The sequence below is a fragment of the Rosa rugosa genome, chromosome 1 (assembly GCF_958449725.1).
Source record: "Rosa rugosa chromosome 1, drRosRugo1.1, whole genome shotgun sequence".
Lineage (NCBI taxonomy): Eukaryota > Viridiplantae > Streptophyta > Magnoliopsida > Rosales > Rosaceae > Rosa > Rosa rugosa.
The window spans coordinates 66,149,998-66,286,875 of NC_084820.1; the positions used below are offsets into that span (position 1 = coordinate 66,149,998).

The window sequence follows — 136,878 nt, forward strand, 5'->3', positions numbered from 1 at the left end:
TTTAGAAATCATCATTTGATAGTGAAAAAATTTTATTTTAGAAAACAAGAACATGCAATTTTCACAAAAAAATAATGTGTTATTGGCTATATCCTTGAGTAAAAATCATGATCAACTTTTATACTATAATATAATAATCACTGAGTTACTAAATAAGCCAATAGACCGACCGAAGTGCTATAGGTACCATTTTCACGAATTTACAACAGAGGTGTGTTTTATTTTGAGAAAAATTAGGCTACTGTCTCCAAACTATGCTGCCAAGGCCAATTTGATACCCGAACTCTCAAACGTATCAATGTGATACCCAAACACATATTTTGACACCAACGTGATACTTCCGTCCAAAATTTCTGACAGCACAGTTTCTTTGCTGACGTGCTAAGCACGTGGAGACAAAATTTTTTTTTTTATCAAAGGCAGAATAGTCTTTCACTACTAGCTAATTAAAAAAAAAAAAAGGAACGAAACCATGATCAGAGCTCTCTCTCCCAACTCCAATTCTTCTTCTTCTTCCCAACACTACCTCCTCCCACTCCAACTCACAATAGATCTCGCCAGATGCATCATTTTGCTGCTAAAGATTAGTTAAAAATTGTGGTAAATTTTGGGTGTGTGATATTGAGGATGGTTGATGTTGTGGTTATTGGGTTTGTGATTGTGATTGTGATTGGGTGTGTTCACATTGAAGAGAAGCAGAACATCAAACATCATCGTGCCGATTGGGATTGGGGGCGGTGGTTAGTAAATTTGGCTGGAGGAGGGCTCCGATTGGGATTCGGGGCGGTAAGTGTCATCAGGCTGAGCTCGTGTTCGATGCTGAAATTATAATCTCGAAGAGGACGCCGGATTGGAGGAGGCTGGGGCAGAAGACGGCGAGCTTGTGGAGGGAGGACCAGCCGCCGGGAGGCTTGGAGGAGGCGGCGGAGACAAGATAGGAGATGACCGAGGCGGGCCCAGTTGCGAGGGTCGTCCTCCAATTCTTGCAATTCGAAGACTTTGATCAAGACTCTCTGGGAATTCATCGGCCTCTCCGACGCCGACTCCGACGACAACCACCCCCACCCCAACTCTGACGACGACCACCCCCACCCCCACCCCAACTCCGACTCCGAACCACCACAAAACTCCTAGCCCATTGTGACCAACACTTCATTCGACTCCCCAGTTGCTTCGCCGGTCGCCGATCAGATCCGAGCCCACACCCGTCGTTAGACCTGTCTCGTTCGCCTTCTCGATCTGCCCTTCCAGACCCCCCTCAATTTCGACGATCGCCGTGGCCATGATGACGTCTAGATTTCAAGGTGTTTTCGAATCTACGCAGCCCCTTTAGGTCACCAAGACCACCTCTTCATGGGCATAAGAGGAGCTGGGGAGGCTTAAGCATCATCGACTCTCTTGATGATGATGATTCCAAGTTTTCTGGGAAAGTCACTAGATCATCTGAGAAGAAGAAGAATAAGAAGATAAAGAAGAAAGAAACAATTAACAAAAGAAAAGGGCAAATTGGTCTTTTTCTTTGTTTTTGGTCTTCACGTGCTTGCCACGTCAGCAAAGAAATGGCGCCGTCAGAAATTTTGGACGGAAGTATCACATTGGTGTCAAAATATGTGTTTGGGTATCACATTGATACTTTTGAGAGTTCGGGTATCAAATTGGTATTGGCAGCATAGTTTGGGGACGGTAGCTGAATTTTTCTCTTTTATTTTTTATTTTTGGATCATAGAGTTTAGGTGTTTACCTTTTATTTTTCTTTTCTTTTCATATTTCAAAGGCTATTACCGGCCAGCCCAATAGTCCAATACAAACGCCATATACTTAGTCCGGCCCAGAGTTCCAGCCCAATAAATTTGGCGGTGGACACCTATAAATAGTCTCTGCGTCTCTTTCGGACCCAAAACGCCATAAGCTACTCTGCAACTCTCTCACGCTCTCTCCGATACAATGACGACCGCCATGGGTCCTCCGCCGCCTCCGCCTCCGCCTCCACTCTCAGCAGACCCCGCCGACTCCGAAACCCTAGACAATGTGTCGATGGAGACCACCTCCCATTCTTCAACCCAAATGAAGCCCCCGATGGGGCCTCCACCTCCCAAAAACCCTAGTCCACCTCCTCCTCCTCCTCCTCCCCAAAACCCTAACCCCAATCCACCCTCTGCATCCACCACCGACTCCGAAACCGCGCCGCCGGAGACATCCAAGCACCAATCCCAAGGCTTTGCCGTTCCTTATTCGATTCCTGAATGGAGCGGAGCTCCATGCCACCAGTTCCAGCTCGAGGTCCTCAAGGACGGCGCCATTGTCGACCAATTCAATGTGTAAGCTTCTTCTTCTTTCTCATCTTCCTCCTCTGTAGCTAATTTTAAGTACTACATTTCGTTATATACTCCGAAAATCGTTGAATTTCTTTGCTACTGAAATAAATTTCAGGTATGAAAAAGGGGCTTACATGTTCGGCCGGGTCGACCTCTGCGATTTTGTTCTGGAGCACCCTACTATTTCTCGGTTTCATGCAGGTAAGCACATTTATCTCTGACATTCTAACTTGCTGTTACTATTTCTCGACTTTGTATTGTATCTTGTTGTTAGTATTATCATTGGCTTTTTCAATAGACTTGATACATTGTTCAAGGTTCAGATAAATGTACTAGGACTTTGAGCTAAGTCGACAGTGGATACCTGTTAATTTTCTTATTCGCTCTTTTGGCAGTGCTTCAGTTCAAGAGAAGTGGAGATGCGTACATCTATGACCTTGGCAGTACTCATGGTACTTTTGTTAACAAGAACCAGGTATGTCTATGGAGCTAATTGCTTTTCGCAACCAGACCTTAAAACTTGAAATTTAGTTCATGAACTTTCTTTTAATACATTTTCTAATGCAATAGTAGATATGGTCTCAAATTTATCTGGACCAGGGATCAATTTTATCTCAAATGGTATTTGTATACTCCCTCTCTACAAAGGAATTGACCTCTGCCTTTCAAGGCAAATCCCTTTTGTTGTCAGAATATAAAAAAGACAATCATGCTTTATTTGAAGTTGTTAAGTATTCTACTGTGTTAGCTCAGATCTGGTAGACAACCTCCATGTTCTAGTAGTAGTAAGTGATAAATACTTGGAAGTTGCTGGTCTCTAGAAGTTTCAATTTACGGTGTTCCTTTCTTTATGTGATTACTGTTTCCAATGAATCTATTTGGATATTTAAGATCTTTTATCTGACTCATGAAAGAGTACTAAACAAGTCAACACTTACTCTCATCAGTAAGATTTAGCTTTTACTGAACTGTCTCAGTGTCTTTTGCATTATTCCATTCATGTTTGTGTTTGTCTATGTCTCTGTTTGTGGCAAGTTTCACTTATATCCTGCTTCTAAAAACCTTGTGACTACTCTTGTTACAATAAATTGGTGAGTATATAGTTTTATACCCTAGTTTTATCATACTAACCTTTTTATCTTGCCTATCAGGTCAGTAAAAAGGTGTATGTGGACTTGCATGTTGGTGATGTCATTCGTTTTGGGCAGTGAGTACCTCATTATTTAATTGCCTTGGCTTTACCTATAACATCCAATTCATTTACTTCTTATAGTGATCCTCACTTTTCCATGTGTTGTATGACTTTTGAATTCAGAATACCATCCTGTGAAGTACATTATATAATGAGATATATGCACTGCTATTTTCAATAGGAACTGTTAAGGAACTCATAGAGGACTAATTTATATATGTGACCTCTTATGATTCAGATAGCTATTTTATCCTTTACGCTTTTTGATTAACAAGACATAGTGCTCATATTTAAATGCCAAATATATTTTATGGGCCTAAACTGCTAGTTACTTGGATACATATTTATTTATTGTTTATATGTATATGAGAGAAAGAAACACTTTACTGGATAGGACAACTAGAATACTATTTGTATTTGGGATAGTGACAGCCAAAATAGAAGCAGTTCAGGAAGATTGAAGATAACGATAATTGTCATAGACGTTCATGAAGTTTTTCTGTTAATGACTTTAGTCAAAAGCACATCATAAGATTATTAACCTTCTGATTATTCTTGCATTTTCTTGTGCAGTTCATCTCGTCTATACATTTTCCAAGGACCGTCTGAGTTGATGCCACCAGTAAGATTTCAATTTACTATTTATTGTTTGAGTTTGTGTGTGTTCTTAGTGAAAATCAAATAAGAACGCATCTGTTCATTTGATTTTTATATTGAGTTTGTGAAGAATAATGAGAGGTGAATATTTTTTCAATAAAAATAACGTAAGCACTTCGAATATTGAAGGACATGACATATTTGCATTCATGAGATGAGTTTCGCAAGAACCTCCACTGCTTTCTTATCTAAGTGATGACACTATGGTTACTTTTTCAACAATATGTTAGTGAGATAAATTCAGGATTTTGCACTTATCAAAGTCTTCAAATCACCCATCACGGAAATAGTATCTACATGAAGGTTCAAAGCATAGCATAGACGCATAAATATATGTACATATGCATTAAGTTCTTGATTTTAAAAGATGTAATGAAAGTGACATTGAAGAAATGTCACTTGCTGAATTATGGTTATCAATTATGGCACTCCATTTCTTCGAATGGAGTCTTAGCCCGCCTCACTTGCTTTCTGTACCGATGTGTCAAAGGGATGATTGCTTATTGTTTGGTTATATGACTTATATCTATGTAGGAAAAAGACTTGAAAGTTTTAAGAGAGTACAAGATGCGTGAAGATATTTTAGATCAGCAGGCATCACTTCAACGAGCAAGACTTGAAGCTTCTCTTGCTGATGGCATCTCTTGGGGTATGGGAGAGGATGCCATTATAGAAGAAGCCGAGGTATGTCTCAATAGAATTCTTCTCAAACTGCCTTTTATATTCTGCTATTTTTCTTTAAGTATGACCTTTTCTTTCTTTTCTTTTGATGAATTGAAAGAAGATAATTCTACTGACATGTGGTTTTGGACTTAAGGATGATGGTGAGGAAGTAACTTGGCAAACATACAAAGGACAGCTTACGGAAAAGCAGATAAAAACCCGTGATAAAATAACTAAAAGAATGGAAAAGGTAAGTGGTCTTAACTATTCTGGTTTTTTATTATCTTTCTTGTACGTTGGATCCTTTTTTGCCAATTGGATAAACTCTCTAGGTATAGTTCATATATTTATATTAACGTGTATATTGCTTGGTATTTGAGAAAAGCAGTTCCTGAATTGATTTTTAAAAAAGTCACGCACCAGTGTAGTGTAGTGTACCATTGTTTGGTATTTGAGAAAGCAGTTCCTGAATTGATTTTTAGAAAAGTCACTCGCTGGTGTAGTGTACCTTTTATAATTCTAGCAAAACAGTATATCTTTGTGTAATGAAGGAATACAACAGTTGATGCGCTTGCAATATAATGATTCAACAGGGACCTCTTAAATGTTTGAAACTGGTCCTTAATGATTCTAATTAATTAGTTGCTACCATCCATTATTAGGTTGACCATACCAGCATCAACAAAGGAAAAAGTACGTGAACCTAACAACAATGCATCATAATTAAATCCAGTATCCTGATATTACACTTCAGTCTTCTCGTATTTTGGAATTTATCTCCCTTCTTTACTTGTTCTCATGATATTGTGGTTAATGTTACTCAGCCTCACTTGGTTACATACACCTTGTCTTCTTCTAATTGCATCCAGTTCCTTTTTTTTTTTTCTTTTTTTTTCTTTTTTTTTAAATGAGGAAAACAAAGATTTAAAGAACTCCAATGTTGATGATAAAAACTTGTTTATACAGACACTGATGAGTTTTTTTACTTATTATTATAATTTTTCTCATGTCTTCACTGTTTTGCTTATAGATTGCTCATATGAAGAAAGAGATAGATGCTATTCGTGCTAAAGACATCTCTCAAGGTGGATTGACTCAAGGGCAACAAACTCAGATCGCGCGAAATGAACAAAGAACAGAACAGGTAAAAAAATTTCCCCAGAACCTATTTGCCAACCTGTACTGGTAGTTGAGAAATGAGGAATATCTGTTGCATCTTAAGTCCCAATATATGGAGGCAGGGTGGTAGTGACCTTTCTGGTTAACACGTTATTTTTAATTTTCTTACAGATTCTGGAAGAGCTTGAAAATTTGGAAGAGACACTGAATGAGAGTATTCGAGAAAGTTTAGGTGCACGTGTTGGGAAGCTATCTCATGGTAAGAAGAAAGGAGCAATTGAAGAAGAAGAAGAACTTTTGAGGTACTTAATTAATGAAAATTACCTATGTAAAAGTTTTGCACTTTTAGGTTTGGAAGAGACACCCAAGTACTCACTTTTCCAAGATTGGAATATATAAATTCTACAATTGATCAGCTATTCATATTAAACTCTGAAACTGTAGTCTTAAATTCCTAATCATCATGGTTAACTTTTAATTTAGCTATGTAAATGCCATACATAATTTGTCAATGCTATATGGTTTGTGAAAAAAGAATTAGTAACTTCCTCCTATTGAGGTTAATTGTTAATGATTTGTTTTTCAGTGATGATGATGAATTTTATGATCGGACAAAGAAGCCTTCTAGCAAAAAGGCTAGTGAAAACCCATCAATTGAAACCGCTGATACTCTTCTTGATAAGAGAGATGCAATCACAAAAGAAATGGAGAACACGAAAGAGCTGCTTTCAATTGAGAAAAACAGACTGGCATCAGAAACTACAGAAGACACCGATGCTGGGGACGCACTGGATGCATACATGTCTGGGCTTTCATCTAAGCTAGGTGTGGAATTCTGCTCTAATGAACCTTGATCTTTAATACATCTGAATTGATAATTGCTTTAGTGCTTTCTGCTAACACTTGCTGTGCTGATTTTCTTCTTGCTAGTGCTTGATAAAACTGAGCAATTGCAAAAGGAACTCTCAGATCTCCAGTCCGAATATGACAGGGTAGTCTTCCTTTTGAAGATTGCTGATCCAACAGGTGAAGCAGCCAAGAAAAGGGATTCAAAGGTGCTTCCTGAAAATACTGAAACTTCTGCTGCTGCCATCAAGAAGCAACATCCACTTAAACCAAAGGAAACCTGTCCGCCTGAAAATCCAGAAAGTGGCTCTATAAAGAAAGAGGAAAGTACAGATGTGACTGTTGCATCTAGCAAGAAGCTGGAGTCAGGTGAGGTTCTCACTGATGCAACTGAAGGAAAAAGTGTTGTGTATACTGTTGCAAAGCCCCAGTGGCTTGGAGCTATAGTGGACACGAAGATGGTGGAGGGTCATCAAGAGGCAGCATCTACGAATGAGCACGAGTCTGAAGTATTTGTGGACTATAAAGACAGAAAGAAGATTTTGGAGAATGAAGTTAACATGGAATCTGGGATTGAAAATGCTGCGCCTGGTTTGATTATAAGGAAACGAAAACAAGTTCATGAATCTGAAGCTAGTGATGATTCTCATCAACTTTCGACATCTTCCTCCACAGGAGCTGGACTCGTGGCAGAGGATGCTGTAGCACTGTTGTTGAAGCATAACAGAGGCTATTATGCATCAGATGATGATAAATCCTCTGAAAGCCAAGATACGTCACAAGGGAAACAACAGAGCAAGGGTAAAAAAAAGCCCCAAAAAAGAGTACTTGGTCCCGAGAGACCTTCATTTCTTGATAGTGATTCTACTGAAACATGGGTGCCTCCTGAAGGTAAAGCTAATTTGATTCCATGTTCTGGGTTATTACTTTGTTTTTTTCTTTTTCTTTTTCTTTTTCTTCCTCCCTTAGATAAGAAATCTTTTTTGATAACTGGTATATATCTTCATGGCTCATGCAGGGCAATCTGGTGATGGGCGAACATCCTTGAACGATCGATATGGCTACTAAATATAAATGCAATTGATCAAGTTGGAAGTGCTGTTAGGCCGCTTGCACATCAAATGAGTTTTATTTTTACCACCCCGTAACCCAGTTTTAAATTGTTAGACTCGATTATCAAATGATAATATAGAGGTCGATAATACCTGGTGAAACCCTCTTGGTGGGCACTGATGTTTTCTTTATTGTTTTTGTTTTTTGTTGGGATGTACAACCTAGTGTAGAAAGATGAAGACAGAGAGATGCTCTGAATTATTGGTGTAAACTCACATGTAAACATGATCCAGTAAGGTGTATATAAAAATTGGTTTCAACTTTTTGCCAACTTAGTGAAAATGTCTCTAGGAATGCTCATGAGTTGTTTTTATCGGAAGTGTTTCTGTTAGAAGTACATTGAGGTCTTTGTAAAAATTTCAAGTGTTCGCTGTAATACTGGGAAGTGCTTCTTTTAAAATCACCAAAAAGCACTTGCCGATGAGTTTATTTTATTTTATTATAAGAGGATTTTGCCGATGAGTTGTCTGTCAGCAAATATGGTCAGTGGGCATGACTGAGATCTTCCGTAGCTTTGCCTTTGCTCATGGATACTGAGATGAACGTTGTAGTTCCAATTGGAACCAATCGCATAACTTATAAGCACCAGAAATCTTCATTTTATTTCGTAATTCGTATTCTCTCGACCAAAACAATTTTCAACGCTAAACTTGTATAGTGACAACTGTAAACGAATAGTTGAACGAATAATTGCAGCTTTAGTCACTCAAATTTACAGGGGAAGAAGTTACATTATAAACATAAAAGCGGCATGGTTGCAGACTCGCAGTGAAAGCTGTAACCCCACTCTGGTTAAGCAACTTCTAACATGAATCTACTTATTCCTCAATCAGCCTCAAGGCTTTCCATACTTGACAAGATTCTAAGGTATAGATCGTTGATGAGCTCTAATAAATTATAGTAGCATCTTTGTTTCTCAGCTTCCTAATAAAAGCTTTGCTTGATGTATCAAGCTTTGCTCACTTCTACTGCACATATGCATACATGTATTCAGGAACCATTTAAATCATTAAATGCTGGCTGTACAAGAAGAACGAAATGGCAACTGCAGTCGTCATCATATATACATGAGAACCATCGAGGGAATGAACAAAATTTGGTGGGAGATCTGTCCTCTGCCTCTTGACCATGGCCTGTGACACCCTGTGACACAAAAGAGTTCAGTTTGAGATCTGAGCCTAGAAACATCAAACAATGCCTATGTTTGTAACTGTTTTTCCATGTTCTTTCATACTACTTTTCCATGACCATGTGGACAACTAAACATGTAAAAATACAACACTAAGGCAAGCCAAAGATCGCCTGTTCTTTTCCTAGCCAAAAACAAAGACTTCCTCAAATCAAGTTCCAAGCTTTCAAGGACAATGTGAACATAAACTCTTAGTCTACATTTTATGATACAATTCTGCAATTTAAAATTTAGGGTTTCTTTCAGTAATCAGCATTCAGGATCAGCAAGAAAGTTGTCACATATATGATAGATAGCCAGTATTGAGCAAGTTTTTACCTAAAGAATGTAAAGTAAGTACGTAAGAAACAAATTCAAAATCCAGGTACAGAACAAAAAGATGTCAAGAGCAATGTCCTCAGATGAAGCATTGCATAAAGACATGCACAAAAATTTCACATTGTATTTAGTTAGTTATTTCAGTTGCAATGTTCTACCTGTTGAAGGAATATCGATTTAGTGTGCCTTATCAAACTAGGAGTAGCAATAGGAGAGAAGGTTCTAGATTTCCCAATCCTACACGGATTGGTATTCCTTGTAACATTAGAACTAGTACTTTGTAATCCCTATATATAGGGCTCCTATTCTCAATAATATGATTACAATTCTCTCTCGAATCTCTTTTACTTAAACACGTTATCAGCACGAGTTCTAACCACAAAGCAAAAACCAAAAACCCGAAAACCTTTTTCACCAAAACTGCCGCAGCACCTAGCCCCTTGCTAGCTTCCTGCTCCTGCAGCCCTCTCAGCCAGCCTACCTGCCAGCCCGTGCGCTTGCCTGCTAGCGCGCACCTGCGCCCTGCTCACTGCCCTGCAGCCCCGCTCCCGTGCGTCCGCTCCACGCTGTATCGCTGCCCCTGCAGCCTTACTGCAAGCCTGCTGCCCCTGCAGCGTCCGTGTCCTCCAGTTAGCTTGGCTAGCGTTTCTGCCCTACCCTACCAACTGGCAGCAGTTGCAAACTGCAGCCCATTGCTGACTGCACACTCGGCCACACCTCCCATTCACCTCGACCAAGGTTTCTACCATCCTTAGGCCTTCTTTTCGGTTTCGGCTACCAACACCAAATCAACTCCAATCTCAAGTAATCAAGGTTTCAAGCTTCAATTAACCAAGTAAGTATTTATATTTAAGGTTCCTGCTTTCAGCAATTTAAATTCTCTTTCTTTTCTCGGGGACTTGAAAACCTCCCTTCTTCTACATCCCACCTTTCTTATAACGTGGGTTCGATTTTGAGAAAGCGGAATCGTGGGGATTCGCGCTATAAACGAACTAAGAGCGTTCGTAAGACTTCGGACTAAGAGCGTCCGTAAGCATCGATTAAACGACCATATAAACATCATTGTTTCGGTCTAATCCAATCATTCTTGGAAATCGATTTCTTGGTAGCATAGCTCGGAAATCTTATTATCTTTTAGTTGTCGTGGAAGTTTTACTCCAAGACTAATATATTTCTTCTTCTTATTTCAGGATGTCAAGGCTTGACTTTCCTATCCTTGACTCAACTGGCTCGGAATATCATAGTTGGGTCACGGATGTTGAGAACCATCTCACTTCAAAAGGGATCCTACCCGTAATTCAAGCACCAAATCCAGATCTCGTATTCGAGCGTACGGCTACGAATAATGCCACCGCCCTTATCTTGATTAGGCGACACATGGATAAATCACTCCGATTGGAGTACATGGCAATCAAGGATGCTAGAGAATTATGGGTTGCGCTAGAAGAGCGTTTTGGTAATGTAAAGGATACCCTCCTCCCTGACTTGAAAGTTCAATGGAGCAATATTCGATTTGCTGACTTCAAGTCTGTAGCTGAATATCATTCAGAAGTTCTTCGCCTAAAAACCATGTTGGCAGGGGCGGAACCAGGATTTAAACATAGGGGGGGTCCAGACATAGAGTTATAAAAAAAAAAAAAAAAAAAAACTCCAAAAATAAATTAAGAATCATTTTTAATATAATGCATAAGTCAACAATAAATTTGAAATAAAATCATACACAACTGCCCATTCAAAAAAATAGAATCAATTCAAAGAATGAAAAAAAGGCAAACTTATTTTTAATTAATCTGTCATTGATTTATATTAGTGTATTCTTATTATTATTGGTTATTTTATTACACTTACATATATCAATCAATTCATCATCACCTGGGTTTGGGATTAAGGGAGGGGGGTCCAGCACATGAAGGAAGGTTGTTTACTTAAGTTGGTTAATAACATGCATATATATTTACATGGCTGTCAGAAAGCTCGGGGGGGTCCGGACCCCTTCAAACCGGAAGGTAGTTCCGCCCCTGCATGTTGGGTTTCTGTGGACAACCTGTCACAGAGAAAGAACTAATTGAGAAAACTCTCTCCACCTTCCCCGTCTCAGCTATCTTGCTATCAAAGCAATACCGAACTGAATTCAATACTGGACGGCTCACGAGGTTTCATCAGCTAATTAATATTATGTCTGTAGCTGAAAAACATGATAATATCCTCGTGAAGAATTATAATTCAAGGCCTATAGGAACTAAGAGCGTTTAAGAGGCGAATTATAATAATGCACCCAAAGGAGGGCGCAAGGAGCGGAACCCTAAAATTAAGGGACACAACGGACATTTTGGTCCATATAACTGCCCTATAAAGGAAGGAAACCGCCAAAATGGCGCGGGAGCACGTGGCAACAAGGGCCAACGTGGGAGAGGGGGACACAAGGCCGCCGGCCATAGAGGTGGCGCCATTGTCCATCAAGGACATCAATCTCGTCTAGCTGCACATTACAAGGCATATAGGGACTTCAGAGAGCATGAAGCCAATTTTGCCGAAGAAGAAGAAGAAGAAGATGGTGATGATGCCAACGTCAATCTCACCATAGCGGACTTCAAATCTGACAAGGAATTGCACAAGGATGCTGCAGATTTTGATTAGTGTAGTCCTTTATATTTCCAAGAATTGTGTAATGGCAATTATGCCTTAGTCAATAAATGACATTTTGTATTAATTCTATCTTATGTGGCGCATCGAATTAAGTATGATGTCTAGGAAAGTAATTGAGATTAGTGGTACTTAAGAGAGCCTCGCTCCACCGACATCTCTCTCTACTTCCCTGGTCATATTTGATTAGAGTTACCAAACGGATAGAGTGACTACGATTTGTCTACGATTTAATTTTTATATTGGATTAGATCTTGGTCAAGAAACTTTGATGTAATCATTGGCTATTATTAATAAAAGTCTCGATTTATTTTTATTCAATGTCTTGGACATATTTTAATTTCGAGCTTTATTATTTTTCAGTATGTTTCCCAGAGAGCTAGAATGCCTCGTGGATAGTGCAACAACACATACTATCCTTCGAAATAGGCAGCTATTTCTATGGATGACACCATCTCGATCTTCCGTGACTATGATGGCTGGATCATCTCAATTGATTCATGGTAGAGGACCAGCCCAATTTATGTTGCCAAATGGCACCATTTTAAATGTCACCGAAGCTCTTTATGCTCCTAGGGCAGGAAGAACCCTATTGAGTTTTAAAGATATAAGAGTCAATGGTTTTCATGCGGAAACGCATTGTGAGAAGGGACAAGAGTTCCTTTGCATCACCTCTAATGACTACGGACATAAACGAGTCTTAGAGAAACTTATGTGTCGCTCTAGTGGGTTGTATGCAACCACTATTCGAGTCATTGAATCCAACCATGTCATGAGAGATGATTTATGGGATTCCGACACATATAGGCTTTGGCACGACCGTTTGGGACACCCAGGTCGTGACATGATGATCTGTATATTTAAGACTTCACACGGACATCCCTTTTTCAGAACGAAAGGAAGTAAAACCCGAAATTTGGATCAAGGAGGAGCACCTGCGCCTCACGGCGCTTTCCCCCTTCAAGTCCGGCCACCACTAGCCGGCGCCGCCATCCCCTTGCGGCTCAAGGGTGGCTTTGACGCCACCTCTGCTCCCCTGACTCAAATTTCTACTTCTAAAGTCAATTGTGACTTCATGGCTCAACCAAAATCCTCATTGGTTGTTTCTAAAGCCCATTATTCGTTCTGCAAAGCCTGCTCTTTAGCAAAGTTAGGATCGAGACCATCCTATGCAAAAGACACCAAAGAAAATATACCATTCTTGCAAAGAATCCAAGGTGATATTTGTGGACCTATTCAACCACCATGTGGACCATTTAGATATTTTATGGTGTTGGTTGATGCATTGACACGCTGGTCACATGTCATGCTATTGTCCACAAGGAACGCTGCATTTGCTAAACTCCTAGCACAAATAATTAAGTTACGGGGTCACCACCCTGATCATCCTGTTAAGTCTATAAGATTAGACAATGCTGGGGAGTTTACATCAAAAACTTTTGATGATTATTGCATGTCCATTGGGATAGAAGTTGAACATCCAGTTCCTCATGTTCACACCCAAAATGGTCTCGCAGAAGCCGCCATTAAACGACTACAAATGGTCGCTAGGGCATTGGTAATGCGCACCAATCTCCCTATTTCTGCTTGGGGCTATGCAATATTGCATGCAGCTGTGCTTATTCGTCTGAGGCCCACTGCCACTCAACCCTTTTCTGCGTCCCAGATGGTGACTGGGTATGAGCCTAATGTCTCACACTTACGCATATTTGGGTGTGCAGTTTATGTGCCAATTGTGCCGCCACAACGCACCAAAATGGGTCCTCAACGACGATTAGGCATTTATGTTGGATATGATTCTCCAACGATTATCCGCTACATAGAACCCTTGACAGGCGATCTTTTTACCGCTAGATTTGCGGATTGTCACTTCGATGAGACAGTCTTCCCGTCGTTAGGGGGAGATAAGAACATCAATGTTCAACAGGAACGACAGGAATTGTCGTGGTCTGTCCCCACTCTGTCTCATCTTGATCCCCGAACCGCACAGTCCGAAATTGAAGTGCGGAGAATTCTCGATCTTCAGAACGTAGCAGAATCGATGCCTGATGCGTTTTCTGATATCGCTAAAGTGACGAGATCACACATACCTGCTGCAAACGTGCCTGCAAGGATTGATGTCCCTAAAATTAGAGGACATGACGCCACCTCAAGAATACATGAGTATGGCGCCAACGTCCCCACCCTTGGTGACGTTGTGGCTAGGCCTACAGCTCCTACCAGGAAGCGCGGGAGGCCCATAGGTTCGATGGATTCTCGCCCAAGAAAGAAAGCGAGTTTGGCACAGAATAATCCATTAATCATCGATGTGAATAATCCATCTCATGAGAATATTCCGGATTATGGTTATGTCCAAGAGACATCATTGGGGGACGCTCCAATGTCAGAACCAACTCCAGATAATAGAGAGATCTCCATAAATTACACTAGTGTACATGAGATGATGGATAGAAATTCTATGGCGATTGATGATGCATTTGCATATCATATTGCAAAAGGAATTATAGAATATGATGATATCGAACCTCGCTCTGTTGAAGAATGTCAACGAAGAGCAGATTGGCCTAAATGGAAAGATGCGATCCAGGTTGAATTGGATTCACTAACAAAGAGACAGGTATTTGGGCCTGTAATGCAGACACCCCCAAATGTAAAGCCTGTTGGCCATAAATGGGTCTTTGTTAGAAAGCGTAATGAGAAAAATGAGGTGGTAAGATATAAAGCCCGCCTTGTGGCGCAAGGTTTCTCACAACGCCCTGGAATCGACTACGAGGAGACATATTCTCCCGTAATGGACGTTATAACGTTCCGCTACCTTGTCAGTTTGGTAGTTTCCGAAAAACTTGACATGCAGCTTATGGATGTGGTTACAGCATATCTCTATGGGGATCTAGATTCAGAGATATATATGAAGGTTCCAGATGGACTTCAATTACCCAAATCAAGTGGCTCTAAACCACGGAGCGCTTTTTCAATAAGATTAAAACGCTCACTATATGGATTAAAACAATCCGGACGGATGTGGTATAACCGTCTAAGTGACTACTTGATTGGGAAGGGATATATTAACAATGAAATATGCCCATGCGTGTTCATTAAGAGAACAAGTTCCGGATTTGCAATCGTAGCAGTTTATGTCGATGACATGAACCTAATTGGAACTCTAGATGAGTTGAAGGAAACTGCTAAATACTTGAAATCCGAATTTGAGATGAAAGATCTTGGGAAAACACGGTTTTGTCTCGGTTTAGAACTCGAGCACCGTAGTGATGGAATTTTGGTCCATCAGTCTGCATATACTCAGAAAATTCTAAGGCGCTTTCATGAAGATAAAGCAAAGCCTGTGAGTACTCCCATGATTGGTCATAGTCTTGAGCCAGGGAAAGATCCGTTTTGTCCAAAGGATGAGGACGAAGAACCATTAGAGGCCGAAGTGCCCTATTTAAGTGCAATAGGCGCATTATTGTACTTAGCTCAATGCACAAGACCAGACATCTCATTCGCAGTGAACTTGTTAGCTCGACATAGCTCTGCGCCAACACGCCGCCATTGGATTGGTGTAAAGACAATCTTTCGATACCTAAGAGGTACGATTGATATGGGCCTATTTTATCCCTACAGAGAGAAGAGGAATGACGGAAGAATGGGATCGGACCCCATTAGGCATGGAGCCGCCGTCCACCATAACATAGTGGCCGGTCATGTTGCCGCCAACGCCGCTACCACCATCAAGGGTGGCCGGCCTCACCCTATCCCCCTCCATCAAAACGACAATGATGTTTTGATGGGTTTTGCTGATGCAGGGTACCTCTCTGACCCTCACAAAGGTCGCTCCCAAACGGGTTATGTCTTTACCATGGGAAGCACTGCGATATCTTGGAGGTCTACAAAGCAGACCCTTGTTGCTACTTCCTCAAATCATGCAGAGATTATTGCTCTACATGAAGCCGTACGAGAATGTATATGGCTAAGGTCTGTAATAAGACATATTCAAGGAAGTTGTGGTTTGAAGTCTACCACGGATGAACCTACATGTATTTATGAGGATAATGCAGCTTGTATTGAGCAAATGAAGTTAGGTTTCATCAAGGGCGACAACACCAAGCACATATCGCATAAGTTCTTTTATAATCAGCAACAACAATCACTTCTAAAGATTGAAGTGAATCAAATTCGATCAGAGGATAATGTAGCGGACTTATTCACTAAGTCGTTACCTAAATCCACCTTCGAGAAACATGTGAAGAGCATCGGATTGAGAAAGTTATCCGAACTCCCACGATTGTAGCAATCAGGGGGAGATATCGACATCAGGGGGAGTTATGATGTCTACATGTTCGATCTCGAAGAGTGAAGGACGTGTTGTGCTCTTTTTGTCCTTCGACCAGGATTATTTTTGTCCCACAGAGTTTTTGTTACTTGGCAAGGTTTTTAACGAGGCAACGGATGAAGCGTCACCACCAAGTTTGAGCGGTACAAGGGGGAGTGTTGGAGGAATATCGATTTAGTGTGCCTTATCAAACTAGGAGTAGCAATAGGAGAGAAGGTTCTAGATTTCCCAATCCTACACGGATTGGTATTCCTTGTAACATTAGAACTAGTACTTTGTAATCCCTATATATAGGGCTCCTATACTCAATAATATGATTACAATTCTCTCTCGAATCTCTTTTACTTAAACACTACCTAATATTTCATATATTTAGTTAACTTACCACTATTGTCAAAGTTAAGCTGTTTTGAATCAATTCATTCAAATCGAATCTAAACAATATGCTTGTTTTTCAAAAATATATCTGGGTTAATACGACTAGGAGGATAGTTGCAGAAGTTTCACATGGTTGTTCAATGTTGATGAAGAGTGATGAAGCAGTTGTAAAGAGTGAAGAAAAGAACAATATATGCTTTCCGTCTCTCTCTCGCATAACTATTCTTTTTCTATCCAAGAGTGCTGCTTTTCAACTTTGGTGATTCAAGTATAATTAAAGAGGGAATGCTCTCTTTAGCTAAAGTTGTTTAAGTAATAATCGAGGCAAGTATCTCCTTCTATCTCTTTGGAAATTATACCTTATCAATTGATATGATGGTGCCTATATTCGTTACTTCAATTATTTCCAATCTTTATCTACACCAGAATTAATTGGAGTAATACATGAAATTTCCGTACTATATATAAACCAAGTAGAAGAGAGGTGACAACACAATCATCCATTTTATCTTAGCTCATATTCATCTCTGTTCTATTTCTCTTTGAATTATAACCAAGTTCTGACGCCAAAAATGGCTGATGCACTCATCTCCGTGCTTCTGGAGCAATTGGCTTCAGTAGTATATCAACACACAAATCAAGCGGTGAAACTGGTTTTGAATGCTGAGAAAGACGTTAAAAGTTTCAGCAGCAAGCTCAAAGCTATCCAGGCTGTGCTTGAGGACGCAGAGAAGAAACAATTGACAGATGCTAGGGTGGAAGACTGGTTGGAGAAGCTGAAAGATGTCTCGTACGAGATGGACGACCTGCTAGATGAGTGGAACACTGAAATTCTCAGACGACAAGTGGAGGAGAAGCAAGAGAAGGAAGGAGAAAATGCTCCTGTTACAAAGAAGAAGGTATGTTTCCCCATGTCCTCTGTTTGCTTTTGTTTTGGACAAGCCAATAAGGTCATTCATCGTCGTAACATAGCTAGAAGGATAGGGGAACTGAATGAGAAGTTAACTTTGATTGCTGCTGAAAGAGAAATGTATGGCTTTCATCAGTCCACAAAAGGTGGCCCTGATGATCAGCAACTTATTCAACGACATAAGACTTCATCTTTGGTCGATACATCTACGATATTTGGCCGAGAAGAAGAAAAAGAGATGTTGTTGAGCAAGTTGTTGAGAGAGAGTAGCCCGGAAGGGGGGAGGTTCCTTGTCATCCCTATTGTAGGGATGGGAGGGATGGGCAAAACAACTCTTGCCCAATTAGCTTACAATGATGAAAAGGTTACAAACTATTTTCATAAGAAAGTATGGGTTTGTGTCTCGAGCCCTTTTGACGAGATTAAGATTGCCAAAGCGATCATTGAGAGTCTAGATAAAAATGAAACCCAAAAGAGTTCAAATGAGTTGGAAACTCTCTTAATATGTATAAGGTCACACGTTAAGGATAAGAAGTTCTTTCTTGTCCTAGATGATGTATGGACGGAAAACCCAAAAAAGTGGGAAAGTTTGAAACTACCAGTAATAATGCAAAGTTGTGCTGAAGGTAGTAGAATACTAGTGACCACACGAAAACAAGGGGTTGCAAAAATGATGAGAGCAACCAGTAGCATGATCCATTTAGACAAGTTGAGCGATAGGGATTGTCTAGCATTGTTCAATAGCATCGCATTTTTGGATAGGAAAGAAGATGAGGCTGATGAGTTTGGAGCTATTGGTGAGGAAATTGCGAAAAAGTGTAAAGGTTTGCCTCTTGCTGCAAAAACTTTAGGCAGTCTAGTGTGGTATAAAAAAACAAGAGAAGAATGGCGGGATGTTTTGAATAGTAAGATATGGGAATTAGAGGAAGTTGAGGAACAAGTTTTCCGACCACTATTGCTAAGTTATTATGATTTGGTCCCAGCAGTCAAAAGGTGTCTTTTGTATTGTGCTATATTTCCCAAAGATTATAATTTGAAAAAAGATAATTTGATTGAGCTTTGGATGTCGCAAGATTATCTTAGTTCAAAGGAAAATAAAGAAAAGAGAAGAAAAGGTCAATATTATTTTGAGAGTTTAGCAATGCGGTCTTTCTTTCAAGATTTTGACGTAGATGAGATGGGAAATATTGTAGGGTGCAAAATGCATGATATTGTGCATGACTTTGTGCAGTTTCTCACCAAAAAAGAATGCATTATTATAGAAGCAATTAAGGGTGATAATCAAATAGTGGAGCTACAGGGTGAAAATGTTCGTCATTTGACCTTAGCAAATGTACTCGAATTTCCTACTTCATGTGACAGATGCGTATACGTGCGTAGCCTCACACTCCTTCATTCAAGCATTAGAACCATAAGCCCCGGTTCAATTTTGAAAATGAAATGCCTTAGGACGTTGAATTTGAGTGATAGTGTCGTAACTGAACTTCCAAAAGAGGTGGGTGAATTGATTCATTTGAGATATATGGATTTGTCTTATAGTAGATTGAAAGAATTACCGGATGCTGTGTGTGATTTATACAATCTACAAACTCTGATCCTTGTTTGGTGTGGGAGTCTTGAGAAACTACCCAAGGCAATGGGAAAGTTGATCAACTTAAAGCATCTATATGTTCGGGGTTGTCGTGAGCTGAGGTACTTGCCAAAAGGGATTGGGAGTTTGAGAAGTCTGCAAGCACTAGACTGCTTTTATGTATGTGATCAGGGCGGTGATAATGAAGCAGCAGCATTGAAATTAGGAGATCTCGGAATCATGGACCAGCTTCCGGGGAGCCTTTGGATAGAAAGATTGGGGAAAGATGATGCGAGTGAGATAGAGAAAGCACAGTTGGGGAATAAGGAGTGCCTCTCTCATTTGGGAGTATTTTTCGTGGAAGTATGTGAAGAGCAGAGGAAAGGTGATGAAGAAATAGTGAAAGCATTGCAACCGCATCAAAATTTGGAATCTTTATCCATTGCGTATTGCCACATTGGCACCACCGAGTCTCTCTATTCGATCATCAAGTCTTTACGCAATTTGAGAAAACTTGTTCTCTATGAATGGAAATATTGTCAAGTTTTGCCTCCTCTTGGAAAATTGCCATCGCTTGAAATTCTGGAAATACAGGAATTCCAGAATGTGAAAAAGGTGGGAGTTGAATTTCTGGGAATAGAAGAACAAGTCTCAGGAATTCTATTCCCCAAATTGAAACGACTTTCTTTCAGTGGGATGCCCGAGTGGGAAGAGTGGGAAGGAATAACAAAGGAGGATTCTTCTGAAATTACAATTGAGTGGGAAGGAATAACAAAGGAGGATTCTTCTTCTTCTGAAATTACAATAATGCCTCGCCTTTCTTCCTTGCAAATTACCAAGTGCCCAAAGCTCAAAGCACTGCCAGACTTCCTGAACAAGATAACAACGCTGCGTACTTTGGAGATCAAGGCTTGTCCGATTCTCGAACGAGACTACCAACAAGGCGTGGGGAAGGAGTGGCACAACATTTCTCACATCCCAAACGTCTCAATTTCCAGCTGAATCGCTCGCTGCCCAAATACATAGGTATCAATCACCAAATGCAAATTCTGAATGAATCTTTACATTTAGTATTTTCTTTCAGGTATTCATATCGTTGGATTTCAACTACTTTGTAACCATTTGCATTGCCTTCACATTTCGCAGTTACAACATTATTAGTTATTTAGTCATTGTATCTTCTTACTCCGTGGTTTTCAATTAATGCCTATACATTAATTCAAGTTACAGATTCCATTTTAAGTTTGGTGTCTGAAGCTTGGTAACTGTATTTTACTAGGAGAAGGGATTTGACGATGCAAATTCAGATCAAGGTAACGGTGGTTCAGAAAGTTGGAGCTGCCCGATTCGGTAGGCTTACCATCTTCTTGAATATTTTTTTTGTCCCCATGAATGTGAGTTGTTTCCTTCCTTGTAATTGTTGTATCTGATATTGTTCTGCTTCTTTCAGGCTTTACTAACCTTTTTCTTACAAAAGTTTCCCTCCTTGTATCATACCTTCAACTGGAAATGAAGTTATCACACTAATTAAGTTACAGTTGAGGACCACCGCATTAAAGCTTTTAGGATTAAGAAAGTCATTGGAGTTGTCAAGCTGATGAACCTCTCTCTATGTAAGAACTTATGCTAACTAGCTAGATACCTCATTTTCTTTCTTCAACTAGTTACTGATTCCTGATCTCCTCTGCTTTTTCTCTCCATTAGATCAAATCTCAAAGCTTTGCTTCTTTATACTCATGTCTATCTCCTACTATTCTTATATCTTTCTAGTTTCTACTCTCTAAAAGGATATATTTACATTTGTGTATTCATATGATTGGGATATATTTACAATAAGAATACCATTGTTTAGTCATTTGCCAACTTACTGCAATACAGTGCTTACAGATATTGGTTGGTAATTTGTTGAACTGTCATAAGATTTTAACTCCTGGTGGAGAAATGAATATGATTTGATGAACACATTCTATGCAGGAGGGACTTTCAGGCCGCTGTAACCATACAGGAATTTTGGTATTCATTTCATTGATTGATTCAAGTGCCTATCACCTAAACTAGGTAATTTTATCAGCATATTAAATAATCCTATGTATGCTTTAAAGGCTTCATTTACGCAGATTCTAGTTGTCAAAGAATCTAATTTCAATAGGTTGATGTCTAATTTCCATGGCCTGGGTTTTCCTGTCTTAGGCTGAAGCTTTTGTGGAATGGATGCTGACAGGGATTTGACTAGTAATTGGGGTTCGGAAGCTTTTTCTGCAATCTGTTTCTTACAATAAGCAGCAGGCCGGGAGCCTGGTAATTGGTGTTTGTGCAAATGGACCATTCAAATCCTGCCACCTCAATCGTTGAAGGTTGCTTGAAGGTATATATGGTCCAGATCCAAAGGACTCTGTTTGGCTTAAGCTACATCCGAACATAGTCTGGTGCTTTGATCAAACTATATTGCCTAGAATTGGAAATATATTGGTGCATATATATTTTAGTTAAAACAATTCATGTTAAAAGTTTAGTGGATGAAGCTTGGCAAATGTATCTTAGTAGGAGCTGCAGGATTCTGTTGGACTAGGTAGTTGTTTCCTTGTAAAACCTCAAAAGCAATTGCTCGTTATTTCTCTAGCTAGGTCTATCTATACGCCTATTAATCCTCAGTTTATTTGTGAGTATTCGTAAGATCTGGTGTCTTTCAAAAAGAAAAAAACATAGCCTTTTGTAATCTTGTTTTTATGCCACTACTTCCCCATGACTTTGTCGTAATCTTTACTTGAAAATAATAACAGCATTTCTGGAAATGACTGTTAAGAATTTTAATGCCGCTGCGTACTTGGTTTGGATTGATGTTTCTTAGTTTCAGTTTATACCATAGTCCCCAAATCATGTCCATTTCCTATCATTTTATATCTTTCTACTCAGTAAAAGGATATATTTACATTCAGGCTAGGTATTCATATTACTCTGCATTATCAGCAATAAGAATACCATTATTTAGTTATTTGTCTTCTCACTGCAATCCAATGCTTATAGTCCCTGGTTGTCAAGTTGTTGAACTGTCAAAGGATCTATTTTCCTCCAGCTGGAGAAATGAATCTGATTTTGATGAACACGTTCTATGCAGGATTGTGTATCACATGGTCTTTCACCATAAAGGAGATTTTGAATGCATTTAACTGAATGAAGCGGCCCTTAGCTAAACTAGGTACATGTTATAGCTCAGCATCTTAAATAATCTCAATATCATACTTTAAAGGCTCAAATTTAAGCACTTTCTAGTTGTCAAATGTTCTTATTTTACTACGTTTGATAACAAAATATTCATTGCATGGGTTCTCTTATCTGAGGCTGAGGGTTTGTGTGGAATGGATGCGGATGCTGAATGGAATATAATAGGTACATGGGATTTGCAATCTATTACAATCTGTATCCTAACAATAGACATGGAGCTCAGAGAAATGGAGTTTCTGTAGCTGTATTCAGACTGAAAGATTGTGTGGACATCTCTATACCAAAGCGTTCCACCTCACCATCGTCAAAGGTAATACCATAATAAGTCTAGATCCATTGTGTTAAGCTACACGTGCATGTAGTCTGGCCCCTTTATTGAGGACTATGTCCCTTGGTACAGCTGCTTTAAGTTCTATGTTAGCATGTGTTTGATGCTGTCACTGATTGCTGGGGACCTAGGTTGTTATGGTTACTGATCCTTATCCTGCTTTCTCTATTCATCAGATCAAATCTTAAAGTTTATGTATGTTATATTAATGTCTTTCTTACTGGCATTTACATCATTTTACTACTCATGGATACAAGGATTTGCAAGCATTCGGGATAACATACTTGGTTTTCACATATATACTTTGTACATCATAAGGCTACCATTATATATGTAGTCTTTGTTCTGTTTTACTGAAATGCCCTGCTTACTGAACAACTAAATGATCACAAACTCTTCCCAGACATTTTGATGAACACATTGTATGCACGAGCATTTTGACTAAAGTGTCTCATACCTAAGCTAGGTAATCTGATATTAACATCCTAAGTAGTCCTATATACTAAGTTTATTTTTCTTTTTATCTGGACAGTCCTATATTATCTATTATACAAATGCTTGCAATTGCACTTTCCTGTTGTCCAATTCTAAAAATATTACAAGGTTTGACATCTAGTTTCCATTACATGGATTTTCTTGTCATATAGGCTGAAGTCGATTTCTTGTGGAACTGAAACTGATTGGAACTTGAGAAGCTATCCCTGCCATGGCTAATGATGAAGATATATATTTCCAGAACTTGTACATTGTGAGCTGCAATGCTAATTGTACAAGAACTTGAATGCAGCTTGATTTATTTTCATGAGGCTGGAACAACAATTATCCATATCCAGTGGCCAAGTGCATCGATCAGACTTTTCTTAATTTAAGGTTCGATCTTTCTTGATATGGTCTTCTTTTATAACATTGGTATATCCTCGTCTGCTCAATTCCTTTGTTCATGTATGATCAACTTTCCATAACTTTGATAGCTAAAAGCTATACAATCTTATAATAGCTATGAACATAATCAACGGTATATCTTTGTGTAATGGAGGAATACGACAGTTGATGTACCGGCAATAATTAAATAGAGACCATTTAAAATGGTTGAAACCGGTCCTTATGATTCTACTTAATTAGTTTTTACCATCCACTATTAGGTTGAGCATACCAGCATGAACAGAGGAAAAAGTATGCGATCCCAACACATTCATCATAATTTAATCCACTATCCGGACAATACCCTTTCTGTCTTCTCATATTCTGGAAATTCTCTCCCTTCTTTACCTGTTCTCATGATTACCAAGTGCCCAGAGCTCAAAAATCTGCCAGACTTCCTGCACAAGATAACAGCACTGCGTACTTCGGAGATCAGGGATTGTCCAATTCTCGAACGAGACTACGAGCAAGGCGTGAGGAAGGAGTGGCACCAACATTTCTCACATCCCGAACGTCACAATTGGATGGAAGTGAACAGGTATCGATCACCAATGAATCTTTACATTTAGTATGGAATTTTATTTTCTTTTAATCTAGTTTATTCATTACTATTCTAATTTCATATTTTTTTGGTACAGAAAATCCCATCAAGCTATAAGTTTCCATTCGTGTATTCATATTGTTGGATTTCAACTACTTTGTAAGTTTGCATTGCATGCACATTTCACAATTAGAATATTATTAGTTATTTAGTCATTGTATCTTCTTACTCTGTGGTTTTCAATGCCTATATATTCAAGTTACAGATTCCATTTAAAGTTTGGTGTCTGAAGCTTGGTAATTAGTGTATTTTACTAGGAGAAGGGATTTGAAGATGCAAAATTAGTAATGGTGGTTCAGAAGTTGGATCTTCACGATTCTGTAGTCTTAGCATCTCCTAGAATATTATTTTGTTGTTTTATGTTACATCTACATGAATGTGTTGCTGTACGTGTTGGAGCAGCATGGATTCTGTTGGAGTGGTAAGGTTGTTTCCTTCCTTGTAATTGTTGTATCTGATATTGTTCTGCTTATTTTAGGCTTTCGTGACCTTTTTCTTAAAAAAAAAATTTCTTCCTTGTATCATACCTTCAACCGGAAATGAAGTTATCCCAATTCCAACAAAAAATCACACTAATGAAGTTACACTTCAGGACAGCATTGAAGCTTCTGGGATTAAGAAAGTCATTGGAGTTGTTAACCTGATGACGCTCGCTATCTAGGTACATATGCTAACTAGATACCTCAATTTGTTTCTTTAACTGTTACGGATTCCTGATCTCCTCTGCGCTTTTTCTCTCCATTATCAAATCTCAAAGTTTTCTTCTGTATATTCATGTCTATTTCCTACATCTCTTAACTAGTTTCTACTCTCTATAAGGATATATTTACATTTACATATTCATAGGAGCTGAGGTAAGCTATCCTTCTTTAATTTGTTGGTCATTAGGATGTAGGATGTTCAATTACAAAGGAGAAATTATGCCTAGGGTTTGTTCTAGAGACGTTTCTTGACCGACAGGGTGTATAATTTAATAAGCTTCGACTGCTTTACAAATAGACAATAAAGGAAAAACAATACTACAAAAAGTTATTGTACAAGGGTTTTACAATACTCAATTCCTTTGTATGTTTACAGATAACTCTGTGTTATGGTCTTTGTTTAATAGGTATAAAAGAACTATGGTCTTTGTTTATGTATGATCAACTTTCCATAACTTCGACAGCTAAAAACTATACAATCTTGTAATAGCTATGAACATAATCAACAGTATATCTTTGTGTAATGTAGGAATACAACAGTTGGTATACTTGCATTAATTAAATAAAGACCTCTTAAAATGGTTGAAACTGGTCCTTATGATTCTAATCAATTAGTTTTTACCATCAACTATTAGGTTGAGCATACCAGCATCAACAAAGGAAAAAGTATGCGATCTAAAGTTCCCAACACATTCATCATAATTAAATCCACTATCCCGACAGTACAATTCTGTCTTCTCATATTCTGGAAATTCTCTCCCTCCTTTACCTGTTCTCATGATATTGTGGTTCACGTTTCTCAGCCTCATTTGTTTACAATTCACCTTCTCCTAATTGCACCAGTTTTTTTCAATGTTTTTTTTTTCTTTAAATGAGGAAAGCAAAGATTGAAAGAATTCCAACGTTGACTATAGAAACTTGTTTATACGCTCTCATGAGTTTTTTATTTTCCCCTCATGTCTTCACTGTTTCGCTTGTAGATTGCTTATATGAAGAAAGAGCGAGATAGATGCTATTCGTGCTAAAGACATCCCTCAAGGTGGATTGACTCAAGGGCAAGAAACTCAGATCGCTCGAAATGAACAGAGAACAGAACAGGTAAAAAATTTCACCTGAACCTATATGCCTGCCCTTTTACTTCTTTATACTGGTAGTTGACAAATATTAATGAAGAAGCATCATCCTTAAGTCCCAATATAAGGAGGCAGGATGATAGTGACCCTTCTGGTTTATACGTTTTTTATTTTTATTATTTCTTACAGATCCTAGAAGAGCTTGACAATTTGGAAGAGACCCTGAATGAGAGTATTCGAGAAAGTTTAGGTGCACGTGTAGGGAAGCAATCTCTTGGTAAGAAGAAAGGAGCAATTGAAGAAGAAGAACTTTTGAGGTACTTAATTAATGAAAATTGCCCGTGTGAAAGTTTTGCACTTTTGGGTTTGGAAGAGACACTCAAGTACTCATTTTTCCTAGGATTGAACTATATAAAGTTATAAACTATACAGATCGAAATGTTTAACTATGAAACTGTAGTATGGAATTCCTAATTCATCTCATGGTTAAGTGTTAGCTTAGCTTACTATGCATGTAAACGCCATACATCATTTGTCAATGGCTCAATGCCATATGGGTTGTGAAATTCATTGTTATTGATTCTAGTTATTTGTTTTTCAGTGATGATGAAGAATTTTATGATCGAGCAAAGAAGCCTTCTAGCACAATGGCAAGTGAAAACCAATCAATTGAAATCTTTGATAAGAGAGATGCAATCACGGAAGAAATCTTTCTTATGCGAGGATGACCACTATTCGTCATTTCGTCCTAGACATGCTTCTTTTTATTTTATTTTCATACTAATTTTCCTTCATACGCTATACTAAGGTCGCACACCTAATGGCTGCGCACGCTAGTTCTCTAGTACAGGAATGTTTTTATTTTTCTCCTCCTTCATTCTTATTAGCTGCTATTGCAGCTGACTGTTATCATATGTAACTTTCCGATTTTTCAATAAAGGCCGACCTCTTCTACCTCAAAAATAAAAAAAAAATAAAAAATAAAAAATAATATGCGAGTTAAAGCCCGCGTCCATCCATGCAAAATGTGTTTTCATATCAAGAATGCATACGTAGTGATACTAATCTGACAAATGGTTATTTCATTTGAAAAAAATATATATGTAGAGGATGCCGCTTCTCCAACCAACCAAAGAAGAGAAGTGCCACTTGCATATTTTTTTAATAACTTCTTCGTATTTTACTATAACCTTATTATATGTCCAATATAGTATTATACCGATCATCTAAGTAAATCAAGGGTATTTCTTGAGTTTTTGAAAATTTAACCAAACTCATGTATTAATTTTAAATGAGAGGCTTTTCTTGTTATTTTATTTTATTAATGTGCTCCATCTTATCGAATCAAACATAAATAGTGGGCGTGTTCGTCGGAAAAAGTCATTCATATGATTTAATTGGTGTTTGAGCGGAAGGGAACTAGAAAATAGAGGAGTTTTGAGTCAGGAATCTTAAACTCTCATGCGTTATCCTAAAGATGGGGTTTAGTGCAGCGTGTGAACTGTGAAGGCTGCAAAACCAATGAAAAATTGCTTTGCACACTAATGGGAATTGGCTGAGTTTTGCCATAGATACCAAGATAAATGTAGTCGTCCCAATGAAACTAATCGCATGCTCGTTTAAGCACCAAAAACCTACATATTATCGCTTCATTGTCCGCGGCTCCCCCCCCCCCCAAGTGGTTGGGTTTCTTAATAAGGTTTGAATCGTTGGTGTCTAACCTATTCTACTTCGGCCCTGTTGGGCTTCCAAAGCACCGAATATCGGTGGCCCAGTGATTTTTCTCAATAAACAAAACAAACACAAGAAGTAATTGGAAGGGGCCAGCCTTTTTGTGCCAATATTTTCGCAACCTGCCTCACGTGAAATTGAAGCTTTACATTGTTTCAAACTTTCAATTAGCTGGTTACATTTATATCTCAAGTAAAGGCAACCCTTATCACTCAATGTCTCATATTAACAACATAAAAACTCAATTCACTTGAAAGCTCCGATCTCTACCCAATGAGTATTAGATTCAAAATCTAATTGATTTTATGCTTTTGGTTTGTTGCCAAATGCATGGAGTTGCAGCCAATATTTTTGTCTGGATTTTATCATTGACCTGTTGGTTTAAAGTTGCATTGATATGAACAAAGCCATCATCACATTCCTAGCGGCTCCCCCAAACCCTAAGCGAGATTTTCTCTCAAACCTAGCGGCTCCCCCAAACTCTAGTTATCACGTCGGCATTCTTTGCCGTCTCCACGTCCTTGCTATCCCAATGGCTTCAATCGACGCTGTCACTGCTAGCTTTGCCGCCTCTCTGGCTCTCGTTGAGGGAGGTAACGCCCCGGATCTGGGGAAGATTGGAGGAGGTCCTGTTCATCGATCTTCTCAGTCTTTTCTTCTGGGGAAACCTCTCACCCGTAAACCAATTGACGCTAATGCCTTCAAATCGCATCTCTTCCGGACATGGATGGTGGAGAAGGATTTTAGGATTCAAGAGAAGACTGACAATCGATTTCTCTTCTCCTTTGATTCGGTCCTAGATCGGAACAAGGTACTCAAAGGTGGTGTGTGGTGTTTTAACCGAGTCCCCATCTGTATGGAGGAGTATGATGGTGTTCTTCCCATTGCTGAAGTCCCCATGAAGCATGTTCGGATGTGGGTTAGGGTTTCTGACATCCCTCCTCTCTACGAGGAACCTGACAATTTCATCCTCATTGGAAACTTGTTGGGTGGTTATCTGGACTACGATAAGAGAGAGTTTCGAAAAGGTATTGTTCGAATTCTCTTCTCCATGACATCTCTAAACCGATCATTCTTGAGCGAAAGGTTTTCTTGGCCCCTGGTATTGAGCCTATTCTACAGTTCCAGTTTGAACATCTCAAAGGGAGATGTCCTCAGTGTGGATTGATTACACATTCTGGGGCTAAATGTGAGGAGCCAAATATGGTTGTTTCTGCTCCTAGGGTTTTGAAGTTTGGTGGTGGCCCCTCTACCTCTGGTGGCGCCTTCTCTTTCTTTGCTCAGACTACTCGAGATTTACCTATGCCTTCTTCTTCACTGCTGAAAAAGAAGAAGCCAGTTATTCGTCGGCTAGAGCGATCATCTTCTGAAATGGCTTCACAGGATACCGTGCACATCACGACAGAGATGGAAGGTATGGCTCAGGAGGTTTCGGAGCCGAACAAGGTTAGTGGGTTGTCCTCGGTGGAACCTTCTAACCCAAGTTCTCAAGATCTAGTTATCACTCCTGCCATGCAGACTGGTCAGAAGCAAACCTTGACTTACAAGAAAAGAGGTCGAGAATAGGTAATTGTTCCTTCCCCTAAGAAATTCAAAACTATTTTGGGTGGTAAGTTTCTCACTCTCCATGCGGAAGCTCTTGGTTTGGCTGAAGTTGAGGATGATGTCGCCCTGGTGACATTGAAGAAGAGATCGGGAAGACCGCTGGGAAGCAAGAACAAGGGTCCCAGGTCTCAAAAGAAGGTTGGTTTGACCCCTTTGCGTCTTACATATCCTTCTACTACTACTGCTCAGGAGGTTGGCCCTAAAGCTAAGGGCAAGGGGAAACTCTAGGTTTCCTGTTTCTGTGCCTACCTTTGATTTAGAGTCTGATGCTATGTAAGTTAGCTTCTCTACTCGTACACCAATTGAGGTCTCTAGGCGGGTAGAGTTGCTAAAGCAAGAGCTTAGATAGTCTTGGGTTTTTTTCTCATTTGGTTAGGCACTCTAATAAGTGCGTATTTTACAATGAGGGTCACTTGTCATTTGTTTGGCGGTTTGTGCCATCTAATACGATTGGTATGACACAACATGTGATGTATGTGCCTTCTGGCCATGGATAAATTAATGAAGTTATCTATTTCTCAGAAAAAAAAAAACAAAAAAAGTTGCATTGATATGAAAGGGAGGAAACAGAGAAGCACATTTCTGTTTATTACATGCTTAGCACATTTCTGGATTGTGAAATTCATTGTTAATGATTCTAGTTAATTATTTGCTTTTCGGTGATGATGATGAATTTTATGATTGCACAAAGAAGGCTTCTAGCAAAAAGGTTAGTGAAAACCCATCAATTGAAACCGCTGATACTCTTGTTGATAAGAGAGATGCAATCACAAAAGAAATGGAGAACAAGAAAGAGCTGCTTTCAATTGAGAAAAACAGACTGGCATCAGAAACTACAGAAGACACTGATGCTGGAGACGCACTGGATGCATACATGTCTGGAGTTTCATCTAAGCTAGGTGTGGAATTCTTCTCTAATGTACCTTGAAGTTAACATGGAATCTGGGGTTAAAAATGCTGCGGCTGGTTTGATTATAAGGAAGCGGAAACAAGTTCATGAATCTGAAGCCAGTGATGATTCTCATAAACTGTCGACCTCTAATTCCTCCATAGGAGATGGACTCGTGGCAGAGGATACTGTAACACTGTTGTTAAAGCATAACAGAGGCTATTATGCATCAGATGATGATAAATCCTCTGAAAGACAAGATACGTCACAAGGGAAACAACAGAGCAAGGGTAACAAGCCCAAAAAAAGAGTACTTGGTCCCGAGAGACCTTCATTTCTTGATAGTGATTCTACTGAAACATGGGTGCCTCCTGAAGGTAAAGCTAATTTGATTCCATGTCCTGGGTTTTTACTTTGTTTTTTCCTTTTTCTTCCTCTCTTAGATGAGAGATCTCTTTTAATAACTGGTATATATCTTCATGGCTCATGCAGGACAATCTGGTGATGGACGAACATCCTTGAAAGATCGATATGGCTACTAAATATAAATGCAATTTTTCCTGGGTCTGTAATGTAATTGATCAAGTTGAAGCGCTGTTAGGCGGCTTGCATATCAAATGAGTTTTAATTTTTACTACCTACATTTAGATTGTCAGACCCGATTATCAAATGGTAGTATGGAGGTATAGTTCGATAATACCCGGGGGCCAACACAACGAAACCTTCTTGTTGGGCACTGATAATTTTTTTTTTTTTTTTGGTTAGGATGTAAACTCACATGTAAACATGATCCGGTAAGGTGTATATAAAACATTTAATTGGTTCCAACTTTTTGCCAACTTACATTATGAAAATGTCCCTACGAATGCTCATGAGTTGTTTTTATGGAAAGTGGTTTTGTTAGAAGTACATCGAGGTCATTGTAAAAATTTCAAGTGTTCTCTGTAATACTGGGAAGTGCTTCTTTTAAAACCACCAAAAAGTACTTTCTGATGAGCTTTTGCCGATGAGTTTTCTGTCAGCAAATATGGTCAGTGGGCACGAACTGAAATCTTCTGTAGCTTTGCTCATGGATACGGAGATGAACGTTGTAGTACCAATAGAACCAATCGCATAACCTCAGCAGAAACCTTAATTTTATTTCGTATTCTCTCGACCAAAACAATTTTCAATGCTAAGCTTGTATATTGATAACTGTACGTAAACGAATAATTACAACTTTAGACGTCAACCAAATTTACAGGGGAAGAAGATACATTAATTATAAACATAAAAGCGGCATGGTTGCAGTGAAAGCTGTAACCCCACTCTGGATAAGCAACCTCTAACATGAATCTACTAGTCTATATCTACTTATTCCTCAATCAGCTGCAAGGCTTTCCATACTTCACAAGATTCTAAGATATAGATTGTTGATGAGCTGTAATAAGTATAGTAGCGTCTTTGTTTCTCAGCTTCCTCATAGAAGCTTTGCTCACTTCTACTGCACATATGCATACATGTATTCAGGTACCATTTAAATTTAATGCAGGCCGTACAAGAAGAACGAAGTGGCAACTGCAGTCATCATCATATAAATATGAGAACCATCGAGGGAATGAACAAAATTTGGTGGGAAATGTGTCCCCTACCTCTTGACCAGGATCTGTGACACGAGACTTCAGTTGGAGATTTGAGCCCAGAAACGTTAAATAATGCTTATGTTCTGATCTTAACTGGTTTCTTTTATACTATTTTTCAATGACCAGGTGTACAATTAAACAGGTAAAAAAAAATAAGGCAAGCCAAAGATCACATGCTCTTTTTCCTAGCCAAAAACAAAGACTTCCTCAAATCAAGTTCCATGCTTTCAAGGACAATGCGCATGTGAACATAAACTCTTAGTCTACATTTTATGATACAATTTTGCAATTTAAAATTGAGGGTGTCTTTCAGTAATCAGCATTCACAATTCAGGATCAGCAAGAAAGTTGTCACATATATGATAGCTAGCTAGCTAATATTGAGCAAGTTTTTACCTAAAGAATGTAAAGTAAGTAAGAAACAGTTGGCGTGCAAGTCTACCAAGACAAATTCGAAATCCAGGTACAGAACAAAAAGATGTCAACAGGAATGTCCTCAGATGAAGCATTGCATAAAGACATGCAGAAAAGTTTCACATTGTATTTAGTTAGTTATTTCAATTGCAATATTCTACCTAATATATTTCATATATTTAGTTAACTCAAGTTGTTTTAAATCAATTCATTCAAATTGGACTTAAGCAATATGCTTGTTTTTCAAAAATATATATGGGTCCAAAGGACTAGGAGGATAGTTGCAGAAGTTTCACATGGTTGTTCAATGTTGATGAAGCAGTTGTAAAGAGTGCAGAAAAGAACAATATGTGCTTTCCGTCTCTCTCTCGCATTATTGTTCTTTTTCTATGCAAGAGTGCTGCTTTTCAACTCTTGTGGTTCAAGTATAATTAAAGAGTAATGCTTACTTTAGCTAAAGTTGTTGAAGTAATAATCGAGGCAGGTATCTCCTTCCATCTCTTTGAAAGTTATACCTTATCAATTGATATGAAGGTGCATATATTCGTTACTTCAATTATTTCGAATCTTTATCGAAACCAGAATTTAGCCAATATGAAATTAATTGGAGTAATACATAAAATTTCCGTACTATATATAAACCAAGTAGAAGAGAGGTGACAACACAATCATCCATTTTATCTTGGCTCATATTCATCTCTGTTCTATTTCTCTTTGAATTATAACCAAGTTCTGACGCCAAAAATGGCTGATGCACTCATCTCCGTGCTTCTGGAGCAATTGGCTTCAGTAGTATATCAACACACAAATCAAGCGGTGAAACTGGTTTTGAATGCTGAGAAAGACGTTAAAAGTTTCAGCAGCAAGCTCAAAGCTATCCAGGCTGTGCTTGAGGACGCAGAGAAGAAACAATTGACAGATGCTAGGGTGGAAGACTGGTTGGAGAAGCTGAAAGATGTCTCGTACGAGATGGACGACCTGCTAGATGAGTGGAACACTGAAATTCTCAGACGACAAGTGGAGGAGAAGCAAGAGAAGGAAGGAGAAAATGCTCCTGTTACAAAGAAGAAGGTATGTTTCCCCATGTCCTCTGCTTGCTTTTGTTTTGGACAAGCCAATGAGGTCATTCATCGTCATAAGATAGCTAGAAGGATAGGGGAACTGAATGAGAAGTTAACTTTGATTGCTGCTGAAAGAGAAATGTATGGCTTTCATCAGTCCACAAAAGGTGGCCCTGATGATCAGCAGGTTATTCAACGACAAAAGACTACATCTTTGGTCGATATATCTAAAATATTTGGCCGAGAAGAAGAAAAAGATATGTTGTTGAGCAAATTGTTGAGAGAGAGTAGCCCAGAAGAGGGGCGGTTCCTTATCATTCCTATTGTAGGGATGGGAGGGATGGGCAAAACAACTCTTGCCCAATTAGCTTATAATGATGAAAAGGTTACAAACCATTTTCATAAGAAAGTATGGGTTTGTGTCTCGAGCCCTTTTGACGAGGTTAAGATTGCCAGAGCGATCATTGAGAGTCTAGATAAAAATGAAACCCAAAAGAGTTCAAATGAATTGGAAACTCTATTACTATGTATAAGGTCACACGTTAAGGATAAGAAGTTACTTCTTGTCCTAGATGATGTGTGGACGGAAAACCAAAAAGAGTGGGAAAATTTGAAACTACTAGTAATAATGCAAAGTTGTGCTGAAGGTAGTAGAATACTAGTGACCACGCGAAAACAAGGGGTTGCTAAAATGATGAGAGCAAGTAGCATGATCTATTTAGACAAGTTGAGTGATAGGGATTGTTTGGCATTGTTCAATAGCATCGCATTTTTTGATAGGAAAAAAGATGAGGCTGCTGGGTTTGGAGCTATTGGTGAGGAAATTGTGAAAAAGTGTAAAGGTTTGCCTCTTGCTGCAAAAACTTTAGGCAGTCTAGTGTGGTTCAAAAAAACAAGAGAGGAATGGCGGGATGTTCTGAATAGTAAGATATGGGAATTAGAGGAAGTTGAGGAACAAGTTTTCCGACCACTATTACTAAGTTATTATGATTTGGCCCCAGCAGTCAAAAGGTGTCTTTTGTGTTGTGCTATATTTCCCAAAGATTATCATTTCAAAAAAAATAGTTTGATTGAGCTTTGGATGTCACAAGATTATCTTAATTCAAAGGAAAATAAAGAAAAAAGAAAAAAAGGTCAAACTTATTTTGAGAGTCTAGCAATGCGGTCTTTCTTCCAAGATTTTGACGGGAATGAGATGGGAGATATTTTAGGGTTCAAAATGCATGATATTGTGCATGACTTTGTGCAGTTTCTTACCAAAAAAGAATGCATTATTATAGAAGCAGCTAAGGGTGATAATCAAATAGTGGAGCTACCGGGTGATAAGGTCCGTCACTTGACCTTAACAAGTGTACCCGAAGGTCCACTTTCATTTCCTACTTCATGTTGCATGTGCAGAAATATACGTACCCTCTCAATCTTTAATTCAAGAATTACAACCATAAGCCCCGGTTCAATTTTGCAAATGAAATGCCTTAGAACATTGAATTTGAGTGATGGTGTCCTCACTGAACTTCCAAAAGAGCTAGGTGAATTGATTCATTTGAGATACATGGATTTGTCTCGTAGTGGTAATTTGAAAGAATTACCGGATGCTGTGTGTGATTTATTCAACCTACAAACTCTGGTCCTTGTTTGGTGCGAGAAACTTGAGAAACTACCCAAGGCAATGGGAAAGTTGATCAACTTGAAGCATCTATATGTACGGAATTGTCGGAAGCTGAGGTACTTACCAAAAGGGATTGGGAGTTTGAAAAGTCTGCAAGCACTAGACTGCTTTTATGTATGTGATGAGGGCGGTGATAATGAAGAAGCAGCATTGAAATTAGGAGATCTCGGAATCATGGACCAGCTTCAGGGGAGCCTTTTGATAGAAGGATTGGGGATTAATAATGCGAAAGATGATGCGAGTGAGATTGAGAAAGCACAGTTGGGGAATAAGGAGCACCTCTCTCATTTGGAAGTAGATTTCGATGAGGAAGTATGTGAAGAGCGGAGAGAAGGTGATTCAGAAATAGTGAAAGCATTGCAACCACATAAAAATTTGGAATCTTTATCCATTTCGGATTGCCATGGCACCATCGAGTCACTCTATTGGATCAGGTCTTTACACAATTTGAGAAAAATTAATCTCTATGGTTGGCCAGTTTGTCAAGTTTTGCCTCCTCTTGGAAAATTGCCATCGCTTGAAATTCTGGAAATTGAGTGGATGGACGAAGTGGAAAAGGTGGGAGTTGAATTTCTGGGAATAGAAGAAGAAGAAGAAGAAGTCTCAGGAATTCTATTCCCCAGATTGGAACAACTTTCTTTTCGGAGCATGTACAACTGGGAAGAGTGGCAAGGAATAACAAAGGAGGATTCCTCTTCTTCTTCTTCTTCTTCTGAAATTACAATAATGCCTCTCCTTTATATCTTGGAAATATCCGAGTGCCCAAATCTCATAGCACTGCCAGACTTCCTCTACAAGATAACAACACTGCATACTCTGACGATCGAGCGTTGTCCAATTCTCGAACAAGACTACGAAAAAGGCGTGGGGAAGGAGTGGCACAACGTTTCCCACATCCCAAACATCACAATTCGACCTGAATCTGAATCTGAGTATGAATCTGAATCTGAATCTGAATCTGAATGAAGTTTGATGACTCACTGCCCAAATACAAAGGTATCAATTACCAAATGCAAATTCTGAATGAATCTTTACATTTACTATGGAATTTTTTATTTTATTTTAATCGATCTAGTTTATACATTACTACTCTAAAATCCCACCAAGCTATAAGTTTCCATTCAACTACTCCATCTGTAACCATTTGCATTGCGTGCACTTTTCGCAATTAGAATGTTATTAGTTATTTAGTCATTGTATCTTCTTAATTACTCTGTTTTTCAATGCCTATATATTAATTCAAGTTACAGATTCCATTTAAAATTTGGTGTCTGAATCTTGGTAACTGTATTTAATTTACTAGGACAAGGGATTTGAAGATGCAGCATCAGTTCAAGGTAATGGTGGTTCAGAAAGTTGGAGCTGCACGATTCTGTAGGCTTAGCATCTCCTTGAATATTTTTTTTTGTCCCCATGAATGTGTTGGAGCTGCATTATTCTGTTGGTGTGGTGAGTTGTTTCCTTCCTTGTAATTGTTTTATCTGATTTTGTTCTGCTTATTTTAGGCTTTCATAACCCTTTTCTTACAAAATTTTCCTTCCTCGTATCATACCTTCAAGCGGAAATGAAGTTATCCCAATTCCCAACAAAAAATCACACTAGTTAAGTTACACTTGAAGGCAGCATTGAAGCTTCTAGGACTAAGAAAGTCATTGGAGTTGTCAACCTGATGACGCTCGCTATGTAGGTACCTATGCTGACTAGATACCTCAATTTGTTTCTTTAACTGTTACTGATTCCTTATCTTCTCTGCTTTTTCTCTCCATTATCAAATCTCAAAGTTTTCTTCTTTATATTCATGTCTATTTCCTACTATTCTGATCTCTTTCTAGTTTCTACTCTCTCAAAGGATATATTTACATTTGTGTATTCATAAGATTGGGATATATTTACAATAAGAATACCATTGTTTAATGTCCACTTACTGCAATACAGTGCTTACAGACATTGGTTGGTAATTAGATGAATGTGATTTGAATGTGAGAGACATTGATTAACTAAAATAACTGTGGAGAAATGAATGTGATTTGATGAACACATTCTATGCAGGAGGGACTATCAGGCCGTTGTACACCATAGAAGAATTTAGGTATCCATTTCATTGATTGATTCAAGTGCCTCTCACCTAAACTAGGTAATTTTATCTGTATACTTTAACGGCTTCATTTACGCAGCTTCTAGTTCTCAAAGAATCTAATTTTACTAGGTTGATGTCTAATTTCCATGGCATGGGTTTTCCTGTCTTAGGCTGAAGCTTTTGTGAAATGGATGCTGACAGTGGTTGAACTGGTATTGGGGCTTGGAAGCTTTTTCTGCAACCTGTATCTTACAATAAGCAGCAGGATGGGAGCCTGGTAATTGGTGTTTTTGCAAATGGACCGTTCAAATCCTGCCATCTCAATCGTTGAAGGCTACTTGAAGGTAAATATATGGTCCAGATCCAAAGGACTCTGTTCTGTTAAGCTACACCCAAACATAGTCTGGTGCTTTGATCAAATTATATTGCCTAGAATTGGAAACATATCGGTGCATATATATTTTAGTTAACAATTCATGTTAAAAGTTTAGTGTATGAAGCTTGACAAATGTATTTTAGTAGGAGCTGCAGGATTCTGTTTGACTAGGGAGTTGTTTCCTTGTAAAACCTCAAAAGCAATTGCTTCTCATTCCTCTAGCTAGGCCTATCTATATGCCTATTAACTATGAAATAAAGGAAATCATCTTTATTTGGTGCACTGGTTGCCGGTTTACAAACTTTTGTATCTTATTGTGTAGGTATTCATAAGATATCATGCATATTTATTGTAATCCTCTGGTAATTTGTGAGTACTCATAAGATCCGGTGTCTTTCAAAAAGAAAAAAAAAGAAAAACATAGCCTAATTATGTTTTGTAATCTTGTTTTTGGGCCACTTCTTCCCCATGCCTTTGTTGTAATCTTTACTTGAAAAGAATAACAGCACTTCTGGAAAGGATTGTTAAGAATTTTAATGCCGCAGCGTACTTGGTTTGGATTGATGTCTCTTACTTTCGATTTATCTCTTAGTTTCAGTTTAAACCGTAGTCCCCAAATCATGTATATTTCCCATCATTCTAATCTCTTTCTACTCGGTAAAAGGATGTATTTACATTCAGGCTAGGGATTCATATTACTTTGCATTATCTGCAATAAGAATACTGTTATTTAGTCGTTATGTCTTCTCACTGCAATCCAATGCTTATAGTCCCTGGTTGTCAATTTGTTGAATTATTAAATGATCTATTTACTTCCAGCTGGAGAAATGAATCTGATTTTGATGAACATGTTCTATGCAGAATTGGGTATCACATGGTCTTTCACCATAAAGGAAATTTGGAATGCATTTAACTGAATGAAGTAGCCCTTAGCTAAACTAGGTACATGTTATCGCTCAGCATCTTAAATATTCCAACGTCATACTTTAAAGGCTCGAATTTAAGCACTTTCTAGTTGACAAATTATCTTATTTTACTACATTTGATAACTAATTTTCATGGCATGGGTTTTCTTGTCTTAGGCTGAGGGTTTGTGTGGAATGGATGCGGATGCTGAATGGAATATAATAGGTACATGGGATTTGCAAGCTTTATGTACGTACAATCTGTATCCTAACAATAGATCTACCTGCATATAGTCTGGCCCCTTTTTTGAGAACTTTGTCCCTAATATTGCAAATATACCCATTGGTCCTGCTGCTTTAAGTTCTATGTTAACATGTGTTTGAAGCTGTCACTGATTGCAGGGGACCTAGGGTGTTAATGGTTAGTGATCCTTATCCTGCTTTTTCTCTTCATCAGATCAAATCATAAAGGTTTTGTATGTTATATATATTGTCTTTCTTACTGGTCATTTACAAAATTTTACTACTCATGGATTCTAGGATTTATAAGCATTCGAGATATCATAGTTGGGTTTCACATATATACTTTGTGCATCACAAGACTACCATAATGTAGTCTTTGTTATGTTTTACTGGAATGTGTTGCTTACTGAATAACTAAGTGATCAGTATCTCTTCTTGGACATTTTGGTGAACACATTGTATGCAGGAGCATTTTGACCGATAAAAGAGGCTGCTACCTAAGCTAGGTAATCTGATAGTATAACAGCCTAAGCAGTCCTACATGATAATATTTTTTTCTTTTTATTTGGACGATCCTATATTATATACCTATTGTACAAGTGCTTGCAACTGCACTTTCCTGTTGTCCAATTCTAAAAATTTTACAAGGTTTGACATGTAGTTTCCATAACATGGATTTTCTTGTCATATAGGCTGAAGTCTCTTGTGGAACTGAAACTGAATGTATACAGGACTCTATCCTGTCATATCAATCATTAACCACAGGTAACTATTTTAATGTATAACTGTGTTCTTAGTTTTACCCTCTTGTTAGGTTTTTACTAAATCGTTTTGGTGCTCTAGCTGCTTGCCAAATTCTGTTCTATTATTTGAGGGAATGTCAGCTGTTGTTCGTGCTGTGCAACATATACCCAAAGGAGCTGAGGTACTCTATCCTTCTTTAATTTGTTGGTCATTAGGATGTTCAATTACAAAGGAGAAATTATGTTTATGGTTTGTGTCTAGAGATGTTTCTTGACCGATAGGGCCCTATGGGTAAAGCAGTTGAAGCTTATCAAATTATACCCCCGGGGTATAATTTGATAAGCTTCAACTGCTTTACAAATAGACATTAAAGGAAAAACAATACTACAAAAAGTTATTGTATAAGGGTTTTGCATAGGAGGAAAGCTGGATCCTCCTTTATTTGGCCTAATTGAGTGTAGAATCCCTTGGTCATTTTATACAGTGCTTCATTAACAGTAAAAATGAGTAGCTTTATTATGCAAGAATGGAGTTATCTTAACTATTTGTTCTCTGTCCTTTTATTTTTAATCGTATTCAAACATGTTTGGGAGTTATGTAATATACTCTGTCTATCGATACTGGATTATCTTAAACCTTTTATTTGTTCCTTTTGATGACAAGTGAAGTTGGTTTTATATTAAAGGGTCATTAATTACGAGGATATCCAAGAAAGTGCAATTCTGGAAGGCTACCGATGCAAGGATAATGACCAACAAATGCGATGGTTTTTTGCTTCGCAACTCTGGTATGGAATTACCTGTAGACTAGTCAGTGAGGAAAAAGTACATTGGTATATTCTGGTCTGCTGCATGCACTCAATTCCTTTGTATGTTTACAGATAACCGTGTGTTATGGTCTATCTTCAATAGGTATAAAAGAACTATGGTCTTTGCATCTATGATCAACTTTCCTTAACTTCGATAGCTAAAAACTATACAATCTTATAATAGCTATGAACATAATCAACAGTATATCTTTGTGTAATGTAGGAATACAACAGTTGGTGTACTTGCAATAATTAAATAGAGATCTCTTAAAATGGTTGAAACTGGTCCTTATGATTCTAATCAATTAGTTTTTACCATCCACAATTAGGTTGAGCATACCCGCAACAACAAAGGAAAAAGTATGCGATGCCAAGTTCCCAACACATTCGTCATAATTAAATCCTCTATCCCGACATTACAATTCTGTCTTCTCATATTCTGGAAATTCTCTCCCGTCTTTACCTGTTCTCATGATATTGTGGTTCACGTTTCTCAGCCTCACTTGTTTACATTAACCTTCTCCTTATTGCATCCAGTTTTTTTTTTTTCTCTATGTTTATTTATTTTTTATTTTTAATTTTCTGAATGAGGAAAGCAAATATTCAAAGAATTCAAACGTTGACTATAGAAACTTGTTTATACGCTCTCATGAGTTTTTTTTTTTTTTTGGCTCATGTCATCACTTTTTCGCTTGTAGATTGCTCATATGAAGAAAGAGATATATAGATGCTATTCGTGCTAAAGACATCTCTCAAGGTGTCTTGACTCAAGGGCAGCAAGTCAGATCGCTTGAAATGAACGAAGAACGGAACAGGTGAAAATTTTCACCTGAACCTGTATGCCAACCTTTTTACTTGTTTATACTGGTAGTTGCAAATGACGATTATCTGTTGCATCCTTAAGTCCCAATATAAGGAGGCATGTTGATAGTGACCCTTCTGGTTAACATGTTTTTACTTTAATTTTCTTACAGATTCCGGAAGAGCTTGAAAATTTGGAAGAGACACTGAAAAACATGGAATGATAGTAGTTGAGAAAGTTCAAGTGCACGTGTAGGGAAGCAATCTCATGGTAAGAAGAAAGGAGCAATTGAAGAAGAACTTTTGAGGTATTTAAATAATGAAAATTACCTATGCGAAAGTTCTGCACTTTTAGGTTTGGAAGAGACACTCAAGTACTCATATTTCCAAGGATTGAACTATATAAACTAGACAGAAATGTCTTAACTATGAAACTATAGCGGTGAATTCCTAATTCTCATGGTTAACTGTTAATTTAGCTATCTATGTAAACGCCATACATCATCTGTCAATGCCATATGGGTTGTGAAATTCAATGTTAATGATTCTAGTTATTTGTTTTTCAGTGATGATGATGAATTTTATGATCGAACAAAGAAGCCTTCAAGCAAAATGGCCAGTGAAAACCAATCAATTGAAACCGCTGATACTCTTTTTGATAAGAGAGATGAAGAAATCCTTCTTATGCGAGGATTTTGCCGACCACTACTCGTCCAAGACATATGCTTCTTTTTACTTTTCTCTACTTTCATACTAGTTTTTCCTTCATACGCTATTTGCGAGTTGAAGCCCGCGTCCGTCGATGCGAGATGTGTTTCATATCAAGAATGCATACAGTCATACTAATGTGACAAATGGTTATTTCATTTTAGGAAGAAAAAAAATATAGAGGGTGCCACTTCCCCAACCCAACCAAAGAAGAGAAGTGCCATTTGTATATTTTCTATATTAACTTCTTCCTATTTTACTATAACCTTATTACATGTCAATATAGTATTCTATCATCTAAGTAAAGGGCATTATCCTAAAGAAGCTTTTTCGATAGATATCAATCATCTAAAGATGGAGTTTGATGCATTCTGTGAAGGTTGCAAAACCAATGAAAAGTTGCTCATTAAAATAGACCGAGTTTTTGCCATAGCCCGATGAAACTAATGGCATGCTTAACAAACTAAGTAGTCCATTAAACTAACGCCTATATTATTAATTGAAAAGCTACTATGAACAAATAAAAAAACTACTGTCAGCGAACTGAAAATCTATTGTCAATGAACTGAAAATCTAATGACAGTTAGTTGACAATAACTTTTTAAGAGATGATAGTGATTTTTCTGACAAATGACTAACTTTTCTACGAATTGACAATAACTTTCCATTGTTCGTCAATAATAGCTTTTTTGTACATTGGAAGTAGTGTTTTTGTTCGTCCGAGGTAGCTTTTTTATTTGTTTGCAATAAACCTATCGATACACTGATGAACGTTGTATTACCAATTGAACCAATCGCATGCCCCCTGCCCGTATGGCCTTCATTTTATTTCATATTTTCTGAACCAAAACAATTTTCAATGCTAAACTTGTATACTGATAACTGTAAAGTGTAAACGAATGGTTGAACGAATAATTACAGCTTTAGCCAACCAAACGTGTCACTCAAATTTACAGGGGAAGAAGATACATTATAAACATAAAAGCGGCATGGTCACAGTGCTGTATGCACACTCAGGTTAGGCAACCTCTACTAGTCTAAATCTACTTGTTCCTTCAATCAGCCGCAAGGCTTTCCATACTTCACAAGAATCTAAGATATAGATTGTCGACTAGCTGTATTAACGTATGGTAGCATCTTTGTTTCTCAGCTTCCTCATAGATGCTCACTTGATGTATCAAGCTTTGCTCACTTCCACTGCACATGCATATATGTATTCAGGAACCATTTAAATGCTGGCTGTACAAGAAGAACGAAGTGGCGCTGGCATCATACCATAAATGGACTCCCTCAAAGCTTCAAGCAGACTTTATAGGCATGATGCAGGGAGTCAATGCCAGGGTTCTCATTCAATCTGCTTCATTTTTCTTGACCTTTTTATAGAAGCTGAGTGAACATCGGAAGCAGAATGCTAATCGAGGCATAGGTTGTCTAAAATGAAGATAACTCTGCGCCTATCAGTTAAAGAAATAAGGTGACTCTAAAACGTCCCTTAAATCAAAGTCGCCCCGCTCAGGTAAGGGCGGAAAAGTTAATTCAGGAAAAGACTGCTGAAAGCTCTCCAACAACTGGTCACAGAAGAGAAGAATGAGTTAGATCAAACACTAGATGATAAGATTAATGCAGTTATGATACTCCATAATGGCATAACCATTCCTAAATTCCAATCTGAATTTTGTGCAGTATAGTGTACAAGATAACATACTCTCTCTAGTATTGGAGTCTCATATAGCTCGACAAACTTTTCCCTGAGTATCCTGTTCATTACATCCACATCACAAGCATGTGTCCAATACGAGTCATGAACTCCTGTAATCAATCAAATGTTATTAAACGGCCACAGTAAGTGTGCTTTTTTGAGAGAGGCAGCCAATCAAAATGGAGCACACAAAAAAGAAAACCTGCAAAGTTTAAGCCTGCCTTTTTACAGGCAACTGCAGTCATCATCATATGAGAACCATCGAGGGAATGAACAAAATTTGGTGGGAAAGCTGTCCTCTGCCTCTTGACCATGATCTGTGATACAAAAGAATTCAGTTTGAGATTTGAGCCCAGAAACGTCAAACAATTCCTGTGTTCATAACTGTTTTTCCATGTTCGTTCAAACTATTTCTCCATGACCATGTGGACAACTAAACATGTAAAATTCAACAATAAGGCATGCCAAAGATCGCCTGTTCTTTTTCCTAGCCAAAAACAAAGACTGGCTCAAATCAAGTTCCATGCTTTCAAGGACAATGTGAACATAAACTCCTAGTCTACATTTAATGACACAATTCTGCAATTTAAAATTGAACGTGTCTTCAGTAATCAGCATTCAGGATCAGCAAGAAAGTTGTCACATATACGATATCTAGCCAGTATTGAGCAAGTATTTTAACTAAAGAATGTAAAGTAAGAAGAAGTTGGCATGCAAATCTACTACGACGAATTCAAAATCCAGGTAGAGAACAAAAACATGCATACAGCAATGTCCTCAGATGAAGCATTGAATAACGACATGCAGATGCAGAAAAATTTCACATTTCCATATCAAATTTTATAAAAAGAAAAAGAAAATAGGGTAAAGCTCATAGTAAGTATAACTGATATAAAGCAAAATAGAGCCATATATTCATGGCAAATTCTTTTCAAGCCATAAATATAAAAAATAAAAACCTACATATTCAACTTATTTGTGATGATGAGGGAATGAATGTGAGCTAGAAAGTAACACTAGGTGGCACTTAAGACTAAGCCCTGAATCACCAAAGAGACAAGTGAAGTACCTTTTCTGTTTCTCGTTGTAATGTCAAAATTTGAAGGGAAGTTTTAATCTGCAACAAATTTAGCAACTGCTTCAATAACTTGATTTAACATTTTGAATTGGTAATATCATAAGAATACTGATGATCCTTGTTGACTCAGCTAAGTTGGCAAACTCACAAGATGCCTTCCAAATTTGCGGTAAGGTTGCACAACTGGAAGTCCAAGTGGAGTTGTCCACCGTACTGGCTCATTTTCAGATGCAATTATCTGTTCACATATCAAGTTATAGTTGTCCATTCATATGGTAAACAATGGATCAAGGTAGAAAACCAAAATGCCAGGAAAAACAATGGAGGGAAAGGAAGAAGGAAAAAGACAAAGAAATGGTCCAAATTACTTTTGCGCAATCTCCAAGCCAGCTCATGATACTTCGAGCAGCTTCAAACATCTCCCCCAAAGCAGTTAAGGTGACCTGCCAGTAGTACATAAATTTTATATTACAGATGATATTCCAGATAAATGCATGTAGGAGCATTCCTAATAATAAATCGATACAAGTTGGGTCATTACAGTATGAAGAAATTTCTGTTACCTTCGCAGCATAACAAGCACAACCAAAGACCTCTGCATCATCTGAAATGGCACCACGTTCCTTCAACCTCCTCTTGATTTGATCCCGAGCACCAATATAAGTGACACCATATACTGACGTCATCACAGTCTGCTTTACCAACTTCCTATCCACCTAAAGGATATCCAGCCATCAGGTTAGACTATCAGGTCTAAGATATGAGCAGGTATCCACAAGAAAATGAAAATTTATACACAAATCAGATTAGACCTTCATATTATTTTATATGCAAGTAAAATACATGTTATGGCTGATTAGACAGAAATTAGTTTTTACGTGTTGACCTCCTATGTTAGACTTATCCATTTTTTCTTTTCAGTCATATATGAAATGACAGTGCTCAATGGTAGTCGAATCAACCTGATTAACTAACACTCTTGCACGCAATGCATCAGGAAAAACTTCAGGATCCTTCTGTGCATCACTCTGCATGATAGCCAGAACCCTGCACCGCAATATGACAATTGGTTTTATTATTAAGCTACTTATCATGACATTGTGGCAGCTACCACAGAAACAGAGACAGCTAATACTCATTGGTGTTACTGAAGAGTTTCAATAACCATTATGTGATAGATACCTTTGCCTTAACATAAACCACTTACCTAGCAGCTATACCTGAGTAAACATCAGCAGGTTTCTCTCCTGCAACCAGATTGACAGCACCTGCTCCTAACTGAATGAAAAATGTCATGAGAAGTGTACAGAAATCTGAAATAAATAGAGAGAAACAGAGAAGGAGCTTCCTAGAAAATTGATATGGCACTGTCACCAGGATGCTGCTAGATTGACAAAAATAATGGAAGTAAATGGATATACTTGAAATAAGATCAAGTTGATGATCCCCATTTCATGAGCAGGATGTCAAACTTGCTCAATTGATGGGCAACATATCTTCCTATTCTCTACCCATTGTCTATCAAGTATTACTAACACCTTGCAAAATATTGCATAAACATATCAGACAAATAACAGCCACGGGGAATCCCAAAACCTACGTTGATAGCCACTAATGAATGGACTAAAGATTTCTTTTAGAAGTTAACAAAACTAGATTATCTTTAAAAACCCCTCAGATTTAAAGGTTTATATGATTCCTCAAACATATTCTTTTTAATTATTGTTATAGGAAGCAGAAATCCACACAAACATAAGTGACTAGGGTATAACCAACTGTAGAATAAAACTGAAAAAAAAAATTAAAATTAAAAAAAATTACCTTGTCCCTTCCAAGGGCAGCATAGTGTTGTAAGCCATTGCAAGAGCCATCCTAGAGAACATCAGATAAATGAAAGAAATGTAAACATCCAGATTTCCAGATTACATATTACATGTGATTGCATGGTAGAAGCAAATTTCATATTTCAAAAGAGCTACCGATGTGATAAAGACAACAGTTCCTCATTTTTGAATCATAGCAGTCACCTAACAAAAGCCCTATAGCCTATAGGCTACCATAGGAGGTGAGTCCAGAATCCAGCACTCAACTAAAAGAAACAAAGCAACCTAAGATTATTTCTAGGGTTGTTTCCAAATAGACATGGAGGAAGGAGGTTATGATTTTTCTATATAAAAAAGTCCCATAAGAATTCCGCTACCCAAAACAGGTGTAGAAGTGTATATGCATGTATGAATTGGTTAAGCGCAGAGAAGATCTGTTCATAAAACAAATTAGAAATGTATGCAAGACCTATTCTAGCTCTCTTTACACAAGGCTCTGACCACAATTATCCTTTTCTTCTTTTCCAGATTAATTTTTTACAACTCTAACATACTAAAAGGGGTGGAACCCTAGATCTCCTTCAACAAAAGTCATGATCACATAATTTAATGAGTGATTACTTGCAGAAGCCTGTCATCTTAGCCTGGACGTAAAGACATAAATCTAACAGAATTTTGATGACACCAAGATCTCCTGCCATATCAATTTGTAATTACCTGATGTACAGGAATATGTGAGATAAATGTCTCTGGAGAAGAGCTTCTTAGAGCTTCAGAGAGGTTAATGCACACAGCCAAGCACTGAAATGGATCTTCTGCCTTCAACCACCAGCGCCTTCCTTCTAGTGGTCTGTCCACAGAATCAAATATATCATCCAAATGATTCTCAGTAAATGCTAGTCGACCCTCAAGAGATAATTTGTCCACACCACCAGCATATAGATTTGCCAAGTGTATCTTCATCCAACGTAAGCCTGACTTTCCAAGAGGGCGTCCCTCTGCAAACTCTAAAATACCCCGGCAAAGATCTGAACCGAGATGGTTCAAGTATGGGTGCATAGGATATGCACGGCCCCGGAAGTCAAGATTGTGTGGAAAGTAAAATCCTTCTTCATCCTTCATTTTCCGTGCTACCTGTTTGCCAGGAAAATCAGTTGATTTCAAGAGTAATATCGTTATTGACTTTAGAGGAAGTGTAATAAATCTTACAGCAAGTTTAAGTTCTATGTCACAACGCTGTGCATGTCTCTCCCTGTTCTCTTTCTTCACAGAGGTCACTTTCCACTTCCATTTTTTAAGCAATGTTTCATCTTCAGTATCTGGTTTCTCTGGTAAAGGAACCTAAAATGAGGAAAGTTGAAGATATATAGTTTAGATCAATTTCAGTAAATCATACTAGCCTGAGATAGCACGTCTTAAGTCCATAGATCGTAAGTCATATTAACTATGATGTCAGAGCAAGCAAAAAATTTAAAAAGTTATAACTACAACTATTTAAGGAGAAATAGTATGACTGACAAACAAACTCACATCACTGCGGTCCACCAAATCAGCAAGACGGCCTCCACTAGCCCATATCCTATCTACAACATTAAGTACCCTCTTATTAACCCTCCATCTGGTATTCCCAAGAGTGTCCAGGGCCTGGCAAGTAAGCGCACAAAATTTCCTCAAAATCTGGAATCAACAGACTCTTCATTTTGGTTTAGTTCCATAAAGGTATTATAGGTTTGTAAAAATACGAACCTTAAAAACTGGTTCTAGTTGTTCCCTGGGGGTCCTCTTAACTGCTTCACGCTGCTGTTTAGCTCCATGAATGCGCATGACATATGACGGTAGGAAAAAGTGCCCTCCTTTTTCATAACTGCAAAAAAAACACAAATAAAGAGATAAAGACAGTTTTACTAGCCACAAAAAGAAGTATAAAAACAGATAAATTTATCAAGCAAACAGTGGGAAAGAAAAATCCCAAATGCCATTTTTATTGTTGATTTTGATCAGTTAGGAAAACTAAACATGGAATTGTACTGTACAAGTTTCATTCTAAGGTTAAGGGTAAAAAAGAATAGGAAGGGAATCGGAAAAGGTTTTAAGTTCAATTTTCTGTCATTTTTAAGATTAAGAAACTTTGTACATGAATGGGAATGGAAATTCTCTAGGGATGGGTATTGAATAGTTTAGTGGGTGAAACAGAAACACCCTATCGGGCCTCTACCAATGCTATTTCAAAAATTGGGTACAATAAAACTGCAGTTGATCCAGTAGTTTTTTGTTTTACTTTTAACTTGTATCTGATGATCCTACCAAGAGGAGGGAGTGGAATTACCAACTCTAAAATACCATCCAATCCATTACTGAGTTTTAGAATTACAGACCCTACGATATGAGCATCAAAAACACACAAAAAAAAAGTAGAGACAGCAGCAAGAAAAGTGACACAGATCTGAAATTAGCATACCCTGTCCAATTGAGTGGGGGTACCAACATGGGCATATAAGGAATCACCATGTGCCTTGCCTGCATAAACAGTAACAACTGTTAATATATCATGAAAAAGGAGAAAAAAAAAATTCCTGCAAAGACTTCTATAGATGTGTTGTGTCCTTTTGGCAGGTAGAAATGCAAAATCTTATACAAGCACTTAGTTAGCACCAAATCACCTGCCAGGGGCAAATGTACAATGCTCAACAGCTTATTTTAATAGCTACTAATCAATTTCATTACCATGAATTCTACTTTTTCTACCATCTTCTAAACCTTGAACAGAATAAATACGTATAATAGTTTCTGAGTGCAGAGTGCCAACAGCAACTTCAACTGTTTTTAGACTAACAGAAAATAATAGGTACAGAAATTACTTACTGTTCTCTCAAGCCCTTTGAGAACGAGAGGATCACATTCAATAACACCATATCTTCTGCTACTGTTCCTGTGGAGAGAAAAGTCTGCATCACTAAACCTGATTTGGGAGAGGAGAGAATCATATAGACTTATTAATAAGATAGACAAACAATACTTTGCATCTTTGCTCACAGTCCTAAATGTGTGCACAAATGCAGGTCGTATGTCCAGCGGACCGTCCCCTAACTGATTAGCTGGAGGTTGTATAAAAGCTGTTTGGGTCAGCAATTCAATCAAACGACTGCCAACCTGAGAAGTAAAGAGCACCATTTTAAATGCAGATAAAAGTAGAATGATCATGTTCCACCAGTAAACAAATAAGACCATGCAAACCTTAGCCTTTGCTTCCTGGCTCCAGCCTTTTGAATCATCATGTCCCCTCACTATGTGCCTCACTGCTTGCATTTTTTGTTTTTTCATCAAATTTGTGACCTTTTTATTCAGCTTCTCATTTTCCTTCATCATAGCATCAGATTCTCCGGTTTCCTGATCTTTACCAACCTTTTTCTTTTTTGTCCTTTCCAAGAAGTTGTGTATTCTAACCTGATGCATTGAAGTAGTGTTACATCAGTGCTCATCCTAGGAGAGATGTGTGAGATGACACTGTGTAAAGGTAAGAGAACCAAAACTTAGAAGCACTGCTTTAGTTAGTGCAGCTAGAGAACAACAGTAAAGCAAACACTGACGCACTAACGTCATCACCAACATTCGTCTAAAGTCTATAACCACACCTAACTTACTACGGGTAATCTAACTGGAATTAAAACATTAACGATGCATGAAACTAACAACAAGAATGGCCACAAACATTAACCATGTAACAGTTCACGCACCTCCTGCTCTATGGCTTCACCAATGGTGCAAGCAGCCGATACAACCCTGCAACTACCATGCTCGCCGGTCATCAGCAACCCCATCAACTTATGCATTGTAATAACCGACATCATATCAGCCGGTAACTTATCCATATATGGACCATAAGCCGCCTTATTCTTCCCTTGGCGGCACAAGTCTTGCTCCTTGGTAATGGCATTACACAAAGGCTCAAACCAACCAAGGAACAAAGACTTCATATATGGCAAATTGGGTGCCAGCTTCTGCTCACACATGTCCATCAAAAGCTCCCTGTACTCTTTCGCCGCCTTCTCCCACGCTTCGGTCTCAATCTTTATCTGCTTCCTCTTAAGCATTAGGTACTTCCCTTGCCCCATTCCTCTCTGCCTAGCCTGCCGGCTCCGCCGCCTATACTGTGCCTGCCTCCTATCCTCTTTTCTCATCTCCTGCAATATTTCTTGAAGCCCGTCAACAACAGACACCTCTTCCTCAGCATCAGTGGACGAAACCGCCTCAGCTACACTAGCATACCCTTTGGGGCAGAAATCACTGACCCCAACTCGATTCAGAGACCCAAAACTGGGCTTGTGCATATGATCATTTCGGCGAAAACCCACAAAATTTGAGCAAGAACTTAGCAAAATGGGCTTGAAATTTTCATGAAAACTCGATCTTTGGCAAAAACCCAGAAGGGTATGAGCTCGTGAAAGAGATTGGGGTTTAAGGGGTGGCCTCTGGGCTCTGGAAATGGCTTGTTTAGCGAAGCATCTCCACACAGCGGTTGATATCATTGATGGGTTTTGGGGGGGAATAATAGGGCTTCGAAAAGCTAAAGCCTTGGTGGTGAGATTTGCAGGGGAGAGTGGTGGTGGTGGGGTTTGGGTGATGGACATCAAATAAAGATTGGATTTTTAAGGGAATGGATTGGGGAAAGTGATGAAGGTCGGATTGGGGGAAATGGGTCGAGCAAAGGGTTTGCAGAAGCAGTGGAATTCATAGAGAAGAAGAAGTAGTGTAGAGTAGTGTAGTGTAGCCGCCTTAAACCCTTAAACCCTGGTGGTGGTGTTTTGGTTTATTATCTGTGCCTTGCGCTTCTGTTTTGGATTGTTTTCGGTTTGCCCTGGCTTGCCAGACAAGAGGCCCCGGGGTGTTTCTGCAAATTTTATAATCTTTGAAGGCCATATCAGTAATTTGGCCATAAATCCTTAATCATGGGCTTAAACCTATTTAGGGATTAAACTCTTCAGTCTAAATCTTTTGACTATCTAGAAGATTTCCTTTGGATATTATTAGAACACTATCTTAAAGTCTTGTTTGATTCACGGATTTAATGACTTGAGAAAGAAAAACTGATTCGCTTCGTGTGTCCAATGTACTAAATAATCCAACTCCGCCGAAATCGAATCCTTTGCTTCCTAGGACTAGAAAGATTATTTTGGATAAAATCACGTCAAAAGTTGAGATCAACAGATTACCGCTAATCTGGCTAGCTAGACCTTTTTTACTAGAGTAGTATGAATGAACTGTTTGTAAAGTCCTTGAAATCATTTCTGGTTTAGCTTGCAAGACTACAGACCATGAGAAAATGCTACTTGCAATATTGCATTCCGACCAAAGAAAAAGAGTTGACATAAAGAAACAAGAGAACGAGAGAGATTGAGAGAGGGTTAGATTTATTAAGTTGGAAATTAAAATTGAGATACATACTTGTTTGGTCTACTAGCTTTCCTATTTTCTCTCTAAGTATGAGAAACAATGACCCGTTTCTCCTATCACTCAAACAAACACCTTTAAACCAATCAAATAAATAGAAGCCAGGTAGAATACAGATTCGATTCAAACTGTGAACAAATCTCCTCCCTCATACACTGGTCGCTGTGGGCCTAAAACAATCAATATTGCAGAAGCCAACTGATCTGAACATCTCCCCAAAGCTGCCAACAAAAGTCGATTTCAAAATCAGTAAAAACCAGAGTTGTGTGTGCGTCCATGCAAACTAATTGCACATGATTGTATTCACAAACAGGAAGCATGTATGCACCCAAAAAAAAAAGACACTGATACAAAGATTACCGGTCAATGCTATTCCTTGCTTTCTCCGGCTGCTCCACGCTATTACTTGGCTTTTCAGGTTGATCCATAATCTTTTTTGATCTGTCTCTCTGATCAGTGCTGGCCCTTGACTTCTCTCTGCAGTCTGTGCTTACCCTAGGGTTTTCTCTATGGTCAGTACTTGTTCTGGAAACCTCTTTATGATCTGTGTTGGACCAAGGTTTCTCCCTGATGTCAGTGCTGCCTCGGGGCTTTTCTAGTTGATCAGTAACTGGTGTAGATCCATTTTTAAGACGTGGAAACTTCTCAATGGCCGATACAAACTTCTTCAGATGCTTGATGTACTGTGGGTAGAGCTCCAAGTCACAATGGTTCCCTCCTTTTATCCACAATGGCTCGTACTTCTCCTTACAGTGTTCCCACAGTTGCTTGCCATGTGACCAATCCACAACATCATCAGCTGTCCCCTGCAGGCAAGAAGGAACACAGGACCAAACAACCTGAAATTAAGTATGCTTCTACAAAGAAACCTCGATACGGAAGGATACCAATTCAAGGACTATACTTTATTATGCTATACAGCCTTAGGAAGAATGCCTTCTAACAATATTAAGAATTGATAACACATACTCACAACTGGAATAAAGAGAAAAAGCACACATACGGGCATTTATACCAAAAGGGCATCCCTTCTACACCTTCAACCAGAAAACACATGATGGCACAATGAAGTTTACCTAAACACATGATGGTCATCCCTTGTGGTAGGTTCAACCCATATTTACCTAAATATTGGAAAACTTAGCACCAAAATGGCACAATAAAGTTTGGAAAAAAGAAAAAAAAAATACATGTCCAATCCAGCTAGATACAATAAATTATTAAAATGGCTAATTCAAGGGGAAAGAGCCATGAAAGATAGTTAAATTTGTATAATGGTACCCACAATTTTCTGGGCAAATAGGGAACATGTAAACCTAAAAGGCCAAACTGTGATTTCCCCCTTGACCAATTTACATTTCAAAAACGTTATGACATAATATCCCTGCAAAAGCCCAACTGTTCAGAAGCTAAACAGACCTAAATAATAGCTGCACAAAATAATAAAATTTGTAAAGGCTGTGGCCTTTGGCTAGAGGTTTTAAATATATTGCAGGTAGCTGCTACCTTTAATTTGTATTAAGTTTAGTACTTTAACAAGGATAGGTTTTTCTTCCTGGAAAAAGAGGAATTTCCCTTCTATGTGAAAGTATCATGATAAAATGAAAACGAGAAATTGAAGCCCCTTTTGTGCCTATTTTGTATATGATTCACAAAGTTTCTTCAGATGAATACTCAAGAGTGTCTCCATTTGTTCATGAAATAAGGAAGAGCAAAAGCAAAGAATCACAACATGGTCACAAAATATTCCTTTCTTTTGATAATTATCAGTTAAATCTCTGCAAGTCGAATGAAGTACTAGTGCACCAGTGCATGAGTTGAAGAATATAAAGAACCAATCTCTTATGCCATTAATCTACATTAATAGCTTACCATATTTAGATTCACAAAATCTGAGAAACGGAATGAATATAATTTAAAGGAAAGGATTTACTCACATGGATAACCAAAACAGGACAATTGACCAACGGAATTTTGTCAATGTTCTGCATCATGAGCAGATAAAACCATCATGAAAAACCTCTAAAATATGAACAACTAAACATGAAAGAGTGTAAAACTGAGCAACTAACAAAGACTAAATACCTTGTAAATGTCAAACCAGTACGATCGCTTCACCGGATACATGACTCGAAGGCCAGACATGATCGGACTGTGAAGAACCACTGCCCTCAATTTCGGTAAGCGAGTTGCCAGATCTAGAGTAGGCCCACTGCCAACTGATTGCCCGTATAAAATTACATCCTCCTCCTTTGCACCGTACTTCTCCACAAGACATCTATACACAGCCTCTATGTCTGCATAAGTGTTTTGCTCACTTGGCTGTTCGAAAAAGGAAAAAAAAAAATTATTAATATCACTCCCATAATTCTCCTAACCAATTATCTCTATTTTTTTCTTATTGGAGTTAAATCCCAATATATTCTTGGTGGCCAGGGAGGAGGAAGCGTTCTGACAAGATCTCCCGAGCACGGATTAGTCTCTGGGCCTAGGAAGCCTTTGAGGACACCGTGTGATTGACAAATCAAAAAAAAAAATCTCTATTTTTATCCAATTCAATCCGGTTCCTAAAAACGGAAGACCACAGAGTTTTCCCAAGATGGAAAGCCGCGAAAAAATGACCAATCCTCAGTGTCTTAATCCCAACCAAATCAAATTGAAGTTTCATTTTCTTCTGATGGAAACTTTTTTTATATAATTAAATTATCAAAAAAATTGTCAGTATCATTTTAGGTAACCAAACCAAACAAATCAATATGATTCCAAATCTCTCACCTTCCCAGTAGATTGTCCGTACCCAGAATAATCATACCTGCAAGAAATCCACAAATCACATAAAGTTCGAAACTTTCTTCAATTATAGAAACCACAGATAATAATGAACTAGATGTGATGAAGTCCCGAATCATCCGATGCAATTTCCACTACTTACCCTATTAAGTTGACTCGGAGATGAAGACTGAGCTCGCTGAAGAGCTCATACATCTGGCCCAGATCAGCTGCGTTACCGTGGGAGTGCAGAACGGTGAGCTTCGCCGCCGGGTTCTTAAAGTAAACCGCGACGACGTCGTTCCCCCTCTTCGTCTTCAGCTTCAAAACGTCGACGTTCGCCCTCGCCGGCACTCCCGTCATCCTCAGCTTCCCGCTCTCCTCCTCCTCCTCCACCCCGTACGACGGCGGGTGCGGCGGGAAGAACGCGAACTTCGCCGCCATGGATGACGTCACCGCCCCCATCGAAGACTTGTTTTGACTGAAATAAAGCTCGGAAATTTTGCAGAAATTACGGAAATAAATGAAGCGAATCGGATCGTGGGCGAGCTCGATTAACCGAATTGGGTTCGAAATCTTAGGGTTTTGATTTGGAAATTTACAGAGAGCGAATTTAGGGGGCTTTCTGATTTGGGGGAAAAAGAATAAAGGAGGAGTCTTTTTGAGCTTTTTTCTTCTCTTCTCTCTGGTTTTCCGGCACCACGTGGGAAATGATTAGGAGGGTGCGACACGTGGCGGACCAGGGCGGCTGTGGACCATTAGATCTGGGTGGGTAATAGTTTAAGGGTGGGTGATTAGGATAATTGGGGTTTTTTTTTTGTTTTGGGGTTGGTAACGGCTGGAAATGGGTATAGTGTGTGGGCAGGTCCGTCGTAGAGGACAAGAGCTGTTGTGTTTGGGTGTTTTGTGGTGGTGTGTTTGGACAGATGCTAGTGTTTATGCTTTTGGTCAATTTTAGGAGGAAATTTGGGTTGCTGTTGGTGTTTGTTTTGAGTGATGCCGAACACTTTAGATGAAGTCATCCACAATGTGATGTTTTGTTGGGGATGAGGGGAAGATATTCGATAGAGTTTGTGTTGGAGAGATTCAGTTGTGTGGTTTTGCGTCATTTTGTTTTCTAGAAATAATAGACACTTGATCTTAGCCAAAAAGGATAAGAAGAAAGTTCTCGATGCAATCCTTAGTAGGGTAAGCTTGATTAATCAATAAGAGTTTGATATGTAGACGAGTTAGTAATATATAATATCATAAATAACCCTTTTTTTATGAAACTGAAATGCCTTGCTTTTTTAACGCTTGTACAGTTGATAAGTTGGTATTGAATACATTCTCAAAAAAAAAATTGTTATTGAATAGTTGTATTGTTGGATTTGTCAAGCAGCTTGCCAAATTATAGGTGGACATCTAAGTATCTAACACAAACTCTTCTCAAACTCACAAGTAGAGTATGTTCCAACTAGATATACAAAATTACAAGTTATAATTGTCCCCCTAATTTGAGTCATTTTAAGTTACAAATGAATATTTAACTTTGTGTAGCTATAATTCATCCAAACTTCTATTTCAACGGGGTTATATAATTAAAAGAAGTTAATAACAATATTTTGGTAGCCATTAGCGCTGCTCATACTTCGAATGATTGTGATGGAGACATAGTATCAAACACAAAAGTCATTTATTTCAAATCAAACTTTACTGGCATTGTTCTACCACAACAATGCAAATGTTGACTAACATCAAGGTTCATTCAAGCCGAGTGGAGTCTCGATCAATGATCCCCAACTCATCTATGATCACACCGACACTGAGATAGTAGCATTCTAAACATCTTTCTAGCACGTTTTTCTTGGACGGTGATCCTCTTCACTCCATTGCCAATCAATACACAACGTTGATGCAACTCGACCGATTTGAATCCGGCAAATTACGACAAAATCTTATATCTTTGAAGTTTGAACAAAGGGATTCACCAATTTTTGGCATCAACAACAATCTCAGTTCTCCTATATGTTGACGATAATGATACAGACCCTAATTTTTCTCACTTCTCCTGTAGTTGTGGTGTCCAATTCTTTGACTGCTATTTGGGCTTTTAGTGATCAAATTCCCTCCTATTTTGAGGCCAACTTATCCTATTATTGGCCAATATTGTTAGTTTAATGGGAAAAATGCACCAACAGTGTCCGGACACTGTGAGGACTGTCAAAATGATACCTGAACTTACAAAGTTATCAATGTGATACCTGGACTCATATTTTCGTATCAACGTAGTACCTACGACCAAATTCCGTCACGGATCCGGTAAATTTAAGGGTAAAATTGTATTTTTACACATTTTTATTAAAAAAAAAAAACAGAAGAAATCTCTTATTTCTTCCCTCTCTCCTCTCACTCTCCTTCTCTCCTCGCCAACACCACCGCAACCATCAATGTAATAAAAGATGATTACATTTTTTCATGTTCATCTTCTCAAACCCAGCAAAAAAGCAAAAAATTTTCATGATCAAAATCCCAATCCAATAAGTATGAACCTAACATTTCTTCATGTTCATATTCTCAATTGTTCATGTTCTTGATTGGTGGCAGTCTGCCTCAATTGGTGGCAATACCAGCAGCTGCGGCGAGGACCACGAGGTCCGCGCCCCGAAGAAGCGGCCGAGCATTGGATCCAGGAGGAGACCCGCTGCCTTATCAGCTTCTGCCACGAGATCGATGACCTCTTCAACACCTCCATTCTTTGTTATCGTTGTTGCCGCCTCCACAGGTCGCCACCGCCCTTGAACAGCCACCGCCAGTGCACCACTACCAACACCGCCCACCCAACCCGATCTGGAGCGTCTCTCTCCAACAATCTGCATACCAGATCGAAACAGTAGCCAGACCCAACAGCAGCGGCCATGGAAGATTGAAACAGCAACCTGTCCAAACCATTGGTAATGCTGTCGCCGTCACTGCAAGCCGCCGCCGCCATAATCGAACGCCCACCGAACCCAATCTAGAGCCACCCCCACCAAACGTCACCCCCGGTGCGTTACCGTCTCCAAACCCGATCGAACCGGCAACCAGATCCCACTCCGGCAGCCATGGCGATCCGATCTGATCCCATACTCCTCTCAGCCCTTCGACCCACTTACCTTCATCTCCCACAACGAAACAACCTCTCCAGGCCGCCATTGGAGCCCTCAACACCATGAATTGAACACTGAACCTAGCACATAGAACCCAAGCACAACACCAGTCCAACAATAAGGCGTACTCGCGCCGTCGGGGAAGAACTCCGAAGAAGAAGAAGAAGAAAGAAATAAATAAATAAATAAAAAAGAAGAAAGAAAGAAAGAAAGAAAAAAAAAATTGAGGGTAATTCGGTCTTTTTGCCCTCATTTTCGGCCTCACGTGCGTTGCACGTGCAAAATTTAACGGATCCGTGACGGAATTTAGTCGTAGGTATTACGTTGATACGAAAATATGAGTCCAAGTATCACATTGATAACTTTGTAAGTTCAGGTATCATTTTGACAGTCCTCACAGTGTCCGGACACTGTTGGTGCATTTTTCCCTAGTTTAATTGGTATCACAATTTGAAAATTTAAAGAGATCGATTTGAATAATGATGAGCTATAGCTTCTGCAAGAGCTTGAAGATATAAAACGACAACAATGACGCGGCATGGGGTGATGGTCAGATCTGACCACCTCAACGATAAAATTAATTATATGATTGTGCATCATATAGATATTGACCAGAAGAAAAATAATAATATATAGTTATATACACAACTAATTTAAGAATTCCCATTTGTCGTTTCATTTTGGTATTCTGTATCACATAAGTTGGGTTGGAATCACACATTATTGGCAAAGAATAAAAGAAAACATCACTACACTAACATGAGCTAAGCACAAAAAAACCGAGCATCTGTTTTTTTACGACCTAGTATTGCTCTGCTAGGGTTTACTTTCTAGGGTTCTAGAAAGCAATTTTTCTGCCATGGATGTGGAAATTCTTAGCTGGAATTGTAGAGGGATCTACAATGACATGACAACGAGGGCTTTGAAGGATTTGATCCGTCAAAATCGACCCCAAATTGTGTTTCTTTGCGAAACCAAGATCAGTCAGTTGAATGATTTCAAGGCTCTTCATACAGCACTAGGTTTTCCTAATTCTTGTGAGGTTTTGAGTGATGGTCAGTCGGGAGGACTGGGGATCTTCTGGAGCGCTGAGGTGATGGCGACTGTAGGCACGGTCTCTGCGCATCATATGGATCTTGTAATCGATGGGGGTGCTGGTAACCCTAGGTGGAGGCTATCGGGCTTTTATGGCTTTGCACATACAGCAGATAGGGACCGTTCATGGCAGTTATTGAGGGATTTGAGTGATCTTGATTCGCTGCCATGGGTTGTAATTGGGGATTTCAATGAAATTCTTAATAATAGTGAGAAGATCGATGGTCCTGTTCGATCTGAACGACAAATGAGAGGTTTTCGTGATGCACTGGGTTACGCTGACCTTCTTGATCTAGGGTTCTCAGGACCCCAATCTACGTGGTGGAATTCAGTGACCCAACTTAGGTTGGATAGAGCAGTCTGCACACCTTCTTGGTGTGATATCTTTGGCCATGCACGTCTTTTGCATCTCCCACCTAGCGATTCTGACCATGTACCGTTATTGCTACAAGCTAGTACAACCCCTTTGGTAAAGAAGAGATGCCATTACCGATTTAAGTTCGAGGCTTATTGGTTACTGCACGGTGAGTGTGATGGAGTGGTGAAAGATGCTTGGTGTACTGATATTGCTGGTTCACCAATGTTTCAAATCACAAAGAAGATAACTCGAACAAGGTTGGAACTGGATAAATGGCAGAAGCAAGCCTTTAAAGGTAGACAACAACAAATGCTTGGCATTAGGGCAAGAATGGAGGAGCTGCTTGATGTCCCATTATCTGACGTTGTACAGCAGGAGAAGAAGCAATTAATGACTCAGTTACAAACTCTCCTTTCGCAGGAAGAGAGTTTTTGGAAGCAGAGATCTAAAGTGGCCTGGTTAAAGGAAGGAGACCGGAATACTGGCTATTTTCACCGGAAGGCAGCGAATAGAAAAAGGAAAAATACTATTTGTGGTCTGTACAATGCAGAGGGCAAGTGGTGTGAAGATGACGAGGGACTGGTGGATGTGGTTACCTCTTATTTTGCCTCTATGTTTTCTGCTTCGGAAATAGACTCTGAAGCAATGGAAGCAACTCTTGCTGCAATCCAACCATGTGTTACTCCAGCCATGAATGAGCAATTGTGTTCTCCATATTCTCAAGAAGAAGTAAAGTGTGCTTTATTCCAAATGTACCCCACTAAGTCCCCAGGTCCGGATGGGATGCCTCCTTTGTTTTTTCAACATTATTGGGACACTATTGGCAATGAGGTCACCGAAGCAGTTCATGATTTTTTACACTCAGGTCAGTTGCTAAAGCAAATAAACTTCACTCATATTTGTCTCATTCCCAAAGTGTCTAATCCAGAACATATGTCGGAATTGAGGCCTATAGCGTTATGTAATGTTATCTACAAGATTTGCTCGAAAGCCATTGCTAATAGGTTGAAAGTGATTTTGCCTACTTTGATCTCTCCTTTTCAAAGTGCCTTTGTGCCGGGGAGATTGATCACGGATAACATTCTTGTGGCTAATGAGGTGGCCCATTTTGTTCATAATAAAAGGGAGGGCAGTGAAGGTGTTATGGCTTTGAAGCTTGATCTTAGCAAGGCTTATGACCGAATGGAATGGCGTTTTCTCAGGAAGGTGTTGGAAAGGTTTGGCTTTGCTTTCAGTTGGATTGAGATGGTGATGCAGTGTGTAAGCTCTGTGCGGTATTCTTTTTTGGTACGTGGTAAACCTAGGGGTTATTTTATCCCTAGTAGAGGATTGAGGCAAGGTGACCCTTTGTCTCCTTATTTGTTTCTTCTTGGGGCCGAAGGGTTTTCAGCTTTGTTGCAGCAAAAACAAGAATTGGGACTTCTGCCCGGGATTGAGGTTTGTGATAATGCTCCCTCTGTGAACCATTTACTTTTTGCGGATGATAGCATGCTCTATGCTAATGCTACTCTAGATGATTGTGATCAAATTCAAGATGTTATTGAGACATATGGTAGGACCTCTGGTCAATTAGTTAATTTTGACAAGAGCTCTGTGGTTTTTAGTAAAAATGTGTCAGAGTTCATGAAGGAAGAAATTTCTAGTCTTTTGGGAGTTGAAGAAGTGGAGTCTCGTGAGAAGTACTTGGGGCTGCCAACTTATGTGGGAAGGAAGAAGACTTCTACCTTTCAATACATCAAGGATAAGTTGGCAAAAAGATTAGCTAATTGGCAAGGTAAATTGTTGAGTGGTGCTGGTAAGGATATTCTCATTAAGGTTGTGGCTCAAGCATTGCCTACTTATGCCATGAGTGTGTTCCAATTGACTAAGAATTTTTGTGACGACTTAGAGCAGATGTGTGCTCGCTTTTGGTGGGGAAGCTCTCTTGACAAGAGAAAAATTCATTGGAAAAATTGGAAAGCGTTGTGTAATCCTAAGGAAGAAGGTGGTTTAGGGTTCAGAAGTTTGTCCAATTTTAACTCTGCAATGCTTGCAAAACAGGCTTGGCGTGTTGTGAATAATCCAAACTGCTTGGTTACTCGAATTTTCAAGGCCAAATATTTTCCGGATACTTCTTTCTGGTTGGCTAATTCTCATGCTACTCCTTCTTTTTCATGGAGAAGTTTATTTTCCACAAGAGAGCTTTTAAGGCAAGGCTCTTATTGGCAGGTCGGTGATGGAACTAATGTGAATATCTGGTCTGATTGTTGGCTACCAGGGGTGCCAGATTACAAACCAATGGAGAATAATGTGGAGGCTAATGAGGTTAGACAGGTCAGTGACCTTATTGCTCCGGCAGGGTTGTGGAATGTTAACTTGGTTAGACAAATCTTTCCTGTAGCCGAGGCAGAAGCTATCTTGAGCCTTCCCTTAAGCACAAGAGCTGTTGACGATAGAGTTGTGTGGAGGTTGGAGAAAAATGGTAAGTTTACTGTTAAGTCAGCTTACCGCTTTGATTTTGCTAGCTCTAATGTTAGAAGGCCTTTCCAATTATCTGTTGGAATGAGTTTTTGGAAAAAGCTATGGAAGGTTCATATACCTAACTCTGCCAAGGTTCATATTTGGAGAGTTTGTCATAATATCTTACCTTCATTGGAAAGGCTTGCCTCAAAAAGGGTTATGCTGGACTCTTTAGTGTGTGTTCTATGTTCATCTTCTTTAGAGACTACATTACATATATGTAGGGATTGCCCTTACACTAAGCAGTTGGTTCAAGCTAATGGAGTCTTGGCTCAGGTGTGTTTTAATCCTCATACAGCTCACTGTGATTTACTGGAATGGTTTAGCTATTGTGTATATGAGCTAGCTTTGAAAGATTTGGGTGACTTGATTTATATTCTTTGGGGAGTATGGAAGGAACGAAACAATAGAGTTTGGGAAAATAAAAGGCTTCCTGCATGTGATGTTCTGCTCAAGTCTATGACTCGGTTGCATGCATACAGATTTTATAACTTGAAGGTGGGAATTGGACGTCCTGTGCGGGTTGTTCGATGGTCTGCACCACCTTTGGGTTGGTGCAAGATCAATGTAGATGGCTCTTATAATCATACAACAAAGCAGGCAGGCATTGGTTTTGTTATTAGAGACTATCAGGGTGTGTTACTTGCTGGTGGAGGACGACCACTACATGGTCTTCTTTCGCCTGAACATGCAGAAGTGCTCGCTTGTAGTATGGCAGTGAATTTTGCTGTAGCAAATGCTTTTGTTCCAGCCATTTTGGAAACAGACTCTCAACTTGTGCAGAGGCAGTTGACAGGGCTAGATGGGATTAACACTTCTATCTTGGGTCGAGTTTATGAGGACTTGAGGCTGGCTTTGGCAGGTCAGAATAATATGAAGATTGTTCATATCAACAGGAGTGCAAATAAGGTTGCTCACCTTATGGCAGCAAGGGCTTGCTTTGAGTTGCAAGAGTTTTTTTACTTTTCATCTTCCCCTTCATTTTTGTCAGCTGCATTGGCAGCTGAATCCACCCCTCTGTAATTTCCTGAAGTTCAATAAAATTTCTGACCTCTTTTCTCTCAAAAAAAGATCATAAGAGATCAGATAATGCATTAGGGTAAAAATGAAATTTTTTAAGAGGTATTTTCGAATTATGAATGAAAATTAATCTAAAAATTCATTGATTTTCTTTGATATTATACAATTAAAAGAAAAATTTTATGACATGGCAATCTTTTGTTGTGGGAGGTTTTAGGCTTTGTTGTATGTAATTTTAGTCATTTTTTTTTTGAAAGGATTTGATTTAATTAGATATCAAAGCCATGAAAACAGGCCAGAGTCTAACAGAACTTACATAAGAAGAGCCGGAACAAACCGGATGTCCTATCTAAGTCACACATAAACTCATTAAAGTCTAAATGGTCGCTCGCTGAAACAGCAAGCCAACAAACTAAGTAAGAATAATCTCACTTCCTAAGGCAAAATCATTCATCTAGTCTAATCTGCCAGCACTCAATTGTGGTACACATATCAACTAGAAACATCTTAGAAAATATATAGAAATCACTCCCACTTGAGAAGGCTTGAAGTTCAGAATGTCTTGAAATTTGGTACCTTAAGCAAGTACCATCTCTTTCCCCTTAGGGTTAGAGCTAGTACTAGTTTCAGGCTCCTCAGCAGCTAACAACCTCGGCATCAGGTTGGTCTTGTTGCTCTTTGTCTTGTCAGGTTCACCATCTTTCTTTTTTCCTTTTCCTGCTGTTCCATAAGGCAGCTTATTCACACTTCCAATAGGGCGTCCTCTTTTTCTCTTTGGTTGATCACTGTTTTTGGAAGGCCCTTCCAATAAACCCATAGTCACTGCATCCAGATTTTTCTTCCCAATAGCAAGACTTAAGCGTAATTTTTTTGGAGAAATAACTACCTCATCATTTTCCCTGCTTCGCCTTTGTCCTGTAATTGGATCGCCATTGAGTCTTGGCTCTCTCAGTGCTCTAATTTGCACCTGTCTTTGACGACGCATGGCCACCACGGATTGGGGAAGTAAAGCTTCCGGTATGCTAGTTGGTATCTGAGCCTTGAAGATCAAGGTTTGATTGTTTACCACCACCCTATTGTTATTAGGGTTTTCCTGTCCCCGTAGTATTGCCAAGGCCGTGGGCTGTGCCACCGCTCCAACTGGTGTATCACTATCTTCTTCCAGATCCGGCCCTGAACAAGGAAGGCCAACGTGGGTAACTAGGCCACAGGTACCGCATCTGCCAAACAACTTATCATACCGAAACTGCACCATGAATTGAACTTCATCTTCCACCCAGAAGCGGCGACGAAATAAGAGAGGCTTTGCATAGTTGATCTCGACCCTGATGCGCAGGACTCGGGTCCGGAAAGCCGGACGATCAAATTCCTTGAACTCTCCCAGCGTACTTCCGATCAGGCGCATAATACGCTCAGACCTGAACGCCGGCGGTACCCCTTGCAGCGTCATCCAGTAGGATGATTTCTTCAGTGGTATCTCGCTTGCCGGACTGATACCGTCGTACGGCGCTAGTGCTACAGGGGCCCTGTTGTAGCCCCACGGTCCACCCTTCCAAACCCTATCCACATCAGAGGGATCTGTGAAAGTGAACAGAACCCTGTCATCTTCTCCAACTTCTTCAACGCTCAGTCTGCCATTGATTCGCCATGCAGATCGGAACATGCCAAGGAAAGAGCGACGAGAGTATTCCCGCGCCGTGAGCAGCTTTCCCACCATGAAAGCTTCGGGTTGTCGCAGTCCTTTGGATGGACGCAGGTCCACCGGTTTCTTGCCATCAGCCAACGCTAGGGAGGAGGCCAAGCGGGCTGCCATTGCATCAATTGCCATTGACGTGAGAAAGAGGCTACGTAGTCAAAAACCCTAACCCTAGTTTAGAGAGAAGAGGGCGGCTACGTCTTGCTTTTGTACTTGTTGATTATTGATTTATATATGAATAAGGAAACATGTAATTTTAGTCATTGACATATTGTCATTGTAAAATATATGATATTTCCCATCAATAATGTAAAATAATAAAAATGAAAAGCACATGTGTTATGTGTATTGATTTTTACGGTCTATAAATAATAATTATAGTATATACATATATACCTGTTTTAAAAAAGGTATTACAATTATGACTATTTTGTCATTTTGGTCACTTCGCTTGTTCTCCCATCACAAGCTGTCAAAACAGTGTATATTTGTCATTTCCTTGTGGTATGGTACAACACACAAGTTAGATTTGAAATCATACACATTATTGGCTAATAAAAAAAAAACGAAAACATTGTAATTTGAATGAGTAGAGCAGTGAGTGACACCAAATGAATTTTGCATGAAGTCTACTCCTCTGGCATTTATAGTATGTCCAGCAATGCGTTGTGGTATGGTGCAACACACGATTTAGTTGAAGACCCTTAGTTGAATTCATACACATTAACAAAAAAAATTGAATTTGGGATTAAGCATGAACGTAATCAACTTAAAATGAGTAAAGCACAGTGAGGCAGTATATGAAAATCGCATGAAATCTAATCTTTAATTGCACTTATATTGTATGCCTTAATGCGTAAATAGAATTGAGCTGGTGGTTGGTTGTCCTCAAATTCTTGTGATACCAATCCATATATATCCACATTATGGTTGTCTCAAACTAGTCATGTGCATGTTCTTTACCAAAAAAAGTGTATATATATGTGTGTGTGACTGATGAACATATGAGATAATGTAGGTAACTAAATATAATGAAAGCAAAATCATTTCACCAAATAGGTTGAGTTAAGTTCTAAATATATGGCAAGGACGTAGCAAACTCTGTCCAACCAAATTATTTTAATAAAATGACATGGATGTGGTGTTTTAACTTATATCTAAAAATTTATATATATAAAGATTCAGATCGCGTGCATTATAAATCTCACTAGCCACAATCAGAATCTCCAAATCAAACAAGCGCACCCAGCTCGCCGCCGCTTCTCTTCCCCAAAATCAGTACGCACGAAAACGTCTAGCCCAAGATATGCAATTCAAAACAAGCCAAAACCATCATTGTATAGGCCTCAAGCAGAATAGATCCAGAGGGCAAAGGACCATAGTCCATTCGTTTCCTGTCCGGCAACATCATCACAACGGCGAGATGCTGTCGGAGATACCATTGGACGAGGACTACAAGGTCTTCGCGGCGCCTATATGAAGAAGGCAGTAGAGTTTTTTGTAATAAAAAAAAATTGATTAGTGTCTCTTCTCCTAATAATAGAGTGTGTGTGTGTGTGTATATATATATATATAATTTTTTTTTTCTTTGAATGTGTGTATATATAATATATATTGGTATATAATTACTTTTGTAATTTTTAAGAATTTTTTTTTTTTGGGTCAAATTTGTAAGATTTCATATATCAAAATTCAGGTAACATTTGGATCTAGTAACGAACACAAAGTATTTGTTTGGTACATTTGGTAGATGAAAGCTTCAGCAACCACCAGAACTCAAAGTAAACAAAAGACCAGAAATTTAGTGGAGCCCAACAATCTACATGTAAAGAAAACCATAGGTAATTTACCAAGTGGGGCACAATTCACTACCCTGTATACCTACACCATCAAATCTCTACCGTTGAATGCGCATAATACAGAAATCCATCTATTTGACCACATTCCATTCTCTGACGTGGCCTCCTGTAATTGAACATGCACCAACACTGTTCAATTTTAATTTCACACCAGATAGAAACAGCAGATACATTTCCATGGATGGTTTTGTCCATTTTGTCAAATAGTGACAAAGTAAATCAAAACCCCAAAATGTTAAAGAACCAGTCTTTGAAGCTGGACATAGGTTCTCTCTCATTTCTATGTCAAATCTGAAATCTTCATCATCTGTGCTTCAACAAAGCTTAAAGCAAAGCCATGGGAGGTTCTTGAATCCAAAGTGGGGTCACAGGGCAGTGAAAGGCTTCAATTTCTTCTGGTAATTGATCTGTGCTCAACAAAAAAAATCTTTCTTTTACCTTGTGCCAATCTTAGAATCTACAAAAGCTTATGAATTTTTGGATCTGACTGAAAGATTAGGGCTTTTTTGTTTTGTTGAATATCTACACTGTAATGCTGGTGTTATGCTATGATTCTTAGAGTTATCAGTATCTGAATTATGGGTTTTTAATCTGATGCTGGAAAGGTTTCATCGTTTGGGTTGGGAAGCATGGATTGAGAGTTTGGAATTGGGGATTAGGGTAAAACCATTGAAGTGATATTGGGTTGTTTAGGGTTTTGACAACCATGGATGGTTCTGGGGAATCTTCTGATTCTGGGTCTGCAGTGTCTAGTGTGAAACCTATGGGAAATGGGTTTTCTGGTGAAGATGATAGGTGCCCCAAGCAAGTGTCACCTATTAGAGGCAGTGGGTCGAGGAATACAAGCCCTTTGGGTTGTGTAAGGTCAAGAAACACTAGCCCTTCTAGGCAAAAGGTGGTTAAGACAAAGCCAAGAGGATTAGATGAGGAAACGGCTGCCACATTTGGTAAAGCGGTTCACCCTGATGTTCAAATGGAGGATAATATATGGGCAATGCTGCCTGAGGATTTGTTGAATGAGATATTAGCTAGGGTTCCACCATTTATGATATTCAGGCTCCGATGTGTTTGTAAGAGGTGGAATGCGATTCTACAAGATAAAAGCTTTATTAAGTTCCACTCACAAGTGCCATCTCATGGGCCTTGTCTTCTCACATTTTGGAAGAATTCTCAGACCCCGCAATGCTCGGTGTTCAGCTTGCCTCTGAAAACATGGTACAGAATACCATTCACATTTTTACCACAGTGGGCGTTCTGGTTGGTTGGCTCATCTGCCGGTCTAGTTTGCTTCTCGGGGCTTGATGGCTTAGTTTTTAAAACCTTAGTGTGTAACCCTCTCACACAAACTTGGAGGACTTTGCCTAGTATGCATTATAATCAGCAAAGGCAGCTGATAATGGTTGTTGATAGGAAGGATCGCTCATTTAAAGTTATAGCCACTAGTGATATCTATGGTGACAAATCCTTGCCCACTGAAGTATATGATTCAAAACTCAATAGTTGGTCAATTCACCAGATAATGCCCGCAGTTAATTTATGCTCCTCAAAGATGGCATATTGTGACTCAAGATTGTATTTGGAAACTCTTTCTCCGCTTGGTCTGATGATGTATCGGCTGGACACAGGTTACTGGGAACACATTCCAGCTAAGTTCCCCCGGTCGTTATTGGATGGTTATTTGGTTGCTGGCACCCAGAAGCGTCTGTTTCTAGTTGGAAGAATTGGTCTTTATAGTACTCTTCAGAGTATGAGAATTTGGGAACTGGATCATGCTAAATTTATATGGGTGGAGATCAGCAGGATGCCGCCAAAGTACTTTCGTTCTTTGTTAAGGTTATCAGCTGAGAGATTTGAGTGCTCTGGACAGGATAACTTGATTTGCTTCACATCTTGGAACCAAGGGAAGGGCCTTCTTTATGACGTGGATAAGAAGATGTGGTCTTGGATTGCAGGCTGTGCTCTTCAGTCATACAACAGCCAGGTTTGTTTTTATGAGCCAAGATTCGATGCTTCCATCTACTAAAGCAGAGAGTACTGCTTTGCAGTTCTTATTTCAATTACTAGTCAGAAAATGACGAGGGAACATCATCTCCAGCCAGCATCTTTCTCTTGATTCATTCTTGGCTAATCATGCAAGTACCATGGCTTTATTGACAATGACAATGTGGGTGCATTGCCGAATACCATTTTTGTCGATGACATTTCATAGACTGCAATTTGTGAGATTATATCCTCATTCAAGGGATCTGTAATGTCCAATGATTGAACAAGGTTGTAGTTGGAGACTGAGGCTTTAGAGAATGAACATGGGTCAGGAGAAGAGTTGTAAGAAGGCGATTTTTCCTACTCTTGTACACTTTTTGAAACCTCTATCATATCCAACTTGTATATCTTAAAGCTTTACTGTGCCTTGCTCATTTCGTTTACTCTCTGATAACTTATTTCATATGTTATGTGGTCTTGATCCAAGTTCACATCAGCAATTCATTGTAGATATCTGTAAATGTATGCTGGTTTTTGTTTTTGTTCTGTTTTATTTTTGCCTAGTGATTTGAACTAGTTAGACTTACCAGTCTTGTAGTTATCTTGAACTAAAGTGGTAGAACCTTACCTGGTCTAGTCATACTTCATCAGATCGACCAAGTTGCAATGGAACTATGAGCTTGTTCAAGTTCCAGTGTCTTGTATATATGGCTGCGCTAGCTGATTGACCCCGAAAGGGTGTCATTTCTTTACTGCCGATCTTTTGTAGAAGAGACCAATGAGAATCGTTGAGATGGGGACTTGACAAGTTGACAAAATCATTGAATCACAGTTGTAGGTGTTCATGTTGGTCATGTACTTGTGAGGCATGGGCTCCAACTAGCACCTTGTTGGTCCATTAACTTAACAATATGGTCCTTTGCAGGGTAAACTTTTCCCACCTTTGTAGAGTTTTTACACCAGTTGCACACAGACGCAGCTTGCAGGTCATCACAGTGTAACAAGAGACACGTGATTGTATACCACAAGCGAAATGAATAAAACAGTAAAACAGAATGATCCTTCTTTACTGCTTGCAATTTAGCACCAAGGGCTCTTGCTTTCCGACAGTGTGAGGATGTGGAACTGTATGTGGACTGTGTGTTTGTAGTTTATATGCCTTAATTTGAATGAACAAATATAACACTTCACATCATTTCGATTCAGATATCTGGGATCGTAGAACACTATTATAGTATCATCTAACTCAAGGATGCTTCTAATCACATTATTACATAACTATATGAAGTCCGTGCCACATATACAAGCATGACGCATGTAACTCTTAAAGCCTTTACAGATATTCAATCACTACCAAAGTCCCACAGCAGAAGCCCTTTACTGAGAGATAACACTTTTTCTTATCTTGGTTCTCAGGCCAAGTGTGTTGAGAGATATAGCTTTCCTTAACCCTAAAAAGCTTCACACCGTGCAGGGGTACAAATAAAAGACTAATAATACATGAGGAAGAGGATACCCCTTCCATTGTTTACTCTGTCCATGTGGGAGGTCGGAACCAGCAAAGAAGTTCATTCTGGTTTGTGCTCAGATTAGTAGATTAATTAGTATTAATTCGGATAACTATCAACTAGCTTAATCACTCCTAAACCAACTATCAGACGGAGACAATATTGGTACTCGGAGCCGATTTTCACCGCGTCCACGTGTCGGTTTCTGTATAGCTTTTAGTTATTATTTCACTTCCAGTGTTTCTGTGGGTGTCTATGGTGCTGTAATAAACTAATAACTCATCTTCAACCTAGTTTCTAGACTTCTAGTGGAGAATCCGTGAAGATTTAAGCTAAGCCAAGAAAACGTACAGAATCTATAACAGTCTTGTTTGATAGGTTCTGTGATTTTCTGTTAGGTGCTTGAATAACTTTTTTGTTCAGAAAATAAAAATAAAAATATATAATTCATCAGAAGAATCCAACTCCTTCTAAGAACCTAACTCCTGAAAACAAAAGATTCTTAGGTGAAGTTTTATTGATCAAAAAGTTGAGCAATGACTTCATAGTTTTAGGTCCTAGAACTTAACCTAGCTAGAAGGCTACTGATTGGTTAGTGGTCGAGCCAATATCTGGTTTGCAATGCCGGCCATGTTGAACCGACTTGGTTAGAAATCACGTAGTCACTCGCTGTTCTCAAGGAGAAGCCACTAGCGTACAAGTTGGAGGTCACGCCCTCGTGTTCTAAAATTTTGTGTATATATATATATTTGCATTGTTAAAGGTGAAATATTTTTGAGTAATTCTATGCCAAATCACTTGTCAATGTTTCTGCAGGCTCTTAATTTGATGCCTGCTGCTTGATGCTCCTCTCATGCTTTCCTCTTTGGGAACTATGCAAATAGCTAGCTTGCCAATAGCACCGCCTTCTCCCACTTCACCCATAAGATCTTATACTAGCTAGTTGACTGCCTGTATAGCTATGTATAAGTTCCTTTTTCTTTTTTTAACAATCAACTTAGTTTAGACGGTTAGACCAGAAAAAAAAAATCAACTTACCTATTATTGAATTTAGCTCAAATATACATTAGTTTAGTTTTTGAGATAATACATGATTTAATCATTTTTGTCTTAATATGGTATGTACAATTGAGCGTAGATTGAGTTATTAAATGAGCGGCTGGGTTAAGTGATTAAGGAATATAAAACAAAAATAAATTGTATAGAACAAAATAACAATTCATTGTGGAGTCTCCGGATGCAGAGGGAGTGGTAGAAGGTGAGGCTTCACCTTCTCCGGCTATCTTAATTTAATTTCTTTTTGGGTCGCAAAAACTAGTGCCTCAGTTGTTACCTTTTATGCCTGGAGGATGGTATGTCATCCTCTGCTTCGAGGTGTCTGATTTTTGTTAGAATAATGGTGCGTGGACTTCCTAAAAGGTGGGTGTACTCGGGATTTTTTGGGATTTTATTCTTCTAGAATAGGGTGTCATGAGGTTCTAAGGAACGATTACTTTCTGTCGACCCCATAAGGGGTGTTTCGTTTTTGTACTGCTTGCTGAATCTAATGAAAGGGCTGACCTATTTTCGTTCAAAAAAAACAATCCATTTGCATCATTTTCCCTTCTTTACTGATGAGGAAGAGTGATAAGTTGAGTTATTTAACTAGATTAAAGATTCAATCTTCTCCAATATAACAAAAAGAAAAAGAGCTCATCCCATGCAAAACAATTTCTCGATTATTGCTTTAGACGCTGAACAATTACCTAATCAATTGGGTAATAGAAGAATACTCAACATCCAGAATTAACGGTTTTCCTTCCGCCATTTTCACCTCATGCGCTTATTATACCTCTTGCAATGTTATTGCTTTTTGAATGGTTTTCCTTGGTGCTACATTATGCTCGTCAAGCTGTAGTACGTAGTAGTAGCTAGTACAATAAGTGAATTATTCACTTTAATTACATCAAAATTAATATCAGTGAATCTATGTACTGATCACCCCGGCATAAACTCTGCAATACATGATCCTTATATACAAGAGAAAATGATCGATAAGATCACGCACAAATTGATGATTCCAAATCTTGTCTCGTATTGAAAGTACCTGATGTTCCTAAGTTACAAAATGAATATTCCACTGCCCAAAAACAAAGAAATATTTTTTGTCTGAACCCCTAAAAAGGTATCCGAGAGAAGGTGCATACCTTTGTTTAGTGAACACCATTCTTCTACTTGTTTGTAATATATATTGAATTTGAGGACCGAATCTCTGACTCACACCGTTGCTGCATAAATATTGACCCTTACTAATTATCTAATCATCTTAATTTATTTACTGTGTGTTTCAGTTTTGTTTAGTACGTAAATAAAAAAATCACAGCTAATATCTGACTATACGAACTTTAGTTTTTTGACTATTCAACTTAGTTAGGCTTCAAAGTTTGAAAGTATGATTTTCATGAGCCTAATCTTCTAAAAAAAAAAAAAGATTAGACACTGATACCAACATAATCTTGCATAATCTAGATTAGTAGAATTTAATCTTACAATTCGGCTTGAACTTAACGAAAAGAAAATTGCAATTTGCAATTAGCAATTGAGTAATACATACCTTGCCTCCTAGGAAAAATCTACGATACATACATGTATGTCATACATATATTTATGAGTATGAGAACATATTTGTTGTCATTCTGGTAAGTAGAGTTATTGTTTGTGTGAATTTAATTAGTTTTATTAGAGATAGTTACGGCACCTACGACATTTTTACAAGTTTATGAACAAATTTTTGTCAATGTGATAACTTGGTTCAATTATATGTAAATAGTTTAAATGAATGTGGTAATTCTGTTGTCAATGTCGTAAATTTAGTTCAATTAAATTATAATTTTTATTTAATTAGAAGTAAAATAAGTGTATTAAATTATAATTTTTATTTAATTAGAAGTAAAATGAGTGTATGATAAACATCTTGATTAATACCATAATTCCTGCATGACTACCCTGGTGTCTCAATATTAGTGATTCATCCTTCTCTTCTATTTGACAAATGTGACTAATCTGTTTGAGCAGCTTATTTAATCACCTCTGGTTTCATGCATGGCAGAGAAGACATGCGCAAGAAATTAAAGCGCTAATTTTCTTTTATATAAATGATCGTACGTATTAGGCCTAACTTCTATATATGCAGCTTTATTAAACCCACCACATTCAAAGTTTTGAAAACTGAAAACGCTGTTTTCTTTCCTTATTTTACTGATTTCGTTGTTTAAGTTTTGTGTCCTCCCAAGCTCTGTCTGGACTAGCAGGTAATATTTTATGCAGGGACAGAGACGTGTCTGAACCCTAGCTTTGACTTGGGTCTTCAACTCTCTCTATAAAACCCACATCAGCCTCTCCAAGTTTCCTCTCTTTCTGAAAAGCTAGAATATCCAAGATAATCAAGCAAGAAAAAAAACACAAAGATGCTGAAGATTATTGCAAGCTTCGTACTAGGGTTTCTTTTTGTGAGGCATGCCTTAGGAGACTTCACTGCACATGCTGATCATAAAGGTATGCTATAGATAGCTCAGTTTTCTCCTATTAATCCATTTCTCCTAGTTTCAGAAACATTTGACTGATTTGAGGATCGATTTTCTTAAGCTCTAGTACGTTTAATTTTGTAGGTAAAGAAGGGTTATTAATGACTGGAAAACATTCTGTATTGCCTGATGAAAAGGTAACCTTGCTATTCATGATTGGTTTTGCCAATTAAGTAGTATTGTTATTTGCATACCTTCGAAATCTTCCAAGTTACAGTACGGTCATAATGGTATTGCTATTTGCACTCCAGAGAATTGTAAAGAAGCCTTCTGGGGATTGCGAAGCTCCGCTTGTTATCTAATTTACTTCCTATGCATAAAATATAGAATACAAGCTAAACCAAATAAGTATGCAGGAACTAATTGATGAAATCTCAAAAATCGCTGGGTCAAGGATTATAGGGATCGGAGGAAGGAAGATGGCGGCACAGAAAGTAGTGCTGAGAAATGGAGAGCTTACTCCTACTACTACTTCATCAAAGAATTCAGGTGCAACATGTGACTCTGAAGCTAGAAAAGGAGATCTAAATGTAACATGTAAACTTGATCATAAAAGTAGTAGTGCTAAGAAGAAGTTGAAAGTTGCTCATCATGATCACTTTGTAGCTTTTGGTGCTGATTATCATGGACCTGCACGCCATCCTCCTAAACACAATTGAGGCAAAACCCAGCTTTGTTATTCTTAGATGACAGCTCTAGTGAAAATATATGTGTGATATATATCGTGTGTATTGTATGAATTCATCTTTCAATATATAATATGCATTGGAAGGAATTTTCAATCTTTGATTAGTTTGATATGTTTTATTACAACTCTCTCAATGTTTAATATATGAATGCACATCGATCTACTATCGAGATTGCATTGTTTTGGAATTACCAAAATTTTGAGATGTGGGATAAGGTTAATGATCGATGGGTCATATTAGATCTTTGTTTGTCATGATTGCAGGAAAGGACAGTAATAAGGCTTCAAAGTACAACTTCAACGGAAGACCACAAACCAAATTGAACCAAAAGGTAACTCGGTTTTCCAGAAACAGAATTTTATGTTGCATGTACTTGATTTGTCATGAGGTAATTGTTATCAGAAAACAAAGCCCCCCTCCATTTAGGCTTTTTAGGCTGATGTTTCTAGTTAAATAGAGATTACCTTTTCCCAGTCAACAATTTTGCCTCAATGGAACTGGTTACAGTAGGTCACATATTCACATGCATTAACCTGACTGAGCTAGTTGATGGCTTAACACCTGCAGGGTGGAATCAAAATATTGAAAACTGCTGCCAGCAGTACGAGCAGCAACATTGGAATTCCTAGAGATGAGCCAACAAAACACTCTCAAGTAGATGAAGAAACTAGACGGCTTCTTGAAGCAGAAAGAGAGATAGTAAACCTGATGCATAAAGATTATAAGGGATCCTCCGGAGGGAGTATGGGTCGCCGCAAGCCACCCATACACAACCAAGAGCCACAGCATTGAGATGATCAAAACCTAAGCGTGTTTAATTAAATAGGCTCACAATTTTGCCCCCGGTCCGGTCTTTTTCCCTTGATCGGTTGGAATTAGCTAGTGATCCAAGTCCTGTATTATATAGCTTATATTATATAGAATGGGTTTGCTTCTTTAATTTCTTTTGTTTTTTATATCACAGGTAGTAACCATGTACATTAAGTGTGCCTTCACTTCATAGAGCTAGCCTGTCTGCTGATGAGAAATTAGAGTAGTTCTGTGAAGCGTTATATAGTCATAATTAAGTTGTTCTAAGCAAATTTTGTGACCAGCATTTGTAATTTTACTTTAGTGTTGGTCTATCTTTCTTCAAGTTAATCCTGCATGGTAATTAATCTTAATTTAGTTTTCAATTTATTTGTACGTTAATGAAGCAATTGCCAAATGAAACAGAATGAAATTGGAAATTCAAATACTAAACCGATTAATTTAACTAAACCGGCCGATCATAATTAAGCACTTGTAAAAATAAAATATAGAGACATTAAAGTATATATCCAACCTAAAATCATTTACATAACTAATGCATGCATTTAGCTAGATCGAAACCAAAATCCTATAAAGTTTTATGCAATGTTTATATTCCGATATAAAAAATTCTCAATAAAAGTATTTATCAATGTACATGAAACAATTAAGCTAGCTAGATCAATTGATCAGCGAAAGCTGATCGATGTGATCCATCATATAGATATTACATTTGTACAAGTTTCTTGATGTTTAGTGGAGTGCACACATTTGAATCATTGAAACAGCTAGTTGCTACTATTGAACTAATAGTTTCAGTAGGATGAAAACCGTCCCAAAAGAAGTGACTATTTGGTTGAGAGCATGGTATAGCGGTTGAATACAGGCCGATGTCTCCCGTAACCAACCCGTGCAGCATGGATTGCTTCCGTCCTCAATGCCTATTACAAAAAAATAATTTGAATGATAAATAATGTAATATTCTTTTGTTATATATATGTTGCGAAATTGGAGATTTAAATTGGACGTAATATAAGCGACAAAACAAAGTCTGTCCTAAACATGTTGAAATTTAATTACCATATTTGAGGGGACTTGTAATTCCATCATAGGCGATCCCATTATATATCTCGACCTAGAACAAAGAAAGATCCTTGAAAAATGAAAGTTAAATTTGCGAGAGTTGCACGAAGTTTGTGGTTAAAAATGGAGGCAAGCTGGTTTGTTTCTTGCACACAGTTTCCACTCACTACTACAATTTTGCTTATAGGACACCCTCCTATATGGGTGTTCATTGTTCACAAAGGCCACCAAAGCCTTCATTAGCCACTATGCAGCCACCAAAAACATGACAGTGGTGATTGCCCCAGTTTCCTTTGGAGCATAGAGCACCAAAATTGAATCGGTGCCTGGTTTTCAACTTAAAAGAATGTTGTCATGTCAGCTGTCATGTCAACTACCATACACCAATTATAGTGTTAATAGCCAACAGTTAGAACGGTGTCTTCAAATGCCACATTATTAAAAAAAAAAAAAAAAAAAAAAACAAATAAAACCATATACACCATCTCATTCGATCAAAATCTAAAGTCATTACAGTTGTGTAAATACAACTTATTGCACTACCTTATCCGAAATAAAGAAACTTACTGCAACTTACAAAGCTTAAACCTACCACAAAGTTGATGTTTCATATAATGGTATCAACTCCAGAAGGAAACTGCATGATATTGTCTCAATGTCTTCAGCAGGTTAATTTGTACAGCCTCTTAAATTCTTTCAGTTTCCCAGTAAGTCATTAAGCTTCAGTTGGTTCCATGCCACTTCAAATGGATATCAAAAGCCTGACATTCCTACATTTCAATTTGAGATTGCTTCATTCCAATCTTTTGGGTGAAGGTTCATTCCCTGGTCAGAGTCTTTTTCAAAACAGAATCCATTGATTCCCTTCTAACAAGGCCAACTGGACATTACCTGAAATGAACAAGCCACAAAACATGTTATGGCATTCTACAACGTTTTCTTCATGCAAACTATTCTGTACTCAGTTTAATTGTCATAGAAAAAACAAAGTTTGGGCAGGGCTGTTGTAGTATACAGACGTCAAGGAACAAGGACTTCTTCATTTCAAAAGATTACCTTATATGTGTGTAGATAGTACGTATGAATAGACTTTGTTATGAGCCAATAGGAGCAACCGTCCAATGAGAGCCCCCCCCCCCCCCAAGCAATGACTAGCTACCATAGCAGTTGAAATCATTCAAGTTTAACTAAATAATTCATAAGCACATATTAATTAAGTAATGTGCTTAAACTGAAATGCTTTTCCATGAGAAAACTGATCTGAATTCCCAGAATGGAGAATAGAGCCCTTACTAGTAAAAAAGAAAAATGAAAGTAGTCAGTTTCACTACTTAAAGCAAGAGATAAACCAAATGTTTGCACTAGATTATTTATGGTGTATGTACCTTCAGTGAATTGCCATGACACTCCAGCTACCACCACTTTAGCACTTTCAATTACATGACCCAATTTGAAAATCTGATTCTCCCCTGCAAAAACATAAGGGAGGTAGATGAATGTCATAATTAGTATAACTAGCAATGCAAAAACTATAAAACAATAAAATGATAGACATTAACCACTAGCTGTGCAGCTAAAAAAGCCTCGACTCTCTAGGAAAGAACAAAATCCAGCAAGTTGAGCAACTAAAAAAGCCTTGATTCTTTGCAAAAGAACAAAATGGCGGGACGACTACCTTCAAAAGAAGGCTAAGTATTATCTTCTCTTTGATTGTTTTCTGCACTAGTTGCAGCATAAACAAATTATTACAATCACTGAACTCCAATATCCAAAAGAGAAACATTTTATAATTGACAAGCTGGGAAAACAAAGTTAATTTCAAGTTTAGCCCTTATCTTCCCCGGCCCACTTTAGATAATGCAGATGCAGATGCAGATGCTGATGCTGATGCTAGTGATATTCATTAGATGGGGTCAGCAGAGTAAATCAGATAGCATGAAATATACAGAAGCATAGATTAACCAAACATGCATAAATCGTTCCTGGATCGACACACATACTTGAGCATTGATAAATGAGATTTATGGAGAAATTCGAAGAAGCTAGAAGAATAAAAAAAAAAATTCAGGTGAAATTCTCACGTAGTCTTGAGATGAGAGCTCGTTTAAGGCGGCGCGTCCTGCGCAATCCAACAACAAGAAGTCAGAGAATGAACCGAATCGAAGCCCCAACAGCATCTGATGATTGATCGAATTCCTTCATGGACGACGTCTCTGAGAAGATTCAGCAATCCAAGGTGAGCGAGATTACAGAGGCCAAACATGAGAAGATGAAGCATCTGAGAAGATTCAGCAATCCAAGGTGAGCGAGATTACAGAGGCCAAACATGGACGACGTCTCTGAGAAGATTCAGCCTTCAATCTCGTTTCGAGAGAGAGAGAGAGCTAGGTCATATATAAATTTTGGTAAAGTGATCGAGTGTTAAGACCGCGTGTTGTAGATATTGGGTGGGTTTCAATTTCAAATACAATAAACAAAGTATAATTTTGGAACAAATTTTGGTTTTCCTGCCATCACCCATTCTTTTTAGGGGAAACTACACCTACCCCCTTGACCAAACTCCAAAACACAAAAAACTCCACTACATTTGTTTTTAGACACTTAGAGTGTGTTTGGATGAGGGAAAAAATGATGGAATTTAATTGAAAGTGAGGATTTCATAATTCCTAAAAGCCAATTCCCTCGTTTGGCATTATCAGATTGGAAATTTTAAATTTCTCTGTGGAAAAAAACGAAGGAATTCGTTATTTAAATTCCTCACTTCAATTTCCACCAAAATAGGTGTCATTTACGAATTCCTTTGCAGTATTCAATTTTTATTTCCAAAACAAGACTTTTTTCTATTTTATCTTTTTAATTTTTTTTAAACTTTCTTAATTTATTACACATTTCAAATCCTAAATAGATGCAACCAAACAATAGAAAATGCAATTAATGGAATTTTAGATTGATGGAATTAAAGATTCCATCATTTATAAATTCCTACGGATTTTATAATTTTCTCATCCAAACGCACCGTTAAGAATATTTTGTCTTTTCTTCTTATTTGTTATTTACCTTTTCTTCAGTAAAAATTAAAATTGACGGAGCGTAGTGGGCCCATACTTTTGAATTTGTTTGTTTAAACATATTGCAGGTATAAATCCATCCTCTATACTCAAAGGTAAACAGTTATTTTTACTATTCATAATTTCGATTGTCGACAGACTTGAGTTAAATGCTATCTGCAAAAATACTAGCAAAGAACTGCATAAGGAAAAAGAAAAATTGAGAAAATTAAAAGAATATAGAGAAAGTCTTAGTAGAGAGACTCCCAATTACTAGGATATTATCTATAGACTTCAAACCAGAATTTATAAATTAGAAGAAGACATTGAAAATCTTTTATATATTCTGGGAGAGGAACAAAACCCTCTTGATTATTTGAGCATTGGTTAGATCCGCAAATCACTGGTATCAGAGCTTGCAAAATCGCTCAGCAGGGGAATCCCCGATGGGGACAATGTCTGATTTAATAATAGAGAGACTGAATTCTCTATTAAAATCTTCTGATGAAAAATATCAGATCCTGCAGCAAGAAATATCTAGATATCAAGAACATCTAGAGAAAATTCCTGTTATAATCCACCAGTTAGAAAAACTGGAAAACAAACTAGATTATATCAAAGGACTTCCAAAAACGGAAGAAGAAAAGCTAACAAGTGTTGGTAAAAAAATCAATGAACAGCAAAAAACGCTGGATTCTATGAAAAATATACTGAAGGACAAGAAAGTGCCTACAGTAAAAAAGAAAGCTAATGGATTCAAACCATTAGAAAGACCAGAGAATCCTGTTCCAAACTTGATTTTTCTGGATCCCTCAACTAGTTCTACTAGTATTCGGTATGAAAACCCGAAAGAAACTCGAGATGTCAATATGATGAGCATCTTCGGGAAAAAGAAAGGAGTACAACTCCTAAATTCTGAAGAATTTGAATACAATGAAATCGAGCATGAGGTAAAAAACGCCTCAATTCCAAAGCTAGATTTCAAACAAATATACAAAAGGGGAACATTTGACCTGATGGACAGCCATCATTTCAAGTTGCTAGAATTTACAACCCCCTCTACAACAGGAGAAACAGATCTACTGATGATCACTCCAGCTGAAGTCGCCAGAGCCAGATCAAAAAATTATCAATTTATGCATATTGGAGCAGTCCAAGTAGGCATAAAGCTTCTAGCTCGTGAAGGCATAAACTGTTCAGTCCTGTGTGTCCTGCAAGACAACAGACTAACAGATTTTCAAGCCAGTATGTTGGGAACCCTTGAAGCATCTTTGTGCAACCAAGTGGCATATTTCAACTGCTTCCCCAACTTCTCAACCAGCTTGAAAGATGCAGCTCACTGTCTCAGACTAAGAGTCAAGACAGATGGCATATCTATGAAAAATGATATGCAAGAATTGGCAATAGTATACAGAATATATTATAAACTGATGAGTACCACAGTAGAGCCAAAGACAAGGATATCAAACATTCCTGGTCTTACTACTGGATTCCTCACCAGTCAGAAGAACCATTCACAACAGATCCACAAGGTTACTTGGAATGAAGTAACGTTTCCTCTTGAATGGAAAGTATCTGGTCCGAAGCTACCAGCAGAAAGTGCAAAAGCTAAAATTTATGAAAGCAGAAAGACTGGAGAAATCAGTCTAAATTTTGACAATCACAGAAAAAGTGATGTCTGTCCTGAGAATATCAGGATAAACAAAAATCTTCTCAGAAGAAGCTACAGCACTAGAGAAGCTAGTACTAGTGGCACAAAATCCACTATTGAAAATCCAATTACTGAAGAAGACCTTGAAGCTGATCTAAACAGACCAGTCAATATGCTTAGAGCACAAAAGCTCTATGATCTCTATGAAGAAGCAGAATTCTGTGAAAATCCAGAAAGATTAGAAAAACTAATCGAAGAAATGAAAAATTTCAATCCAGGAAAGGAAAGAAAACTCCTTCCCTACCAAGATGTTGAAATGGAAGAAGGAGAAAGCTCCAAAACTTCCATCACCAGAGAAAAAGGAAAGGTGAAACTCCCTATACAGAAGGCCCCTACGGGCAGAGATGGAGAAAGAAATTCTCAAAGATTTGTCCCAGAGGACAAGATACCCAGAGTACCAATTACCAATTTTGGTATCTGGTTAGATCTGGATAAAACTCTAGACAAGAGAAAAACTCTTGACCAATGGGTAGACAGCCTGATGATGGCATCTGCTCTCACCTTTGGAAAATTCGAAGCTCCTGATCTTCAGATGTACTTTGAAACTACTCTCACAGGAGTAGCAAAGAAATATTATTTCTCTTTCAAAGAAACGGCCAGAGGAAAAGAATGGCTTGAAGATATCAAAGCTTCAAAATCTCCGTATGATTTTGCAGTACCCCTGTACGATCAGTTCTGTGGAGATTCTGCAAATATGAGTGAAAAGACCAGAGAAACGGCCAAATCAAATATCTATGCTTTCAAAATTTGTGACATGAGATATTTTGAAGAATACTTGAATGAATTTCAAGAATATTACTGTACAATTGGTGAACTAGAAAGCACTGATCTAGTCAACCTGTTGCACAGGAAACTCCCTGAACCATGGAGAACAGCTGTGCGAGAAAGCATAGCAGAAAAACCAATTGAAAGATTTTCAGTTGGAGGAATTGCCAACAGAATCCGGCAATTACTGAAAGAACAATGCAAAGCCAATCTTAGAGCTAAGATGGCCAAGAAACAACTCAAAGGAGTTGAAAATTTCTGTTACGGAATACTGGATATGCCAACCAACTGGGGATGTCATGAAGCCAAGTTCCACAGAAAAAAGAAAGGAAAATATTACTCTAAAAAGTTCAAAAGGAGTAATCAAAGAAAGAATTGGAAATTTAAGAAAAGTTCCAATTACAAAAAACAACAGGATGAAGATCCAAAAAAGAAATTCTTCAAGAAAAAGAAGAATACTCATCAACATAAACAACCAAGCAAGAAAGCTTGCAGATGTTGGTTATGTAAAGCTGAAGGGCACTATGCCAATGAATGCCCGGAAAAGGGTAAAAAATCTTCTACTAAGGCTCTCTTTGAAGAATATGAGCATATAGTAGAATCAACAAATATGAAAGGCTATGAAATAGCCTATTTTGATGATGAAGAAGACGACAGGTCAGTTTACTCTGCCTGGTCTGAAGAAGAAGATTCATCTGTGTAATACCCCGAAAATCCAAATTAAATTCCATGGATTTTTAGAAATGATTTCACGATAGTAGGAGCGAGTACGAAGCTTGGAAAAGTTGTGGAATTAGTTCGAACGATTTTATTTTCGAAAACGAACGTTATTTAGGGGCTCATGGAAATTGACTTTTTATACGTATGGAATTTGGGAAAACTTCCTTCATGAAAGTTGTAGAGCTCGTCGATACGATCTCGTACATATATGGAACGCAATATTCGGAGTTCGTATGAATAAGATATGAATATTTGAAAATTGAGATTTTTCTATAAATAGCAGAAAAATCAGAATTTTTCATTAAGGACGAAAAAATCTCATTTTTGCTGAACAGTCCCCCAGCTCTCTCCGTTCTCTCTCTTCCTTCGACCCTCAGACCCGACGGGTCTTAGTCGACCCGACCCGGCCGAAAACGGCGCCTCCGGCCTCCTCCGTCCCCGGACCCGGGCTCCCCTGAGATCGCCGGCACACGACGAGCCTCCCTCTGGTGTCGCTTTGCTCCGCCGCTGCCCCGAAAGCTGGATCGAAGGAGCCACAGTTCCGATCGGTGACCCGACCGGAAAACCAATTTTCCGGCATCCCCTCGGCCGATCCTTCCCATTTTCGTGATCTCCTCCTCATGCTGATCATCCCCATGTAAGCCTTTCATCACGATTTTGTGTATAGAACGCTAGATCATGGTTTGACTTTTTCAACGTCCCAGATTCAATCTGATCAAATCAGACGCACCAGATTAATCCAAACTTCAAAGCTTGATCTAGGACGATCTAGGCCAAACCAGACTTAGCTCCAGGTATGGAAGTCGATCACCCTTTCATTTTGAACCAGTTTGTAGTTGGTCACTTTGCCATCGGAGGTGGTTGACCGGCGTTGACCGCCGCGTTGACCGCCCACTGACCACCGCTTGTGGCGGCGTATCAGACCATATTTCGAGTTTTCATTATCTAGGCGATGATCTATGCATCCATACGAGCGTTTTGATATATAACTTGGTCATGTTAGAAAAAGTTGATAAATAGTGGATTTACGTTTTTACGTTACTATTTACGGTTTTTACGTTTTATCTTCGGTTTACGATCTGCGAAGATCAGACCATCGGTTTTACTTCAAATTTTAATATGTTGATCGTATGACTGTCCCGGTGACTTTGTGAGGTCACGGGCGAAGATCCGACCGTTGGATCTTCGTATAATTGAGAAATAGTAATTCGGAAGGCGATTCGTGAGAATCCGACCGTCGGATTTTCGTATAATTTTGTGGAGATGTTAGTAAAGGCGATTCAGGAAGATCTGACCGTTGGATCTTCGTGATAATTTTGGAGGATGATCCTAAAGGCGATCCGTGAGGATCCGACCGTTGGATCATCATTAAATTCAGATCCGACCGTTGGATCATCGTTTAATTTGAATCTGAGCGTTGGATCGTCGTTTAATTACATTTATGAGTTGTTGGCAAAGTTAAGATCATTATTGGATTAGGTTATCGACGGATTGATTTGGCGGACAATTCGGGAAAATTGTTGTTTTAGCTGTTAAGAAGACGCAGCTGGATTAGAGGTGAGTAAATCTCACGTGGTTCATATTACGAACCGAATAAATTTAATTACTTTATTTTTGTCGCAATTGTGTGAAAATATTTGTGGAATAAATATTTGTTTTAAATCATATGGACTTGATCAACTACGGTCCATAGGTAAGTAAAATGATTTTATTATACAAATGAATTTCACGGTTTTTATGCTTGAACTATAGTTGGTATTAGTGGTCATCCCTGAGCGGATGATTACATATATATATATATATATATATATTTACGTGGAATATATATATTGGTTGACGTGTGATTGGTGTGATGAAATGATTGAGAATGAATTGGATATTATTCAAGCTATTAATCTCGCATTTAATTGTTGAATAATGAAATGTTGATCATGTGGTGTGAAAGCTATTTTATATGCCCAATTGTGAATATGTGGAAATTATTTTAAGAAATAAAGATTTGTCTTGAAATAATATGTCTCTTTATGTGGGTGTACATATACATATATACGATCTATAAATCATAAAGATTGTATTTTGTGATTTTGATTATGTCTGAGAAGTACAATTGTGAAGCCGGGTGTTATCTACTACCCCGTGCTTAAGTGAATTACTGGTAAATGTGTTTTGGTGTTATGTGGAAGTTAGCCTTGGGCCCTAGTCCCTACAGATAGTGCACTATTATACTCTTAGGAAGGTTGCTTACTTTGAGTATACATACTTGGGTATAGTACGTTGGTCCCTGGTATGCTGCGGCTTACCCATGCTTTGGTATTATGGACCCTAGCATGTGGTTTCCCGTGCTTTGGTATTATGGACCCTAGCACGTGGATTTATGAATTGTTACCAATCAACCTGGCTTTCCCGTGTTTTGGTATTATGGACCCTAACACGTGGATTTATGATTTGTTACTAGTTAATCCGAAAATTCACTAAAAAGAAAAGTGTACTTATATTATTTTGATCAAATATCTATTTGTGATATATTGTTAATATGTGAAGGTGTTAGTGAAAAGAGAATCAAGCATGCTTTGCTATAATGTTATTTCACATATTAATGTTGCAATATTTGTTGGTTGTGATCAGTCAAATGTTGAGTTTTAAAAGAGAGTATCGAGAATATACTTGCTTTTATGTTTATGTGATTTTTGGAGTTACCGTGTGACTGTGTTGATTGTTTACTTGAGTTATAATAAATATAATTGAATAAATCAACAGTTCTTTCTTGTTTACTCATACGGGCTGTCAAAAGCTCACCGGGTTTTGTGTTGTTGCAACTCCCGGTACACTATTCAAATTGTGTAGCGGGTAGTCTTACAGGTCAGGAGAATCAGGGCAGTGATCGTGCGGTTTAGAGTATTAGTATTAGATTTATAGCATTTGTTTTGTGAGGAGAATTGTGCTCTCTTGAGCTTTATAATTTGTTTTGGTGAGAGTGTACTGTAATAAGTAGCTTGAGGATTTGGTTTATGTAATTATTGAGAGGTGTAATGTGCAGTTGATTTTGAGAAAAAAATTCTGAGATTATAAACAGGGTATTTGAGGTTCATGCTTCGAATATGAATTACTTAAATTCAGAATTCGGGGTGTGACAATCTGAGTCTGAGACAGATTCTGAAGTAGAGTACTTCGAATCCAGACAAATGAATGTTTTGAGAATCAAAAACTGGGAAGAAAGCAAGACAGAATCCTTAATGTATTCTTATCAGGTGAACCCTGGTACATTCGTTTGTGACTACTGTTTATGTCATGAAAAGAATGGTCTCCCTATGTTTTGTGAAGAGTCAAAAAAGACTTATCACAAAGAATGCTTCATAGCTGAAGCAAGAAGAAAAACCAAGAATGGCCTTGTCAGCCAATTGGTCGATCAAGAATGTGAAGAATATTTCTTTGAGAAAAAAGAGAAAGAAGTAGAAACTTTGTTCCAAGAAATTATAGAACCATCTTCCTCAAAAATAAAGGAAGAAATCATCGAAGAAGAAAAAACCAATGAAAATTTAAATTATGAACTGGTTGAACCACCAGAAATTGTTCCAGAATAATGTAAACCGTTCATTCCAAAGGGACAAGCTCAAGAAAATGAGCTTCAACAATCAAAAGTCGTCTCTACGAGTAGATACAGCAACTACATAGAGATTGGACTAAAATTCCCTGATCACAAAAAATATCATCTACATACCTTTGTAGATAATGGATCAGGATTTACAGCTGCAAAGAGATTTGCAATTCCAGAAAAACTCTGGAAAGAAGAAAAGAAAACAGCTACTGGTGTTACTTTCGATGGAAGCCATCTCACCATGAATAAAGTAGCAAAAAATGTTCACATCACCATTGGTGGAGGAACATTTATCATCCATAACGTCTGGCAATCTGAAGGCCAAGGCGCAGATTTCTTGTTGGGTAATGATTTCATTCTCCAACAGAGATTTATTCAGGATGAAGAAGCAATCGGCTTCAGAAAAGGAGAACGGGTGTTCTGGGCTGATAGGCTTACTCAGGCCAAAAGTATTGTAGGTCCAAACTTTACTACCCAATATCAGAGATCGCAACAGAATAGTGGTGATCTTACCCCCTACAAACCCAAATTTGAACCCATACTCCAAATCAAACAACAAGAAGAATTAGTTGTTGAAGAACTTCAGAAGAAGAAGCAGAAACTAGTGAAGAAGAAGAAGCTAGTTTCATCCATGAGCATAACCTCAAGCACTTTCAGAATAAGCTTGAGTCTCAGAAAATTCCCACTCTTGAAAAAATCAAGAAACTACTCGAGCAGAACATCGATGTAGACCCTCAGAAGTTTTGGGAAAAAGACCCAGTGGTCTGTGAATTAAGATTACATGACATGAATGCTATCTGTCATGTCAAAGCCATTCCTCAGTACAAAGAGGAAGACCAAAAAGAATTCAGAAAAGATATTGAAGATCTCCTGAACAAGAGATTGATTCAACCTTCCACTAGCCCTCATCATGCTCCAGGATTCTATGTGAGAAATCATGCAAAAAAAATTCTGGACAATCTTTTATTCGCCTTCCAAGAAAGAAGCAGTGGTCTAATGTTCCCAGCTCTTTTCGCCTTAGCCGAGGAACTCTATGAAAATGGCAGGCCACAGTTCGAAGAACTTCAGCAGAGTGCTGTCAAGAAAGAAAAAATTAATTTCCTTGAAAATCCAGAAAGTGCTAGGATCCCTATCATGGCACTCACTGAAACAGATTGGCATGACTTCCACAATCTGATAGGAAGACACAATTCAGAAGACCTAGTTCCTCCAACCCTCTTCATCATAGCAGGACCATATGTTGGAAGATACCTGGTAAATGTTCAGAGTGAACATCCCCAAGAACACAAGCTTTGGCTTGTTGAAAATGGTTTTGTCCATAATCTGTGGACTAAAACAAATGATGATCTAAAGGGTTTGCCGCCCATCATCGTCAATACTGTCAAGAATGTCAGAAATGCTGACAGCACACTTCGACTAAAGTTTAGATCCACTCCTCCAGAATGGATCCGAAAGGCAAACGGTGAGGTTGAATATATTTCTCCATATCATTATGTGAGAATTATTCAAAGAAAATATCTACAACCTGCCTGCGTTGGGTACAATGGTCAGCCAAACTCAAGCATCCCATGGATGAAGGCCATGGCCCTGGAGTACATTAAAAAGATCATCTCTGAAGACATCAGCAATACCTTCCTGGCAGCAGGAGAGAAAACTATTATCACTGCCTATGATCATCCTGACGTAGTCAGCAGTGATCTATTCCTATCTCTCAACAGAAAAGAGATAGACTCGACAATGACATGCATGCAGTGGGTGGAAAAGCTTGAAAATGACAACCACTATAAGATGTATGTTGATACAGATGTCAAAGACAACGCTACAACCACTCGCATGGCCCAGACAGACAACAACTCCTTTGTCTTTGGCCACAATTCTGAAACAGACGAGAACATGTGAAGCTACAGGAGAAGAATAAAGCTCCAAATTTGCAACTGTAGAACTTTAGACTTTTTCTAAAGCTACTTTTGCTTTTTCAAAAGAAGAAAGAGACACTTCACCCAATCCTTTTTTGCTTTCTCCATCCGACCTCCATCATCAGGAGCACTAAGAAAGCTGAAAAGTCACGGAGTTGTTCTGTACATTGTTAGGTTTTGAATTCTAGTTTGAGTTCCGCTCTCTATATAAAGAGCTTTAGTTTCATTTGAAAGGCATTCGAAAATTGAGAAAGACTCAGAGTCTCTCAAACAAGAAAGCCATAGTAGCAGTGTGCTCTTCCCTTCCCGTTTAGTGTGAAGCAGTGTGCTTTCATTACAAGTAAGTACCTGTAATCACTCTTATGGATAGCTAAACAGCTTTTTAGCTGTTTACCCAAGAGTGAGGCTCTGGATTCTGTCTCTGAAGTTTATGTTTGAATAAATAAATTCAGTTTGTGCCCAGTACCCTGTCACAAAAATATTTTGTTCTTTTTACATTTATGTTTTTAACAGTAGCAGTTAGTAAGCAGTAGCAGTTATTCTTTTTTGCTATAAAAGACTGAACCCTTTAGCATCCTAAGGCAGCAGTGATTCCGCCCTGTTAATAGCCGCTTAGACAGGAAGTCGTTAGGCGAAATTGTGGCATGTTGAAGGCTAGTTCTTAGGCTGATACTGTGTTTAGTCTGGAAAAGTAAAACATGAGCTGATACTGTGTAGGAGCTGATACTGTGTAATGAGTAAAAAGATAAAAGGAGAATAGTGTGTGTCCTTAATTGTATAAGGGAAAAGGTTGTGGACTTTGTTGTCAAAAAACTTGTTGTCTGGTAGTGCTTTATAGTTAACCCTTCTTTTTATCTGACCAAAAACGAAGACCCATGCTTTTGCTGAACAAGACATGTAATTTGGGGGTAAAACTCGTAAATACTTGTAACTAAACATACCAATTATGAATAATTTAATCAAATGTGAGCATTGGGCCACCGAATGTCAGTGGCATCTCCACAACAACTCACCGATCAAATTAAACGGTGCAAAACTATTCAACATACACACCAATTTAGAATAGTGCCCAAAATTGGTGTCCTATAGCCCATTTTGTAGTAGTGACTGTAGTTTTGTCTCTTTGCAATTGCTGGGATGCAGCCAATGGGACCAATTTCAAACATAACTATTTTCCTGGCTCCTAAGTTATATAACCTCTGCACATAATTAGTTTACAATAATTGAGATCAATTAATAGCAAATTATTACTATAGGTGCAAGAACTAATTATATAAAGAGATAAAGATCAGATAGTATGTATACCTCAAACTGGTGAGAAAGAGCAGCCATCAAGAGTTGTGCAAACTGTGGAGGAGGGTAGCGTTTGCTTGTGTTATAAAGTTTAGGCTGAAGGTAATTATTAAGATAATCATTGCTGCCTACAGAAAATAAAAATATGGACTTGGACAAGTACTCTGCAAGATCATTTGGATTTTTGAAATGTCCTGATCGAGAAGTCTGACTTCACCTTTTTTTCAAACAAATATAATCCATCTGCTCTTTCAAATTCAAGCACTTCCCCTGCAAAGGAAACCATCATATATGAATGTTAATTGTTAAATGATATAGACTGATCAACCCTACTATATATAATTCCTGAGACTCGAAAGATCTACTTAAGAGCTAGTTGGTTTACTAACTAATTCTTACCAATCGGCTTCCAGTATCCGGGAGAATGCCTAAAGACCCAGATGCATATATAATTCAGGCCGGTAAGTATATATTGTTGATTCATGTATGCTCAAGTATGGCGGAGCGTATGGTAGCCCAAGAAACTCAGCTAAGCAAATCGATCAAGACAAGTGAGATCGAAATATACGTTAATCATTAGACTATAGTACGTATGGCCAAAAGCTCAAGTTAAGCAGTCATCAAACATATCAAAAATGTACATTAAGCTTACAAAACTACATAGCTCAAATATGATCCTAAGCTCAAAACCTCTTCAGTTTTATATATATCAAGACTTCCATCAACTAATATATCAAGTAACACAGTTATATGTACTACCTATAAAATCCGCTACTGTTCTACCGTTGGTGAATCTTCCGGTGACACCCTCCACGAAATTGACACCATAGGGCAGGAAATTTGCCTTTGCTATAGTTGGCAAGAAATTATTGTTACCATTGTCAAACAAAGAATCCCCAAACACGTACAATGCTGGTGCAATCGGCGAGCATTCCACTAGAACTGGGCCAAAATTCGCAAAACTCATGAACAGCAAAATAAGTGATGAAATTGATAGTTTTATTCCCATGTTTTTCATCCACACAGGGGGAGAAGACGATGAAGTTAATTGATGAAAAATGGTCTATTCAGTATGTCTTTGTTTCAAAAAGAAGGAATTGATCTGTGAAATGAGGAATGCTTGTGTATCACGTGAAAGATCAATAGGAGAGGTCTGAATATAGTCAATATACATTAGCTATGAAAAAAGAGAGGGTGGAAACGTTCCAGAAAGTGGTTAAATTTGTTAACAACTAGGTCTTTTTTTATTATTTCTTTTTTTCTTTTTACAATAACAACCAGCTCTTATGAATTGGAGGGTTCCAAGTTTTCCAACTCACATCTTAGATCTGCTCCCAAACGGCAAAACTAACACGTACTGCAGAACAAATAATGTCGGTTTTTGCCGGTTCAGCCATGGATTGCTCCTGCAGTTATGGACGTTCAAGCGTTTGCACTTAGTTACCAGAGTGATTATTTTGGTTTTTTTTTTTGTTTTAAATTTTTTTTTAATGGTCCTACGTTTTGTTGAGTTTTGAGTTTGATTTGCATATGAGAAGTCGATGGAAGTCGAAAATAACTCAAGTTGGTATATGTGGTTGAAGGGGGTACAAGGTTTCTGAAGGTTGAAGTGTTCCAATCGGCCAATTGGATTGTGCTACTGCTCTTTCTAAAAAAAAGTTTTAGTTGAATTTTTTGGTAGCAAAGAATTTGGAAGAAGGTAGATGGTAAATTTTTAGGTTGATTTAAATCTTGTTCGGTGGTGAGTAGACCTTGAATTTGGTGCTGGGGATTTTTTATTGCTGTGATCGACGGATTGTAGAGTGAAGAGTGCAGGTACTTTCCTCTTCTCTTGGGCGCATTGATGAAGTTGCCGGACGGTTTGATTTCAGTGACTTGTTGAAATTTTGACGATACATGAGGACAATAATTAAAGAACATAAGCATTACAAGGAAGAGATGTTTATTATGGCAGTATTGGAATGAAGTCATACAAGATTATTTTTAAGATCGCACCATTGACATTCAATGGTTTCTCAATCAATTGTATTTTTATTGGTGAGAGCAAGAGAAATTAATGTTTTCGCAATGAATTAAGTTTGATTGATGAAGTTCATGGAACTTGTTGCTAATGCTAGCTGCTTGTGGAAAGTTTTGATTGATGAACTCCACTGTTTTTGTATTATTGGGAAGCAAATGTTCAAGCTTTTAAGCAATTTTTCTTCTCCAACTCCAACATATTCCCTATTTTATAGCTATCTCTAAAATCAACATAATTCTTCCTTAAATTTTTAGAGATTGTTGTAAATTTAGAGAATTTCGCTTTCTCTTTCCTCACTATCCCTAAAGTAGGAATAGTTATAGGGAATCTGTTGGAGCAAAAGATGCTCATTTTTCCCTAAAATAGAGAAAAATCAAAATATAAGGAAACTGTTGGAGTTACTCTAAGCCGACATAGCTTACAGCCTTACAGTTTTAAAGATCTCTTGAGTTGGACTTATTGGTCGATGTTATGATTGTGAGCCCCAAAAAAATTTAAGGAAATAAGGTGGAATTATTTGAAATTGAGATTTTAATTAATCTCGGTGATTATTAAGGACCCTTCTACTTGATAATAAAGTATGCAACTAGAAGAGGTGTAACCATTGCTATTTATTGTTTGTTATGATACATTATTTTTGTAGATGTCTCTGCTATTATTGCGGGGCATTCTCTTGTCGTTAATTGTAAGTGGCTTAAGGGCAGCTGGCCCTTCTTAAAAAAAAAAAAAAAAGTATGTAACTAGAAGAGTCTGTCAGACTCTTCGAGAAATTTTTTGGACCTCTGAATTATTTATTATGATTTTAAAATTTTTTGAAATTATAGAAACTATTAATGAAAAAAAGGAAAATTGAAAGCGGTGCAATTTTGGCCATCCATCTACCCACCTATGGGCCGTTGAAATAAATTAAATTTTTATTCAAGTTCAATTAGTACTAAACTGATCGATTTAAGTACTAAATCGGCTGATTGTGAGCATTAGTGTAAAAGTAATAAAGAAATTAGAGTATATATCCAACCTAAAATCACTTGCATGACAACAGATGCATGCATGTAGATCAAAACCCCAAAATCTTTTAAAGTTTAATTTATGCAATGTTGATATTCTGATATATGAGATTCTCAACAGAAGTACATATCAATTTACAAGAAACAAGCGTTAGCTAGATCAATCAAGCTTCACTGATCGATGCATTATCTAGATATTACACTTGTACAAGTTTCTTGATGTTTAGTGGAGTGCAAACAGTTGTATCATTGAAACAGCCAGTTGCTATGACTGAACTAGCAGATTCAGTAAGATGAAAAGCGTCCCAGAAGAAGTGACTATTTGGTTGAAAGCATGGTTTAGCCCATGGAATACATGCCGATGTCCCATTGTTCCAAGTTGTGCAGCATGGATTGCTTCCGTCCTCGAGGCCTGTAGAAAACACAAATTTGAGTGATGTATAATGTTACATTGTTTTTATTACATAAGACACAGTGACAAATTATATTGTGAGACTGTAAATTTAAGTCAGAGGCAATATATGCAACAAAATAAAGTTTGTCCTTAATATGTTGAAATTTAATTACCATATTTGAGGGGACTTGTAATTGCATCATAGCCGATCCCGTTAGCTCGACCGAGAACAAATAAAGATCCTTGAAAAGTGAAAGTTAAATTTGCGAGAGTTGCACGAAGTTTGTCGTTAAAAATCGAGGCGAGCTTGTTTGTTCCTTCCGCACAGTTTCCACTATGGTTTTGTGTCTTTGCAATTGATGGGGTGCAACCAAGGGGACCAATTTCAAACATAACTATTTTCCTGGCTCCTAAGTTATATAATCTCTGGACATAATTAATTTAAAATAACTGAGATGAATTAACAGCAAATTATTACTATATGGTATTATGGTGGTGCAAGAACTAATTATATACAGAGATAATGATCAGAGTATATACCTCAAAATGGTGAGAAAGATCACCCATCAAGAGTTGTGCAAACTGTGGAGGAGGGTAGCGTTTGCTTGTGTTATAGAGTTTAGGTTGAAGGTAATTATTAAGAAAATCATTGTTGCCTACAGAAACTATAAATATGGACTTGGACAAGTACTCCGCAAGATCATTGGGATTTTTGAAATGTCCTGACAAGTCTGACCTCACCGTTTTTTCAAACAAATCCATCTGCTCTTTCAGATTCAAGCACTTCCCCTGCAAAGGAAACCACCATATATGAATGTCTAAATGATATAGACTAGCAAACCCTCTACTGTGTATATATAACTATCCTGAGACTCGAAAGATCTGATCGAATAAACTGGTACTAACTAATTCTTAATTACCAATCGGCTTCCGGTTTCCGGGAGAATGCCACAAGACCCAGATGCATAATTCAGGCCGGTAAGTATTGTCGATTTGTGTATGCTCAAGCATGGTGGAGCGTATGGTAGCCCAAGAAACTCAGCTAAGCAAATCACGAAAAGAGAGATCGATATGTTAATTATTAGATTATAATACAGCAAAAAGCTCATGTTAAGTCGTCATCAAATATATCAAAAATTTACATTAAGCTAACAAAATTACATAGCTCCAATCCCATCCTAAACCCAAAACCTCCTCGGTGTAATTGCAAGAGTTTCAACAATTAGTTATCAAGCTAATATTATAGTACTGTTTTACCTATAAAATCCGCTACTGTTTTACCGTTGGTAAATCTTCCGGTGACACCCTTCGCAAAATTGACACCATAGGGCAGGAAATCTGCCTTTGCTAAAGTTGGCAAGAAATTATTGTTACCACTATCAAACAAAGAATCCCCAAACACGTATAATGCTGGTGCAATCGGCGATCCATCAATTAAAACTGAGCCAAAATTTGCAAAACTCAAGAACAGAAAAATAAGTAATGAAATTGATAGTTTGATTCCCATGATTTTCATGCACAAAGTGAAAGAAAGATAATGAGGTTATATACGGTTTTTGTTTCAAAAAGAAGGAATTATGAAATGAGGAATGCTAGGTGATATCACGTGGAAGATCAATGAGAGAGGTGTGAATATATATCAGCTATGAAAGAAGAGAGGGTGAGCTTTTGATTAACATGTAGAATTGTAACCGATGATATGCAGATTATGTCAACTTCTTCAGGAAAGTGAACCATCTCTTATGAACCGGAGGGTTCCAAGTTTTTCAACTCACATCTCATGTGACCACAGCTTAGATTCTGCTCCAAAACTATCAGACTGCAAAACATGTGTGGGTTTTGCCGCTTCAGTAATCTTGTTGGGCCAATGACAAATTAAAGTCGTGTCTTCTAATAAAAACAAAAATATAATTTCTATTTTTAACTTTTTGTGATTCTGTCCTTTTCAACTGGCTAGTGCTTTAATTGTGGATTAAGATGATTTAAAGGAAAGGAAGAATCAAATTTACACTTCTTGATTTGTAAACCATTACTCAATTTTTTGATTGAAATTCTTACAAAAAAAATGAAACTTAAGTTATTAAAAAAAAAAACATAAAATGTGAATTACAAAATAAAAAGTGTAAATTTCACTATCCGAAAAGAAAATACACCCGATCAGTCACCTCCAAAGACTTTAACCATTCTGATTACATTGGAGTATGAACTACTTGTCTACTCACTCCCAACACATTTGGCAATGTTGTGAAATGATGAAGTGGGTTAGGGATCTTTTACAACAACTCCTCTTTCTATCCACCAAACCCTGCCAAAGATATATCGCATGATTATGAATCTTGAATGATTGGATGGTTGGGACAATATGCCAAGTCATGAACTGCATTTGACATTAATTCTAGCCTTGGTGTCCAAGTTGTCAACCAATATTCTTTAAACTTGTCTAATGGCGGGTCAATGCACGCTCCCTCAATAGAGACCTACTCAATTCATTTATTGTCATCAACATTGTTTTGTGGAATAAATTAATAATAACAAACAAATGTATAAATTAGCTCAAGTGGGATGCTAAGAGCAAGTTCACTCGTTGGGTCATCAGATCACCTACTATTCACTATTTTTTAGTGTATTTTTCACCTTCTGGGTCACGGACACAGTGTATTTCATGACCCAGAGAATGAAAATATACACTAAAAAACAGTGAATAGTAGGTGACATAGTGACCTAACGGATGAACTTGCTCTAAGAGACTATAAATTTAAATTTCGGTAATAAATTTGAAAAAGTCTGTTAAAATTTTAATTTGTAAAGTAGAAGAATTTATAAGTAGGGCAGTTGTGTCATGTGACGCGCGTTTGATCTAGATATTCAGAATTTTTGTTGATATACCAAAGTATTCTCTCCCACCTCTTTTATGAAAATATTATCAGTAATTAGACATGTCACATCTCTCTTTCTTGGCATGATAATAAGTAAGTCTAACAAATAGTGTCTTAATCTCAGAGCAAGGGGATTGGCATGGCTTGGACCCCAATGTCTTTCTTTCATTTTCTGCCCAATAAGAGATTAAATTGTCATTAAACACCATGAAGCATTGTAAAAACGTTTGTTGGTTGAGAAATTCTTGCATAGGGGCTGCCGCACCACGTGGCGGTGCGGCCCTCCAATAAAAAATTAGAAATTTTCCCTCTATTTCGAAACTGCCCCTGCTTTTTAAATGTACAATACCTAAAAGACCCCCTGTTGGACAGTGATTGGTCTGCCGCACCACGTAGCGGTGCGTGTGCCCCACGCAAGTCTTTCTCTGGTTGGTTTTGGTCTTTCTTGGCTTTTGAAAAGTCTCAAAAGGACTCAAACACAAGTGGCCAATTTAGCAAAGAATTGCAAATGGCGGATGCAACTAAGTAAAACCAAGGCAGGCACGTACGGCTGAATAAGACCACAGTTTACCGGCTCTTGCATTCTATTCTATTTTTATGTGTCAGGCTTCCATATCAATTTATGAAAGCGTTATTTTTACCTTTTAAGGCCTCAACAAAGCAATTTGGTTACCCTCGCTTATCTTTATTCCAGTCCAACTCATTCTTGGTTTGCTTTGCAGTTTCTCTCTTCCAGTTTTACAGTTTCTTTCTTGAACTGGGTCACTGCTCTTTCAGTCGTCGGACTTGACCCATTTCTGGTAATCAGAGTTCACACAAACTGATCGATCAGCTTTTCTTTTTGGGTTGTAAGGTATGTGTGTACTCGATCAATCATGGGTCTTAGCTTGGTTTTGTGGAATTCTGCTAAAGTTTGAGTCTTTTTGGTTGGTTCTGGTTTTTGGGTTTTGATGGCTTTGGAGGTTTTAGATGTTGATAAAGGTGTTGTCTTTATGAGCTTTTGGGAAACCCATGTGGGTATTTTTGGTGGTTGTCCTAATCACTGACTCACTGTTCTGGTTTTGATGATGGAGCATAGCATAGGATTTTGGATTGTTGAAAATGTTGATGATGATTTGAAGATATGTGCTGAATTATCGTTTCTGATGCAAATAAGATTGTGCCTCTGACATGTGGTTGGCTGTCTATGTTGGAACAATCAGACCATTTTGAGTTTTTTTTTCTAGTAGTGAAGTTAATGAGTGTGTTTATCTTATGGTTATATCCCAAGTGACATTTGTTATGAATATGAAATTGTTGTGGACATACTAATCCTCCTAAAGAGTTGTATGATTAAAGTCGAGCAAATGAACAAAGTGCTTTACTAATCAGTCAATGTAACAAAAGTACATTGTCAATCACATTGCTTTAGTATTGATAGAACGTACATTCCAAAGTCATTTCTATAGCGGAAGCTAATCTTTCAATCACATGTTGATAGGAAGTATTGTCGTTTTTTTTATGGTTAATTGATTGCTGCAATTTCTCCACTCCATTATCAATTAGCATGAAGCAGATAGTTCAACTTGTCATGTTAGTTCATTAGTTCCGGAGAAAGATTGACAAGTTTACCTTAATGTATTTTGCCATCTTATGACAGATAATCTGCGGTGTTTTTGGCCTGCAAGATGTTCTCATTGCTTGAATATCAGAAGACGCCAAAGAATGGTTAATAGAGGTGATCTGGTTATCATTGGCATCTCTGCTGGTGTAGCCCTTGGAATTTTGATAGCTGCACTCATATTTTTCGGAATAAGGTGGTACCAAAAGCGTGCCAATCTTCGACGATGTGCTAATGAGCGTAGTTTAACAACTCTTCCTATACGCACAAATGGCTTAGGCACAAGCATCGACCTTAGTGTATCTCTTTCAACTAACATACCTATTCAAGGATCCGAGAAGGTTAAAAAAAGTTCTCCACTCTCCTGGTGGAATAATCACAACAAAGACCGATTTCCTTCTGCATCAGGCGTACTTAGATACTCTTACAAGTATGCATTAAATACTTGTATCTTTTATCTATAGCAAGCACACATAATGCTTTTGTAATTCTTATTTCTTTATTTTCTTGGATACCATTTCACAATCGGTTGTACACTTGGCACTACAAAGCATGGAGTTTATGCTATGATATGCGCTGTATGAGTGTATCTAATGCATGTTACTATTTTCAGGGATGTGCAGAAAGCTACACAGAATTTCACAACAATTTTAGGACAAGGGGCTTTTGGTCCAGTATATAAAGCAACAATGCCTGCTGGAGAGGTAGTAGCTGTGAAGGTGCTTGCTTCAGATTCCAAGCAGGGAGAGAAAGAGTTCCAAACAGAGGTAAAGACTATATCAGCTACATTTCATATAGGTCCTGTCAAGAAAAAAAAATTCCTTCATACCCATAAAATTACTATAAAAGTAATCTAGCATATATCCTAAAACTCACAATTTGTATAATGAAATTCATTTTTCCTTTTGGTTTAAATAATACAAAAAAGTGTATTTATAATCTTCAAAATCTTGTGTAAGAGTTTGGAAAACTAATCAGAATGATTATGTGGCTGGACATGAGTCCAACATAGTTCAAAGGAGGAATGCCGTGTTCTGGAATCCACATTGCCAACCTGCCAATTAATTATCACTGCCTGCTTTTGTAAAGCTTATCGTATGAACTGTGTGCGTCTCTCTTAATGTTTATGTCCTAAGAATCTGGTTGAGTTTTGCTTAATTTGTATGGTCTTGCTGCAGGTATCTCTGTTAGGAAGACTGCATCATCGAAATCTAGTGAACCTCGTAGGTTACTGTGTAGATAAAGGACAGCGTATGTTAATCTATGAGTTCATGAGTAATGGCAGCTTATCAAACCTTCTGTACAGTAAGTTCAGAGTCCCTGTGTCCATAATGGATCTTGAGATTGTTGTAACTATATGCTTGGTGACATATAATTCAAATGGAAGGTGAAAAGTTATAAACATATACATATCAAATTTGATGGGATGCCAAAAGCCTATTAAGTTTAATAAAGAGAATATAAATGATCCTTGTATGTTGCTCGCTAGTTTCAAAATCATTCTTTGGACATCTTCCTTTCTTTGTTTCATGCCCGTACATGAGAATAGGCTAGAATTTCTGTTGGAAAGGTTTTTTGGGTTCATTCAAGAATCATCTCGCTTTACATTTTATGAAGGTGAAGAACAACAGGTTTTGAGCTGGGATGAAAGGCTGCAAATTGCTCTTGATATTTCGCATGGAATAGAGTACCTTCATGAAGGGGTAAGTTATTTAGTATTTCATTGTTTTGCTAGTGAACCACTATTGGTCATCTTTTTTCATACAAGGTTTCTTTGAACAGGCAGCCCCACCAGTCATACATCGTGATTTAAAGTCTGCTAATATATTGTTAGACCAATCAATGAGAGCTAAGGTAAGTTGGTAATAAAGTTATGAACTTATGTTTGCTCAACCCTTTATGGAGTTCTGTTCTTTGCGTCTTCATTTCAGTATCTCCTCACCTTACTAGTGTTTGAATAATAGGTTGCTGATTTTGGACTGTCTAAGGAAGAGGTGTTTGATGGTCGGAATTCTGGCCTCAAAGGTACCTATGGCTACATAGATCCGGAATACATGTCTACAAACAAGTTCACAATGAAGAGTGACATTTACAGTTTTGGGATCATCATCTTTGAACTCATAACAGCCATCCACCCTCACCAAAACCTAATGGAATATGTTAATCTTGTGAGTTTCTTGCCCTCAGAATATAATGCTTCCATTGCGTCTTCTGCCAATCCCCCTTATCTTTTTCTTCCTTCCTTTTTTCTCCAAGGCTTCTATGGCTCCAGATGGTGTTGACGAAATACTTGATAACAAGCTAGTTGGGGAATGCAACCTTGAAGAAGTGAGGAGGCTGGCTAAAATTGCTCACAGATGCTTACTGAAATTACCGAGAAAGCGGCCTTCCATCGGAGAGATTTCACAGGCTATATTGAAGATTAAACAGATGCGTCTTGATAAAAGGGATACCATGTCTTTTGCAGGTGAAGAATTTTCACGGGCAGTAAGCAGAATAGAGGTTCAGCAGGTGGAGCTGGTTAGGCTGGCCAGCACGAAAGAGTAACTAAATGACAATGGATCACCAAATTTTTGTCAACCTTTTTTCTTTTTCTTTTTGGGCTTGCATCTCTTCACTTGCCTTCGAAAATTCTTGTTCATAGCATATAATATACAAGATGCAGGCCAGAGAATCTATGAGCTATGAGCATTAGCTGATTTTATGGTCAGTAACAAAGTGTTGCCTTTTTTTCTTCGGCCAAAGTAGGTTATATGGGTTTTTAATATCCGTTGCCATACTTAGATCAGAACCAAGACAAACTAGCTTAGTGCTAATGGAATGGCTAATGAGGAAGCCACCTGGTATGGACATTGTTTCAGCAGTTAAACTTCATGCCAGTGAAGAAAAGTGGCTTTCTATGTTATGGTTCCAGTTGATTGACCCATGTCTCTTTTCTTCTCTGCGTTTAATTTTGTTTCAAGCTAGTAGCAAACAGGTAAATATGACTCACCACTCACAAGTATTGTCTTTCAATTTAATACTGCTGGTTTGCTGGTAACAAATTATGAAAATTGCTGGGTACCAATATGAAGATTTGCAAATTAGGTATGATAACATAGGAGAAAGCGGGTCGGCGAAAGCACAAGAGCAGATTCCATATAAAAGAGTTTAAAAACTCAAACAAACTAAGATACATAGCATTGTATGATTTATTCAACTTCTCTACGCTGTCAACACAACGTGGAAGGAAAAACACTAGGAAAACATATGAAATAAAGGTTCTCACCTCCTTTAGCATGGAAAAAAGCTTATACTGTTTCATAGTAGTAGAATTCCCAAGGGTAGGTGAGACTCCGGACTGCAAAGCAGAGTCTCGCCGTCTTGGTCTTATTTATATAAAAATACTGCGTCAAAACTGGCAGGAAGCCCCTAGCCTCTGTCTCTGCCTCTGACCCACATTCCCTGCTTTGCGATTAGCAAAAGCAGGGCGAAGCAATTTCTGGAAATTTTCCAGAAACTGCATCCATTCCTCTTCATTCATATCTGCCAGCTTCACAAAACTGCTGCTCATAGGCAGCTGCTCATTCGCACTCCTGTTTCCAGATGATGCGCCAGCCACATAGCCGCTCTTCTGCATCAAACCTACATGATGCCAACTCTTCTCGCCAATGCTGACATTTTTCATCGATGTTGACAATTGTGAAACATTTAAAACACAATCCTCTACTAGGTTAGTGCATTCATCAGAGCTTAGAGATAATTCATTACCCTCAATATCTTCTATGTCCTCCTCCGCAGTCTCCTCTAGTTTAGAGAGTAAGCATCTTCTGTTTTCACTCTTTGATCCGCAACGAGGAGTCCTTGAAATTTCCATTTTCTCTTCGGTACTTCGAGTGAAATCCAGCTCCTCCACACAGTCTAGGTGAAATTGAAACTCCTCCTGGCCTCCTGCGTTTGGCTCACAATAGGATATTTCCTCCTGGAACAGTTTCTTCGCTTCAAGGCATATAAGCTCAAGTTCACTTGGCTCCTCCTCATGGCCACGAAACTCTCTACTCATCATCTCACCAATCTCAGAAAGACAGAGACCAAATTCTGCAGCTCCCTTGAGGAATATTGTGCAAATAACCAATACTCGAAGGCACGCCTCTCGAAACATGGGCAGCTCCATTCTAAGCATATCAGAGTCCCGGAAAGGGTCGAGCTTACTTATATACGCAAGCTCATCATCAGAGAAAGGAATTGATGCCTGAGGCCAATGCATCCACTCAAAGTATGGATCCTCCAAGCTTTCTGGGAGACAAAGGCCATGATCAATGGGTACAAGCTCCACCTGACCAAATCTCCCAGCATCATCAAGCTTCCGAACCAGAAGGTTGCCACCATGCCTGTCTGTGTTTAGAATCCGGACATCTAGAATCCCTATTCTATGCACAGCAGCAACAGGGAAGCTAGAAGTCCCATAATCACTGGCATCAAAATCATGAGGAATGAACTGCTGCAGTGATGCAATCTTACTTGCTTGCTTTCCGTTTTGATGCACATTACCCTTCACCCCATCATTGACATTAAAAACTGAATGTGTGATCTTCACAAGAGCAGTATCAGGCACATTAGCAAAATTATTGTGATCAAGAAGGAAGGCTGCAACTTCTCTAAAACCCGTCTCCCCAACCCGTACTGAACGTTTGAGACCTGGTTGTCCAAGAACTTTCCCTACAAAACCTTTTGGGTTATTTGGGGCATAAGGTTCCTCATCTGTTGGTTTTACAATGGCACTGTTTTCACCACGACAATTTCTGAAATAATATGCACCTCCAAGCCCACCATGAACAGGAACTGGATCAATGTCATTTCTTATTGCCTTCACAATATCGACAACCAGTTGTTTTGTTCTAGCAAATTTATCCGAGTATCCCAGTACCTCAATCGGGCCACTCTGATCCCTCTGCTGAAAATCCCTCCCAATAGGTGCGAGACAGGGGGTAGATGAACTTCTGTGCATCAAGTTCCTGGTGAGAAGAAGCGGAGAATCATTTCTAACAATGCTGAGATCATTCTTCAAAACCATGTCACCACATACCAGTGAACTCTCATCAGTTGGGACATTAAGTGCAAGCCTTAATTTCCTCTTCAGTGTGTGCGCATTGTCACTCCTATCGAGCTCTATGCCCAAAACAGAACCAGTTTCAGTCTGCACAAATACACGTCTCTTTGCACAATGTTTCTTTTCCAATCTCTTATTCCCATAGTACTCACCACTAAGAGGTCCTCTACAGGTTGCAACTGCCATCTGGTAATGTACACGATTATCCACCTCAGGAGACATGAAATGAAGCGGAGAAGCGCCAGCTTCCAATGCCGGCAGTAGAGGCAGCTGCAGCAGAGAGCTTCTCTCTCAAGCAGACGCCAATCTCAAATGCCGGCACTGATTTAACAAAGTTGTTTGCACCGAAACCAATCATAATCATACGAGTAGCAGACAATACGCTGGCTAGAAACACTTGATAAAAGTCGCTACATCGAAGATGCCACCAGCTTTGAAATTTAGCTACATCCGACAGACCACCTGATAAAAATACTGGTATTCCAAACCAACACATTCCTTACATTAATCCACTATAGCCACAAATTCACACCAACACACAGGTCCAAAATAAATTTATTTCTACATTTCCTTTTCCTATCTCAATCACACCTAACGAGTTATTTAAAAAAATAAAAAATAAAATAAAATCCGCTCTTAATATTACTATCACCAAAAGCAATCTGCATCTTAAAAATGCAATCCAAATTAAAATTTCTTAATCCATTTTTTCCTTTATTTTTGTTCAAAATTTACCCTCCAAAATTTCTTCACCAATTTTTCTGGTGAAAAAAAAAAAAATTTAAATTTAAACACACGAATCAACAAAATTTCTTGCTAATTAAACAATATACCTACGAAATCATAACAAAATCATAAATCAAGCCCAAAATCTCAACACTACGTCACTACCTGTATGAACTGATCACGAATTTCAAATTCAAATTCAAATTCAATCGCGCTCTACAAAATCAAATATGTTCGCTGAATAAAGTTTTCGGCATCGCTCATAATCAAACAAATCAGAAAGAGAGCGAGACTCACCGGAGAGCGCGAGAAGGAGGTTGGGAACGGGACGGCGGAGCCTTGCGTGGAGCCACCGCCGCAGAGACGAAAGGCGATCAGAGACTGACAGGGGAGATTGGATCGGAGTTATATCGCCGGGAACGGAGACTCGATCGTCGTCGTCGGACACAGTCAGTTGTTCCAGCGGGCTCTAATAAAACTCTCGCCTATTTTTTTCACCTGGAAAAATGGGGGGTTTATACCCAAAAAAAAAAAACAAAGTATGGGACTCGTTTTTTAAATTCGAAAAAAAAAAATTAAAAAAAAGTGGCGCGCGCTGATTGTGCCACGTGCCGCGAGGCGGTTCGTGTGGAGGTGACGTGGCGGTGCCTGGGCGGGGATTAGTGTAACGACTCCCACCCTAATGGCAGTGGAGGACAGGAGTGGTCGTTACGGGGTCTTTTTCGTCTTTTTGCGGAGGTGGGGAAGACGGATGACGGAGTTTTGTGGGTATTTTGGGGATTTTTGGAGAGAGAACGGGACGGAGAATAGGACAATGGATGGATAGGGAGGGGTGGCAAACTGGGGCGAGGAATGTTTGGGGCTTATTGGTCCCAAACTATTTGCCTGAGGACAGTGTTGCGTTGAGCAGCACCGTCGAGGAGTGGCGGTTGAGAAGTTGGTCGATGATTTTGATCGGATTCATAGTGATGATGAGGGTGCTCTTGAGAGAGCTGTAATATGTGATGATAATGTGTGAAATCGAAAGATAAGAAAATATATGTTCAAGCTTATATGTTGGGGGGAACGAGAAAAGTCTGGGTAAATCTAAATCCTCATAGAGCTAAATCCTCATAGAGGATTATATGTATCGCGTCGTCTGATGTTGATAAAATGACTTTATATCCTCTTCTAGACAATGACGTTATGAGTTGTTGTTCTTGTACTATACTCAATGGTTGTGCTTTGAGGAAAGTCTGACGCTCGAATCTTCTAATGTTATAGGTTACACTCATTTAAAATAGTAACAAACGTTATTCTTTTCTAAAATTGAACCCCAAAACTAAAAAAAGTACGACGCATTGATCACATGTTCTTATTTTGAGTCCCAATTAAGCCGATGACGAAGTCTTACGTACAAATGCCATTTTAGTCAATTTACGATAATTTAGGAGTATCAATGTCGAGGATTTAATTTACGCATGTTGTTCATTACGTATACATGTTTTGTTAGGTGTTTTATACACATGTTGTTCGTATCTACGTGTGTATATTTTTGTAACCATTTTGCAGAGGCACGTGATGGGAGTAGAAGAACACAATTATATACAGAAGTAGAAAGTATAATCATATGGGGAAAAGGTATATATTCGAGGTATGACTGTCCATCACATGCTTAGCAGCTTGGAGAGGAGTGATGGCCGGTGATCTTGGTGAGCTGATTATTTCTTTCTTTATACTTAGAAAAACAATGAACATCTATATATCAGGACTCATGATCCAATTTATTTGGCAAACCAAGAAATTGTTGATGGCAAAACTAAGCAAAATTCTTTTAATTTGTCAAATATAGGCAAAAGTCTAGTATGCTTGTGATTTGCCCAGTGGCACTTTGTTTCCTTTGCCTTTTTGCCTTGGCTCACAGCCTTGTGCTAACATACAACTCAAAAGGAAGATTACCACTAATTAAAAGATTACCTCCTTTTTATGGCATAATGAAAAGGTTGTCTAGCAATAATCTATATTTTCTTTTTCTTAGTTTCAACTTTAACCAAGCTACCTTCCATCTATTGAAAGTTTTGCATTATTGATTAGCACTATTTTTCATGAAGACTCTTTTTCATGATCCTACAACAATTAGGTTTAGTGCTGTTTTGCTCCATAACATTATATGACTTTAGAATAAAATGATAGTTGGTTGATCTGTACTTCTCATGATCTCAATCATTGTAGAGTAAAACTAAATAATTAATTTTTGTGCATCTTGGTATTCTTTTATGCAACAAGAAAACCAAAGAAGAATGTGATTTTTGCCCATAATTTCCAGGTCCATTTATTACACTTTTATTTTAGGTAAAAACATTTACACTCCTCTGCAGAAGCCAGTTTCAGTACCCTTCCTCTTTTCATATTCAGAGTCAAGCAAAAACTCTATGTTCACCTAATCACATTTACTTTCCATGGATCCTCCCCCTTCCCAAAACAGTGCAACTCTTTAAACCACACCTCATCTTTGCTCCCCCAAAAGTTTTTCTTTTATCTCCAAATTGAATCCAAAACCCTTTCCTTCCCCAATGAGAGATTCCCATCCTTTCTCTCCCATATTCCCAAAACCCCTTTGGTGTAGACAGGGTCACAGAGACAACTAATACAAAACCTCCCACAACCCAAAACCCCATCACTACAACCCAACATAGCACCCAACCAAGTTCCTCCATAGTACTCAATCATTCAACCTTACCAAGTTAGGGAAGTACTTTCTCACTCCTCATTGGGCCGTGTCATCCACGCTCTAACATTGAGAGTGGGGCTTGTTGTGATGGGATAATAAAATGGAAAAGACTTTGTCTGGTCGATTCAACTCGAACACTCAAACGTTAGTGTCCTGAATCTGTGTTTGAGACTTTTCCTTTGTACTCAAAAACCTCTTCACTTCTCTGCTTCTGCAATCTTGTGGGAGTTTGGTTCTTGGGGAAGAACTAGGAATCTGGGTGGGGAGAGAAATCAAGTGGGTTTTGCAATGAAAGCAGAAGGGAAGATGGTGTTGAAGTCAAAAATGAAATGGGTTGGTCTTTTTGGTCTGGTTCTCTCAGCTATTTCTCTGTTTGTTCACTTTTTACTGGCTAGATTTACTGAGGAGGGCGTTTCAGAGTTCCATTCTTCAATCACAATCTTCCCAAGGCGAACCATTAGTGAAAGCTTGAATTTTTCCAAGACTGTAATTACTCTATTCCCATAAAGATCTCATCTTGCTGTGTGTTCATGTGTCTTGTACTGGAATTTTCTTATAAAGATTGTGTTTTTGTCCATAATTGATTTGCTTTATTGGCGCAAAGTGCTTTCTCTTTCTGGGTTTTAAGTGCTATGGAGTTTAACAGTGAAGCAATCATCATTGGTTTTGCGTGCAATGTTGGTCTTTTTTGGTTGTTAGGAAAAACTCAGACAGAATGCATTTAATTATTTTGTTGGTCTTGTGTAATGAGCTGAGTTTGAGTATGTGAATTAGTTTGGATCCCTTTTGTGGTTTTTTATCCATTAATTTTCCCAGTTAATTTGGAAGCTTTTGGATACTATGTGGCTTGTGGTCTGTATAGTTTCACTCTATCTATTTGCTGTGTACTAATTATGACTGCTTCTATGGAGTGCAGAGTGCAATGTATAGAAGGCTATGGGGTCCGGTAAGGCCTCTCGAATCATTGCATCCTGATGCAAATCCCAGAGGATATTATTCCGGTTAGGCCACAATTTCATCTTCCTAGTAATTTCTGTATTGGTTCAATGCTGTAGAGGTTAATTTAGTTTATGCTTGGTCAAAAAGGATTTCTTTTGTAAAATTAATTCTACTGGAAAGTTGATGATGACACTGGTTTTCTTTTTCTTTTGATCTTACTTTCGGAGAGTGTTATGGGATTGTAGGTTTGCTAGAATTATTGGGATCCTCGGTGTAACCTGACCAGTGATATTCTAACAGTTCTTTTAACTACATCCCCAAAATCTAAAATTTAGTTATTGAAACCTCAAAATTTGGGCTCAAAATGTTTGTTTATCTTTGTAGCCAACGTAACATTTTGACCTTGGGTAGGGATTGAAGATACCTAACACATTTTCTACAGTTTGATTACCTGCATAATCGAAAATTATTAATGTAGTTTGTATTTTACAGATCCCAATTCAGATACCAATGGTTTTATCTTTGTGAGGATACAAGGCGGGTTTCATGAGATCAGGAATTCGGTAAGGGTGGTAATGTTTGAATAGCTTATGTGCCATAATATTCAAATGTTGTATGAGTTTACAGCTGCAGCGTTTTATTGATTTTTCAGATATGTGATGTAGTTGTGATTTCTCGGTTTCTTAATGCAACATTAGTTATTCCTGAGCTCCAATCAACCACAAGCAGCAAGGGCATCAGGTTACCTTTCATTACAATCTTTAATTATTCATTACCTCAGATTTCTTCAGTGACTGTTCTCTGTTGATTTATTATATCTTATGTTCTTATGTAGCTCTCAGTTTAAGAGTTTTGCCTATCTCTACAATGAAGACCAATTCATGGCAGCATTATCAAAAGACATCAAAGTTGTGAAAACCCTCCCTAAAAATCTCAAAGGGCAAAGGAAGAAAAAGAATATTCCCTCGTTTAAAGTGCCTTACTCTGCTTCACCATACTACTATAAGCACCGCGTTCTTCCAGTTTTAAAGAAGCATTCAGTAGTTGAACTAGTTGTGTCTGACGGTGGATGCTTGCAGGTAACTATGACTGTTCTTTCTTTTGTACTGTACCATAACTTGAGTCTGCCACCTTGAGTCTTCTGTGTTTGTGGTTTTCGCTATAGTTGCTACCAGTAATAACTCTTTTCATTTTGATGTTTTACTACCTTTTGTGGGTGCAATGCAGGCTATCCTGCCACCAGATCTTGAAGAGTACCAGAGGCTGAGATGTAGGGTTGCTTTTCATGCACTTCGGTTCCGGCAGGAGGTCCAGGAACTTGCTACCAAAATTTTACACAGGTCAGTTACTAGTTGTCATTCTCTCTCTCTCTCTCTCTCTCTCTCTCTCTCTCTCTCTCTCTCTCTCTCAACATCTATTTACTGCTGCTTTAGATTACGGGCCCCTGGACAGCCATTTGTAGCATTTGACCCTGGAATGACCAGAGATGCTTTGGCATATCATGGTTGTGCCGAACTCTTCCAGGTATTTACTTCAATCCTTGACCACACAATAACTTTAAATCTGTGGTACGCTTCACAGCATTTGATTTGCTTATGTGTCTTGATTCTTTTTCCAAGGATGTACACACTGAACTCATTCAGCACAAAAGACAGTGGATGATAAAACGTGGGATTGTCAAGGGGAATCTTTCGGTGAATTCTGCAAAACAACGACTTAAAGGTTCTTGCCCACTAATGCCGGAAGAGGTAAGATACTAATTAGGCACAAAACAAAAGAGACGTTCATCACTCATCCTAGGGATGAAGTGAACATTGTTAAGTTGATCCTATACTTTACTAGTATAAGTAGCAAAGAAATTTACCGCTATCCTTTGTTACAGATTGGTATTATTCTTCGTGCATATGGATACTTGTGGGACACAATAATATATGTGTCTGGTGGAGAAATCTTTGGTGGCCAAAGGACATTGATCCCTCTTCGTGCGATGTTTGAAAATGTTGTTGATAGGACCTCCCTCAGCATTCTCTGGGAGCTTAGTAGGATTTATGGTCGTGAGGCTAACCTCTTTGAAAGTAATCCCAGGAGTCCACCTACAGTCGAGGAAGAGATGAAGGTTGAAGCATGGAAAACAGCAGGGCCACGTCCTCGCCCACTTCCACCGCCTCCAGCCAGGCCTAAATCATATAACATTGAAGGTTGGTGGGGCTGGGTAGCTGAGAGTGATAATGAGCCTGATAGTACAGTTATGGAATTGAGGACAAACGCTCATAAACTACTGTGGGAAGCAATTGATTACGTGATATGCGTTGAAGCTGATGTATTTATCCCTGGATTTGATCGTGATGGTAAGGGACACCCAAATTTTGCAAGCTTAGTAATGGGACATAGACTCTATCAGTCAGCTGCATCAAAAACATACAGGCCAGACAGGTAACTTTTCTATGTCTGAATATGTTTGCATGCACATGCACACAATGAGTAAACTATGTAAATATTATCATACAAATTTTTTTTTCTTGAATCAGATTGAACAGGTAGAATTTGAGATTTGTTAACTGCTGTTAGCCTATTCGTGGTGAAGGTCTTCAAATCAAATGCATTGTAGTTTCTTGTTACTTAATCTTTGAAAGCTTGATATGCTAATGGAAACAAATTATTTTGATGTCCTTTGGGGGTTGGGGGGGGGGCTTTTAGCTCCTAGACAGCAAATCTTATCTTGTGGCACAATATATACTTGGTGCTATTTTTTTCCTTATTTTTGATAGCTGTGAGTTGGGATAACCTGAATCTGTAATCATTAACTAACACAAAAGAATTTCTGGATACATAAGATTTAGGAGGAAAAGAAAATTATCTCGGGTTGCTTGCTTGATGAAGATTTACTTTTCTTTAACATTTGTGATTAGTTCACAGCTAAGTCTAAAAGTAGTAGAGATATGCACATAAGAAGATGATGATTTGCTTTATTTTCTCTAACTTCTTTCATTGTTATTGTGAACACAGAAAAGAAGTCGTCAGGCTCTTGGAAGAAATCAGTGACCACCTCTACCATGCAAACCATACTTGGCTGATGTCTGTGCGCAAGCATTTGAGAAAGAGATTGGTTGATGGGTTATTAGAAGCCTCCACAATATCCAAATCAAAGTCTTTTATCTCTCATCCAGTCCCTGAATGTTCTTGCTTGAGGCGTGATTATGCTGGAAAATCCATCAATGCTTCAACGTCAACTCCTAGTCACTCCCAAGTTATTGCTGCTCTTGGAATTGTGCACTTTTGTCCAGCTTGGATGGAGAATGATTTGACATTGCAGACAAAAGACAAGGAGAATGAGGAAGCTTTAGACGAGGATGACTCCACCTCATCTGGATTATTTTTCAGGAAAAATAATGGAGATCACGAAGATTTAAGCAACAAAGAAGAGACTCAGTTGGAGGATCAAGACGAGGTTGAGGGTGGAGATAGGTAGTGAACTAATTGAGTCCCAGTAATTCTGAACATCCTCGACTGCAATTTTGTACATAAAAGATAGTCTTCATTTGTCTGATCCAGCAAGATGGGAACTAATATTCAGATCCAGCAACTGTTCAAAAACACAAGTGACTACCCGCCAATTTTGCTACTCCATCGAAGCACTTGCCCATTTCTATTGGGTTGGTTGACTCCTTTTCAGGCAATATAGTGTCATTATATATTCCCAATATCCAATTTTGATGTTACCTAATGTGTTCGTGAATTGTAGCTTTAGCCAATCTTTTCCTAGACAGGGTTTTCACTTTCGCTTCAAACTGACACAAGTCACAACAATGCCAACAGCAGTATGGTAAATGCCTTTGTTAGAGTTTCTGATTGAATTAATTCTTTACTCCTACTCAGTGTGTCTACACTAACTACTCCTTTCAAACAGAACTTGCACTGTTGATCAATTATTTTTATCTCTCAAATGTGATTTGGGCAAGAACACTGGACTGTGTTTGTTTTGGAGTCGACTGTCTGCTCACGAGAATTCCGATAAAACCAGCTAAACATTGACTACTGCTTTTGTTTCATTGTTTTACTACGATTTTGGAGGTTAGGAAAGCACTAGTCATAGAAGCTTATCCAAGTGAATCTGAATAACGTATGTTTAAATATCCATCATTTAAAATTTTAAATGTTCAAAACGAAATAGTTAAATTCGTCATCTACATGATGGAGGAGCCAGCCAGTGAAGTGCCCCATTAACAAAAGCCTGGACTGAGAAGCCAAGCATTGCACATGAGGAAGATCAGAATGAAGCTATTCCCCGGGGAGAACCTGAACTAAACTTGGACATTGATCAAGCATATGTCAGGTTGATCAGCACCGAAAGAATCGAAGAAAGGGCTTCGAAGGGTCACGTATATAGTTTCTTACATGCAACAAAGTTACCCAATACACAGTAAATGAGTAATGATCATCTTTCAGAAGGGTCTCTTGTGGCTGTTGACTGTTGAGGTGCCAGTGTTGGATTTTCAAGCACAACTTGTTCTGGTCACCCCTACGCGAGTAATTGGTTTGTTGCCTTCACACATCAGCACCAATCACAAGTGGCACAATAAAGCCCCTGTAGTAGAAAATAATTCAAGAATCACAAATACAGGTATTATGAATTAGATACAATATCAAAAGTTAAGAATCTAATAACTTTCCTATATACACTCGGATTTAAAAAGTAGTATAAATCCAAGTTAACACAAGATTTCGGGTTTATTCTGTAAACCCTAGCTATACAATATAGGGTCCTATATACATAGTAGTCAGCCGTCTTACCTAATTACATCATGTGTCTATATATTAGATATCGATTAGTTTTACACAAGAACAATAAGCTACAGTTGGAGCACCAATGGCCTCTGATCATATTCAACACTTGAAAAGATCATCATCACCAGAACGGTTCAGAATCGAAGACGGCATGATTTTGATCTTAACCTCCCTCCTGCTCCAGAACAAGAAGGAGCTGCTGTGGATGTGAGATCAGCAGCACTAAAATTGGTGAATAATAGTATTGATGATCTCCCTGATCGATGGTTGATTGAAATCCTTAATCGACTTGCGTGCTATAAGTTTGTTGCTCAATGCAAGCGTGTCTCCAAGCGTTGGTGCAATCCCATGTCTGAGCCTTCTTTTATTGGCGGCTTTGTGCGTCTCAAAAGTGATAAGCAATCACCAATTAAACATTCTCTGCTGGACCATAGTGGAACGGAATTCATCGGCAGATTGTCATCTTCCACCAAGCCGCTAACTCCATTGTTCGATAGACTCATAGAGCTTTCACGGTTTGAAAAGAAAACCAGTTATTCTAGGCAGTTATAATGACTTAATTCTGTGCACTGCAAGTAGTATTGATCAACGCGATTACTACATCTGCAATCCATCCACAGTCCGATGGGTTCCTCTTCCTCCACCTCCTGAGGTCTACAAGTACACATCAGTGGGATTCATCTGCGATCTTCCCTACTATAACTGTAGGTCAACAGGCGATCAGGGAGGAAGTATCATCCATCTTAATGCAGAGTATAGGTGCAGGGTGGTGAGATACTGAGATTAATTTGTCCTGACGATCAGGGGAGCATAGTACTTTACAATGAATTTAAAGTGCAGATCTTCTCTTCTGAGACCGGTGAATGGATAGAGACAATTGTACGTATCATCCCTGTCACCCTTTTGTTTTCATATCATTGATTATTACGTAAGCTATCCTAACAATGGGATGATATATATATTGGGGTAGTGTTGAAGTTTATGAAGAGAATTTTCTCTTTGGATTGAATCCGTTCACAATCAACAGCAGCAACAATGCTAGTTTGTCTAGTACTAGCAGCAGCAGCAGCAGTACTAATGCTAATGGTGGTGATATTATTGATCACAACAAATTTTGTTTCATAGCATTAGGAGAGGATGAGGATCTACAATTTTCGCATCTAGGAGTGTACAAAGGGTGTATGCGGATAATCGAGTATGATAGTGAAACGCGTACTCTATCTGTTGTGGACTTGAATGATGAAGAAATCCATGAAGGAGTTGTCAAATTATGTCTGGATCAGATGAGGGTTTATTCACTGAATGAAGAAATTATTACAAACCATGATACGACGGTCTCAATTATAGGTTTCGACCCAGATAATGATGATATTTTGTATCTGGAAAGAGATGGAGACATTCTTAAGTGCAATATTCATACAAGGACATGGTCGACGGTTGCTAAGAAGACTGGAGTTTAAAGTTTGCAGATGCAAAGCAATTAATTAAAAACTTATGTTCATTGACGATGAGAAGAGTTTTTTTTTTTTTTTTTATCAAGAAGAAACTTCATTAATAATGAACTGGATACAATGAGTTTTGGCATCATCTCAAACATAGAAATGGCCACTGGACTTAACACTGGAACTCCATAATGACAGACTAACGGAGCCAACAAGGCCCCGACTCAACTACAGACTTAACTTGCACCACAATTAAAAGGCAAAGACAAGATGCGCAGGCGCAGTGAATCCTTGATACACAACTTTGTCAACACTAACTCGCCACCCAGAGTCCTCCTGACCTGCCTTTGATCGACCAAGTATACACTAGTTGTGACTTCGAACCCGACCAAAAAGAAATGCTGGACCATCAGACCTGAGACTAAAATTAAACCCAAGACCATGGCCACCTTAATGTCAACACCGTCAATCCACAAATGCTCCAAATCGCCATCACCTCCGACTCGAGATCAGATAGGAACAATCCCACTAGAAGGCCAAGGATGATTGTCTATGCCAGTATGCCACCGCTAGACAATTTCACCACCACTGCTGACCTAAGTACTCCAGAACAGGAACGACCTCTAGACCGCAGAATAGAAGATTGTCTATGTGTTTGGCTCCAATTTTGCTGCAGCTGGTCAACAGTCTCTTTTCTTGCGCGGGCGTGCCAGCACCGTTCGAGTGCGGTCGTCGGGGGTGTCCCTTGACCTGACTTCTATCAAGCGATTGTAGACGAGGAGAGCACCAACCTCGTCGTGGGATTCTTTCTGCCTCGTGGTGAGGACTTTGCTGAAGTTTCTTCTTGTTAACACAATCGATACTCAATATTGTAGATCGAGCAGAGCGACATCACCGGGAAATGTTGAGATCTTGCTAAAGCGTGACTTTAGCTTGGCTGGGTTGCTAGGGCGTTACCCTTGCTTGGCTGGTTCTGTAACCGTTGTGGTCGCGGCACTACCGTCGGCTCCCGAGGAGACTAGGACCGAAGCACGTTGACAGAGGGTTTGGTGGCACTGAAAGTCGGCTTCTGAGAAGACTAGGACTAGGAGTGTGATCACCGGTAAGAGAAAGAGAAAGAGAGGGAGAGGAGTTGCTCTTAGAGAGGTTTGCTCTAGAGAGAACTTAGATCATCTTAGAGATGTTTTGATGTTGTGTTGTGAATGTGTGTTTTAGAATGAGAGGAGAAGGTGTTTATATAGGGAAGAAAAAGAAGAGTGAAATGATGAGTGGAAGAAAAATAATGAAAGTAGATCTAAGTTCACTTGTAAAATATGGAAAAGATAGAGAAAAGATGAAATGAAAGCAAAGCATGAAGGTGCAGCAACATGGAAGTGGTGATGATCTATTAAAGAGATTGTAGAAGAAAAATATATCCAAGGAAAAAGAGAAAAGCATCTAGCTTTCTTCATGTGGGTAGGAAACATGAACATGTGAATATTGAGCTGGTTTTAGGTCAGTTTCTGCCCCTTTATTCCTTCAATTATTTCTCCAACAAGACTTCATTATATGCCTTCGACTTCTTCATATAAAATGTTCCACTATGAGTGTAGATCATCCTGACAAATTTTCAGAGCTTTATTCCATGCGGTTGGGCTGGAAATGCTGCTGGATCTCTTACAGGTCCAGTTTTCCAGTTTTGCTTCTGTAGAAAATTGGGCTGATTGTTTGAAGGCCTTCAACTCAAAAAAAGCTCTGGCACTCTTCATAAGAAATGATCCTTGGGCTGTCTAGAATGGATCTGCAGAGTTTCAGCTCATTTCAAGTTCATTTGGTCAGTCTGCCGCCCCTCCTTCCTTGTTTAGCTCGATTTCTCCTAGTCGAAGTAGGAAAATGTGCTAAAGTTGACTTTTCATGTTTTCATGCTTCCATGCTTTCATAGTAGGCTTTATTTAGCCTCTAAATATATATTTCGAACTTGTCGACAATATATAGCTTGAGCCACTGACATTGGCTCAATTTCTCCAAGACGTGCCTTGTCAGGCCAAAATGTTCATTTTGGGTCCAAACATTGCCCCCCAGACCTCGAAGTCAAAGGTCCTCGTCTTGACTAAAGAGGTCTTGAATCAGCACTGCTCTTATAATGTCGTTGCTCCAAAGCCACTTGTATTGGCTTGACTAAAATTACTTGAACAGTGGCCTCTCTCCCTCTTAATTATACATAGTGAGCATACATATATTAATCGCCAGTGTTCCTTCGCGAACCATCCTTTGCGAGGCCATGTAATTAAAACCACTTCGCTGCCAACAATTCGCAACCCAGCTTTCGCCACAATTATTGGCAAAAATATTGATTTGACCTCCTCCACTGCTAATACCATACTAGGCATATTAAATGCCTCTTGTATATGTGCCCAGACCAATACTAATGGCCTCTTAAGTATATTAGCAAGTTCCAGCCACTATTAGGCAAGAACACAATTTTTTGCATCCTCCGCGGCGCACAAATTTGAAACTCTTTTTGTATTTTTGTATTTTATTTTATTTTATTTATTTTAATAAGACATTGTGAATCAAGGTTTAGACATGCGGCCCAAGTATATTCGTCTAGACACAAATTTTCTTTCAAATCCTTTGGGCAACCTTACTGAAATGGCCAGGTGGGGGAGGGCGAACAAGAGAGGGATAATCCATTTTGGCATGAGCTACTCCCACATAGTGGTTTAGGCCCATTTGCACGCACTTCTGGATTCAAGAACCTGTCATGAACGTTGTCCCATTTCTAGACACCATTTCACATAGGCTATACTTACTAAGATGAGAAATGTCATAAGTGTGAAGACAGTTCAACAAGTGTTAATAAAAGCCGCCCTTAACCTTAAGGGACCTGAACTAGGCACCAATAAGGAGTTTAGGCCAATAGTAACAAAAGAGACTTCACCTATTCCGTTATGATTCACAAATGACGAAAACAAAAATGAAAACTGAAAATTGACAGGAAATTTAAAAACAAAGAAAGAATTTAGCAGCACTATATTTGGCTAACCTCTAGAAGGCCACGGGGGAGGCCATCTATGCTTCACTCCAAGCTCCGGTGTATCAAAATTTGTAGGGTAAAAATTCCTCCTGTGAGAGCTTGTAGGAAAAGAACAAAGATACTTCTCGTTGAAGAATTTGGAGGAATTTGGCTCGTGAGAGGGGTAATCTTGCCCCCCAAAGTATCTTTGTTGGTTGGCGAAACATGATCTTCAATTGCACTTTTGGCGATGAAGATGTTCCAAGATCGGCTTTGTTGCCAACTACCATGTCATAGAACATGGTGTCTTCAGGATTAGCCACAGATTGGCCATTATAGACGACCACTTGCTGGTCTGAATTCTCCACATCAAGAGCTTCACTTGCTGGATAATTGTAAACAAGAGTTAACTTGTATTGATGATACTCAAATTTACAGTTGCGTAGGACAACTTGGCCACTAGAATAATTGTTCTGGCCATTCATGCAACGTGGGTTGTAGATGTGCCCTCCACATATATCAAAGCCACCGCTTGGCCTTGAAGAATATATGAAGAACTTCAAGTTGAATTGATTAATAAAGCCACAAATTGGCTTCTGTAGACCACAACTTAATTGATAATTAAGTTGGCTCTGATTTTGATCACCTTCAACAAGACGTCCAGTAGCAGAGCCACAATTAAAATGATCATGAACTTGCTTCTTTTGATCAAAGGGATGATCATGGGCCATATCTTGCCCCCCATGCATCTGATCAGTGGCCACATATTTGGCTTGATCAGTGGAGAAATCACATATTTGTTCAGAGACAATTTCATTGTCAGAAAAACATTCTTGTGGACCGTCTTCTCCATGCACAACCTCTGTGTAAGGCTGTGACTCAACAGTGAGACTCTTAGGTTGATTGCCACCTATAGGCAAGTTAGTCTCAGAAATGACCTCTTCGCGAGCAGCTTCTTGATGTTCCAATTTGCCTTGCTGCGAATTAGCCAAGCTGGAACCTTCCTCGCGTAAGGTCGCGAACTCTGATGAGGTCTGTTTGTGCTGGGTCGCGACGACATTCATCGACTGCTGGTGGTTTTCTTGGGCTGGTTGGGTCACGTCGGCCAGCTGCTCCCAAGTCTGCCACGAATCTTGTTGGGCTGATTGGAAAAGTTCATCCATCCTCTTCTGCTGCGCCACCAGGACCTTTTTCAAATTCGCATAATACAAAGCAGTGTTCTGTTGAAAGATAGCAAGTCGCTCCTCTATGCTCGCATTCTCCGGAATGGGAATGGGCACATAGCCTTCTATCGTCGCCATGACTTCAGGAATTTCTTTTGGTAAAGATTTTCCTCTGGCATCCCAATGATGGTGAACACAAAAAGACTCTGATGTAGTCCCACTGGGCGTGCCAAAATGTTTGTTTTGAAGCCCGGTGGTTGAATGTGCTTCAGGAGAAAAACTTCTACAGTAGGTCCCACTGGGCGTGCCAAAATGTTTGTTTTGAAGCCCGGTGGTTGAATGTCTTCAAGAAAAGAAAAAAAATTCTAACCTTGTCCCACTGGGCGTGCCAAAATGTTTGTTTTGAAGCCCGGTGGTTGAATGTGCTTCAAGAGAAAAGACTCTGATGTAGTCCCACTGGGCGTGCCAAAATGTTTGTTTTGAAGCCCGGTGGTTGAATGTGCTTCAAGAGAAAAGACTCTGATGTAGTCCCACTGGGCGTGCCAAAATGTTTGGCTCCAATTTTGCTGCAGCTGGTCAACAGTCTCTTTTCTTGCGCGGGCGTGCCAGCACCGTTCGGGTGCGGTCGTCGGGGGTGTCCCTTGACCTGACTTCTATCAAGCGATTGTAGACGAGGAGAGCACCAACCTCGTCGTGGGATTCTTTCTGCCTCGTGGTGAGGACTTTGCTGAAGTTTCTTCTTGTTAACACAATCGATACTCAATATTGTAGATCGAGCAGAGCGACATCACCGGGAAATGTTGAGATCTTGCTAAAGCGTGACTTTAGCTTGGCTGGGTTGCTAGGGCGTTACCCTTGCTTGGCTGGTTCTGTAACCGTTGTGGTCGCGGCACTACCGTCGGCTCCCGAGGAGACTAGGACCGAAGCACGTTGACAGAGGGTTTGGTGGCACTGAAAGTCGGCATCTGAGAAGACTAGGACTAGGAGTGTGATCACCGGTAAGAGAAAGAGAAAGAGAGGGAGAGGAGTTGCTCTTAGAGAGGTTTGCTCTAGAGAGAACTTAGATCATCTTAGAGATGTTTTGATGTTGTGTTGTGAATGTGTGTTTTAGAATGAGAGGAGAAGGTGTTTATATAGGGAAGAAAAAGAAGAGTGAAATGATGAGTGGAAGAAAAATAATGAAAGTAGATCTAAGTTCACTTGTAAAATATGGAAAAGATAGAGAAAAGATGAAATGAAAGCAAAGCATGAAGGTGCAGCAACATGGAAGTGGTGATGATCTATTAAAGAGATTGTAGAAGAAAAATATATCCAAGGAAAAAGAGAAAAGCATCTAGCTTTCTTCATGTGGGTAGGAAACATGAACATGTGAATATTGAGCTGGTTTTAGGTCAGTTTCTGCCCCTTTATTCCTTCAATTATTTCTCCAACAAGACTTCATTATATGCCTTCGACTTCTTCATATAAAATGTTCCACTATGAGTGTAGATCATCCTGACAAATTTTCAGAGCTTTATTCCATGCGGTTGGGCTGGAAATGCTGCTGGATCTCTTACAGGTCCAGTTTTCCAGTTTTGCTTCTATAGAAAATTGGGCTGATTGTTTGAAGGCCTTCAACTCAAAAAAAGCTCTGGCACTCTTCATAAGAAATGATCCTTGGGCTGTCTAGAATGGATCTGCAGAGTTTCAGCTCATTTCAAGTTCATTTGGTCAGTCTGCCGCCCCTCCTTCCTTGTTTAGCTCGATTTCTCCTGGCCGAAGTAGGAAAATGTGCTAAAGTTGACTTTTCATGTTTTCATGCTTCCATGCTTTCATAGTAGGCTTTATTTAGCCTCTAAATATATATTTCGAACTTGTCGACAATATATAGCTTGAGCCACTGACATTGGCTCAATTTCTCCAAGACGTGCCTTGTCAGGCCAAAATGTTCATTTTGGGTCCAAACACTATGAAAAATCAAACTCTTCTCATTGACGATGAGAAGAGTTTGATTTTTCATTTCTGGTTAGAATGTGGTTTCATTTATCTATACTATTATTAAGAGAAAAGAGTTTGTCAGCCAAAACAGAAAAATTTTACCAGAATATCCCTAAAATATTAAAAAACATTTGAACTGAAATATTTGAGAAAGACAAAATGGTCAATTCAGAAATAAAAGAAAAACAAAAGAAATTTAACAAAAAAATCAAAAATCAAAAACAAAATATGTGCAGCAATTTTCTCCACGTTCTGTGAAATAACTTCCCACGTAATTATCCACACCCCACACCCCACACCCATAGGGTGTGTTTGGAGTCTAGTAATATAGTTAAGAGGAGTGCTTGCTCATCATAACTAAATTTTTTGTACTGTTATTTAAATATTAAAATGGTTTTCGTCAATTTACCCCAATTCTAAAGATTTTTTTCTCACTTATCCCATTAAGTTTTTTTACTTCTCCCTTACCCAAAACACTCTAAGGAGGTTTCCCTAATACCCCATTAAGTTTTTTGTTTTTGTTTTTTGAGACTATTTTACCCTCACCCCTTTGTTACATAGAGAGAGAGAGAGAGAGAGAGAGAGAGAGAGAAGTCATAGGAGACTTTGCTGAAGTCCGGTCACCGGCTGCCACCCACCGGACTTCTCATAGGTCGCCGGAAAGGTTTATTGCTCCCCAATAAACCTCTAGTGCCCTCCAATAGAGAGGTAATAAACCTCTATTAACCCCCAATAGGTCTATTGCCCTCCATGTGCTCAATGTAAATGAGAGGGGTTCCCTTACCTATAAAAGGGACCCCTCCTCCCACTTAGAAAGATCATCTCATTACAACTTGCTTTTGTAATCATGTTGGGCCGCAAGGCCCAAACACGTAGTGCAATATTCAAGTGGACGTAGTCTCCCGCTAAGGCGGGAGACGAACCACTATACTTCTTGTGTCTCTCTTACTCTCTCTCTCTCTTTCTTTAACGTTAATTAGACCCCTAAGTCACTTACATTAACAAAGAGCATAATGTATGAGTGGTAGAGAAGATAGCCAAATATTAGCCCAGAATTTAATTTTCTTACCATCTCCAACTCTCCATATAAGTCCTTGTTTCAACAAATCGGCTCCATGGGAAACACTTTTTCATATACTGGAACAATCCTTTGGATAGTGGTAGTTCTTATCAAAGAGATTATCATGTTTCAAGTACTTTTCTCCATAAATTGAGGCCCACAAACCAGTGTCATTTTGAAAGATCCTCCATCCAGCCTTAGCTAGCATTGCCTGATTCATATCAGTAGCCTTTTTGACTCCAAGAGATTTAGGCAAGCAAACAATATCTCAATTTACAAGATTCACCTTTTTCTTGCTCTCCAAATCACCCCAAAGAAAATTTCTATTTATTTTGTCCAAATCCTCACATATTGACATAGGTAGTCTAGCAGTTTGCATGGCATAATTAGGAATAACAGCAGTCACATATTGAATTAGAGTTAACCGACCAACTAAGCTCAACCCGAAAGTAGTCTCTACTCTCGTGTTTTCCGTTGGTGCCACAAGGCTATTGTGTTCAATGTCCCGATCTCTTTACTCCTCGTTCCAATTTCCCCATCTCTTCACTCCCTGTTCCAATTATGCATCATCATCACTTCTCCATCTCTATCCTTTACAACCTACCCTTTTGGTTCCCTGGTTTCTCAAGTTTTCCCCTAACTTCCAAGGTATGACAGGCGTGCAGGATGAAGCTTCTGGGCTTGCGGCAGCATCACTCTAAGAGTGTTTTCGTTTCTCCTAAAAAAAAATTAAAAAAAAGCTCAACCCGAAAGTCTACTTTGAACCTTGTCAAGAATACTGACATATGTATATTTATTGACTCTTGAGTGAATGAGGGGCATACCTAGGTGTTTTTTCAAATCAGAAGTGAGAGGAGATCCACAAATGGAACTGATATCAGTAGTAGTGTCATCATTAGTATTAGGATAACAGAAAATAAGAGATTTCTCGTAACTCACTGCTTGACCAAATAACGAGCAGAAAATATCAAGGCATTGCTTAGGATGCAGGCTTGTTCAAGAGTAGCTTTAGAGAAAAGCATGAGATCATCCGCAAAGAATAAATGGGAAATTTGAGGTCCAGATTGGGAAGCTCTCACAGTTTTCCAATCCCCAACATTAACAGCCGATTGAATTAAGTGGGATGGTTTTTCCATACACAAAACTAAAATGTATGGTGATAGAGGATCATCTTGTCTGATACCTCTTTGAGCATGAAAAGAATCAGTGAGCTCACCATTAAAGCATATCTGAAAGCTAGTGGAGGAAATACAGCTCATAATAAACTTGATTAAACGTTGAGGAAGAAGAGTTTAATATAAAACATATTCTATAAATTTCCAGCTAAGTCTATCATAACCTTTGGAAATATCTACCTTCCAAGAGAAAAAACAACGATTAATTTATTTGCAATGGAATTAAAATAACCAGCCATATATGGAAAATATGATCAAAATTCAACACTTGCATATATTTTGCAATCAAAATAGAATTGCATTATTTATGGGCCAAAATAGGTTGCCAGGGTCTCATGGTCAAACACTTGGAAAGTGAAGTCATCGATCCTTGCCATAATTAAAGAGAGATTGGGATCATCTATTGCATGCATAAGGAATTCAAATGGATGACACACAAACCAGGGGCCGGGGGGGGGGGATACTGGCAAACCTTGAGGCGCAACAACATCGTTCAAAGAAGCAGCTACGTTAAAGGGACCAACATCAACCACAAGAGGTTCCATGACGTCGTTCAAAGAAGCAATTGCATTAGACATATCGGCTTCAACCACAGGAGGCTCAACTACGCCGTTCAAGAAGCTGCATAGGAGGCGTCGGCTTCAACTGAATTGGCAAGAGAGGAGGCTCGACATTCAAGGCGGCGTCAAGCACATGAGGATCTGCTTCAACAACATCGCCGCCATCAAGAATCGAAGGTTCAATGTTGATAGGACTGGCAGACGAACGACATTGAGCTTTCTGATTCTTGGAGCAAACGACAGTGACTCAAAAGGAATTAAGAGGAACTCTCCAGCGGCTAGAGGGCCGATGTTGAAAGGAACTGGTGGAGGACGAACCAAATTTAGCTTTACGATTTCTCTCAGAGAAAATGGTGGCGATAGAAACGAAAGCAAGAACTCCACAGTGACGAGAAACACTAGAGGGCCGATGTTGATCGGAACGGGTGGAGGACGAATCACATTCACCTTTTTGAATCTTGGAGCAAACGACGAAGACTGAAACGAAAGCAAGAATTCTCCATGAGCTTCTTGGATCGGTGGGTTGAGATTCGGATCCTTTTCTGCCTCCGGATGGAAGCTCCTCATTTTCTTGAGGTTGAGCTTCAAGTGCAACATCCGCCATCTGATTTATCACATTCTCTACTGGTACCAATTCTGCCGACGCTTCATTTCCGCCGGTGCTTTATTCTCGTCGAGTTCATGCCTAGGGACCACGTTTTCCATTAAGACGTACACAATACCCTGGTTTCTTCATCTTCAAGAGTAGGACTATTTCTTCAAAGACTGATTTTTGCTCAAGTTTCCGTTTTCGCAAAAGTATAAATTTTAGGTATTATTATTATTTCTCCTTATAATTTTAACATGTTCGATAAGTTTTGACTGGAGTCTTTAATGGCCGGGTCGGGCTCAACCCGAATCATCTTTAACAGGCTTGAATTGAATTGGGTTAGGCTCCCCAAGCTTTAGCCCTTTGATTATCCCTGTTTATTTTTGGACTTTGGGAGAAAGGATATGGTATAGAGAGATTATTATCACTAAGATGTATACTTGGGCACCATTGTGTTGATTTATGATCAAATGGTGAATACATGACCATGTTGGATTTTATTGCAAAACAGATCGCAAGGTGGGTTGGGTTTGTGAGTTTTTTTTATGTGTAGTTTAGTGCAAAAATGATTTCAAACTTTAGTTTTGACTAAATGGTCGATCTTGCTAAAAAAAAAAAACTACAATAGTCAAAGGATGTCGCTATTAACACACCTTAAATCTCTATTTGCACATCTTTTCCCATTTTTATTTTTTAAATTCATATTTATTTTGGTAAAATGTCTTAACTAACCTTCTTTTGCAATTTTCTTTCCTATTCTCTAATACAAATTCAACTGTCTTATTCTATCTTCACACCAAAATCCCTCAAATTCAAAAGACATGCAATGTTACGCACTTGTTCATTTTTATTTTTGGTCAATCACTCGTTCATTTTTCAGCCACTTATTCTCAGAAATAAGCAGAATCCAGCTTTTCTTCAAAGTACAGCTATACCAAACATAGCCATAGTCAAGTGCGACATTCATACAAAAGAGTGGTAGAAGATGACCGAAAAGGGGTGGAATTATTTCCAACCCCGTCTATTTCCCACTTGTTCATTTTTATTTTTGGTCAATCACTCGTTCATTTTTTCAGCAACTTATTCTCAGAAATAAGCAGAAGCCAGCTTTTCTTCAAAGCACAGCTATACCAAACATAGCCATAGTCAAGTGTGACATTCATACAAAAGAGTGGTCGAAGATGACCGAAAAGGGTGGAATTATTTCCAGCCCCGTCTATTTCCCACTTGTGCTCCCATTGTGGCCAACACCAATTCCTAGACTACCACAACATTGCCATCCCAACAGAAGCCCTCAACCTCCATAAAAAGATGGAAGAACAATTATAGAGGGCCTTAGTGAGGCCTAAGATTTATGATATTAATTTTAGATGTCATGTCATGTAAGTAAATATAAATTTTTATTTTCAATTCACATAATCTATACTAACCCACTTTGGTTGCCAAAGTGGGTGTGAAATAACATAAATATTCTTAGACTATAAGTTAATTTAAAATAATTTTTAATATGTAAAAGGATACTATGGCAAATAGCAAAATAATAAATGAAACTAAAAATTCAGAAAAAGAAGGAAACTGTTAAGATGTACTATGTTTATATCTCAATAATCTCATAGTGTCGTAGGCTTAATAGAAATAAGTGAGCAAGTTTAATGAGTGGACCTATGACTATATACCACTGTGGTAGCATCACAACTTCTTATTTGTCTATTATTTGAGGTTTACATAGACTCTCTCTCGAGAAACCGTAAAGCGGCGGTGGCGAACCTATCCAGTTGGGAGATCGATCTCGTCCGCGCGGTGCCTCGATGTCAGGACATGCCTATGGCCACGCCCGTGTTTTGCTGCCGGATGGGTATTAGATGCTATTGCTTGGTGAGTTTTACAGGGAGTTGTTTGGGTTGGAGTGATGGCCAAACTGAATTGGGGACAGGTTTTAGTGGGTTGTCTTTGAGACGTTGTGGCCGTGGTGTATGGCGGCGGTTCGTGGTGGCGTTGATTCATTGCGGTGGTGTTTTTGTGGTGATGCGGTTTGGTGCCAGCATGGTTTGTGGTGTTGTGCGGCGCTGGACCTTGGAAGCACGGAACTAAGGAGGTGAGGATCGTGGCAGGGCGAGCTGTGGCGACGCTGAGATAGTGTCAGCTTGGACGACGCGGATCTTGAGCGGCGGGCTCGAGGTAGCGCAGGTCGTGCCGGAGTGGATCAGTGCGACCTTGACTTGAGCGGGTGATGACTGGGTGCAGAGATGGCCATTAGGTCTGGGCCAGATTTGTTTTGTTGGACTTGGACTTGGACTTGGACTTCTTTCTCTTGGAGCTCATTGGGCTTCTAATTAGTTAGGTTTTTTTTCTCTCTAAATAATTCTCTACTTTGTTAGGGAGCTATGCTTCTAGGTTTTTAGTGAGCGTCATCGAGTCTTGTTTACTCTGCCTATTTACTATGTAGTAGTTAATAGTCTATAGGCTCCATGTATGAGCATGAAACTGTCAAATGATCGGACATAATCTATGTATCACTGTGCTACTACCACAAACTCTTTATCTACCTATAGATGGTAGATGTAGGATATGTAATGATTCTTTCTGGCCTGAGTTTTAATATATATCGACATATATTCTTCAAAAAAAAAAAAAAAACTTCTTATTTGTCTAATGTATATAATCTATAAGAAAAAACTTCGCTAACCAGCCCTGGTCAGCAAGGGCTGCCCATAGCCAATTAAAACCCTACACATAAGATACCTTTTTGCCTCTCTTTATCTCTTCCTTTGCTTCACCTCCCAAATCTACCGCAGATTTACTCCTTTTACACTTATTACTAGGGAAACATAGTGGGCCCATATTTTGAATTTGTTTGTTATAATATGATTGCAGTCTATTCATCCTCAATGCTCAAAGGTAAGCAGTTAAGTTTTACTATTCATAATTTCGATCGTTGACAGACTTGAATTAAATGCTATTTGCAAAAGCACTAGCAGAGAATTGAAAACAGAAAGAGAAAAGTTGAAAAAATTGAAAGACTATAGAGAAAGTCTTAACAGAGAAACTCCCAACTACTGGGATATTATTTATAGACTCCAAACCAGGATCTATAAATTAGAAGAAGATATTGATAATCTTTTATATGTACTTGAAGAGGAACAAAGACCTCTTGACTACTTGAGCATTGGTTAGATCCGCAAATCACTGGTATCAGAGCTTGCAAAGAGCTCAACAGGGGAATCCCCAATGGGGACAATGTCTGAATTAATATTAGAGAAGTTGAATTCTCTATTAATATCCTCTGATGAGAAACATCAGACCCTGTTACAAGAAATATCTAGATCTCAAGATCATCTAGATAATTTACCTGATATAATCGCTCGATTAGAAAAATTGGAGCAAAAAATGGATTATATCAAAGAACTTCCAAAAACGGAAGAAGAAAAGCTAACGAGTGTTAGTAGAAAAATCAATGAACAGCAAAAAACGCTGGATTCTATGAAAAATATACTGAAGGACAAGAAAGTGCCTACAGTAAAATCAAAGAAAACTAATGGATTCAAACCATTAGAAAGACCAGACAAAAATCCTGTTCCAAACATGATTTTTCTGGATCCATCAACTAGTTCTACTAGTATTCGGTATGAAAATCCGAAAGAAACCCGAGATGTTAACATGTTAAGCATCTTTGGGAAAAAGAAAGGAGTACAACTCCTAAATGCTGAAGAATTTGAATACAACGAAATTGAACAGGAGGTAAAAAACTCCTCAATCCCAAAGTTAGATTTTAAACAAATCTATAAAAGGGGAACGTTTGATCTGATGGATAGCCATCATTTTAAACTACTGGAAATTACAACCCCTGCCACCTCAGGAGGAGAAACTGATCTATTAATGATCACCCCTGCAGAAGTGGCCAGAGCTAAGGCAAAAAAATACCAATTTATGCATATTGGAGCAGTCCAAGTAGGCATAAATCTGCTAGCTCGAGAAGGCATAAACTGTTCAGTTCTATGTGTCTTACAAGACAATAGACTAAACGATTTTCAAGCTAGTCTATTGGGAACCCTTGAAGCATCTTTATGTGAACAAGTAGCATATTTCAACTGCTTCCCAAACTTTACTACCAGCTTGAAAGATGCAGCTCACTGTCTACGACTGAGAGTCAAGACAGATGGCATATCCATGAAAGAAGATATGCAAGAACTCGCAATAGTATACAGAATATACTATAGGTTGATGAGCACTACAGTAGCTCCTAAGACACGGATAACAAATATCCCAGGTCTTACTACTGGATTTCTCACCAATCAGAAGAACCATTCACAACAAATTCACAAAATTACTTGGAATGAAGTGACTTTTCCCATTGAATGGAAACTATCTGGTCCGAAGAAACCACCAGAGAGTGCGAAGGCAAAAGTCTATGAAAGCAGAAAGACTGGAGAAATCAGTCTCAATTTTGACAATCACAGAAAAAGTGATGTCGGTCCTGAGAACATCAGGATAAACAAAAATCTTCTCAGAAGAAGCTATAGTACTAAATAAGCCAGTACTAGTGGAACAAAACCTATAATTGAAGAGCCAATATCTGAAGAAGAATTAGAAGCTGATCTAAACAGACCAGTTGATATGCTTAGAGCACAAAAGCTCTATGATCTCTATGAAGAAGCAGACTCCTGCGAAAATCCTGAACGATTAGAAAAACTAATCGAAGAAATGAAAAGGTTCAAACCAGGAAAGGAAAGAAAACTCCTTCCCTATCAGGATATTGAAATGGAAGAAGGAGATAGCTCCAGTTCCAAAACAGTTATCATTAGAGAAAAGGGAAAAATCAAACTCCCTGTTCAGAAGGCCCCTACGGGTAGAAATGGAGAAAGAAATTCTCAAAGATTTGTCCCAGAGGACAAGATTCCCAGAGTACCAATTTCTAACTATGGTATCTGGCTAGATCTAGACAAAGCTCTAGACAAGAGAAAAACTCTTGACCAATGGGTAGACAGCCTGATGATGGCATCCGCTCTAACTCTTGGAAAATTTGAAGCTCCAGATCTTCAGATATACTTTGAAACTACACTCACTGGAGTAGCTAAAAAGTTTTACTTCTCTTTCAAAGAAACAGCCAGAGGAAAAGAATGGCTGGAAGAGATCAAAAATTCAAAATCTCCTTATGATTTTGCAGCACCTATGTATGATCAATTCTGCGGAGATCTTACAAATTTCAGTGAAAAGGCTAGAGAAACGACCAAATCCAATATCCATGCACTAAAAATATGTGACATGAGATATTTTGAAGAATACTTGAATGAATTTCAAGAATATTACTGTACGATTGGTGAACTAGAGAATACTGATCTAGTCAACCTGTTGCACAGAAAACTCCCTGAACCATGGAGAACAGCTGTGAGAGAAAGCATAGCTGAAAAACCAATTGAAAGATTTTCAGTTGGAGGAATTGCTGACAGAATCCGGCAATTACTAAAAGAACAATGCAAAGCCAATCTTAGAGCTAAGATGGCCAAGAAACAACTCAAAGGAGTTGAAAATTTCTGCTATGGAATATTGGATATACCCACTAACTGGGGATGTCATGAGTCCAAATTCCACAGAAAAAGAAAAGAAAAATATTACCCCAAAAGATTCAACAAGGGTAATAAGAAAAGAGATTGGAAATTCAAGAAAAGTTCCAATTACAAGAAACAACAGGATGAAAATCCTAAAAAGAAATTCTTCAAGAAAAAGAAGAATACTAACCAGCATAAACAACAACCCAGCAAGAAATCTTGCAGATGTTGGTTATGTAAAGCTGAAGGGCACTATGCCAATGAATGCCCGGAAAAGGGCAAAAGATCTACTAAAGCTCTCTTTGACGAATATGAGCATATAGTAGAATCAGCAAACATGAAGGGCTACGAAATAGCCTATTCTGATGATGAAGAAGACGACAGGTCAGTTTACTCTGCCTGGACTAAAGAAGAAGATTCATCCGAGTCTGAGACAGATTCTGAAGTAGAGTACTTCGAATCCAGACAAATGAATGTTTTGAAAATCAAAAACTGGGAAGAAAGTAAGACAGCTTCTTTAATGTCTTCTTATCAGGTGAACCCTGGTACATTCATTTGTGACTACTGCTTATGTCACGAAAAGGATGGTCTCCCTATGTTTTGTGAAGAGTCAAAAAAGACTTATCACAAAGAATGCTTCATAGCTGAAGCAAGGAGAAAAACCAAAAATGGCCTTGTCAACAAATTGGTTGAACAAGAATATGAAGAATACTTCTCTGAGAAAAAAGAGAAAGAAGTAGAAACTTTGTTCCAAAAAATAATGGAACCTTCGTCCTCGAAAAAAGAGGAAATCATCGATGAAGAAAAAGTCGATGAAAATATTGAACTGGTTGAAATACCAGAAAATGTAGAACTGGTGAAACCACCAGAAACTTTTCATCTCTTAGAAAGACATGAAGCGGCTACTGAAACATGGGATCTACTTGGCCAACCCTCTGGCAAGTTTGATTATAAAGTCAGATATGACTCATGGTTCAGTAATCCAGACAACAAAGAGATAATTCCTACAAACTGGGATGATAGTATTGACAAAACTCCCACTGAGGAAAATGTTCTAGAAGAATGTAAACCATTCATTCCAAAGGAACAAGCTCAAGAAAATGAGCTTCAACAATCGAAGGTCGTCTCTACTAGTAGATACAGCAACTACATAGAGATTGGACTAAAATTCCCTGATCATAAAAAATATCATCTACATGCTTTTGTAGATAATGGATCAGGATTTACTGTTGCAAAGAGATTTGCAATTCCAGAAGAACTCTGGAAAGAAGATAAGAAAAGATCTGCTACTGGTGTAACATTTGACGGAAGTCACCTCACCATGAATAAAGTAGCAAAAAATGTTCATATCACCATTGGTGGAGGAACATTTATCATCTACAATGTCTGGCAATCTGAAGGCCAAGGCTCAGATTTCTTGTTGGGAAATGATTTTATTCTCCAACAGAGATTTATTCAGGATAAAGAAGCAATAGGCTTCAGAAAAGGAGAACGGGTGTTCTGGGCAGATCGGCTTACTCAAGCTAAAAGTATTGTGGGTCTCAACTTCACTACACAATATCAGAGATCGCAACAGAATAGTGGTGATCTTACCCCCTACAAACCCAAATTTGAACCCATACTCCAAATTAAACAACAAGAAGAACTGCTTGTTGAAGAATCTTCAGACGAAGAAGAAGAAGAAACTAGTGAAGAAGAAGAAGCTAGTTTCATCCAAGAACATAACCTCAAGCACTTTCAGAATAAGCTTGAGTCTCAGAAAATTCCCACTCTTGAAAAAATCAAGAAACTCCTTGAAAAGAATATAGATACAGATCCTCAGAAGTTTTGGGAAAAAGACCCAGTGGTCTGTGAATTAAGATTACATGATATGAATGCTATCTGTCATGTCAAATCAATTCCTCACTACAAAGAGGAAGACCAAAAAGAATTCAGAAAAGATATTAAAGATCTCCTGAACAAGAGATTGATTCAACCTTCCACTAGCCCTCATCATGCTCCAGCATTCTACGTGAGAAATCATGCAGAAACTTTAAGAGGAAAAGCTAGAATGGTGATTGACTACAGAGATGTCAACAAAAAGACTGTCAAAGACGGTTATCAAATTGCTCAAGTAAGAGTATTGATCAACCAGCTCAGAGGAGCTAAAGTCTTTTCAAAATTCGATGCAAAGTCGGGTTTTTGGCAGGTCAAGATGCATCCGGAGAGTGTACCTCTCACTGCATTTGGAACACCACAAGGACATTACGAATGGTTAGTAATGCCTTTTGGTCTAAAGCAAGCTCCCTCAATCTTCCAGAGAAAGATGGACAACATCTTCAAACATGTAGCGGAGTTCTGCGTCGTCTACATAGATGACATTCTGGTCTTCTCCAAAAACAGAGAAGAACACCTGAAACACCTCCATGAGGTTGTCAAGCTGATAGTTCAGCATGGAATTAACCTAGGTGAAAAGAAAATCTTCTTTATCCTCGATGAAGTTGATTTCCTAGGAATAAATATCAAAAATGGAGTAATAAAACTTCAACCCCATATCCTTGAGAAAATCTGGCAATTCCCAGATAGGATTCCTGATGCTAAGAGTCTAGAAAGATTCTTAGGAGTTATCAATTATGGGAGAGATTTTATCCCTAAAATCTCAGGACTAACAGCAATGTTATCTCCTAAAACAAGTTTCAAAAGAAAATGGAGCTTCACTGAAGATGATGAAAAAATTATGAAGCAGATAAAAAATCTCTGCAAAAATCTCCCTCCTCTACAACAACCAGAAGAGAATGATGAAATTATCCTCCAAACAGATGCGAGTGATAATTACTGGTCTGGAGTCGTCTTGGCAAAAACGCCTGGAACGAACATTGAAAAAATTTGTAAATTTTGTAGTGGCAAGTTCAGTCCTGCAGAACTGAATTATCCCACAGGGGAAAAAGAAATTTTGGCTGTTAAGAAAACAATTTTAAGTTCTCCAGCTTTTCTTGGAAAAACCTTTACTGTTCGCACCGATTGTGCTAGGGTAAAGAATTTCAAAAATTTCAAATTAGATAAAGCTGCTGATAGGGGAAGATTAGCCAACTGGCAATTATTTCTTAACCAATACGATTATTTTGTTGAATTAATTGCAGGAAACAAGAACTATCTTCCAGACGCCTTAACAAGAGAATTAGCCATGTTCAACAGAAGAGATGAGAACGACGAAGGTCGCAATCCCAGAAGCAGAAGAGCTGGGAAAGAACATGAAGACACTGAGGATCACAAAGAAAATATCCTCAAAAGATTCTTGCTAAGTCCGAAAGGACTAGCCACAACTGATCAATCCCAGGGTAAAGGATTGGCTAGCCCGTCTCAAACGGCAGACGGTAAAGGCCCATCAAGACCGTTGACGGCTGTTGCTTTGCCAAAAAGCAAACCTACTCCAACTGGAGTAATCAATGTCTTTAACTATGAACTTCGAACTTTCGATACTCCTGTGTTCAGAACTGGCAGGAGACTTGCTTACCACCAGAAGGCAATTCTGGATAATCTTTTATTTGCCTTTCAGGAAAGAAGCAGTGGTCTAATGTTTCCTGCTCTCTTTGCCTTAGCTGAGGAACTCTATGAAAACGGCAGACCACAGTTTGAAGAAGTACAGCAGAGTGCTGTTAAGAAAGAAAAAAATTAACTTCCTTGAAAGTCCAGAAAGTGCCAGGGTCCCTATCATGGCACTCAATGAATCAGATTGGCACGACTTCCACAATCTGATAGGAAGGCACAATTCAGAAGACCTAGTACCACCAACCCTCTTCATCGTCTCAGGATCATATGTTGGAAGATACTTGGTAAATGTTCAGAGTGAACATCCTCAAGAACACAAGCTTTGGCTTGTTGAAAATGGTTTTGTCCATAACCTGTGGACTAAAACTAATGATGATCTAAAAGGTTTGCCACCCATCATCGTCAATACAGTCAAGAATGTCAGAAAAACTGATGGCATACTCCGACTAAAGTTTAGATCTACTCCCCCAGAATGGATCAGAAAGGCAAACGGTGAGGTTGAATACATTTCTCCATATCATTATGTGAGAATCATTCAAAGAAAATATCTACAACCTGCCTGTGTTGGGTACAATGGCCAACCAAATTCAAGCATCCCATGGATGAAGGCAATGGCCCTAGAATATATGAAGAAGATCATCTCTGAAGATATCAGTAATACCTTCCTGGCAGCAGGAGAAAAAACTATTATCACTGCCTATGATCATCCTGACGTAGTCAGCAGTGACCTATTCCTATCTCTCACCAGAAAAGAGATAGACTCAACAATGGCATGCATGCAGTGGATAGAACGTCTTGAAAATGACAACCACTATAAGATGTATGTTGATACAGACGTTGAAGATAATGCCACAACAGATAGAATGGCCCAAGCTGACAACAACTCCTTTGTCTTAGGCCACAATTCTGAAACAGATGAGAACATGTGAAGCAGCAGATGTAGAAAACACCGAAAGTACTTTTGGACTTTTCCCAAAAGCTACTTTTGCTTTTCAAAAAGGAAAGGTGAAAAACATTTTCACCCCAGGGGAACCTGCCTTTTCCTTGTCCGACCTCCACCAACAGGAGCACTTAGGAAAGCAGGAAATCACGGAGTTGTTCTGTACATTTTATGTTTTTGAATTAGAGTTTGAAGTCCGCTCTCTATATAAGGAGCTTGAGTTTCATTTGTAAGGCATTCGAAAATTTGAGACAGAATTATATTCTCTCAAACAAGAAAGCCATAGTAGCAGTTTGCTCGTCCTTCCTTTCATTGTTTGAAGTGTGCTTTCATTACAAGTAAGTAACTGTAATCATTCTTATGGATAGCTAAACAGCTTCTTAGCTGTTTACCTGAGAATGAGGCTCTGAATTTCTGTATTCATGTTAAATAAATAAGTTCTATATGAAGCCCAATATGCAGTCTGAAAATATTTGTTTAAGTCTCTGAATACTGCAATTTTTTTTGTTTACTTGTTTCAAGCTAAGATTGACTATTCATGAAGCCTAGAACAGCAGTGATTCCGCCCTGAAAGTAACCGTTTAGACAGGATGTCGTTAGGTGAAATATGGCATGTTGAAGGCTAGATCTATGCTTTTGAATTGTACATTAAGGCTTGTTAATTAGGTGAACAGATAAAAGTAGAAAAAGGTTGGAAAAGGAAAGAGGGACACGTGTAGGATACTTAGAGGAGCACCCAAAACCTGGTCAGGAGGTGCTAACCACACCTGGTCAGCCAAGTACTATCCTAATCTATATACGTGATGACATCAAAGAAGAGTATGTAATGACCGTTCTAATTTGAAATGAATATAATATCATTGTGATGTGATTAAAAAAAAAAATGAAATCAATTCTCAGTCACGTGCTCAATCAAATCTTACCTTCATATAAACCCCCCATATATATCCCCTTCCCCAATTGAAAGTGAAATACACTCTCACTCACACTGCAGTTCGTATCGGCGTTCACTTGATCCGGTCGATCTCCGATCTCTTCAACGAGTCCCATTTCCACAAGAAAACTCCCCAATCTCCTTCTGCAACTATAACCCTTAGATACCCACAACGGTGCCCAACTTTTCTCTTCTTTCATAGTATCAATTATTTGTTCAAATCTCTCAACTTTCCTTGTTATAAATTCAATTTCAATTTGCTGCATGTCTACCCAATTGTCACAATCGTTGATTTCTGGTTGGCTGAAAAGAAATACTCTTCAAGTTTTGATCTTTTGTGTGTATGCATCTCATTTTCTAGTTTTTATTTCATTTTAGTTAAAATTGATTCTGTACAAGACTTGTTTAATCTGTAGGAATGGTCTTCATTTATATGTATTTAGCAAGTTTAGACTTTTATATTATTTCCCTGATTTGATTAGTATTACTTATCTGTTTATAAGAAATGTGATTGAGCAAAGTTTTGTGACAGAACATCTGAGTGTGTATGGATATAATGCTAGATGTTATAACTTGTGTATATTTTCTGCAGTTTGGGATAGGAATATCTTAGCCCACCTAACTTTGATTATTCGGTTCCGGCTGCTATGAGAGGTGGTGATAGTACCAAAAGAATCTACTCTAGAAAATCCCAGTCGACCTTGGGAGCAGTACCGGCCTCTGAGCTGATGAATATTGAGATTGATGATCTCCCCGATGTTGTGTTGGTTGAAATTCTTTGTCGGCTTCCATGCTATAAGTTTGTTTCAAAATGCAAGTGCGTGTCCGAGCGTTGGTGCAATGTCATGTCCGGTCCTTATTTTCTTGCCCGCTTTCTATGTCTCCAGAGTGATCGTGAGCAAACACCAATAGTTCGTACTCTGATAACCAACAGAGGGGAGGAGTTCCTTACTAGAATGTCATCGTCCACCAAGCCGCTAGCTCTGTTGTTTGAAAGACTCATGAGTTCTCACCATTTGGAACAAGAGCCGCTAGTGGTAGCTACGTATAATGACTTAGTTTTGTGCTGTTCAACTGGGGTCTATTATCAACGTGATTACTACATCTGCAATCCGTGCACAATTCAGTGGGTTCCTGTTCCTCCCCCTCCTCGAGTTTACCGGTATACACCAGTGGGATTCATATGTGATCTTCCCTACTATAGCTGTACGAAAGATGATCAGGGAGGAAGTTTCATTCAGGTTAATGCGGAGTATAGGTGCAGGATAGTGAGATTAATTCTTCGTAAGAGATCTGTCTGTAAACTCAAAGTGCAAATCTTCTCCTCTGATACTGGTGAATGGATAACGTCAACTATATCAATTCCATCAGGTTTTATTTCTGACACCGTCCCTCTAGAGAGGAGCTTCTCTTACAATGGCATGCTGTATTTTGTGGGTGATGAACCTGGTGATCAGAATTTTCTTATGGGGTTGGATCCATTCATGATCAACAATAGTAATAGTGCTCTTAGTTTATCTAGTACTAGCCGTAATAGTACTAATGGTGACAATATCATTGATCACTATAAATGTCGTTTTATTCGATTTGATGATCCAGACTCTTTTCTACTTCGGTATCTTGGTGAATACAGAGGGTGTCTGCACATGTGCGACTATCATGATCATACCTCTACTTTTTTTGTTCGGGAGTTGAAAGAAGAAGAAATGCATGGAGGAGCTGGCAAATTATGTTTGGAAGGCATGATGAAGGATTATTCACTGGACATAAAAATGGTTCCGGGTTATGATATTGTTGATTTACGATTTTTAGACCCCAATAACGAGGATATTTTATATATGTACATAGCCAATGACATTGTCAGGTACAACATTCGAACCAGAGATCGGTTAAAGCTGGTTGAAAACATTTCCTATGGGAATTCTTTTCTCTTTCCAATTGTGCTCCCTTGGTGGCCAACACCAGTTCCTAGACTACCGCCACACGCCCAACCTGCGGGAATAAATCTCTGATCTCTGTATGGAACTTGACATTGTAGTGTGGAATATGGGTTAAAAAGGAGGTTGGATGAAGGCAATGGGGTGAGAGTTGTGTAGTTCCATGAGGAGGATGTTGAATCTGCTCGCTGCTGTGAGAAAGCTGATGACACAGAAAGGTGGTTAGCTTTTGTGTTTTGGTACCGTTACTACTTACTAGTCAGGTTGATGCTATGTTGGCACAGTTTGATTTGTTTTGTTTGAAATTTGAAATCGGTACATTCAGTTTCTAGCTAGCTACTGGTACATTTGCTTTGTTCGAATTAAGTACTGTATGCTAATTATCAATGTGATGGGTTGCTTTCTTAATTGTCTTTACTTGCATCATTATTAAGAATTGTGGGGATGAAATTCCATTGGAAAACTTGAAAATAGGAAATCTAGAATCTCTGTTTTGTAGCTCCATAATCTAACATGAATTCCACAGTTTGGCCAAAAGTTTTTCTTATAATCTGATTGGGGCATCGTGGATTGTAGTGTACGTAGTTGTTTTACTTGTTTGCCGCTCAAGAAAAGCTTGGTTTCCTAGAAAGTGCAGCAGAAGAACTTAGCTTGAGAAACAAGGGGGGAAGCAGACTAGTCAACAAAGCTACGTGGTCAGTACTAGAAAGGCCAAATCACGTCAGCTGAAATCCTTGGTTTCCAATACAAACTTGAACACCAAGAAATAAGAGCTGTATATAAAGCAAATGGTATATAACATATTCAACAACAAACTAAGCTATTCGACATCTCAGCTTCTCTCTCGGAGTTTCTGGGTTTGATAAAAATGAGTACCGAACGAAGCAAGATCAAAGTGTGTGAGGCAATCTTGTTCGTTTTCAAGTTATTGCCTTGGGGAGTCCCTGCATGTTTACGAAGCCATGAAGAGGAAAAATTGAAAGCTGAAATACAACAAGGGCCAGAGGCTGCCATTGTAGCTGCAACTAAGCACTTCTCATCTGCTCATAAAATAGGAATGGATTAGTTATTTGTTTTTTCCACTTGATATGTGTAGCATTATAGTATGGATGTTTGACTCTGTAAACAGAGTTTGCGAATTTAGTTGCTGTACTTGTGAATCATCTGCATAATTGTAGTTTGTGTAGAGGCATAAGCTATGAGATCAACTTTTTGCCAACATCGTTACTAAAGGAGGAACTTCGGTTAATGAGTTTTGACATCCTCAAGAGGTTTTATTAGCAAGTGGAGTGAGAGCTACATCATGTAAAATGTGAAATAATAAATTCAAATTTCCTTGTCAAATATTTTCTTCCGTTCACTATTTATTTTATTTTATTTTTTAAACTAATGAAAATTTCATTGATAATAACGCATGCCAAGAAGACCATTACATACCCACCCGCTGACACATAACAATTGCCAGAACAAGACTTCGTGAAAGACATAGTTTGCCGGTTCTTTCTTCTCCCCGGGTGTGGATTTGCTACCAAAACTCCGAAACTGGTCGCGACACGTGTCAGCCACCCAATAGACACGTCTCTCCAACAGAAACCGTTTGCTGGTCACGTGCCACGCGTGCCTCCAACAAAGAACAAAAGATAATCAGGCCAATTAGGGCGCGGTGGCGGGTCAAATTAGTAGCGGCCACCACCAGAAAAAGGGGGAGGAGAATTAATTAATTAATTAATCTCCAATTAGCACCAAAAAAGCAGAATAATTAAACGTAATTAAGTATTAATTAATTACCTCCCTTATTAGGGCTCCCATTCTTTCCTTACTGTTACACTATTATTTTCCCCAATTCTCAAAAATCCAAAGAGCTCCACCAAAGACTAGACCTTTCTGTAATTCCCAGTCGGACCCAATTCGGGTTCGGACTCCCTCCGCATTTCCCATCACTCCTCCGACCTCAAGGGTACTCTCTTTTTTCCCTCTTCCTCTCTAAATTTGGCTTCTTTTTCTTGTTTT

At 38.6% G+C, this 136,878-nt stretch overlaps 11 protein-coding genes, 2 long non-coding RNA genes and 2 pseudogenes across 24 annotated transcripts; 9 read left to right on the plus strand and 6 right to left on the minus strand.

Moving 5' to 3' along the window:
* The first annotated feature begins 1,910 nt into the window (after positions 1 to 1,910).
* Positions 1,911 to 8,186, plus strand: LOC133726235 (uncharacterized). Its single transcript, XM_062153749.1, has 12 exons — positions 1,911 to 2,318; positions 2,431 to 2,516; positions 2,711 to 2,790; positions 3,467 to 3,522; positions 4,081 to 4,129; positions 4,699 to 4,848; positions 4,982 to 5,077; positions 5,858 to 5,971; positions 6,118 to 6,248; positions 6,533 to 6,771; positions 6,877 to 7,683; positions 7,811 to 8,186. Exons 1-12 carry the CDS (start codon positions 1,945 to 1,947, stop codon positions 7,858 to 7,860), a joined length of 2,232 nt encoding a protein of 743 aa, XP_062009733.1. The 5' UTR covers positions 1,911 to 1,944; the 3' UTR covers positions 7,861 to 8,186.
* A 9,085-nt stretch (positions 8,187 to 17,271) lies between these two features.
* LOC133726234 (disease resistance protein RGA2-like) lies at positions 17,272 to 20,572 on the plus strand. The gene is made up of 2 exons (XM_062153748.1): positions 17,272 to 20,269; positions 20,523 to 20,572. Exon 1 carries the CDS (start codon positions 17,336 to 17,338, stop codon positions 20,243 to 20,245), a length of 2,910 nt encoding a protein of 969 aa, XP_062009732.1. The 5' UTR covers positions 17,272 to 17,335; the 3' UTR covers positions 20,246 to 20,269; positions 20,523 to 20,572.
* On the plus strand, positions 20,567 to 26,829 carry LOC133726238 (uncharacterized). Of its 2 annotated transcripts, XR_009854724.1 has the most exons (9): positions 20,567 to 20,593; positions 20,694 to 20,856; positions 21,218 to 21,301; positions 21,434 to 21,608; positions 22,359 to 22,439; positions 22,582 to 22,775; positions 25,997 to 26,114; positions 26,279 to 26,406; positions 26,691 to 26,823. It is a non-coding gene; the product is annotated as an uncharacterized LOC133726238 (long non-coding RNA). The 2 variants fall into 2 exon arrangements; XR_009854723.1 differs by lacking the exon at positions 20,567 to 20,593 and having other exon boundaries at positions 20,613 to 20,856; positions 26,691 to 26,829.
* Positions 26,830 to 33,000: 6,171 nt separating this feature from the next.
* On the plus strand, positions 33,001 to 42,049 carry LOC133726230 (disease resistance protein RGA2-like). 10 transcript variants are annotated; one of them, XM_062153741.1, is made up of 14 exons: positions 33,001 to 36,076; positions 36,384 to 36,529; positions 36,640 to 36,767; positions 37,130 to 37,214; positions 37,328 to 37,501; positions 38,395 to 38,475; positions 38,616 to 38,859; positions 39,148 to 39,187; positions 39,374 to 39,446; positions 39,525 to 39,606; positions 40,111 to 40,212; positions 40,932 to 41,048; positions 41,208 to 41,342; positions 41,601 to 42,049. In XM_062153741.1, exon 1 carries the CDS (start codon positions 33,095 to 33,097, stop codon positions 36,044 to 36,046), a length of 2,952 nt encoding a protein of 983 aa, XP_062009725.1. In that variant the 5' UTR covers positions 33,001 to 33,094; the 3' UTR covers positions 36,047 to 36,076; positions 36,384 to 36,529; positions 36,640 to 36,767; positions 37,130 to 37,214; positions 37,328 to 37,501; positions 38,395 to 38,475; positions 38,616 to 38,859; positions 39,148 to 39,187; positions 39,374 to 39,446; positions 39,525 to 39,606; positions 40,111 to 40,212; positions 40,932 to 41,048; positions 41,208 to 41,342; positions 41,601 to 42,049. The 10 variants fall into 10 exon arrangements, with proteins under 10 accessions (XP_062009725.1, XP_062009729.1, XP_062009724.1 ...); XM_062153745.1 differs by having other exon boundaries at positions 38,616 to 38,664; XM_062153740.1 differs by having other exon boundaries at positions 38,616 to 39,187; positions 40,932 to 41,100.
* A 596-nt stretch (positions 42,050 to 42,645) lies between these two features.
* Positions 42,646 to 51,193, minus strand: LOC133726240 (DNA-directed RNA polymerase 2B, chloroplastic/mitochondrial-like). 2 transcript variants are annotated; one of them, XR_009854726.1, is made up of 20 exons: positions 50,077 to 51,193; positions 49,577 to 49,786; positions 49,359 to 49,492; positions 49,205 to 49,271; positions 48,801 to 48,859; positions 48,089 to 48,206; positions 47,873 to 47,986; positions 47,552 to 47,683; positions 47,060 to 47,476; positions 46,341 to 46,391; positions 45,727 to 45,797; positions 45,482 to 45,566; positions 45,083 to 45,235; positions 44,888 to 44,962; positions 44,668 to 44,757; positions 44,511 to 44,558; positions 43,644 to 43,758; positions 43,448 to 43,551; positions 43,018 to 43,310; positions 42,646 to 42,939 (listed from the first exon to the last, which is right to left on the minus strand). XR_009854726.1 is itself a non-coding variant. In XM_062153752.1 (19 exons), the coding sequence occupies exons 1-19, from the start codon at positions 50,968 to 50,970 to the stop codon at positions 43,200 to 43,202; spliced, it is 3,048 nt and encodes a 1,015-aa protein (XP_062009736.1). In that variant the 5' UTR covers positions 50,971 to 51,193; the 3' UTR covers positions 42,646 to 43,199. The 2 variants fall into 2 exon arrangements, 1 of the variants encoding a protein (XP_062009736.1); XM_062153752.1 differs by having other exon boundaries at positions 42,646 to 43,310.
* Positions 51,194 to 51,729: 536 nt separating this feature from the next.
* On the minus strand, positions 51,730 to 55,505 carry LOC133726242 (uncharacterized). The gene is made up of 6 exons (XM_062153753.1): positions 54,723 to 55,505; positions 54,566 to 54,602; positions 53,876 to 54,112; positions 53,728 to 53,775; positions 52,151 to 52,596; positions 51,730 to 52,011 (listed from the first exon to the last, which is right to left on the minus strand). The coding sequence occupies exons 1-6, from the start codon at positions 55,022 to 55,024 to the stop codon at positions 51,939 to 51,941; spliced, it is 1,143 nt and encodes a 380-aa protein (XP_062009737.1). The 5' UTR covers positions 55,025 to 55,505; the 3' UTR covers positions 51,730 to 51,938.
* A 10,927-nt stretch (positions 55,506 to 66,432) lies between these two features.
* Positions 66,433 to 68,783, plus strand: LOC133726243 (F-box/kelch-repeat protein At5g15710). Its single transcript, XM_062153754.1, has 2 exons — positions 66,433 to 66,612; positions 66,820 to 68,783. The coding sequence occupies exon 2, from the start codon at positions 66,921 to 66,923 to the stop codon at positions 68,235 to 68,237; it is 1,317 nt and encodes a 438-aa protein (XP_062009738.1). The 5' UTR covers positions 66,433 to 66,612; positions 66,820 to 66,920; the 3' UTR covers positions 68,238 to 68,783.
* Positions 68,784 to 73,101: 4,318 nt separating this feature from the next.
* Positions 73,102 to 74,930, plus strand: LOC133745219 (uncharacterized). Its single transcript, XM_062173254.1, has 5 exons — positions 73,102 to 73,239; positions 73,353 to 73,405; positions 73,625 to 73,757; positions 74,221 to 74,288; positions 74,525 to 74,930. Exons 1-5 carry the CDS (start codon positions 73,152 to 73,154, stop codon positions 74,747 to 74,749), a joined length of 567 nt encoding a protein of 188 aa, XP_062029238.1. The 5' UTR covers positions 73,102 to 73,151; the 3' UTR covers positions 74,750 to 74,930.
* A 543-nt stretch (positions 74,931 to 75,473) lies between these two features.
* On the minus strand, positions 75,474 to 89,885 carry LOC133733347 (GDSL esterase/lipase 7-like; annotated as a pseudogene).
* Positions 76,299 to 78,247, minus strand: LOC133745227 (uncharacterized). Its single transcript, XR_009863519.1, has 3 exons — positions 77,911 to 78,247; positions 77,215 to 77,298; positions 76,299 to 76,720 (listed from the first exon to the last, which is right to left on the minus strand). It is a non-coding gene; the product is annotated as an uncharacterized LOC133745227 (long non-coding RNA).
* A 2,215-nt stretch (positions 89,886 to 92,100) lies between the features above and the next one.
* Positions 92,101 to 93,804, minus strand: LOC133733355 (GDSL esterase/lipase 7-like). The gene is made up of 5 exons (XM_062160995.1): positions 93,555 to 93,804; positions 93,218 to 93,339; positions 92,838 to 93,086; positions 92,471 to 92,723; positions 92,101 to 92,315 (listed from the first exon to the last, which is right to left on the minus strand). Exons 1-5 carry the CDS (start codon positions 93,802 to 93,804, stop codon positions 92,101 to 92,103), a joined length of 1,089 nt encoding a protein of 362 aa, XP_062016979.1.
* A 1,941-nt stretch (positions 93,805 to 95,745) lies between these two features.
* On the plus strand, positions 95,746 to 99,503 carry LOC133726245 (calcium/calmodulin-regulated receptor-like kinase 2). Its single transcript, XM_062153756.1, has 8 exons — positions 95,746 to 96,026; positions 96,813 to 97,203; positions 97,387 to 97,540; positions 97,952 to 98,078; positions 98,391 to 98,476; positions 98,556 to 98,627; positions 98,738 to 98,941; positions 99,030 to 99,503. The coding sequence occupies exons 2-8, from the start codon at positions 96,878 to 96,880 to the stop codon at positions 99,318 to 99,320; spliced, it is 1,260 nt and encodes a 419-aa protein (XP_062009740.1). The 5' UTR covers positions 95,746 to 96,026; positions 96,813 to 96,877; the 3' UTR covers positions 99,321 to 99,503.
* Positions 99,504 to 99,885: 382 nt separating this feature from the next.
* Positions 99,886 to 103,100, minus strand: LOC133726244 (phosphatidylinositol 4-kinase gamma 5-like; annotated as a pseudogene).
* A 2,123-nt stretch (positions 103,101 to 105,223) lies between these two features.
* Positions 105,224 to 110,108, plus strand: LOC133726246 (O-fucosyltransferase 27). The gene is made up of 10 exons (XM_062153757.1): positions 105,224 to 105,784; positions 106,215 to 106,299; positions 106,730 to 106,800; positions 106,890 to 106,978; positions 107,073 to 107,316; positions 107,465 to 107,577; positions 107,671 to 107,761; positions 107,857 to 107,985; positions 108,120 to 108,670; positions 109,244 to 110,108. Exons 1-10 carry the CDS (start codon positions 105,587 to 105,589, stop codon positions 109,704 to 109,706), a joined length of 2,034 nt encoding a protein of 677 aa, XP_062009741.1. The 5' UTR covers positions 105,224 to 105,586; the 3' UTR covers positions 109,707 to 110,108.
* Positions 110,109 to 132,965: 22,857 nt separating this feature from the next.
* On the plus strand, positions 132,966 to 135,255 carry LOC133745231 (uncharacterized). The gene is made up of 2 exons (XM_062173271.1): positions 132,966 to 133,106; positions 133,524 to 135,255. The coding sequence occupies exon 2, from the start codon at positions 133,579 to 133,581 to the stop codon at positions 134,941 to 134,943; it is 1,365 nt and encodes a 454-aa protein (XP_062029255.1). The 5' UTR covers positions 132,966 to 133,106; positions 133,524 to 133,578; the 3' UTR covers positions 134,944 to 135,255.
* The last annotated feature ends 1,623 nt before the right edge of the window (positions 135,256 to 136,878 follow it).

Coding starts and splice junctions, on each gene's coding strand:
- LOC133726235 (XM_062153749.1), top strand. CDS start 1,945: ATGACGACCGCCATGGGTCCTCCGCCGCCTCCGCCTCCGCCTCCACTC. Junction 2,791..3,466: donor CTTTTGTTAACAAGAACCAG/GTATGTCTATGG, acceptor CTTGCCTATCAG/GTCAGTAAAAAGGTGTATGT. Junction 6,249..6,532: donor GAAGAAGAAGAACTTTTGAG/GTACTTAATTAA, acceptor TTTGTTTTTCAG/TGATGATGATGAATTTTATG.
- LOC133726234 (XM_062153748.1), top strand. CDS start 17,336: ATGGCTGATGCACTCATCTCCGTGCTTCTGGAGCAATTGGCTTCAGTA.
- LOC133726230 (XM_062153740.1), top strand. CDS start 33,095: ATGGCTGATGCACTCATCTCCGTGCTTCTGGAGCAATTGGCTTCAGTA.
- LOC133726240 (XM_062153752.1), bottom strand. CDS start 50,970: ATGTCCATCACCCAAACCCCACCACCACCACTCTCCCCTGCAAATCTC. Junction 48,860..49,204: donor TCAAAGGGCTTGAGAGAACA/GTAAGTAATTTC, acceptor CTGTTTATGCAG/GCAAGGCACATGGTGATTCC. Junction 43,552..43,643: donor GGCAGGCTTAAACTTTGCAG/GTTTTCTTTTTT, acceptor GATTGATTACAG/GAGTTCATGACTCGTATTGG.
- LOC133726242 (XM_062153753.1), bottom strand. CDS start 55,024: ATGGGGGCGGTGACGTCATCCATGGCGGCGAAGTTCGCGTTCTTCCCG. Junction 52,597..53,727: donor GTCCTGTTTTGGTTATCCAT/GTGAGTAAATCC, acceptor TCTTGCCTGCAG/GGGACAGCTGATGATGTTGT. Junction 52,012..52,150: donor GCAAGGAATAGCATTGACCG/GTAATCTTTGTA, acceptor TTTTGTTGGCAG/CTTTGGGGAGATGTTCAGAT.
- LOC133726243 (XM_062153754.1), top strand. CDS start 66,921: ATGGATGGTTCTGGGGAATCTTCTGATTCTGGGTCTGCAGTGTCTAGT.
- LOC133745219 (XM_062173254.1), top strand. CDS start 73,152: ATGCTGAAGATTATTGCAAGCTTCGTACTAGGGTTTCTTTTTGTGAGG. Junction 73,240..73,352: donor TGCACATGCTGATCATAAAG/GTATGCTATAGA, acceptor TTAATTTTGTAG/GTAAAGAAGGGTTATTAATG. Junction 73,758..74,220: donor TACTTCATCAAAGAATTCAG/GTGCAACATGTG, acceptor TCATGATTGCAG/GAAAGGACAGTAATAAGGCT.
- LOC133733355 (XM_062160995.1), bottom strand. CDS start 93,804: ATGGGAATCAAACTATCAATTTCATTACTTATTTTTCTGTTCTTGAGT. Junction 93,340..93,554: donor AACAGTAGCGGATTTTATAG/GTAAAACAGTAC, acceptor TGATTTGCTTAG/CTGAGTTTCTTGGGCTACCA. Junction 92,724..92,837: donor ATCTTTCTCACCATTTTGAG/GTATATACTCTG, acceptor AATTATGTCCAG/AGATTATATAACTTAGGAGC.
- LOC133726245 (XM_062153756.1), top strand. CDS start 96,878: ATGGTTAATAGAGGTGATCTGGTTATCATTGGCATCTCTGCTGGTGTA. Junction 97,541..97,951: donor AGAAAGAGTTCCAAACAGAG/GTAAAGACTATA, acceptor GTCTTGCTGCAG/GTATCTCTGTTAGGAAGACT. Junction 98,079..98,390: donor CTTATCAAACCTTCTGTACA/GTAAGTTCAGAG, acceptor CATTTTATGAAG/GTGAAGAACAACAGGTTTTG.
- LOC133726246 (XM_062153757.1), top strand. CDS start 105,587: ATGAAAGCAGAAGGGAAGATGGTGTTGAAGTCAAAAATGAAATGGGTT. Junction 106,300..106,729: donor TCCCAGAGGATATTATTCCG/GTTAGGCCACAA, acceptor TGTATTTTACAG/ATCCCAATTCAGATACCAAT. Junction 106,979..107,072: donor ACAAGCAGCAAGGGCATCAG/GTTACCTTTCAT, acceptor GTTCTTATGTAG/CTCTCAGTTTAAGAGTTTTG.
- LOC133745231 (XM_062173271.1), top strand. CDS start 133,579: ATGAGAGGTGGTGATAGTACCAAAAGAATCTACTCTAGAAAATCCCAG.